We start from the raw sequence: 144179 nt of genomic DNA, 5'->3' as shown, positions 1-144179 counted from the left end.
CGGTTTGACTGCTCTTCGTCCGATTATAAATCAGTTTGACTGCTCTTCGTCCGATTATAAATCAGTTTGACTGCTGTTCGTCCGCTTATAAAACAGTTTGACTGCTCTTCGTCCTCTTATAAAACAGTTTGACTGCTCTTCATCCTTTTATAAAGCAGTTTGACTGCTCTTCATCCTCTTATAAATCAGTTTGACTGCTCTTCATCCGATTGTAATTCAGTTTGACTGCTCTTCGTCCTCTTATAATACAGTTTGACTGCTCTTCATCCTTTTATAAAGCAGTTAGACTGCTTTTCATTCTCTTATAAAACAGTTTGACTGCTCTTCATCCTCTTGTAAAAAAGGTTGACTGCTCTTCATCCTCTTGTAAACCAGTCTGAATGCTCTACATCCTCGTGTAAAACAGTTTGACTGCGCTTCATCCTCCTATAGAAGAGTTTGACTGCTCTTCGTCCGATCATTGACTGCTCTTCGTCCGATTATATATCAGTTTGACTGCTCTTCAGCCTTTTATAAAGCAGTTTGACTGCTCTTCATCCTCTTATAAATCAGTTTGACTGCTCTTCGTCCTCTTATAAAACAGTTGGACTGCTCTTCATCGTTTTATAAGGCAGTTTGACTGCTCTTCATCCTCCTATAAAGCAGTTTGACTGCTCCTCATCCTCCTATAAACCAGTTTGACTGCGCTTCATCCTCCTATAGAACAGTTTGACTGCTCTTCGTCGGATTATAAATCAGTTTGACTGCTCTTCATCCTCTTATAAAATAGTTTGACTGCTCTTCATCCTCCTATAAACCAGTTTGACTGCGCTTCATCCTCGTATAGAACAGTTTGACTGCTCTTCATCCTTTTATAAAGCGGTTTGACTGCTCTTCATCCTCTTGTAAAACAGGTTGACTGCTCATCAACCTCTTGTAAAACAGTCTGACTGCTCTACATCCTCGTATAAAACAGTTTGACTGGTCTTCATCCTTTTATAAAGCAGTTTGACTGCTCTTCATCCTCTTATAAATCAATTTGACTGCTCTTCATCCTCTTATAAAACCGTTTGACTGCTCTTCGTCCGATTACAAATCAGTTTGACTGCTCTTCGTCCGATTATAAATCAGTTTGACTGCTGTTCGTCCGCTTATAAAACAGTTTGACTGCTCTTCGTCCTCTTATTAAACAGTTTGACTACTCTTCATCCTTTTATAAAGCAGTTTGACTGCTCTTCATCCTCTTATAAATCAGTTTGACTGCTCTTCACCCTCTTATAAAACCGTTTGACTGCTCTTCGTCCTCTTATAAAACAGTTTGACTGCTCTTCATCCTTTTATAAAGCAGTTTGACTGCTCTTCATCCTCTTATAAATCAGTTTGACTGTTCTTCATCCGATTGTAATTCAGTTTGACTGCTCTTCGTCCTCCTATAGAAGAGTTTGACTGCTCTTCGTCCGATCATTGACTGCTCTTCGTCCGATTATATATCAGTTTGACTGCTCTTCAGCCTTTTATAAAGCAGTTTGACTGCTCTTCATCCTCTTATAAATCAGTTTGACTGCTCTTCATCCTCTTATAAATCAGTTTGACTGCTCTTCAACCTCTTATAAAACAGTTGGACTGCTCTTCATCGTTTTATAAGGCAGTTTGACTGCTCTTCATCCTCCTATAAAGCAGTTTGACTGCTCTTCGACCTCCTATAAACCAGTTTGACTGCGCTTCATCCTCCTATAGAACAGTTTGACTGCTCTTCGTCGGATTATAAATCAGTTTGACTGCTCGCATTCCTCTTATAAAATAGTTTGATTGCTCTTCATCCTCCTATAAACCAGTTTGACTGCGCTTCATCCTCGTATAGAACAGTTTGACTGCTCTTCATCCTTTTATAAAGCAGTTTGACTGCTCTTCATCCTCTTATAAATCAATTTGACTGCTCTTCATCCTCTTATAAAACCGTTTGACTGCTCTTCGTCCGATTATAAATCAGTTTGACTGCTCTTCGTCCGATTATAAATCAGTTTGACTGCTCTTCGTCCTCTTATAAAACAGTTTGACTGCTCTTCATCCTTTTCTAAAGCAGTTTGACTGCTCTTCATCCTCTTATAAATCTGTTTGACTGCTCTTCATCCGATTATAAATAATTTTGACTGCTCTTCGTCCTTTTATAAAACAGTAGACTGCTCTTCATCCTTTTATAAAGCGGTTTGACTGCTCTTCATCCTCTTATAAAACAGTTTGACTGCTCTTCATCCTCTTTTAAAACAGGTTGACTGCTCTTCGTCCGATTATAAATCAGTTTGACTGCTCTTCATCCTCTTATAAATCAGTTTGACTGCTCTTCGTCCGCTTATAAAACAGTTTGACTGCTCTTCATTCTCTTGTAAAACAGTCTGACTGCTCTACATCTCGTATAAAACAGTTTGACTGCTCTTCATCCTTTTATAAAGCAGTTTGACTGCTCTTCATCCTCTTATAAATCAATTTGACTGCTCTTCATCCTCTTATAAAATAGTTTGAGTGCTCTTCATCCTCCTATAAACCAGTTTGACTGCGCTTCATCCTCGTATAGAACAGTTTGACTGCTCTTCATCCTTTTATAAAGCGGTTTGACTGCTCTTCATCCTCTTGTAAAACAGGTTGACTGCTCTTCAACCTCTTGTAAAACAGTCTGACTGCTCTACATCCTCGTATAAAACAGTTTGACTGGTCTTCATCCTTTTATAAAGCAGTTTGACTGCTCTTCATCCTCTTATAAATCAATTTGACTGCTCTTCATCCTCTTATAAAACCGTTTGACTGCTCTTCGTCCGATTACAAATCAGTTTGACTGCTCTTCGTCCGATTATAAATCAGTTTGACTGCTGTTCGTCCGCTTATAAAACAGTTTGACTGCTCTTCGTCCTCTTATTAAACAGTTTGACTACTCTTCATCCTTTTATAAAGCAGTTTGACTGCTCTTCATCCTCTTATAAATCAGTTTGACTGCTCTTCACCCTCTTATAAAACCGTTTGACTGCTCTTCGTCCTCTTATAAAACAGTTTGACTGCTCTTCATCCTTTTATAAAGCAGTTTGACTGCTCTTCATCCTCTTATAAATCAGTTTGACTGCTCTTCATCCGATTGTAATTCAGTTTGACTGCTCTTCGTCCTCCTATAGAAGAGTTTGACTGCTCTTCGTCCGATCATTGACTGCTCTTCGTCCTTTATTAAACAGTTTGACTACTCTTCATCCTTTTATAAAGCAGTTTGACTGCTCTTCATCCTCTTATAAATCAGTTTGACTGCTCTTCATCCGATTATAATTCAGTTTGACTGCTCTTCGTCCTCCTATATAACAGTTTGACTGCTCTTCGTCCGATTATTGACTGCTGTTCATCCGATTATAAATCAGTTTGACTGCTCTTCATCCTTTTATAAAGCAGTTTGACTGCTCTTCATCCTCTTTTAAATCAGTTTGACTGCTCTTCATCCTCTTATAAATCAGTTTGACTGCTCTTCGTCCTCTTAAAAAACAGTTTGACTGCTCTTCATCGTTTTATAAAGCAGTTTGACTGCTCTTCATCTTCTTATAAAGCAGTTTGACTGCTCTTCATCCTCATATAAACCAGTTTGACTGCGCTTCATCCTCCTATAGAACAGTTTGACTGCTCTTCATCCTCTTATAAAGCAGTTTGACTGCTCTTCATCCTCTTATAAATCAGTTTGACTGCTCTTCGTCCGATTATAAATCAGTTTGACTGCGGTTCATCCGCTTATAAAACAGTTTGACTGCTCTTCATCCTCTTATAAATCAGTTTGACTGCTCTTCATCCTCTTATAAATCAGTTTGACTGCTCTTCGTCCTCTTATAAAACAGTTTGACTGCTCTTCATCCTTTTATAAAGCAGTTTGACTGCTCTTCATCCTCTTATAAATCAATTTGACTGCTCTTCATCCTCTTATAAAACCGTTTGACTGCTCTTCGTCCTATTATAAATCAGTTTGACTGCTCTTCGTCCGATTATAAATCAGTTTGACTGCTCTTCATCCTCTTATAAATCAATTTGACTGCTCTTCATCCTCTTAAAAAAACCGTTTGACTGCTCTTCATCCTCTTATAAATCAATTTGACTGCTCTTCATCCTATCATAAAACCGTTTGACTGCTCTTCGTCCGATTATAAATCAGTTTGACTGCTCTTCGTCCGATTATAAATCAGTTTGACTGCTGTTCGTCCGCTTAATAAACAGTTTGACTGCTCTTCATCCTTTTATAAAGCAGTTTGACTGCTCTTCATCCTCTTATAAATCAGTTTGACTGCTCTTCATCCGATTATAATTCAGTTTGACTGCTCTTCGACCTCCTATATAACAGTTTGACTGCTCTTCGTCCGATTATTGACTGCTGTTCATCCGATTATAAATCAGTTTGACTGCTCTTCGTCCGCTTATAAAACAGTTTGACTGCTCTTCATTCTCTTGTAAAACAGTCTGACTGCTCTACATCTCGTATAAAACAGTTTGACTGCTCTTCATCCTTTTATAAAGCAGTTTGACTGCTCTTCATCCTTTTATAAAATAGTTTGACTGCTCTTCATTCTCTTATAAATCAATTTGACTGCTCTTCATCCTCTTATAAAACCGTTTGACTGCTCTTCGTCCGATTATAAATCAGTTTGACTGCTCTTTGTCCGATTATAAATCAGTTTGACTGCTGTTCATACGCTTATAAAACAGTTTGACTGCTCTTCATCCTTTTATAAAGCAGTTTGACTGCTCTTCATCCTCCTATAAATCAGTTTGACTGCTCTTCATCCTCTTATAAATCAGTTTGACTGCTCTTCATCCTCTTATAAATCAGTTTGACTGCTCTTCGTCCGCTTATAAAACAGTTTGACTGCTCTTCATCCTCTTATAAAACAGTTTGACTGCTCTTCATCCTCTTGTAAAACAGGTTGACTGCTCTTCATCCTTTTATAAAGCAGTTTGACTGCTCTTCATTCTCTTATAAATCAATTTGACTGCTCTTCATCCTCTTATAAAACCGTTTGACTGCTCTTCGTCCGATTATAAATCAGTTTGACTGCTCTTCATCCTTTTATAAAGCATTTTGACTGCTCTTCATCCTCCTATAAAGCAGTTTGACTGCTCTTCATCCTCCTATAAACCAGTTTGACTGCGCTTCATCCTCCTATAGAACAGTTTGACTGCTCTTCGTCCGATTATAAATCAGTTTGACTGCTCTTCATCCTCTTATAAAACAGTTTGACTGCTCTTCATCCTCCTATAAACCAGTTTGACTGCGCTTCATCCTCGTATAGAACAGTTTGACTGCTCTTCGTCCGATTATAAATCAGTTTGACTGCTCTTCGTCCTCTTATAAAACAGTTTGACTGCTCTTCATACTTTTCTAAAGCAGTTTGACTGCTCTTCATCCTCTTATAAATCTGTTTGACTGCTCTTCATCCGATTATAAATAATTTTGACTGCTCTTCGTCCTCTTATAAAACAGTAGACTGCTCTTCATCCTTTTATAAAGCGGTTTGACTGCTCTTCATCCTCTTATAAAACAGTTTGACTGCTCTTCATCCTCTTGTAAAACAGGTTGACTGCTCTTCGTCCGATTATAAATCAGTTTGACTGCTCTTCATCCTCTTATAAATCAGTTTGACTGCTCTTCGTCCGCTTATAAAACAGTTTGACTGCTCTTCATTCTCTTGTAAAACAGTTTGACTGATCTACATCTCGTATAAAACAGTTTGACTGCTCTTCATCCTTTTATAAAGCAGTTTGACTGCTCTTCATCCTCTTTTAAATCAATTTGACTGCTCTTCATCCTCTTATAAAACCGTTTGACTGCTCTTCGTCCGATTATAAATCAGTTTGACTGCTCTTCGTCCGATTATAAATCAGTTTGACTGCTGTTCGTCCGCTTATAAAACAGTTTGACTGCTCTTCATCCTCCTATAAATCAGTTTGACTGCTCTTCATCCTCTTATAAATCAGTTTGACTGCTCTTCATCCTCTTATAAATCAGTTTGACTGCTCTTCGTCCGCTTATAAAACAGTTTGACTGCTCTTCATCCTCTTATAAAACAGTTTGACTGCTCTTCATCCTCTTGTAAAACAGGTTGACTGCTCTTCATCCTTTTATAAAGCAGTTTGACTGCTCTTCATTCTCTTATAAATCAATTTGACTGCTCTTCATCCTCTTATAAAACCGTTTGACTGCTCTTCGTCCGATTATAAATCAGTTTGACTGCTCTTCATCCTTTTATAAAGCATTTTGACTGCTCTTCATCCTCTTGTAAAACAGGTTGACTGCTCTTCAACCTCTTGTAAAACAGTCTGACTGCTCTATATCCTCGTATAAAACAGTTTGACTGGTCTTCATCCTTTTATAAAGCAGTTTGACTGCTCTTCATCCTCTTATAAATCAATTTGACTGCTCTTCATCCTCTTATAAAACCGTTTGACTGCTCTTCGTCCGATTACAAATCAGTTTGACTGCTCTTCGTCCGATTATAAATCAGTTTGACTGCTGTTCGTCCGCTTATAAAACAGTTTGACTGCTCTTCGTCTTTTATTAAACAGTTTGACTACTCTTCATCCTTTTATAAAGCAGTTTTACTGCTCTTCATCCTCTTATAAATCAGTTTGACTGCTCTTCATCCGATTATAATTCAGTTTGACTGCTCTTCGTCCTCCTATATAACAGTTTGACTGCTCTTCGTCCGATTATTGACTGCTGTTCATCCGATTATAAATCAGTTTGACTGCTCTTCATCCTTTTATAAAGCAGTTTGACTGCTCTTCATCCTCTTTTAAATCAGTTTGACTGCTCTTCATCCTCTTATAAATCAGTTTGACTGCTCTTCGTCCTCTTATAAAACAGTTTGACTGCTCTTCATCGTTTTATAAAGCAGTTTGACTGCTCTTCATCTTCTTATAAAGCAGTTTGACTGCTCTTCATCCTCATATAAACCAGTTTGACTGCGCTTCATCCTCCTATAGAACAGTTTGACTGCTGTTCGTCCTCTTATAAAGCAGTTTGACTGCTCTTCATCCTCTTATAAATCAGTTTGACTGCTCTTCGTCCGATTATAAATCAGTTTGACTGCGGTTCATCCGCTTATAAAACAGTTTGACTGCTCTTCATCCTCTTATAAATCAGTTTGACTGCTCTTCATCCTCTTATAAATCAGTTTGACTGCTCTTCGTCCTCTTATAAAACAGTTTGACTGCTCTTCATCCTTTTATAAAGCAGTTTGACTGCTCTTCATCCTCTTATAAATCAATTTGACTGCTCTTCATCCTCTTATAAAACCGTTTGACTGCTCTTCGTCCTATTATAAATCAGTTTGACTGCTCTTCGTCCGATTATAAATCAGTTTGACTGCTCTTCATTTTCTTATAAATCAATTTGACTGCTCTTCATCCTCTTAAAAAAACCGTTTGACTGCTCTTCATCCTCTTATAAATCAATTTGACTGCTCTTCATCCTATCATAAAACCGTTTGACTGCTCTTCGTCCGATTATAAATCAGTTTGACTGCTCTTCGTCCGATTATAAATCAGTTTGACTGCTGTTCGTCCGCTTAATAAACAGTTTGACTGCTCTTCATCCTTTTATAAAGCAGTTTGACTGCTCTTCATCCTCTTATAAATCAGTTTGACTGCTCTTCATCCGATTATAATTCAGTTTGACTGCTCTTCGACCTCCTATATAACAGTTTGACTGCTCTTCGTCCGATTATTGACTGCTGTTCATCCGATTATAAATCAGTTTGACTGCTCTTCATCCTTTTATAAAACAGTTTGACTGCTCTTCATCCTCTTATAAATCAATTTGACTGCTCTTCATCCTCTTATAAAACCGTTTGACTGCTCTTCGTCCTATTATAAATCAGTTTGACTGCTCTTCGTCCGATTATAAATCAGTTGGACTGCTCTTCATCCTCTTATAAATCAATTTGACTGCTCTTCATCCTCTTATAAAACCGTTTGACTGCTCTTCGTCATATTATAAATCAGTTTGACTGCTCTTCGTCCGATTATAAATCAGTTTGACTGCTCTTCATCCTCTTATAAATCAATTTGACTGCTCTTCATCCTCTTAAAAAAACCGTTTGACTGCTCTTCATCCTCTTATAAATCAATTTGACTGCTCTTCATCCTATCATAAAACCGTTTGACTGCTCTTCGTCCGATTATAAATCAGTTTGACTGCTCTTCGTCCGATTATAAATCAGTTTGACTGCTGTTCGTCCGCTTAATAAACAGTTTGACTGCTCTTCATCCTTTTATAAAGCAGTTTGACTGCTCTTCATCCTCTTATAAATCAGTTTGACTGCTCTTCATCCGATTATAATTCAGTTTGACTGCTCTTCGACCTCCTATATAACAGTTTGACTGCTCTTCGTCCGATTATTGACTGCTGTTCATCCGATTATAAATCAGTTTGACTGCTCTTCGTCCGCTTATAAAACAGTTTGACTGCTCTTCATTCTCTTGTAAAACAGTCTGACTGCTCTACATCTCGTATAAAACAGTTTGACTGCTCTTCATCCTTTTATAAAGCAGTTTGACTGCCCTTCATCCTTTTATAAAATAGTTTGACTGCTCTTCATTCTCTTATAAATCAATTTGACTGCTCTTCATCCTCTTATAAAACCGTTTGACTGCTCTTCGTCGGATTATAAATCAGTTTGACTGCTCTTTGTCCGATTATAAATCAGTTTGACTGCTCTTCATACGCTTATAAAACAGTTTGACTGCTCTTCATCCTTTTATAAAGCAGTTTGACTGCTCTTCATCCTCCTATAAATCAGTTTGACTGCTCTTCATCCTCTTATAAATCAGTTTGACTGCTCTTCATCCTCTTATAAATCAGTTTGACTGCTCTTCGTCCGCTTATAAAACAGTTTGACTGCTCTTCATCCTTTTATAAAGCAGTTTGACTGCTCTTCATTCTCTTATAAATCAATTTGACTGCTCTTCATCCTCTTATAAAACCGTTTGACTGCTCTTCGTCCGATTATAAATCAGTTTGACTGCTCTTCATCCTTTTATAAAGCATTTTGACTGCTCTTCATCCTCCTATAAAGCAGTTTGACTGCTCTTCATCCTCCTATAAACCAGTTTGACTGCGCTTCATCCTCCTATAGAACAGTTTGACTGCTCTTCGTCCGATTATAAATCAGTTTGACTGCTCTTCATCCTCTTATAAAACAGTTTGACTGCTCTTCATCCTCCTATAAACCAGTTTGACTGCGCTTCATCCTCATATAGAACAGTTTGACTGCTCTTCGTCCGATTATAAATCAGTTTGACTGCTCTTCGTCCTCTTATAAAACAGTTTGACTGCTCTTCATACTTTTCTAAAGCAGTTTGACTGCTCTTCATCCTCTTATAAATCTGTTTGACTGCTCTTCATCCGATTATAAATAATTTTGACTGCTCTTCGTCCTCTTATAAAACAGTAGACTGCTCTTCATCCTTTTATAAAGCGGTTTGACTGCTCTTCATCCTCTTATAAAACAGTTTGACTGCTCTTCATCCTCTTGTAAAACAGGTTGACTGCTCTTCGTCCGATTATAAATCAGTTTGACTGCTCTTCATCCTCTTATAAATCAGGTTGACTGCTCTTCGTCCGCTTATAAAACAGTTTGACTGCTCTTCATTCTCTTGTAAAACAGTTTGACTGATCTACATCTCGTATAAAACAGTTTGACTGCTCTTCATCCTTTTATAAAGCAGTTTGACTGCTCTTCATCCTCTTTTAAATCAATTTGACTGCTCTTCATCCTCTTATAAAACCGTTTGACTGCTCTTCGTCCGATTATAAATCAGTTTGACTGCTCTTCGTCCGATTATAAATCAGTTTGACTGCTGTTCGTCCGCTTATAAAACAGTTTGACTGCTCTTCATCCTCCTATAAATCAGTTTGACTGCTCTTCATCCTCTTATAAATCAGTTTGACTGCTCTTCATCCTCTTATAAAACAGTTTGACTGCTCTTCGTCCGCTTATAAAACAGTTTGACTGCTCTTCATCCTCTTATAAAACAGTTTGACTGCTCTTCATCCTCTTGTAAAACAGGTTGACTGCTCTTCATCCTTTTATAAAGCAGTTTGACTGCTCTTCATTCTCTTATAAATCAATTTGACTGCTCTTCATCCTCTTATAAAACCGTTTGACTGCTCTTCGTCCGATTATAAATCAGTTTGACTGCTCTTCATCCTTTTATAAAGCATTTTGACTGCTCTTCATCCTCTTGTAAAACAGGTTGACTGCTCTTCAACCTCTTGTAAAACAGTCTGACTGCTCTACATCCTCGTATAAAACAGTTTGACTGGTCTTCATCCTTTTATAAAGCAGTTTGACTGCTCTTCATCCTCTTATAAATCAATTTGACTGCTCTTCATCCTCTTATAAAACCGTTTGACTGCTCTTCGTCCGATTACAAATCAGTTTGACTGCTCTTCGTCCGATTATAAATCAGTTTGACTGCTGTTCGTCCGCTTATAAAACAGTTTGACTGCTCTTCGTCTTTTATTAAACAGTTTGACTACTCTTCATCCTTTTATAAAGCAGTTTGACTGCTCTTCATCCTCTTATAAATCAGTTTGACTGCTCTTCATCCGATTATAATTCAGTTTGACTGCTCTTCGTCCTACTATATAACAGTTTGACTGCTCTTCGTCCGATTATTGACTGCTGTTCATCCGATTATAAATCAGTTTGACTGCTCTTCATCCTTTTATAAAGCAGTTTGACTGCTCTTCATCCTCTTTTAAATCAGTTTGACTGCTCTTCATCCTCTTATAAATCAGTTTGACTGCTCTTCGTCCTCTTATAAAACAGTTTGACTGCTCTTCATCGTTTTATAAAGCAGTTTGACTGCTCTTCATCTTCTTATAAAGCAGTTTGACTGCTCTTCATCCTCATATAAACCAGTTTGACTGCGCTTCATCCTCCTATAGAACAGTTTGACTGCTCTTCATCCTCTTATAAAGCAGTTTGACTGCTCTTCATCCTCTTATAAATCAGTTTGACTGCTCTTCGTCCGATTATAAATCAGTTTGACTGCGGTTCATCCGCTTATAAAACAGTTTGACTGCTCTTCATCCTCTTATAAATCAGTTTGACTGCTCTTCATCCTCTTATAAATCAGTTTGACTGCTCTTCGTCCTCTTATAAAACAGTTTGACTGCTCTTCATCCTTTTATAAAGCAGTTTGACTGCTCTTCATCCTCTTATAAATCAATTTGACTGCTCTTCATCCTCTTATAAAACCGTTTGACTGCTCTTCGTCCTATTATAAATCAGTTTGACTGCTCTTCGTCCGATTATAAATCAGTTTGACTGCTCTTCATTTTCTTATAAATCAATTTGACTGCTCTTCATCCTCTTAAAAAAACCGTTTGACTGCTCTTCATCCTCTTATAAATCAATTTGACTGCTCTTCATCCTATCATAAAACCGATTGACTGCTCTTCGTCCGATTATAAATCAGTTTGACTGCTCTTCGTCCGATTATAAATCAGTTTGACTGCTGTTCGTCCGCTTAATAAACAGTTTGACTGCTCTTCATCCTTTTATGAAGCAGTTTGACTGCTCTTCATCCTCTTATAAATCAGTTTGACTGCTCTTCATCCGATTATAATTCAGTTTGACTGCTCTTCGACCTCCTATATAACAGTTTGACTGCTCTTCGTCCGATTATTGACTGCTGTTCATCCGATTATAAATCAGTTTGACTGCTCTTCGTCCTCTTATAAAACAGTTTGACTGCTCTTCATCCTTTTATAAAGCAGTTTGACTGCTCTTCATCCTCTTATAAATCTGTTTGACTGCTCTTCATCCGATTATAAATCATTTTGACTGCTCTTCGTCCTCTTATAAAACTGTTTGACTGCTCTTCGTCCGCTTATAAAACAGTTTGACTGCTCTTCATCCTTTTATAAAGCAGTTTGACTGCTCTTCATCCTCTTATAAATCAGTTTGACTGCTCTTCATCCTCTTATAAAACAGTTTGATTGCTCTTCAACCTCTTGTAAAACATGTTGACTGCTATTCATCCTCTTGTAAACCAGTCTGACTGCTCTATACCCTCGTGTAAAACAGTTTGACTGCGCTTCATCCTCCTTTATAACAGTTTGACTGCTCTTCGTCCGATTATTGACTGCTCTTCATCCGATTATAAATCAGTTTGACTGCTCTTCATCCTTTTGTAAAGCAGTTTGACTGCTCTTCATCCTCCTATAAAGCAGTTTGACTGCTCTTCATCCTCCTATAAACCAGTTTGACTGCGCTTCATCGTCCTATAGAACAGTTTGACTGCTCCTCGTCCTATTATAAATCAGTTTGACTGCTCTTCATCCTCTTATAAAGCAGGTTGACTGCTCTTCATCCACCTATAAACCACTTTGACTGCGCTTCATCCTCCTATAGAACAGTTTGACTGCTCTTCGTCGGATTATAAATCAGTTTGACTGCTCTTCATCCTCTTATAAAGCAGTTTGACTGCTCTTCATCCTCTTATAAATCAGTTTGACTGCTCTTCATCCGATTATAAATCATTTTGACTGCTCTTCGTCCTCTTATAAAACAGTTTGACTGCTCTTCATCCTTTTATAAAGCGGTTTCACTGCTCTTCATCCTCTGATAAAACAGTTTGACTGCTCTTCATCCTCTTGTAAAACAGGTTGACTGCTCTTCATCCTCTTTTAAAACAATCTGACTGCTCTACATCCTCGTATAAAACAGTTTGACTGCTCTTCATCCTTTTATAAAGCGGTTTGACTGCTCTTCATCCTCTTATAAATCAATTTGACTGCTCCTCATTGTCTTATAAAACCTTTTGACTGCTCTTCGTCCGATTATAAAACAGTTTGACTGCTCTTCGTCAGATTATAAATCAGTTTGACTGCTCTTCATCCTCTTGTAAAACAGGTTGACTGCTCTTCATCCTTTTATAAAGCAGTTTGACTGCTCTTCATTCTCTTATAAATCAATTTGACTGCTCTTCATCCTCTTATAAAACCGTTTGACTGCTCTTCGTCCGATTATAAATCAGTTTGACTGCTCTTCGTCCGATTATAAATCAGTTTGACTGCTCTTCATACGCTTATAAAACAGTTTGACTGCTCTTCATCCTTTTATAAAGCAGTTTGACTGCTCCTCATCCTCTTATAAAACCGTTTGACTGCTCTTCGTCCGATTATAAATCAGTTTGACTGCTCTTCGTCCGATTATAAATCAGTTTGACTGCTCTTCGTCCTCTTATAAAACAGTTTGACTGCTCTTCATCCTTTTCTAAAGCAGTTTGACTGCTCTTCATCCTCTTATAAATCTGTTTGACTGCTCTTCATCCGATTATAAATAATTTTGACTGCTCTTCGTCCTTTTATAAAACAGTAGACTGCTCTTCATCCTTTTATAAAGCGGTTTGACTGCTCTTCATCCTCTTAGAAAACAGTTTGACTGCTCTTCATCCTCTTGTAAAACAGGTTGACTGCTCTTCGTCCTCTTATAAATCAATTTGACTGCTCTTCATCCTCTTATAAATCAGTTTGACTGCTCTTCGTCCGCTTATAAAACAGTTTGACTGCTCTTCATTCTCTTGTAAAACAGTCTGACTGCTCTACATCTCGTAAAAAACAGTTTGACTGCTCTTCATCCTTTTATAAAGCAGTTTGACTGCTCTTCATCCTCTTATAAATCAATTTGACTGCTCTTCATCCTCTTATAAAACCGTTTGACTGCTCTTCGTCTGATTATAAGTCAGTTCGCTGCTCTTCGTCCGATTATAAATCAGTTTGACTGATGTTCGTCCGCTTATAAAACAGTTTGACTGCTCTTCGTCCTCTTATAAAAACGTTTGACTGCTCTTTATCCTTTTATAAAGCAGTTTGACTGCTCTTCATCCTCTTAAAAATCAGTTTGACTGCTCTTCATCCGATTGTAATTCAGTTGTACTGCTCTTCGTCCTCTTATAATACAGTTTGACTGCTCTTCATCCTTTTATAAAGCAGTTAGACTGCTCTTCATTCTCTTATAAAACAGTTTGACTGCTCTTCATCCTCCTATAGAACAGTTTGACTGCTCTTCGTCGGATTATAAATCAGTTTGACTGCTCTTCATCCTCTTATAAAATAGTTTGACTGCTCTTCATCCTCCTATAAACCAGTTTGACTGCGCTTCATCCTCGTATAGAACAGTTTGACTGCTCTTCATCCTCTTATAAATCAGTTTGACTGCTCTTCATCCGATTGTAATTCAGTTTGACTGCTCTTCGTCCTCTTATAATACAGTTTGACTGCTCTTCATCCTTTTATAAAGCAGTTAGACTGCTCTTCATTCTCTTATAAAACAGTTTGACTGCTCTTCATCCTCTTGTAAAAAAGGTTGACTGCTCTTCATCCTCTTGTAAACCAGTCTGAATAATCTACATCCTCGTGTAAAACAGTTTGACTGCGCTTCATCCTCCTATAGAAGAGTTTGACTGCTCTTCGTCCGATCATTGACTGCTCTTCGTCCGATTATATATCAGTTTGACTGCTCTTCAGCCTTTTATAAAGCAGTTTGACTGCTCTTCATCCTCTTATAAATCAGTTTGACTGCTCTTCGTCCTCTTATAAAACAGTTGGACTGCTCTTCATCGTTTTATAAGGCAGTTTGACTGCTCTTCATCCTCCTATAAAGCAGTTTGACTGCTCCTCATCCTCCTATAAACCAGTTTGACTGCGCTTCATCCTCCTATAGAACAGTTTGACTGCTCTTCGTCGGATTATAAATCAGTTTGACTGCTCTTCATCCTCTTATAAAATAGTTTGACTGCTCTTCATCCTCCTATAAACCAGTTTGACTGCTCTACATCCTCGTATAAAACAGTTTGACTGGTCTTCATCCTTTTATAAAGCAGTTTGACTGCTCTTCATCCTCTTATAAATCAATTTGACTGCTCTTCATCCTCTTATAAAACCGTTTGACTGCTCTTCGTCCGATTACAAATCAGTTTGACTGCTCTTCGTCCGATTATAAATCAGTTTGACTGCTGTTCGTCCGCTTATAAAACAGTTTGACTGCTCTTCGTCCTCTTATTAAACAGTTTGACTACTCTTCATCCTTTTATAAAGCAGTTTGACTGCTCTTCATCCTCTTATAAATCAGTTTGACTGCTCTTCACCCTCTTATAAAACCGTTTGACTGCTCTTCGTCCTCTTATAAAACAGTTTGACTGCTCTTCATCCTTTTATAAAGCAGTTTGACTGCTCTTCATCCTCTTATAAATCAGTTTGACTGCTCTTCATCCGATTGTAATTCAGTTTGACTGCTCTTCGTCCTCCTATAGAAGAGTTTGACTGCTCTTCGTCCGATCATTGACTGCTCTTCGTCCGATTATATATCAGTTTGACTGCTCTTCAGCCTTTTATAAAGCAGTTTGACTGCTCTTCATCCTCTTATAAATCAGTTTGACTGCTCTTCATCCTCTTATAAATCAGTTTGACTGCTCTTCAACCTCTTATAAAACAGTTGGACTGCTCTTCATCGTTTTATAAGGCAGTTTGACTGCTCTTCATCCTCCTATAAAGCAGTTTGACTGCTCTTCGACCTCCTATAAACCAGTTTGACTGCGCTTCATCCTCCTATAGAACAGTTTGACTGCTCTTCGTCGGATTATAAATCAGTTTGACTGCTCTTCATCCTCTTATAAAATAGTTTGATTGCTCTTCATCCTCCTATAAACCAGTTTGACTGCGCTTCATCCTCGTATAGAACAGTTTGACTGCTCTTCATCCTTTTATAAAGCAGTTTGACTGCTCTTCATCCTCTTATAAATCAATTTGACTGCTCTTCATCCTCTTATAAAACCGTTTGACTGCTCTTCGTCCGATTATAAATCAGTTTGACTGCTCTTCGTCCGATTATAAATCAGTTTGACTGCTTTTCGTCCTCTTATAAAACAGTTTGACTGCTCTTCATCCTTTTCTAAAGCAGTTTGACTGCTCTTCATCCTCTTATAAATCTGTTTGACTGCTCTTCATCCGATTATAAATAATTTTGACTGCTCTTCGTCCTTTTATAAAACAGTAGACTGCTCTTCATCCTTTTATAAAGCGGTTTGACTGCTCTTCATCCTCTTATAAAACAGTTTGACTGCTCTTCATCCTCTTGTAAAACAGGTTGACTGCTCTTCGTCCGATTATAAATCAGTTTGACTGCTCTTCATCCTCTTATAAATCAGTTTGACTGCTCTTCGTCCGCTTATAAAACAGTTTGACTGCTCTTCATTCTCTTGTAAAACAGTCTGACTGCTCTACATCTCGTATAAAACAGTTTGACTGCTCTTCATCCTTTTATAAAGCAGTTTGACTGCTCTTCATCCTCTTATAAATCAATTTGACTGCTCTTCATCCTCCTATAGAACAGTTTGACTGCTCTTCGTCGGATTATAAATCAGTTTGACTGCTCTTCATCCTCTTATAAAGCAGTTTGACTGCTCTTCATCCTCTTATAAATCAGTTTGACTGCTCTTCATCCGATTATAAATCATTTTGACTGCTCTTCGTCCTCTTATAAAACAGTTTGACTGCTCTTCATCCTTTTATAAAGCGGTTTCACTGCTCTTCATCCTCTGATAAAACAGTTTGACTGCTCTTCATCCTCTTGTAAAACAGGTTGACTGCTCTTCATCCTCTTTTAAAACAATCTGACTGCTCTACATCCTCGTATAAAACAGTTTGACTGCTCTTCATCCTTTTATAAAGCGGTTTGACTGCTCTTCATCCTCTTATAAATCAATTTGACTGCTCTTCATTGTCTTATAAAACCTTTTGACTGCTCTTCGTCCGATTATAAAACAGTTTGACTGCTCTTCGTCCGATTATAAATCAGTTTGACTGCTCTTCATCCTCTTGTAAAACAGGTTGACTGCTCTTCATCATTTTATAAAGCAGTTTGACTGCTCTTCATTCTCTTATAAATCAATTTGACTGCTCTTCATCCTCTTATAAAACCGTTTGACTGCTCTTCGTCCGATTATAAATCAGTTTGACTGCTCTTCGTCCGATTATAAATCAGTTTGACTGCTCTTCATACGCTTATAAAACAGTTTGACTGCTCTTCATCCTTTTATAAAGCAGTTTGACTGCTCCTCATCCTCTTATAAAACCGTTTGACTGCTCTTCGTCCGATTATAAATCAGTTTGACTGCTCTTCGTCCGATTATAAATCAGTTTGACTGCTCTTCGTCCTCTTATAAAACAGTTTGACTGCTCTTCATCCTTTTCTAAAGCAGTTTGACTGCTCTTCATCCTCTTATAAATCTGTTTGACTGCTCTTCATCCGATTATAAATAATTTTGACTGCTCTTCGTCCTTTTATAAAACAGTAGACTGCTCTTCATCCTTTTATAAAGCGGTTTGACTGCTCTTCATCCTCTTAGAAAACAGTTTGACTGCTCTTCATCCTCTTGTAAAACAGGTTGACTGCTCTTCGTCCTCTTATAAATCAATTTGACTGCTCTTCATCCTCTTATAAATCAGTTTGACTGCTCTTCGTCCGCTTATAAAACAGTTTGACTGCTCTTCATTCTCTTGTAAAACAGTCTGACTGCTCTACATCTCGTAAAAAACAGTTTGACTGCTCTTCATCCTTTTATAAAGCAGTTTGACTGCTCTTCATCCTCTTATAAATCAATTTGACTGCTCTTCATCCTCTTATAAAACCGTTTGACTGCTCTTCGTCTGATTATAAATCAGTTTGACTGCTCTTCGTCCGATTATAAATCAGTTTGACTGCTGTTCGTCCGCTTATAAAACAGTTTGACTGCTCTTCGTCCTCTTATAAAAACGTTTGACTGCTCTTTATCCTTTTATAAAGCAGTTTGACTGCTCTTCATCCTCTTAAAAATCAGTTTGACTGCTCTTCATCCGATTGTAATTCAGTTTGACTGCTCTTCGTCCTCTTATAATACAGTTTGACTGCTCTTCATCCTTTTATAAAGCAGTTAGACTGCTCTTCATTCTCTTATAAAACAGTTTGACTGCTCTTCATCCTCCTATAGAACAGTTTGACTGCTCTTCGTCGGATTATAAATCAGTTTGACTGCTCTTCATCCTCTTATAAAATAGTTTGACTGCTCTTCATCCTCCTATAAACCAGTTTGACTGCGCTTCATCCTCGTATAGAACAGTTTGACTGCTCTTCATCCTCTTATAAATCAGTTTGACTGCTCTTCATCCGATTGTAATTCAGTTTGACTGCTCTTCGTCCTCTTATAATACAGTTTGACTGCTCTTCATCCTTTTATAAAGCAGTTAGACTGCTCTTCATTCTCTTATAAAACAGTTTGACTGCTCTTCATCCTCTTGTAAAAAAGGTTGACTGCTCTACATCCTCGTGTAAAACAGTTTGACTGCGCTTCATCCTCCTATAGAAGAGTTTGACTGCTCTTCGTCCGATCATTGACTGCTCTTCGTCCGATTATATATCAGTTTGACTGCTCTTCAGCCTTTTATAAAGCAGTTTGACTGCTCTTCATCCTCTTATAAATCAGTTTGACTGCTCTTCGTCCTCTTATAAAACAGTTGGACTGCTCTTCATCGTTTTATAAGGCAGTTTGACTGCTCTTCATCCTCCTATAAAGCAGTTTGACTGCTCCTCATCCTCCTATAAACCAGTTTGACTGCGCTTCATCCTCCTATAGAACAGTTTGACTGCTCTTCGTCGGATTATAAATCAGTTTGACTGCTCTTCATCCTCTTATAAAATAATTTGACTGCTCTTCATCCTCCTATAAACCAGTTTGACTGCGCTTCATCCTCGTATAGAACAGTTTGACTGCTCTTCATCCTTTTATAAAGCGGTTTGACTGCTCTTCATCCTCTTGTAAAACAGGTTGACTGCTCATCAACCTCTTGTAAAACAGTCTGACTGCTCTACATCCTCGTATAAAACAGTTTGACTGGTCTTCATCCTTTTATAAAGCAGTTTGACTGCTCTTCATCCTCTTATAAATCAATTTGACTGCTCTTCATCCTCTTATAAAACCGTTTGACTGCTCTTCGTCCGATTACAAATCAGTTTGACTGCTCTTCGTCCGATTATAAATCAGTTTGACTGCTGTTCGTCCGCTTATAAAACAGTTTGACTGCTCTTCGTCCTCTTATTAAACAGTTTGACTACTCTTCATCCTTTTATAAAGCAGTTTGACTGCTCTTCATCCTCTTATAAATCAGTTTGACTGCTCTTCACCCTCTTATAAAACCGTTTGACTGCTCTTCGTCCTCTTATAAAACAGTTTGACTGCTCTTCATCCTTTTATAAAGCAGTTTGACTGCTCTTCATCCTCTTATAAATCAGTTTGACTGCTCTTCATCCGATTGTAATTCAGTTTGACTGCTCTTCGTCCTCCTATAGAAGAGTTTGACTGCTCTTCGTCCGATCATTGACTGCTCTTCGTCCGATTATATATCAGTTTGACTGCTCTTCAGCCTTTTATAAAGCAGTTTGACTGCTCTTCATCCTCTTATAAATCAGTTTGACTGCTCTTCATCCTCTTATAAATCAGTTTGACTGCTCTTCAACCTCTTATAAAACAGTTGGACTGCTCTTCATCGTTTTATAAGGCAGTTTGACTGCTCTTCATCCTCCTATAAAGCAGTTTGACTGCTCTTCGACCTCCTATAAACCAGTTTGACTGCGCTTCATCCTCCTATAGAACAGTTTGACTGCTCTTCGTCGGATTATAAATCAGTTTGACTGCTCTTCATCCTCTTATAAAATAGTTTGATTGCTCTTCATCCTCCTATAAACCAGTTTGACTGCGCTTCATCCTCGTATAGAACAGTTTGACTGCTCTTCATCCTTTTATAAAGCAGTTTGACTGCTCTTCATCCTCTTATAAATCAATTTGACTGCTCTTCATCCTCTTATAAAACCGTTTGACTGCTCTTCGTCCGATTATAAATCAGTTTGACTGCTCTTCGTCCGATTATAAATCAGTTTGACTGCTCTTCGTCCTCTTATAAAACAGTTTGACTGCTCTTCATCCTTTTCTAAAGCAGTTTGACTGCTCTTCATCCTCTTATAAATCTGTTTGACTGCTCTTCATCCGATTATAAATAATTTTGACTGCTCTTCGTCCTTTTATAAAACAGTAGACTGCTCTTCATCCTTTTATAAAGCGGTTTGACTGCTCTTCATCCTCTTATAAAACAGTTTGACTGCTCTTCATCCTCTTGTAAAACAGGTTGACTGCTCTTCGTCCGATTATAAATCAGTTTGACTGCTCTTCATCCTCTTATAAATCAGTTTGACTGCTCTTCGTCCGCTTATAAAACAGTTTGACTGCTCTTCATTCTCTTGTAAAACAGTCTGACTGCTCTACATCTCGTATAAAACAGTTTGACTGCTCTTCATCCTTTTATAAAGCAGTTTGACTGCTCTTCATCCTCTTATAAATCAATTTGACTGCTCTTCATCCTCTTATAAAATAGTTTGAGTGCTCTTCATCCTCCTATAAACCAGTTTGACTGCGCTTCATCCTCGTATAGAACAGTTTGACTGCTCTTCATCCTTTTATAAAGCGGTTTGACTGCTCTTCATCCTCTTGTAAAACAGGTTGACTGCTCTTCAACCTCTTGTAAAACAGTCTGACTGCTCTACATCCTCGTATAAAACAGTTTGACTGGTCTTCATCCTTTTATAAAGCAGTTTGACTGCTCTTCATCCTCTTATAAATCAATTTGACTGCTCTTCATCCTCTTATAAAACCGTTTGACTGCTCTTCGTCCGATTACAAATCAGTTTGACTGCTCTTCGTCCGATTATAAATCAGTTTGACTGCTGTTCGTCCGCTTATAAAACAGTTTGACTGCTCTTCGTCCTCTTATTAAACAGTTTGACTACTCTTCATCCTTTTATAATGCAGTTTGACTGCTCTTCATCCTCTTATAAATCAGTTTGACTGCTCTTCACCCTCTTATAAAACCGTTTGACTGCTCTTCGTCCTCTTATAAAACAGTTTGACTGCTCTTCATCCTTTTATAAAGCAGTTTGACTGCTCTTCATCCTCTTATAAATCAGTTTGACTGCTCTTCATCCGATTGTAATTCAGTTTGACTGCTCTTCGTCCTCCTATAGAAGAGTTTGACTGCTCTTCGTCCGATCATTGACTGCTCTTCGTCCGATTATATATCAGTTTGACTGCTCTTCAGCCTTTTATAAAGCAGTTTGACTGCTCTTCATCCTCTGATAAATCAGTTTGACTGCTCTTCATCCTCTTATAAATCAGTTTGACTGCTCTTCAACCTCTTATAAAACAGTTGGACTGCTCTTCATCGTTTTATAAGGCAGTTTGACTGCTCTTCATCCTCCTATAAAGCAGTTTGACTGCTCTTCGACCTCCTATAAACCAGTTTGACTGCGCTTCATCCTCCTATAGAACAGTTTGACTGCTCTTCGTCGGATTATAAATCAGTTTGACTGCTCTTCATCCTCTTATAAAATAGTTTGACTGCTCTTCATCCTCCTATAAACCAGTTTGACTGCGCTTCATCCTCGTATAGAACAGTTTGACTGCTCTTCATCCTTTTATAAAGCAGTTTGACTGCTCTTCATCCTCTTATAAATCAATTTGACTGCTCTTCATCCTCTTATAAAACCGTTTGACTGCTCTTCGTCCGATTATAAATCAGTTTGACTGCTCTTCGTCCGATTATAAATCAGTTTGACTGCTCTTCGTCCTCTTATAAAACCGTTTGACTGCTCTTCGTCCGATTATAAATCAGTTTGACTGCTCTTCGTCCGATTATAAATCAGTTTGACTGCTCTTCGTCCTCTTATAAAACAGTTTGACTGCTCTTCATCCTTTTCTAAAGCAGTTTGACTGCTCTTCATCCTCTTATAAATCAGTTTGACTGCTCTTCATCCTTTTATAATGCATTTTGACTGCTCTTCATCCTCCTATAAAGCAGTTTGACTGCTCTTCATCCTCCTATAAACCAGTTTGACTGCGCTTCATCCTCCTATAGAACAGTTTGACTGCTCTTCGTCCGATTATAAATCAGTTTGACTGCTCTTCATCCTCTTATAAAACAGTTTGACTGCTCTTCATCCTCCTATAAACCAGTTTGACTGCGCTTCATCCTCGTATAGAACAGTTTGACTGCTCTTCGTCCGATTATAAATCAGTTTGACTGCTCTTCGTCCTCTTATAAAACAGTTTGACTGCTCTTCATACTTTTCTAAAGCAGTTTGACTGCTCTTCATCCTCTTATAAATCTGTTTGACTGCTCTTCATCCGATTATAAATAATTTTGACTGCTCTTCGTCCTCTTATAAAACAGTAGACTGCTCTTCATCCTTTTATAAAGCGGTTTGACTGCTCTTCATCCTCTTATAAAACAGTTTGACTGCTCTTCATCCTCTTGTAAAACAGGTTGACTGCTCTTCGTCCGATTATAAATCAGTTTGACTGCTCTTCATCCTCTTATAAATCAGTTTGACTGCTCTTCATCCTTTTATAAAGCAGTTTGACTGCTCTTCATCCTCTTATAAATCAATTTGACTGCTCTTCATCCTCTTATAAAATAGTTTGAGTGCTCTTCATCCTCCTATAAACCAGTTTGACTGCGCTTCATCCTCGTATAGAACAGTTTGACTGCTCTTCATCCTTTTATAAAGCAGTTTGACTGCTCTTCATCCTCTTGTAAAACAGGTTGACTGCTCTTCAACCTCTTGTAAAACAGTCTGACTGCTCTACATCCTCGTATAAAACAGTTTGACTGGTCTTCATCCTTTTATAAAGCAGTTTGACTGCTCTTCATCCTCTTATAAATCAATTTGACTGCTCTTCATCCTCTTATAAAACCGTTTGACTGCTCTTCGTCCGATTACAAATCAGTTTGACTGCTCTTCGTCCGATTATAAATCAGTTTGACTGCTGTTCGTCCGCTTATAAAACAGTTTGACTGCTCTTCGTCCTCTTATTAAACAGTTTGACTACTCTTCATCCTTTTATAAAGCAGTTTGACTGCTCTTCATCCTCTTATAAATCAGTTTGACTGCTCTTCACCCTCTTATAAAACCGTTTGACTGCTCTTCGTCCTCTTATAAAACAGTTTGACTGCTCTTCATCCTTTTATAAAGCAGTTTGACTGCTCTTCATCCTCTTATAAATCAGTTTGACTGCTCTTCATCCGATTGTAATTCAGTTTGACTGCTCTTCGTCCTCCTATAGAAGAGTTTGACTGCTCTTCGTCCGATCATTGACTGCTCTTCGTCCGATTATATATCAGTTTGACTGCTCTTCAGCCTTTTATAAAGCAGTTTGACTGCTCTTCATCCTCTGATAAATCAGTTTGACTGCTCTTCATCCTCTTATAAATCAGTTTGACTGCTCTTCAACCTCTTATAAAACAGTTGGACTGCTCTTCATCGTTTTATAAGGCAGTTTGACTGCTCTTCATCCTCCTATAAAGCAGTTTGACTGCTCTTCGACCTCCTATAAACCAGTTTGACTGCGCTTCATCCTCCTATAGAACAGTTTGACTGCTCTTCGTCGGATTATAAATCAGTTTGACTGCTCTTCATCCTCTTATAAAATAGTTTGACTGCTCTTCATCCTCCTATAAACCAGTTTGACTGCGCTTCATCCTCGTATAGAACAGTTTGACTGCTCTTCATCCTTTTATAAAGCAGTTTGACTGCTCTTCATCCTCTTATAAATCAATTTGACTGCTCTTCATCCTCTTATAAAACCGTTTGACTGCTCTTCGTCCGATTATAAATCAGTTTGACTGCTCTTCGTCCGATTATAAATCAGTTTGACTGCTCTTCGTCCTCTTATAAAACCGTTTGACTGCTCTTCGTCCGATTATAAATCAGTTTGACTGCTCTTCGTCCGATTATAAATCAGTTTGACTGCTCTTCGTCCTCTTATAAAACAGTTTGACTGCTCTTCATCCTTTTCTAAAGCAGTTTGACTGCTCTTCATCCTCTTATAAATCAGTTTGACTGCTCTTCATCCTTTTATAAAGCATTTTGACTGCTCTTCATCCTCCTATAAAGCAGTTTGACTGCTCTTCATCCTCCTATAAACCAGTTTGACTGCGCTTCATCCTCCTATAGAACAGTTTGACTGCTCTTCGTCCGATTATAAATCAGTTTGACTGCTCTTCATCCTCTTATAAAACAGTTTGACTGCTCTTCATCCTCCTATAAACCAGTTTGACTGCGCTTCATCCTCGTATAGAACAGTTTGACTGCTCTTCGTCCGATTATAAATCAGTTTGACTGCTCTTCGTCCTCTTATAAAACAGTTTGACTGCTCTTCATACTTTTCTAAAGCAGTTTGACTGCTCTTCATCCTCTTATAAATCTGTTTGACTGCTCTTCATCCGATTATAAATAATTTTGACTGCTCTTCGTCCTCTTATAAAACAGTAGACTGCTCTTCATCCTTTTATAAAGCGGTTTGACTGCTCTTCATCCTCTTATAAAACAGTTTGACTGCTCTTCATCCTCTTGTAAAACAGGTTGACTGCTCTTCGTCCGATTATAAATCAGTTTGACTGCTCTTCATCCTCTTATAAATCAGTTTGACTGCTCTTCGTCCGCTTATAAAACAGTTTGACTGCTCTTCATTCTCTTGTAAAACAGTTTGACTGATCTACATCTCGTATAAAACAGTTTGACTGCTCTTCATCCTTTTATAAAGCAGTTTGACTGCTCTTCATCCTCTTTTAAATCAATTTGACTGCTCTTCATCCTCTTATAAAACCGTTTGACTGCTCTTCGTCCGATTATAAATCAGTTTGACTGCTCTTCGTCCGATTATAAATCAGTTTGACTGCTGTTCGTCCGCTTATAAAACAGTTTGACTGCTCTTCATCCTCCTATAAATCAGTTTGACTGCTCTTCATCCTCTTATAAATCAGTTTGACTGCTCTTCATCCTCTTATAAAACAGTTTGACTGCTCTTCGTCCGCTTATAAAACAGTTTGACTGCTCTTCATCCTCTTATAAAACAGTTTGACTGCTCTTCATCCTCTTGTAAAACAGGTTGACTGCTCTTCATCCTTTTATAAAGCAGTTTGACTGCTCTTCATTCTCTTATAAATCAATTTGACTGCTCTTCATCCTCTTATAAAACCGTTTGACTGCTCTTCGTCCGATTATAAATCAGTTTGACTGCTCTTCATCCTTTTATAAAGCATTTTGACTGCTCTTCATCCTCTTGTAAAACAGGTTGACTGCTCTTCAACCTCTTGTAAAACAGTCTGACTGCTCTACATCCTCGTATAAAACAGTTTGACTGGTCTTCATCCTTTTATAAAGCAGTTTGACTGCTCTTCATCCTCTTATAAATCAATTTGACTGCTCTTCATCCTCTTATAAAACCGTTTGACTGCTCTTCGTCCGATTACAAATCAGTTTGACTGCTCTTCGTCCGATTATAAATCAGTTTGACTGCTGTTCGTCCGCTTATAAAACAGTTTGACTGCTCTTCGTCTTTTATTAAACAGTTTGACTACTCTTCATCCTTTTATAAAGCAGTTTGACTGCTCTCCATCCTCTTATAAATCAGTTTGACTGCTCTTCATCCGATTATAATTCAGTTTGACTGCTCTTCGTCCTCCTATATAACAGTTTGACTGCTCTTCGTCCGATTATTGACTGCTGTTCATCCGATTATAAATCAGTTTGACTGCTCTTCATCCTTTTATAAAGCAGTTTGACTGCTCTTCATCCTCTTTTAAATCAGTTTGACTGCTCTTCATCCTCTTATAAATCAGTTTGACTGCTCTTCGTCCTCTTATAAAACAGTTTGACTGCTCTTCATCGTTTTATAAAGCAGTTTGACTGCTCTTCATCTTCTTATAAAGCAGTTTGACTGCTCTTCATCCTCATATAAACCAGTTTGACTGCGCTTCATCCTCCTATAGAACAGTTTGACTGCTCTTCATCCTCTTATAAAACAGTTTGACTGCTCTTCATCCTCCTATAAACCAGTTTGACTGCGCTTCATCCTCGTATAGAACAGTTTGACTGCTCTTCATCCTTTTATAAAGCAGTTTGACTGCTCTTCATCCTCTTATAAATCAATTTGACTGCTCTTCATCCTCTTATAAAACCGTTTGACTGCTCTTCGTCCGATTATAAATCAGTTTGACTGCTCTTCGTCCGATTATAAATCAGTTTGACTGCTCTTCGTCCTCTTATAAAACCGTTTGACTGCTCTTCGTCCGATTATAAATCAGTTTGACTGCTCTTCGTCCGATTATAAATCAGTTTGACTGCTCTTCGTCCTCTTATAAAACAGTTTGACTGCTCTTCATCCTTTTCTAAAGCAGTTTGACTGCTCTTCATCCTCTTATAAATCAGTTTGACTGCTCTTCATCCTTTTATAAAGCATTTTGACTGCTCTTCATCCTCCTATAAAGCAGTTTGACTGCTCTTCATCCTCCTATAAACCAGTTTGACTGCGCTTCATCCTCCTATAGAACAGTTTGACTGCTCTTCGTCCGATTATAAATCAGTTTGACTGCTCTTCATCCTCTTATAAAACAGTTTGACTGCTCTTCATCCTCCTATAAACCAGTTTGACTGCGCTTCATCCTCGTATAGAACAGTTTGACTGCTCTTCGTCCGATTATAAATCAGTTTGACTGCTCTTCGTCCTCTTATAAAACAGTTTGACTGCTCTTCATACTTTTCTAAAGCAGTTTGACTGCTCTTCATCCTCTTATAAATCTGTTTGACTGCTCTTCATCCGATTATAAATAATTTTGACTGCTCTTCGTCCTCTTATAAAACAGTAGACTGCTCTTCATCCTTTTATAAAGCGGTTTGACTGCTCTTCATCCTCTTATAAAACAGTTTGACTGCTCTTCATCCTCTTGTAAAACAGGTTGACTGCTCTTCGTCCGATTATAAATCAGTTTGACTGCTCTTCATCCTCTTATAAATCAGTTTGACTGCTCTTCGTCCGCTTATAAAACAGTTTGACTGCTCTTCATTCTCTTGTAAAACAGTTTGACTGATCTACATCTCGTATAAAACAGTTTGACTGCTCTTCATCCTTTTATAAAGCAGTTTGACTGCTCTTCATCCTCTTTTAAATCAATTTGACTGCTCTTCATCCTCTTATAAAACCGTTTGACTGCTCTTCGTCCGATTATAAATCAGTTTGACTGCTCTTCGTCCGATTATAAATCAGTTTGACTGCTGTTCGTCCGCTTATAAAACAGTTTGACTGCTCTTCATCCTCCTATAAATCAGTTTGACTGCTCTTCATCCTCTTATAAATCAGTTTGACTGCTCTTCATCCTCTTATAAAACAGTTTGACTGCTCTTCGTCCGCTTATAAAACAGTTTGACTGCTCTTCATCCTCTTATAAAACAGTTTGACTGCTCTTCATCCTCTTGTAAAACAGGTTGACTGCTCTTCATCCTTTTATAAAGCAGTTTGACTGCTCTTCATTCTCTTATAAATCAATTTGACTGCTCTTCATCCTCTTATAAAACCGTTTGACTGCTCTTCGTCCGATTATAAATCAGTTTGACTGCTCTTCATCCTTTTATAAAGCATTTTGACTGCTCTTCATCCTCTTGTAAAACAGGTTGACTGCTCTTCAACCTCTTGTAAAACAGTCTGACTGCTCTACATCCTCGTATAAAACAGTTTGACTGGTCTTCATCCTTTTATAAAGCAGTTTGACTGCTCTTCATCCTCTTATAAATCAATTTGACTGCTCTTCATCCTCTTATAAAACCGTTTGACTGCTCTTCGTCCGATTACAAATCAGTTTGACTGCTCTTCGTCCGATTATAAATCAGTTTGACTGCTGTTCGTCCGCTTATAAAACAGTTTGACTGCTCTTCGTCTTTTATTAAACAGTTTGACTACTCTTCATCCTTTTATAAAGCAGTTTGACTGCTCTTCATCCTCTTATAAATCAGTTTGACTGCTCTTCATCCGATTATAATTCAGTTTGACTGCTCTTCGTCCTCCTATATAACAGTTTGACTGCTCTTCGTCCGATTATTGACTGCTGTTCATCCGATTATAAATCAGTTTGACTGCTCTTCATCCTTTTATAAAGCAGTTTGACTGCTCTTCATCCTCTTTTAAATCAGTTTGACTGCTCTTCATCCTCTTATAAATCAGTTTGACTGCTCTTCGTCCTCTTATAAAACAGTTTGACTGCTCTTCATCGTTTTATAAAGCAGTTTGACTGCTCTTCATCTTCTTATAAAGCAGTTTGACTGCTCTTCATCCTCATATAAACCAGTTTGACTGCGCTTCATCCTCCTATAGAACAGTTTGACTGCTCTTCATCCTCTTATAAAGCAGTTTGACTGCTCTTCATCCTCTTATAAATCAGTTTGACTGCTCTTCGTCCGATTATAAATCAGTTTGACTGCGGTTCATCCGCTTATAAAACAGTTTGACTGCTCTTCATCCTCTTATAAATCAGTTTGACTGCTCTTCATCCTCTTATAAATCAGTTTGACTGCTCTTCGTCCTCTTATAAAACAGTTTGACTGCTCTTCATCCTTTTATAAAGCAGTTTGACTGCTCTTCATCCTCTTATAAATCAATTTGACTGCTCTTCATCCTCTTATAAAACCGTTTGACTGCTCTTCGTCCTATTATAAATCAGTTTGACTGCTCTTCGTCCGATTATAAATCAGTTTGACTGCTCTTCATTTTCTTATAAATCAATTTGACTGCTCTTCATCCTCTTAAAAAAACCGTTTGACTGCTCTTCATCCTCTTATAAATCAATTTGACTGCTCTTCATCCTATCATAAAACCGTTTGACTGCTCTTCGTCCGATTATAAATCAGTTTGACTGCTCTTCGTCCGATTATAAATCAGTTTGACTGCTGTTCGTCCGCTTAATAAACAGTTTGACTGCTCTTCATCCTTTTATGAAGCAGTTTGACTGCTCTTCATCCTCTTATAAATCAGTTTGACTGCTCTTCATCCGATTATAATTCAGTTTGACTGCTCTTCGACCTCCTATATAACAGTTTGACTGCTCTTCGTCCGATTATTGACTGCTGTTCATCCGATTATAAATCAGTTTGACTGCTCTTCGTCCTCTTATAAAACAGTTTGACTGCTCTTCATCCTTTTATAAAGCAGTTTGACTGCTCTTCATCCTCTTATAAATCTGTTTGACTGCTCTTCATCCGATTATAAATCATTTTGACTGCTCTTCGTCCTCTTATAAAACTGTTTGACTGCTCTTCGTCCGCTTATAAAACAGTTTGACTGCTCTTCATCCTTTTATAAAGCAGTTTGACTGCTCTTCATCCTCTTATAAATCAGTTTGACTGCTCTTCATCCTCTTATAAAACAGTTTGACTGCTCTTCAACCTCTTGTAAAACAGGTTGACTGCTATTCATCCTCTTGTAAACCAGACTGACTGCTCTATACCCTCGTGTAAAACAGTTTGACTGCGCTTCATCCTCCTTTATAACAGTTTGACTGCTCTTCGTCCGATTATTGACTGCTCTTCATCCGATTATAAATCAGTTTGACTGCTCTTCATCCTTTTGTAAAGCAGTTTGACTGCTCTTCATCCTCCTATAAAGCAGTTTGACTGCTCTTCATCCTCCTATAAACCAGTTTGACTGCGCTTCATCGTCCTATAGAACAGTTTGACTGCTCTTCGTCCTATTATAAATCAGTTTGACTGCTCTTCATCCTCTTATAAAGCAGGTTGACTGCTCTTCATCCACCTATAAACCACTTTGACTGCGCTTCATCCTCCTATAGAACAGTTTGACTGCTCTTCGTCGGATTATAAATCAGTTTGACTGCTCTTCATCCTCTTATAAAGCAGTTTGACTGCTCTTCATCCTCTTATAAATCAGTTTGACTGCTCTTCATCCGATTATAAATCATTTTGACTGCTCTTCGTCCTCTTATAAAACAGTTTGACTGCTCTTCATCCTTTTATAAAGCGGTTTCACTGCTCTTCATCCTCTGATAAAACAGTTTGACTGCTCTTCATCCTCTTGTAAAACAGGTTGACTGCTCTTCATCCTCTTTTAAAACAATCTGACTGCTCTACATCCTCGTATAAAACAGTTTGACTGCTCTTCATCCTTTTATAAAGCGGTTTGACTGCTCTTCATCCTCTTATAAATCAATTTGACTGCTCTTCATTGTCTTATAAAACCTTTTGACTGCTCTTCGTCCGATTATAAAACAGTTTGACTGCTCTTCGTCAGATTATAAATCAGTTTGACTGCTCTTCATCCTCTTGTAAAACAGGTTGACTGCTCTTCATCCTTTTATAAAGCAGTTTGACTGCTCTTCATTCTCTTATAAATCAATTTGACTGCTCTTCATCCTCTTATAAAACCGTTTGACTGCTCTTCGTCCGATTATAAATCAGTTTGACTGCTCTTCATCCGATTATAAATCAGTTTGACTGCTCTTCATACGCTTATAAAACAGTTTGACTGCTCTTCATCCTTTTATAAAGCAGTTTGACTGCTCCTCATCCTCTTATAAAACCGTTTGACTGCTCTTCGTCCGATTATAAATCAGTTTGACTGCTCTTCGTCCGATTATAAATCAGTTTGACTGCTCTTCGTCCTCTTATAAAACAGTTTGACTGCTCTTCATCCTTTTCTAAAGCAGTTTGACTGCTCTTCATCCTCTTATAAATCTGTTTGACTGCTCTTCATCCGATTATAAATAATTTTGACTGCTCTTCGTCCTTTTATAAAACAGTAGACTGCTCTTCATCCTTTTATAAAGCGGTTTGACTGCTCTTCATCCTCTTAGAAAACAGTTTGACTGCTCTTCATCCTCTTGTAAAACAGGTTGACTGCTCTTCGTCCTCTTATAAATCAATTTGACTGCTCTTCATCCTCTTATAAATCAGTTTGACTGCTCTTCGTCCGCTTATAAAACAGTTTGACTGCTCTTCATTCTCTTGTAAAACAGTCTGACTGCTCTACATCTCGTAAAAAACAGTTTGACTGCTCTTCATCCTTTTATAAAGCAGTTTGACTGCTCTTCATCCTCTTATAAATCAATTTGACTGCTCTTCATCCTCTTATAAAACCGTTTGACTGCTCTTCGTCTGATTATAAGTCAGTTTGACTGCTCTTCGTCCGATTATAAATCAGTTTGACTGCTGTTCGTCCGCTTATAAAACAGTTTGACTGCTCTTCGTCCTCTTATAAAAACGTTTGACTGCTCTTTATCCTTTTATAAAGCAGTTTGACTGCTCTTCATCCTCTTAAAAATCAGTTTGACTGCTCTTCATCCGATTGTAATTCAGTTTGACTGCTCTTCGTCCTCTTATAATACAGTTTGACTGCTCTTCATCCTTTTATAAAGCAGTTAGACTGCTCTTCATTCTCTTATAAAACAGTTTGACTGCTCTTCATCCTCCTATAGAACAGTTTGACTGCTCTTCGTCGGATTATAAATCAGTTTGACTGCTCTTCATCCTCTTATAAAATAGTTTGACTGCTCTTCATCCTCCTATAAACCAGTTTGACTGCGCTTCATCCTCGTATAGAACAGTTTGACTGCTCTTCATCCTCTTATAAATCAGTTTGACTGCTCTTCATCCGATTGTAATTCAGTTTGACTGCTCTTCGTCCTCTTATAATACAGTTTGACTGCTCTTCATCCTTTTATAAAGCAGTTAGACTGCTCTTCATTCTCTTATAAAACAGTTTGACTGCTCTTCATCCTCTTGTAAAAAAGGTTGACTGCTCTTCATCCTCTTGTAAACCAGTCTGAATGCTCTACATCCTCGTGTAAAACAGTTTGACTGCGCTTCATCCTCCTATAGAAGAGTTTGACTGCTCTTCGTCCGATCATTGACTGCTCTTCGTCCGATTATATATCAGTTTGACTGCTCTTCAGCCTTTTATAAAGCAGTTTGACTGCTCTTCATCCTCTTATAAATCAGTTTGACTGCTCTTCGTCCTCTTATAAAACAGTTGGACTGCTCTTCATCGTTTTATAAGGCAGTTTGACTGCTCTTCATCCTCCTATAAAGCAGTTTGACTGCTCCTCATCCTCCTATAAACCAGTTTGACTGCGCTTCATCCTCCTATAGAACAGTTTGACTGCTCTTCGTCGGATTATAAATCAGTTTGACTGCTCTTCATCCTCTTATAAAATAGTTTGACTGCTCTTCATCCTCCTATAAACCAGTTTGACTGCTCTACATCCTCGTATAAAACAGTTTGACTGGTCTTCATCCTTTTATAAAGCAGTTTGACTGCTCTTCATCCTCTTATAAATCAATTTGACTGCTCTTCATCCTCTTATAAAACCGTTTGACTGCTCTTCGTCCGATTACAAATCAGTTTGACTGCTCTTCGTCCGATTATAAATCAGTTTGACTGCTGTTCGTCCGCTTATAAAACAGTTTGACTGCTCTTCGTCCTCTTATTAAACAGTTTGACTACTCTTCATCCTTTTATAAAGCAGTTTGACTGCTCTTCATCCTCTTATAAATCAGTTTGACTGCTCTTCACCCTCTTATAAAACCGTTTGACTGCTCTTCGTCCTCTTATAAAACAGTTTGACTGCTCTTCATCCTTTTATAAAGCAGTTTGACTGCTCTTCATCCTCTTATAAATCAGTTTGACTGCTCTTCATCCGATTGTAATTCAGTTTGACTGCTCTTCGTCCTCCTATAGAAGAGTTTGACTGCTCTTCGTCCGATCATTGACTGCTCTTCGTCCGATTATATATCAGTTTGACTGCTCTTCAGCCTTTTATAAAGCAGTTTGACTGCTCTTCATCCTCTTATAAATCAGTTTGACTGCTCTTCATCCTCTTATAAATCAGTTTGACTGCTCTTCAACCTCTTATAAAACAGTTGGACTGCTCTTCATCGTTTTATAAGGCAGTTTGACTGCTCTTCAACCTCTTATAAAACAGTTGGACTGCTCTTCATCCTTTTATAAAGCATTTTGACTGCTCTTCATCCTCCTATAAAGCAGTTTGACTGCTCTTCATCCTCCTATAAACCAGTTTGACTGCGCTTCATCCTCCTATAGAACAGTTTGACTGCTCTTCGTCCGATTATAAATCAGTTTGACTGCTCTTCATCCTCTTATAAAACAGTTTGACTGCTCTTCATCCTCCTATAAATCAATTTGACTGCTCTTCATCCTCTTATAAAACCGTTTGACTGCTCTTCGTCCGATTATAAATCAGTTTGACTGCTCTTCGTCCGATTATAAATCAGTTTGACTGCTCTTCGTCCTCTTATAAAACCGTTTGACTGCTCTTCGTCCGATTATAAATCAGTTTGACTGCTCTTCGTCCGATTATAAATCAGTTTGACTGCTCTTCGTCCTCTTATAAAACAGTTTGACTGCTCTTCATCCTTTTCTAAAGCAGTTTGACTGCTCTTCATCCTCTTATAAATCAGTTTGACTGCTCTTCATCCTTTTATAAAGCATTTTGACTGCTCTTCATCCTCCTATAAAGCAGTTTGACTGCTCTTCATCCTCCTATAAACCAGTTTGACTGCGCTTCATCCTCCTATAGAACAGTTTGACTGCTCTTCGTCCGATTATAAATCAGTTTGACTGCTCTTCATCCTCTTATAAAACAGTTTGACTGCTCTTCATCCTCCTATAAACCAGTTTGACTGCGCTTCATCCTCGTATAGAACAGTTTGACTGCTCTTCGTCCGATTATAAATCAGTTTGACTGCTCTTCGTCCTCTTATAAAACAGTTTGACTGCTCTTCATACTTTTCTAAAGCAGTTTGACTGCTCTTCATCCTCTTATAAATCTGTTTGACTGCTCTTCATCCGATTATAAATAATTTTGACTGCTCTTCGTCCTCTTATAAAACAGTAGACTGCTCTTCATCCTTTTATAAAGCGGTTTGACTGCTCTTCATCCTCTTATAAAACAGTTTGACTGCTCTTCATCCTCTTGTAAAACAGGTTGACTGCTCTTCGTCCGATTATAAATCAGTTTGACTGCTCTTCATCCTCTTATAAATCAGTTTGACTGCTCTTCGTCCGCTTATAAAACAGTTTGACTGCTCTTCATTCTCTTGTAAAACAGTTTGACTGATCTACATCTCGTATAAAACAGTTTGACTGCTCTTCATCCTTTTATAAAGCAGTTTGACTGCTCTTCATCCTCTTTTAAATCAATTTGACTGCTCTTCATCCTCTTATAAAACCGTTTGACTGCTCTTCGTCCGATTATAAATCAGTTTGACTGCTCTTCGTCCGATTATAAATCAGTTTGACTGCTGTTCGTCCGCTTATAAAACAGTTTGACTGCTCTTCATCCTCCTATAAATCAGTTTGACTGCTCTTCATCCTCTTATAAATCAGTTTGACTGCTCTTCATCCTCTTATAAAACAGTTTGACTGCTCTTCGTCCGCTTATAAAACAGTTTGACTGCTCTTCATCCTCTTATAAAACAGTTTGACTGCTCTTCATCCTCTTGTAAAACAGGTTGACTGCTCTTCATCCTTTTATAAAGCAGTTTGACTGCTCTTCATTCTCTTATAAATCAATTTGACTGCTCTTCATCCTCTTATAAAACCGTTTGACTGCTCTTCGTCCGATTATAAATCAGTTTGACTGCTCTTCATCCTTTTATAAAGCATTTTGACTGCTCTTCATCCTCTTGTAAAACAGGTTGACTGCTCTTCAACCTCTTGTAAAACAGTCTGACTGCTCTACATCCTCGTATAAAACAGTTTGACTGGTCTTCATCCTTTTATAAAGCAGTTTGACTGCTCTTCATCCTCTTATAAATCAATTTGACTGCTCTTCATCCTCTTATAAAACCGTTTGACTGCTCTTCGTCCGATTACAAATCAGTTTGACTGCTCTTCGTCCGATTATAAATCAGTTTGACTGCTGTTCGTCCGCTTATAAAACAGTTTGACTGCTCTTCGTCTTTTATTAAACAGTTTGACTACTCTTCATCCTTTTATAAAGCAGTTTGACTGCTCTTCATCCTCTTATAAATCAGTTTGACTGCTCTTCATCCGATTATAATTCAGTTTGACTGCTCTTCGTCCTCCTATATAACAGTTTGACTGCTCTTCGTCCGATTATTGACTGCTGTTCATCCGATTATAAATCAGTTTGACTGCTCTTCATCCTTTTATAAAGCAGTTTGACTGCTCTTCATCCTCTTTTAAATCAGTTTGACTGCTCTTCATCCTCTTATAAATCAGTTTGACTGCTCTTCGTCCTCTTATAAAACAGTTTGACTGCTCTTCATCGTTTTATAAAGCAGTTTGACTGCTCTTCATCTTCTTATAAAGCAGTTTGACTGCTCTTCATCCTCATATAAACCAGTTTGACTGCGCTTCATCCTCCTATAGAACAGTTTGACTGCTCTTCATCCTCTTATAAAGCAGTTTGACTGCTCTTCATCCTCTTATAAATCAGTTTGACTGCTCTTCGTCCGATTATAAATCAGTTTGACTGCGGTTCATCCGCTTATAAAACAGTTTGACTGCTCTTCATCCTCTTATAAATCAGTTTGACTGCTCTTCATCCTCTTATAAATCAGTTTGACTGCTCTTCGTCCTCTTATAAAACAGTTTGACTGCTCTTCATCCTTTTATAAAGCAGTTTGACTGCTCTTCATCCTCTTATAAATCAATTTGACTGCTCTTCATCCTCTTATAAAACCGTTTGACTGCTCTTCGTCCTATTATAAATCAGTTTGACTGCTCTTCGTCCGATTATAAATCAGTTTGACTGCTCTTCATTTTCTTATAAATCAATTTGACTGCTCTTCATCCTCTTAAAAAAACCGTTTGACTGCTCTTCATCCTCTTATAAATCAATTTGACTGCTCTTCATCCTATCATAAAACCGTTTGACTGCTCTTCGTCCGATTATAAATCAGTTTGACTGCTCTTCGTCCGATTATAAATCAGTTTGACTGCTGTTCGTCCGCTTAATAAACAGTTTGACTGCTCTTCATCCTTTTATGAAGCAGTTTGACTGCTCTTCATCCTCTTATAAATCAGTTTGACTGCTCTTCATCCGATTATAATTCAGTTTGACTGCTCTTCGACCTCCTATATAACAGTTTGACTGCTCTTCGTCCGATTATTGACTGCTGTTCATCCGATTATAAATCAGTTTGACTGCTCTTCGTCCTCTTATAAAACAGTTTGACTGCTCTTCATCCTTTTATAAAGCAGTTTGACTGCTCTTCATCCTCTTATAAATCTGTTTGACTGCTCTTCATCCGATTATAAATCATTTTGACTGCTCTTCGTCCTCTTATAAAACTGTTTGACTGCTCTTCGTCCGCTTATAAAACAGTTTGACTGCTCTTCATCCTTTTATAAAGCAGTTTGACTGCTCTTCATCCTCTTATAAATCAGTTTGACTGCTCTTCATCCTCTTATAAAACAGTTTGACTGCTCTTCAACCTCTTGTAAAACAGGTTGACTGCTATTCATCCTCTTGTAAACCAGACTGACTGCTCTATACCCTCGTGTAAAACAGTTTGACTGCGCTTCATCCTCCTTTATAACAGTTTGACTGCTCTTCGTCCGATTATTGACTGCTCTTCATCCGATTATAAATCAGTTTGACTGCTCTTCATCCTTTTGTAAAGCAGTTTGACTGCTCTTCATCCTCCTATAAAGCAGTTTGACTGCTCTTCATCCTCCTATAAACCAGTTTGACTGCGCTTCATCGTCCTATAGAACAGTTTGACTGCTCTTCGTCCTATTATAAATCAGTTTGACTGCTCTTCATCCTCTTATAAAGCAGGTTGACTGCTCTTCATCCACCTATAAACCACTTTGACTGCGCTTCATCCTCCTATAGAACAGTTTGACTGCTCTTCGTCGGATTATAAATCAGTTTGACTGCTCTTCATCCTCTTATAAAGCAGTTTGACTGCTCTTCATCCTCTTATAAATCAGTTTGACTGCTCTTCATCCGATTATAAATCATTTTGACTGCTCTTCGTCCTCTTATAAAACAGTTTGACTGCTCTTCATCCTTTTATAAAGCGGTTTCACTGCTCTTCATCCTCTGATAAAACAGTTTGACTGCTCTTCATCCTCTTGTAAAAAAGGTTGACTGCTCTTCATCCTCTTTTAAAACAATCTGACTGCTCTACATCCTCGTATAAAACAGTTTGACTGCTCTTCATCCTTTTATAAAGCGGTTTGACTGCTCTTCATCCTCTTATAAATCAATTTGACTGCTCTTCATTGTCTTATAAAACCTTTTGACTGCTCTTCGTCCGATTATAAAACAGTTTGACTGCTCTTCGTCAGATTATAAATCAGTTTGACTGCACTTCATCCTCTTGTAAAACAGGTTGACTGCTCTTCATCCTTTTATAAAGCAGTTTGACTGCTCTTCATTCTCTTATAAATCAATTTGACTGCTCTTCATCCTCTTATAAAACCGTTTGACTGCTCTTCGTCCGATTATAAATCAGTTTGACTGCTCTTCATCCGATTATAAATCAGTTTGACTGCTCTTCATACGCTTATAAAACAGTTTGACTGCTCTTCATCCTTTTATAAAGCAGTTTGACTGCTCCTCATCCTCTTATAAAACCGTTTGACTGCTCTTCGTCCGATTATAAATCAGTTTGACTGCTCTTCGTCCGATTATAAATCAGTTTGACTGCTCTTCGTCCTCTTATAAAACAGTTTGACTGCTCTTCATCCTTTTCTAAAGCAGTTTGACTGCTCTTCATCCTCTTATAAATCTGTTTGACTGCTCTTCATCCGATTATAAATAATTTTGACTGCTCTTCGTCCTTTTATAAAACAGTAGACTGCTCTTCATCCTTTTATAAAGCGGTTTGACTGCTCTTCATCCTCTTAGAAAACAGTTTGACTGCTCTTCATCCTCTTGTAAAACAGGTTGACTGCTCTTCGTCCTCTTATAAATCAATTTGACTGCTCTTCATCCTCTTATAAATCAGTTTGACTGCTCTTCGTCCGCTTATAAAACAGTTTGACTGCTCTTCATTCTCTTGTAAAACAGTCTGACTGCTCTACATCTCGTAAAAAACAGTTTGACTGCTCTTCATCCTTTTATAAAGCAGTTTGACTGCTCTTCATCCTCTTATAAATCAATTTGACTGCTCTTCATCCTCTTATAAAACCGTTTGACTGCTCTTCGTCTGATTATAAGTCAGTTTGACTGCTCTTCGTCCGATTATAAATCAGTTTGACTGCTGTTCGTCCGCTTATAAAACAGTTTGACTGCTCTTCGTCCTCTTATAAAAACGTTTGACTGCTCTTTATCCTTTTATAAAGCAGTTTGACTGCTCTTCATCCTCTTAAAAATCAGTTTGACTGCTCTTCATCCGATTGTAATTCAGTTTGACTGCTCTTCGTCCTCTTATAATACAGTTTGACTGCTCTTCATCCTTTTATAAAGCAGTTAGACTGCTCTTCATTCTCTTATAAAACAGTTTGACTGCTCTTCATCCTCCTATAGAACAGTTTGACTGCTCTTCGTCGGATTATAAATCAGTTTGACTGCTCTTCATCCTCTTATAAAATAGTTTGACTGCTCTTCATCCTCCTATAAACCAGTTTGACTGCGCTTCATCCTCGTATAGAACAGTTTGACTGCTCTTCATCCTCTTATAAATCAGTTTGACTGCTCTTCATCCGATTGTAATTCAGTTTGACTGCTCTTCGTCCTCTTATAATACAGTTTGACTGCTCTTCATCCTTTTATAAAGCAGTTAGACTGCTCTTCATTCTCTTATAAAACAGTTTGACTGCTCTTCATCCTCTTGTAAAAAAGGTTGACTGCTCTTCATCCTCTTGTAAACCAGTCTGAATGCTCTACATCCTCGTGTAAAACAGTTTGACTGCGCTTCATCCTCCTATAGAAGAGTTTGACTGCTCTTCGTCCGATCATTGACTGCTCTTCGTCCGATTATATATCAGTTTGACTGCTCTTCAGCCTTTTATAAAGCAGTTTGACTGCTCTTCATCCTCTTATAAATCAGTTTGACTGCTCTTCGTCCTCTTATAAAACAGTTGGACTGCTCTTCATCGTTTTATAAGGCAGTTTGACTGCTCTTCATCCTCCTATAAAGCAGTTTGACTGCTCCTCATCCTCCTATAAACCAGTTTGACTGCGCTTCATCCTCCTATAGAACAGTTTGACTGCTCTTCGTCGGATTATAAATCAGTTTGACTGCTCTTCATCCTCTTATAAAATAGTTTGACTGCTCTTCATCCTCCTATAAACCAGTTTGACTGCTCTACATCCTCGTATAAAACAGTTTGACTGGTCTTCATCCTTTTATAAAGCAGTTTGACTGCTCTTCATCCTCTTATAAATCAATTTGACTGCTCTTCATCCTCTTATAAAACCGTTTGACTGCTCTTCGTCCGATTACAAATCAGTTTGACTGCTCTTCGTCCGATTATAAATCAGTTTGACTGCTGTTCGTCCGCTTATAAAACAGTTTGACTGCTCTTCGTCCTCTTATTAAACAGTTTGACTACTCTTCATCCTTTTATAAAGCAGTTTGACTGCTCTTCATCCTCTTATAAATCAGTTTGACTGCTCTTCACCCTCTTATAAAACCGTTTGACTGCTCTTCGTCCTCTTATAAAACAGTTTGACTGCTCTTCATCCTTTTATAAAGCAGTTTGACTGCTCTTCATCCTCTTATAAATCAGTTTGACTGCTCTTCATCCGATTGTAATTCAGTTTGACTGCTCTTCGTCCTCCTATAGAAGAGTTTGACTGCTCTTCGTCCGATCATTGACTGCTCTTCGTCCGATTATATATCAGTTTGACTGCTCTTCAGCCTTTTATAAAGCAGTTTGACTGCTCTTCATCCTCTTATAAATCAGTTTGACTGCTCTTCATCCTCTTATAAATCAGTTTGACTGCTCTTCAACCTCTTATAAAACAGTTGGACTGCTCTTCATCGTTTTATAAGGCAGTTTGACTGCTCTTCAACCTCTTATAAAACAGTTGGACTGCTCTTCATCCTTTTATAAAGCATTTTGACTGCTCTTCATCCTCCTATAAAGCAGTTTGACTGCTCTTCATCCTCCTATAAACCAGTTTGACTGCGCTTCATCCTCCTATAGAACAGTTTGACTGCTCTTCGTCCGATTATAAATCAGTTTGACTGCTCTTCATCCTCTTATAAAACAGTTTGACTGCTCTTCATCCTCCTATAAACCAGTTTGACTGCGCTTCATCCTCGTATAGAACAGTTTGACTGCTCTTCGTCCGATTATAAATCAGTTTGACTGCTCTTCGTCCTCTTATAAAACAGTTTGACTGCTCTTCATACTTTTCTAAAGCAGTTTGACTGCTCTTCATCCTCTTATAAATCTGTTTGACTGCTCTTCATCCGATTATAAATAATTTTGACTGCTCTTCGTCCTCTTATAAAACAGTAGACTGCTCTTCATCCTTTTATAAAGCGGTTTGACTGCTCTTCATCCTCTTATAAAACAGTTTGACTGCTCTTCATCCTCTTGTAAAACAGGTTGACTGCTCTTCGTCCGATTATAAATCAGTTTGACTGCTCTTCATCCTCTTATAAATCAGTTTGACTGCTCTTCGTCCGCTTATAAAACAGTTTGACTGCTCTTCATTCTCTTGTAAAACAGTTTGACTGATCTACATCTCGTATAAAACAGTTTGACTGCTCTTCATCCTTTTATAAAGCAGTTTGACTGCTCTTCATCCTCTTTTAAATCAATTTGACTGCTCTTCATCCTCTTATAAAACCGTTTGACTGCTCTTCGTCCGATTATAAATCAGTTTGACTGCTCTTCGTCCGATTATAAATCAGTTTGACTGCTGTTCGTCCGCTTATAAAACAGTTTGACTGCTCTTCATCCTCCTATAAATCAGTTTGACTGCTCTTCATCCTCTTATAAATCAGTTTGACTGCTCTTCATCCTCTTATAAAACAGTTTGACTGCTCTTCGTCCGCTTATAAAACAGTTTGACTGCTCTTCATCCTCTTATAAAACAGTTTGACTGCTCTTCATCCTCTTGTAAAACAGGTTGACTGCTCTTCATCCTTTTATAAAGCAGTTTGACTGCTCTTCATTCTCTTATAAATCAATTTGACTGCTCTTCATCCTCTTATAAAACCGTTTGACTGCTCTTCGTCCGATTATAAATCAGTTTGACTGCTCTTCATCCTTTTATAAAGCATTTTGACTGCTCTTCATCCTCTTGTAAAACAGGTTGACTGCTCTTCAACCTCTTGTAAAACAGTCTGACTGCTCTACATCCTCGTATAAAACAGTTTGACTGGTCTTCATCCTTTTATAAAGCAGTTTGACTGCTCTTCATCCTCTTATAAATCAATTTGACTGCTCTTCATCCTCTTATAAAACCGTTTGACTGCTCTTCGTCCGATTACAAATCAGTTTGACTGCTCTTCGTCCGATTATAAATCAGTTTGACTGCTGTTCGTCCGCTTATAAAACAGTTTGACTGCTCTTCGTCTTTTATTAAACAGTTTGACTACTCTTCATCCTTTTATAAAGCAGTTTGACTGCTCTTCATCCTCTTATAAATCAGTTTGACTGCTCTTCATCCGATTATAATTCAGTTTGACTGCTCTTCGTCCTCCTATATAACAGTTTGACTGCTCTTCGTCCGATTATTGACTGCTGTTCATCCGATTATAAATCAGTTTGACTGCTCTTCATCCTTTTATAAAGCAGTTTGACTGCTCTTCATCCTCTTTTAAATCAGTTTGACAGCTCTTCATCCTCTTATAAATCAGTTTGACTGCTCTTCGTCCTCTTATAAAACAGTTTGACTGCTCTTCATCGTTTTATAAAGCAGTTTGACTGCTCTTCATCTTCTTATAAAGCAGTTTGACTGCTCTTCATCCTCATATAAACCAGTTTGACTGCGCTTCATCCTCCTATAGAACAGTTTGACTGCTCTTCATCCTCTTATAAAGCAGTTTGACTGCTCTTCATCCTCTTATAAATCAGTTTGACTGCTCTTCGTCCGATTATAAATCAGTTTGACTGCGGTTCATCCGCTTATAAAACAGTTTGACTGCTCTTCATCCTCTTATAAATCAGTTTGACTGCTCTTCATCCTCTTATAAATCAGTTTGACTGCTCTTCGTCCTCTTATAAAACAGTTTGACTGCTCTTCATCCTTTTATAAAGCAGTTTGACTGCTCTTCATCCTCTTATAAATCAATTTGACTGCTCTTCATCCTCTTATAAAACCGTTTGACTGCTCTTCGTCCTATTATAAATCAGTTTGACTGCTCTTCGTCCGATTATAAATCAGTTTGACTGCTCTTCATTTTCTTATAAATCAATTTGACTGCTCTTCATCCTCTTAAAAAAACCGTTTGACTGCTCTTCATCCTCTTATAAATCAATTTGACTGCTCTTCATCCTATCATAAAACCGTTTGACTGCTCTTCGTCCGATTATAAATCAGTTTGACTGCTCTTCGTCCGATTATAAATCAGTTTGACTGCTGTTCGTCCGCTTAATAAACAGTTTGACTGCTCTTCATCCTTTTATGAAGCAGTTTGACTGCTCTTCATCCTCTTATAAATCAGTTTGACTGCTCTTCATCCGATTATAATTCAGTTTGACTGCTCTTCGACCTCCTATATAACAGTTTGACTGCTCTTCGTCCGATTATTGACTGCTGTTCATCCGATTATAAATCAGTTTGACTGCTCTTCGTCCTCTTATAAAACAGTTTGACTGCTCTTCATCCTTTTATAAAGCAGTTTGACTGCTCTTCATCCTCTTATAAATCTGTTTGACTGCTCTTCATCCGATTATAAATCATTTTGACTGCTCTTCGTCCTCTTATAAAACTGTTTGACTGCTCTTCGTCCGCTTATAAAACAGTTTGACTGCTCTTCATCCTTTTATAAAGCAGTTTGACTGCTCTTCATCCTCTTATAAATCAGTTTGACTGCTCTTCATCCTCTTATAAAACAGTTTGACTGCTCTTCAACCTCTTGTAAAACAGGTTGACTGCTATTCATCCTCTTGTAAACCAGTCTGACTGCTCTATACCCTCGTGTAAAACAGTTTGACTGCGCTTCATCCTCCTTTATAACAGTTTGACTGCTCTTCGTCCGATTATTGACTGCTCTTCATCCGATTATAAATCAGTTTGACTGCTCTTCATCCTTTTGTAAAGCAGTTTGACTGCTCTTCATCCTCCTATAAAGCAGTTTGACTGCTCTTCATCCTCCTATAAACCAGTTTGACTGCGCTTCATCGTCCTATAGAACAGTTTGACTGCTCTTCGTCCTATTATAAATCAGTTTGACTGCTCTTCATCCTCTTATAAAGCAGGTTGACTGCTCTTCATCCACCTATAAACCACTTTGACTGCGCTTCATCCTCCTATAGAACAGTTTGACTGCTCTTCGTCGGATTATAAATCAGTTTGACTGCTCTTCATCCTCTTATAAAGCAGTTTGACTGCTCTTCATCCTCTTATAAATCAGTTTGACTGCTCTTCATCCGATTATAAATCATTTTGACTGCTCTTCGTCCTCTTATAAAACAGTTTGACTGCTCTTCATCCTTTTATAAAGCGGTTTCACTGCTCTTCATCCTCTGATAAAACAGTTTGACTGCTCTTCATCCTCTTGTAAAACAGGTTGACTGCTCTTCATCCTCTTTTAAAACAATCTGACTGCTCTACATCCTCGTATAAAACAGTTTGACTGCTCTTCATCCTTTTATAAAGCGGTTTGACTGCTCTTCATCCTCTTATAAATCAATTTGACTGCTCTTCATTGTCTTATAAAACCTTTTGACTGCTCTTCGTCCGATTATAAAACAGTTTGACTGCTCTTCGTCAGATTATAAATCAGTTTGACTGCTCTTCATCCTCTTGTAAAACAGGTTGACTGCTCTTCATCCTTTTATAAAGCAGTTTGACTGCTCTTCATTCTCTTATAAATCAATTTGACTGCTCTTCATCCTCTTATAAAACCGTTTGACTGCTCTTCGTCCGATTATAAATCAGTTTGACTGCTCTTCATCCGATTATAAATCAGTTTGACTGCTCTTCATACGCTTATAAAACAGTTTGACTGCTCTTCATCCTTTTATAAAGCAGTTTGACTGCTCCTCATCCTCTTATAAAACCGTTTGACTGCTCTTCGTCCGATTATAAATCAGTTTGACTGCTCTTCGTCCGATTATAAATCAGTTTGACTGCTCTTCGTCCTCTTATAAAACAGTTTGACTGCTCTTCATCCTTTTCTAAAGCAGTTTGACTGCTCTTCATCCTCTTATAAATCTGTTTGACTGCTCTTCATCCGATTATAAATAATTTTGACTGCTCTTCGTCCTTTTATAAAACAGTAGACTGCTCTTCATCCTTTTATAAAGCGGTTTGACTGCTCTTCATCCTCTTAGAAAACAGTTTGACTGCTCTTCATCCTCTTGTAAAACAGGTTGACTGCTCTTCGTCCTCTTATAAATCAATTTGACTGCTCTTCATCCTCTTATAAATCAGTTTGACTGCTCTTCGTCCGCTTATAAAACAGTTTGACTGCTCTTCATTCTCTTGTAAAACAGTCTGACTGCTCTACATCTCGTAAAAAACAGTTTGACTGCTCTTCATCCTTTTATAAAGCAGTTTGACTGCTCTTCATCCTCTTATAAATCAATTTGACTGCTCTTCATCCTCTTATAAAACCGTTTGACTGCTCTTCGTCTGATTATAAGTCAGTTTGACTGCTCTTCGTCCGATTATAAATCAGTTTGACTGCTGTTCGTCCGCTTATAAAACAGTTTGACTGCTCTTCGTCCTCTTATAAAAACGTTTGACTGCTCTTTATCCTTTTATAAAGCAGTTTGACTGCTCTTCATCCTCTTAAAAATCAGTTTGACTGCTCTTCATCCGATTGTAATTCAGTTTGACTGCTCTTCGTCCTCTTATAATACAGTTTGACTGCTCTTCATCCTTTTATAAAGCAGTTAGACTGCTCTTCATTCTCTTATAAAACAGTTTGACTGCTCTTCATCCTCCTATAGAACAGTTTGACTGCTCTTCGTCGGATTATAAATCAGTTTGACTGCTCTTCATCCTCTTATAAAATAGTTTGACTGCTCTTCATCCTCCTATAAACCAGTTTGACTGCGCTTCATCCTCGTATAGAACAGTTTGACTGCTCTTCATCCTCTTATAAATCAGTTTGACTGCTCTTCATCCGATTGTAATTCAGTTTGACTGCTCTTCATTCTCTTATAAAACAGTTTGACTGCTCTTCATCCTCTTGTAAAAAAGGTTGACTGCTCTTCATCCTCTTGTAAACCAGTCTGAATGCTCTACATCCTCGTGTAAAACAGTTTGACTGCGCTTCATCCTCCTATAGAAGAGTTTGACTGCTCTTCGTCCGATCATTGACTGCTCTTCGTCCGATTATATATCAGTTTGACTGCTCTTCAGCCTTTTATAAAGCAGTTTGACTGCTCTTCATCCTCTTATAAATCAGTTTGACTGCTCTTCGTCCTCTTATAAAACAGTTGGACTGCTCTTCATCGTTTTATAAGGCAGTTTGACTGCTCTTCATCCTCCTATAAAGCAGTTTGACTGCTCCTCATCCTCCTATAAACCAGTTTGACTGCGCTTCATCCTCCTATAGAACAGTTTGACTGCTCTTCGTCGGATTATAAATCAGTTTGACTGCTCTTCATCCTCTTATAAAATAGTTTGACTGCTCTTCATCCTCCTATAAACCAGTTTGACTGCTCTACATCCTCGTATAAAACAGTTTGACTGGTCTTCATCCTTTTATAAAGCAGTTTGACTGCTCTTCATCCTCTTATAAATCAATTTGACTGCTCTTCATCCTCTTATAAAACCGTTTGACTGCTCTTCGTCCGATTACAAATCAGTTTGACTGCTCTTCGTCCGATTATAAATCAGTTTGACTGCTGTTCGTCCGCTTATAAAACAGTTTGACTGCTCTTCGTCCTCTTATTAAACAGTTTGACTACTCTTCATCCTTTTATAAAGCAGTTTGACTGCTCTTCATCCTCTTATAAATCAGTTTGACTGCTCTTCACCCTCTTATAAAACCGTTTGACTGCTCTTCGTCCTCTTATAAAACAGTTTGACTGCTCTTCATCCTTTTATAAAGCAGTTTGACTGCTCTTCATCCTCTTATAAATCAGTTTGACTGCTCTTCATCCGATTGTAATTCAGTTTGACTGCTCTTCGTCCTCCTATAGAAGAGTTTGACTGCTCTTCGTCCGATCATTGACTGCTCTTCGTCCGATTATATATCAGTTTGACTGCTCTTCAGCCTTTTATAAAGCAGTTTGACTGCTCTTCATCCTCTTATAAATCAGTTTGACTGCTCTTCATCCTCTTATAAATCAGTTTGACTGCTCTTCAACCTCTTATAAAACAGTTGGACTGCTCTTCATCGTTTTATAAGGCAGTTTGACTGCTCTTCATCCTCCTATAAAGCAGTTTGACTGCTCTTCGACCTCCTATAAACCAGTTTGACTGCGCTTCATCCTCCTATAGAACAGTTTGACTGCTCTTCGTCGGATTATAAATCAGTTTGACTGCTCTTCATCCTCTTATAAAATAGTTTGATTGCTCTTCATCCTCCTATAAACCAGTTTGACTGCGCTTCATCCTCGTATAGAACAGTTTGACTGCTCTTCATCCTTTTATAAAGCAGTTTGACTGCTCTTCATCCTCTTATAAATCAATTTGACTGCTCTTCATCCTCTTATAAAACCGTTTGACTGCTCTTCGTCCGATTATAAATCAGTTTGACTGCTCTTCGTCCGATTATAAATCAGTTTGACTGCTCTTCGTCCTCTTATAAAACAGTTTGACTGCTCTTCATCCTTTTCTAAAGCAGTTTGACTGCTCTTCATCCTCTTATAAATCTGTTTGACTGCTCTTCATCCGATTATAAATAATTTTGACTGCTCTTCGTCCTTTTATAAAACAGTAGACTGCTCTTCATCCTTTTATAAAGCGGTTTGACTGCTCTTCATCCTCTTATAAAACAGTTTGTCTGCTCTTCATCCTCTTGTAAAACAGGTTGACTGCTCTTCGTCCGATTATAAATCAGTTTGACTGCTCTTCATCCTCTTATAAATCAGTTTGACTGCTCTTCGTCCGCTTATAAAACAGTTTGACTGCTCTTCATTCTCTTGTAAAACAGTCTGACTGCTCTACATCTCGTATAAAACAGTTTGACTGCTCTTCATCCTTTTATAAAGCAGTTTGACTGCTCTTCATCCTCTTATAAATCAATTTGACTGCTCTTCATCCTCCTATAGAACAGTTTGACTGCTCTTCGTCGGATTATAAATCAGTTTGACTGCTCTTCATCCTCTTATAAAGCAGTTTGACTGCTCTTCATCCTCTTATAAATCAGTTTGACTGCTCTTCATCCGATTATAAATCCTTTTGACTGCTCTTCGTCCTCTTATAAAACAGTTTGACTGCTCTTCATCCTTTTATAAAGCGGTTTCACTGCTCTTCATCCTCTGATAAAACAGTTTGACTGCTCTTCATCCTCTTGTAAAACAGGTTGACTGCTCTTCATCCTCTTTTAAAACAATCTGACTGCTCTACATCCTCGTATAAAACAGTTTGACTGCTCTTCATCCTTTTATAAAGCGGTTTGACTGCTCTTCATCCTCTTATAAATCAATTTGACTGCTCTTCATTGTCTTATAAAACCTTTTGACTGCTCTTCGTCCGATTATAAAACAGTTTGACTGCTCTTCGTCCGATTATAAATCAGTTTGACTGCTCTTCATCCTCTTGTAAAACAGGTTGACTGCTCTTCATCCTTTTATAAAGCAGTTTGACTGCTCTTCATTCTCTTATAAATCAATTTGACTGCTCTTCATCCTCTTATAAAACCGTTTGACTGCTCTTCGTCCGATTATAAATCAGTTTGACTGCTCTTCGTCCGATTATAAATCAGTTTGACTGCTCTTCATACGCTTATAAAACAGTTTGACTGCTCTTCATCCTTTTATAAAGCAGTTTGACTGCTCCTCATCCTCTTATAAAACCGTTTGACTGCTCTTCGTCCGATTATAAATCAGTTTGACTGCTCTTCGTCCGATTATAAATCAGTTTGACTGCTCTTCGTCCTCTTATAAAACAGTTTGACTGCTCTTCATCCTTTTCTAAAGCAGTTTGACTGCTCTTCATCCTCTTATAAATCTGTTTGACTGCTCTTCATCCGATTATAAATAATTTTGACTGCTCTTCGTCCTTTTATAAAACAGTAGACTGCTCTTCATCCTTTTATAAAGCGGTTTGACTGCTCTTCATCCTCTTAGAAAACAGTTTGACTGCTCTTCATCCTCTTGTAAAACAGGTTGACTGCTCTTCGTCCTCTTATAAATCAATTTGACTGCTCTTCATCCTCTTATAAATCAGTTTGACTGCTCTTCGTCCGCTTATAAAACAGTTTGACTGCTCTTCATTCTCTTGTAAAACAGTCTGACTGCTCTACATCTCGTAAAAAACAGTTTGACTGCTCTTCATCCTTTTATAAAGCAGTTTGACTGCTCTTCATCCTCTTATAAATCAATTTGACTGCTCTTCATCCTCTTATAAAACCGTTTGACTGCTCTTCGTCTGATTATAAATCAGTTTGACTGCTCTTCGTCCGATTATAAATCAGTTTGACTGCTGTTCGTCCGCTTATAAAACAGTTTGACTGCTCTTCGTCCTCTTATAAAAACGTTTGACTGCTCTTTATCCTTTTATAAAGCAGTTTGACTGCTCTTCATCCTCTTAAAAATCAGTTTGACTGCTCTTCATCCGATTGTAATTCAGTTTGACTGCTCTTCGTCCTCTTATAATACAGTTTGACTGCTCTTCATCCTTTTATAAAGCAGTTAGACTGCTCTTCATTCTCTTATAAAACAGTTTGACTGCTCTTCATCCTCCTATAGAACAGTTTGACTGCTCTTCGTCGGATTATAAATCAGTTTGACTGCTCTTCATCCTCTTATAAAATAGTTTGACTGCTCTTCATCCTCCTATAAACCAGTTTGACTGCGCTTCATCCTCGTATAGAACAGTTTGACTGCTCTTCATCCTCTTATAAATCAGTTTGACTGCTCTTCATCCGATTGTAATTCAGTTTGACTGCTCTTCGTCCTCTTATAATACAGTTTGACTGCTCTTCATCCTTTTATAAAGCAGTTAGACTGCTCTTCATTCTCTTATAAAACAGTTTGACTGCTCTTCATCCTCTTGTAAAAAAGGTTGACTGCTCTTCATCCTCTTGTAAACCAGTCTAAATGCTCTACATCCTCGTGTAAAACAGTTTGACTGCGCTTCATCCTCCTATAGAAGAGTTTGACTGCTCTTCGTCCGATCATTGACTGCTCTTCGTCCGATTATATATCAGTTTGACTGCTCTTCAGCCTTTTATAAAGCAGTTTGACTGCTCTTCATCCTCTTATAAATCAGTTTGACTGCTCTTCGTCCTCTTATAAAACAGTTGGACTGCTCTTCATCGTTTTATAAGGCAGTTTGACTGCTCTTCATCCTCCTATAAAGCAGTTTGACTGCTCCTCATCCTCCTATAAACCAGTTTGACTGCGCTTCATCCTCCTATAGAACAGTTTGACTGCTCTTCGTCGGATTATAAATCAGTTTGACTGCTCTTCATCCTCTTATAAAATAATTTGACTGCTCTTCATCCTCCTATAAACCAGTTTGACTGCGCTTCATCCTCGTATAGAACAGTTTGACTGCTCTTCATCCTTTTATAAAGCGGTTTGACTGCTCTTCATCCTCTTGTAAAACAGGTTGACTGCTCATCAACCTCTTGTAAAACAGTCTGACTGCTCTACATCCTCGTATAAAACAGTTTGACTGGTCTTCATCCTTTTATAAAGCAGTTTGACTGCTCTTCATCCTCTTATAAATCAGTTTGACTGCTCTTCATCCTCTTATAAAACCGTTTGACTGCTCTTCGTCCGATTACAAATCAGTTTGACTGCTCTTCGTCCGATTATAAATCAGTTTGACTGCTGTTCGTCCGCTTATAAAACAGTTTGACTGCTCTTCGTCCTCTTATTAAACAGTTTGACTACTCTTCATCCTTTTATAAAGCAGTTTGACTGCTCTTCATCCTCTTATAAATCAGTTTGACTGCTCTTCACCCTCTTATAAAAACGTTTGACTGCTCTTCGTCCTCTTATAAAACAGTTTGACTGCTCTTCATCCTTTTATAAAGCAGTTTGACTGCTCTTCATCCTCTTATAAATCAGTTTGACTGCTCTTCATCCGATTGTAATTCAGTTTGACTGCTCTTCGTCCTCCTATAGAAGAGTTTGACTGCTCTTCGTCCGATCATTGACTGCTCTTCGTCCGATTATATATCAGTTTGACTGCTCTTCAGCCTTTTATAAAGCAGTTTGACTGCTCTTCATCCTCTTATAAATCAGTTTGACTGCTCTTCATCCTCTTATAAATCAGTTTGGCTGCTCTTCAACCTCTTATAAAACAGTTGGACTGCTCTTCATCGTTTTATAAGGCAGTTTGACTGCTCTTCATCCTCCTATAAAGCAGTTTGACTGCTCTTCGACCTCCTATAAACCAGTTTGACTGCGCTTCATCCTCCTATAGAACAGTTTGACTGCTCTTCGTCGGATTATAAATCAGTTTGACTGCTCTTCATCCTCTTATAAAATAGTTTGATTGCTCTTCATCCTCCTATAAACCAGTTTGACTGCGCTTCATCCTCGTATAGAACAGTTTGACTGCTCTTCATCCTTTTATAAAGCAGTTTGACTGCTCTTCATCCTCTTATAAATCAATTTGACTGCTCTTCATCCTCTTATAAAACCGTTTGACTGCTCTTCGTCCGATTATAAATCAGTTTGACTGCTCTTCGTCCGATTATAAATCAGTTTGACTGCTCTTCGTCCTCTTATAAAACAGTTTGACTGCTCTTCATCCTTTTCTAAAGCAGTTTGACTGCTCTTCATCCTCTTATAAATCTGTTTGACTGCTCTTCATCCGATTATAAATAATTTTGACTGCTCTTCGTCCTTTTATAAAACAGTAGACTGCTCTTCATCCTTTTATAAAGCGGTTTGACTGCTCTTCATCCTCTTATAAAACAGTTTGACTGCTCTTCATCCTCTTGTAAAACAGGTTGACTGCTCTTCGTCCGATTATAAATCAGTTTGACCGCTCTTCATCCTCTTATAAATCAGTTTGACTGCTCTTCGTCCGCTTATAAAACAGTTTGACTGCTCTTCATTCTCTTGTAAAACAGTCTGACTGCTCTACATCTCGTATAAAACAGTTTGACTGCTCTTCATCCTTTTATAAAGCAGTTTGACTGCTCTTCATCCTCTTATAAATCAATTTGACTGCTCTTCATCCTCTTATAAAATAGTTTGAGTGCTCTTCATCCTCCTATAAACCAGTTTGACTGCGCTTCATCCTCGTATAGAACAGTTTGACTGCTCTTCATCCTTTTATAAAGCGGTTTGACTGCTCTTCATCCTCTTGTAAAACAGGTTGACTGCTCTTCAACCTCTTGTAAAACAGTCTGACTGCTCTACATCCTCGTATAAAACAGTTTGACTGGTCTTCATCCTTTTATAAAGCAGTTTGACTGCTCTTCATCCTCTTATAAATCAATTTGACTGCTCTTCATCCTCTTATAAAACCGTTTGACTGCTCTTCGTCCGATTACAAATCAGTTTGACTACTCTTCGTCCGATTATAAATCAGTTTGACTGCTGTTCGTCCGCTTATAAAACAGTTTGACTGCTCTTCGTCCTCTTATTAAACAGTTTGACTACTCTTCATCCTTTTATAAAGCAGTTTGACTGCTCTTCATCCTCTTATAAATCAGTTTGACTGCTCTTCACCCTCTTATAAAACCGTTTGACTGCTCTTCGTCCGCTTATAAAACAGTTTGACTGCTCTTCATCCTTTTATAAAGCAGTTTGACTGCTCTTCATCCTCTTATAAATCAGTTTGACTGCTCTTCATCCGATTGTAATTCAGTTTGACTGCTCTTCGTCCTCCTATAGAAGAGTTTGACTGCTCTTCGTCCGATCATTGACTGCTCTTCGTCCGATTATATATCAGTTTGACTGCTCTTCAGCCTTTTATAAAGCAGTTTGACTGCTCTTCATCCTCTGATAAATCAGTTTGACTGCTCTTCATCCTCTTATAAATCAGTTTGACTGCTCTTCAACCTCTTATAAAACAGTTGGACTGCTCTTCATCGTTTTATAAGGCAGTTTGACTGCTCTTCATCCTCCTATAAAGCAGTTTGACTGCTCTTCGACCTCCTATAAACCAGTTTGACTGCGCTTCATCCTCCTATAGAACAGTTTGACTGCTCTTCGTCGGATTATAAATCAGTTTGACTGCTCTTCATCCTCTTATAAAATAGTTTGACTGCTCTTCATCCTCCTATAAACCAGTTTGACTGCGCTTCATCCTCGTATAGAACAGTTTGACTGCTCTTCATCCTTTTATAAAGCAGTTTGACTGCTCTTCATCCTCTTATAAATCAATTTGACTGCTCTTCATCCTCTTATAAAACCGTTTGACTGCTCTTCGTCCGATTATAAATCAGTTTGACTGCTCTTCGTCCGATTATAAATCAGTTTGACTGCTCTTCGTCCTCTTATAAAACAGTTTGACTGCTCTTCATCCTTTTCTAAAGCAGTTTGACTGCTCTTCATCCTCTTATAAATCTGTTTGACTGCTCTTCATCCGATTATAAATAATTTTGACTGCTCTTCGTCCTTTTATAAAACAGTAGACTGCTCTTCATCCTCTTATAAATCAGTTTGACTGCTCTTCGTCCGCTTATAAAACAGTTTGACTGCTCTTCATTCTCTTGTAAAACAGTCTGACTGCTCTACATCTCGTATAAAACAGTTTGACTGCTCTTCATCCTTTTATAAAGCAGTTTGACTGCTCTTCATCCTCTTATAAATCAATTTGACTGCTCTTCATCCTCTTATAAAACCGTTTGACTGCTCTTCGTCTGATTATAAATCAGTTTGACTGCTCTTCGTCCGATTATAAATCAGTTTGACTGCTGTTCGTCCGCTTATAAAACAGTTTGACTGCTCTTCGTCCTCTTATAAAAACGTTTGACTGCTCTTTAACCTTTTATAAAGCAGTTTGACTGCTCTTCATCCTCTTAAAAATCAGTTTGACTGCTCTTCATCCGATTGTAATTCAGTTTGACTGCTCTTCGTCCTCTTATAATACAGTTTGACTGCTCTTCATCCTTTTATAAAGCAGTTAGACTGCTCTTCATTCTCTTATAAAACAGTTTGACTGCTCTTCATCCTCCTATAGAACAGTTTGACTGCTCTTCGTCGGATTATAAATCAGTTTGACTGCTCTTCATCCTCTTATAAAATAGTTTGACTGCTCTTCATCCTCCTGTAAACCAGTTTGACTGCGCTTCATCCTCGTATAGAACAGTTTGACTGCTCTTCATCCTTTTATAAAGCGGTTTGACTGCTCTTCATCCTCTTTTAAATCAGTTTGACTGCTCTTCGTCCGATTATAAATCAGTTTGACTGCGGTTCATCCGCTTATAAAACAGTTTGACTGCTCTTCATCCTTTTATAAATCAGTTTGACTGCTCTTCGTCCGATTATAAATCAGTTTGACTGCTCTTCGTCCGATTATAAATCAGTTTGACTGCTGTTCGTCCGCTTATAAAACAGTTTGACTGCTCTTCGTCCTCTTATAAAACAGTTTGACTGCTCTTCATCCTTTTATAAAGCAGTTTGACTGCTCTTCATCCTCTTATAAATCAGTTTGACTGCTCTTCATCCGATTGTAATTCAGTTTGACTGCTCTTCGTCCTCTTATAATACAGTTTGACTGCTCTTCATCCTTTTATAAAGCAGTTAGACTGCTCTTCATTCTCTTATAAAACAGTTTGACTGCTCTTCATCCTTTTATAAAGCAGTTTGACTGCTCTTCATCCTCTTATAAATCAGTTTGACTGCTCTTCATCCGATTGTAATTCAGTTTGACTGCTCTTCGTCCTCCTATAGAAGAGTTTGACTGCTCTTCGTCCGATCATTGACTGCTCTTCGTCCGATTATATATCAGTTTGACTGCTCTTCAGCCTTTTATAAAGCAGTTTGACTGCTCTTCATCCTCTTATAAATCAGTTTGACTGCTCTTCATCCTCTTATAAATCAGTTTGACTGCTCTTCAACCTCTTATAAAACAGTTGGACTGCTCTTCATCGTTTTATAAGGCAGTTTGACTGCTCTTCATCCTCCTATAAAGCAGTTTGACTGCTCTTCGACCTCCTATAAACCAGTTTGACTGCGCTTCATCCTCCTATAGAACAGTTTGACTGCTCTTCGTCGGATTATAAATCAGTTTGACTGCTCTTCATCCTCTTATAAAATAGTTTGATTGCTCTTCATCCTCCTATAAACCAGTTTGACTGCGCTTCATCCTCGTATAGAACAGTTTGACTGCTCTTCATCCTTTTATAAAGCAGTTTGACTGCTCTTCATCCTCTTATAAATCAATTTGACTGCTCTTCATCCTTTTATAAAGCGGTTTGACTGCTCTTCATCCTCTTGTAAAACAGGTTGACTGCTCTTCAACCTCTTGTAAAACAGTCTGACTGATCTACATCCTCGTATAAAACAGTTTGACTGGTCTTCATCCTTTTATAAAGCAGTTTGACTGCTCTTCATCCTCTTATAAATCAATTTGACTGCTCTTCATCCTCTTATAAAACCGTTTGACTGATCTTCGTCCGATTATAAATCAGTTTGACTGCTCTTCGTCCGATTATAAATCAGTTTGACTGCTCTTGGTCCTCTTATAAAACAGTTTGACTGCTCTTCATCCTTTTCTAAAGCAGTTTGACTGCTCTTCATCCTCTTATAAATCTGTTTGACTGCTCTTCATCCGATTATAAATAATTTTGACTGCTCTTCGTCCTTTTATAAAACAGTAGACTGCTCTTCATCCTTTTATAAAGCGGTTTGACTGCTCTTCATCCTCTTATAAAACAGTTTGACTGCTCTTCATCCTCTTGTAAAACAGGTTGACTGCTCTTCGTCCGATTATAAATCAGTTTGACTGCTCTTCATCCTCTTATAAATCAGTTTGACTGCTCTTCATCCTCTTGTAAAACAGGTTGACTGCTCTTCAACCTCTTGTAAAACAGTCTGACTGCTCTACATCCTCGTATAAAACAGTTTGACTGCTCTTCATCCTTTTATAAAGCAGTTTGACTGCTCTTCATCCTCTTATAAATCAATTTGACTGCTCTTCATGCTCTTATAAAACCGTTTGACTGCTCTTCGTCCGATTACAAATCAGTTTGACTGCTCTTCGTCCGATTATAAATCAGTTTGACTGCTGTTCGTCCGCTTATAAAACAGTTTGACTGCTCTTCGTCTTTTATTAAACAGTTTGACTACTCTTCATCCTTTTATAAAGCAGTTTGACTGCTCTTCATCCTCTTATAAATCAGTTTGACTGCTCTTCATCCGATTATAATTCAGTTTGACTGCTCTTCGTCCTCCTATATAACAGTTTGACTGCTCTTCGTCCGATTATTGACTGCTGTTCATCCGATTATAAATCAGTTTGACTGCTCTTCATCCTTTTATAAAGCAGTTTGACTGCTCTTCATCCTCTTTTAAATCAGTTTGACTGCTCTTCATCCTCTTATAAATCAGTTTGACTGCTCTTCACCCTCTTATAAAACCGTTTGACTGCTCTTCGTCCTCTTATAAAACAGTTTGACTGCTCTTCATCCTTTTATAAAGCAGTTTGACTGCTCTTCATCCTCTTATAAATCAGTTTGACTGCTCTTCATCCGATTGTAATTCAGTTTGACTGCTCTTCGTCCTCCTATAGAAGAGTTTGACTGCTCTTCGTCCGATCATTGACTGCTCTTCGTCCGATTATATATCAGTTTGACTGCTCTTCAGCCTTTTATAAAGCAGTTTGACTGCTCTTCATCCTCTGATAAATCAGTTTGACTGCTCTTCATCCTCTTATAAATCAGTTTGACTGCTCTTCAACCTCTTATAAAACAGTTGGACTGCTCTTCATCGTTTTATAAGGCAGTTTGACTGCTCTTCATCCTCCTATAAAGCAGTTTGACTGCTCTTCGACCTCCTATAAACCAGTTTGACTGCGCTTCATCCTCCTATAGAACAGTTTGACTGCTCTTCGTCGGATTATAAATCAGTTTGACTGCTCTTCATCCTCTTATAAAATAGTTTGACTGCTCTTCATCCTCCTATAAACCAGTTTGACTGCGCTTCATCCTCGTATAGAACAGTTTGACTGCTCTTCATCCTTTTATAAAGCAGTTTGACTGCTCTTCATCCTCTTATAAATCAATTTGACTGCTCTTCATCCTCTTATAAAACCGTTTGACTGCTCTTCGTCCGATTATAAATCAGTTTGACTGCTCTTCGTCCGATTATAAATCAGTTTGACTGCTCTTCGTCCTCTTATAAAACAGTTTGACTGCTCTTCATCCTTTTCTAAAGCAGTTTGACTGCTCTTCATCCTCTTATAAATCTGTTTGACTGCTCTTCATCCGATTATAAATAATTTTGACTGCTCTTCGTCCTTTTATAAAACAGTAGACTGCTCTTCATCCTTTTATAAAGCGGTTTGACTGCTCTTCATCCTCTTAGAAAACAGTTTGACTGCTCTTCATCCTCTTGTAAAACAGGTTGACTGCTCTTCGTCCTCTTATAAATCAATTTGACTGCTCTTCATCCTCTTATAAATCAGTTTGACTGCTCTTCGTCCGCTTATAAAACAGTTTGACTGCTCTTCATTCTCTTGTAAAACAGTCTGACTGCTCTACATCTCGTATAAAACAGTTTGACTGCTCTACATCCTTTTATAAAGCAGTTTGACTGCTCTTCATCCTCTTATAAATCAATTTGACTGCTCTTCATCCTCTTATAAAACCGTTTGACTGCTCTTCGTCTGATTATAAATCAGTTTGACTGCTCTTCGTCCGATTATAAATCAGTTTGACTGCTGTTCGTCCGCTTATAAAACAGTTTGACTGCTCTTCGTCCTCTTATAAAAACGTTTGACTGCTCTTTAACCTTTTATAAAGCAGTTTGACTGCTCTTCATCCTCTTAAAAATCAGTTTGACTGCTCTTCATCCGATTGTAATTCAGTTTGACTGCTCTTCGTCCTCTTATAATACAGTTTGACTGCTCTTCATCCTTTTATAAAGCAGTTAGACTGCTCTTCATTCTCTTATAAAACAGTTTGACTGCTCTTCATCCTCCTATAGAACAGTTTGACTGCTCTTCGTCGGATTATAAATCAGTTTGACTGCTCTTCATCCTCTTATAAAATAGTTTGACTGCTCTTCATCCTCCTATAAACCAGTTTGACTGCGCTTCATCCTCGTATAGAACAGTTTGACTGCTCTTCATCCTTTTATAAAGCGGTTTGACTGCTCTTCATCCTCTTTTAAATCAGTTTGACTGCTCTTCGTCCGATTATAAATCAGTTTGACTGCGGTTCATCCGCTTATAAAACAGTTTGACTGCTCTTCATCCTTTTATAAATCAGTTTGACTGCTCTTCGTCCGATTATAAATCAGTTTGACTGCTCTTCGTCCGATTATAAATCAGTTTGACTGCTCTTCACCCTCTTATAAAACCGTTTGACTGCTCTTCGTCCTCTTATAAAACAGTTTGACTGCTCTTCATCCTTTTATAAAGCAGTTTGACTGCTCTTCATCCTCTTATAAATCAGTTTGACTGCTCTTCATCCGATTGTAATTCAGTTTGACTGCTCTTCGTCCTCCTATAGAAGAGTTTGACTGCTCTTCGTCCGATCATTGACTGCTCTTCGTCCGATTATATATCAGTTTGACTGCTCTTCAGCCTTTTATAAAGCAGTTTGACTGCTCTTCATCCTCTGATAAATCAGTTTGACTGCTCTTCATCCTCTTATAAATCAGTTTGACTGCTCTTCAACCTCTTATAAAACAGTTGGACTGCTCTTCATCGTTTTATAAGGCAGTTTGACTGCTCTTCATCCTCCTATAAAGCAGTTTGACTGCTCTTCGACCTCCTATAAACCAGTTTGACTGCGCTTCATCCTCCTATAGAACAGTTTGACTGCTCTTCGTCGGATTATAAATCAGTTTGACTGCTCTTCATCCTCTTATAAAATAGTTTGACTGCTCTTCATCCTCCTATAAACCAGTTTGACTGCGCTTCATCCTCGTATAGAACAGTTTGACTGCTCTTCATCCTTTTATAAAGCAGTTTGACTGCTCTTCATCCTCTTATAAATCAATTTGACTGCTCTTCATCCTCTTATAAAACCGTTTGACTGCTCTTCGTCCGATTATAAATCAGTTTGACTGCTCTTCGTCCGATTATAAATCAGTTTGACTGCTCTTCGTCCTCTTATAAAACAGTTTGACTGCTCTTCATCCTTTTCTAAAGCAGTTTGACTGCTCTTCATCCTCTTATAAATCTGTTTGACTGCTCTTCATCCGATTATAAATAATTTTGACTGCTCTTCGTCCTTTTATAAAACAGTAGACTGCTCTTCATCCTTTTATAAAGCGGTTTGACTGCTCTTCATCCTCTTAGAAAACAGTTTGACTGCTCTTCATCCTCTTGTAAAACAGGTTGACTGCTCTTCGTCCTCTTATAAATCAATTTGACTGCTCTTCATCCTCTTATAAATCAGTTTGACTGCTCTTCGTCCGCTTATAAAACAGTTTGACTGCTCTTCATTCTCTTGTAAAACAGTCTGACTGCTCTACATCTCGTATAAAACAGTTTGACTGCTCTACATCCTTTTATAAAGCAGTTTGACTGCTCTTCATCCTCTTATAAATCAATTTGACTGCTCTTCATCCTCTTATAAAACCGTTTGACTGCTCTTCGTCTGATTATAAATCAGTTTGACTGCTCTTCGTCCGATTATAAATCAGTTTGACTGCGGTTCATCCGCTTATAAAACAGTTTGACTGCTCTTCATCCTTTTATAAATCAGTTTGACTGCTCTTCGTCCGATTATAAATCAGTTTGACTGCTCTTCGTCCGATTATAAATCAGTTTGACTGCTGTTCGTCCGCTTATAAAACAGTTTGACTGCTCTTCGTCCTCTTATAAAACAATTTGACTGCTCTTCATCCTTTTATAAAGCAGTTTGACTGCTCTTCATCCTCTTATAAATCAGTTTGACTGCTCTTCATCCGATTGTAATTCAGTTTGACTGCTCTTCGTCCTCTTATAATACAGTTTGACTGCTCTTCATCCTTTTATAAAGCAGTTAGACTGCTCTTCATTCTCTTATAAAACAGTTTGACTGCTCTTCATCCTCTTGTAAAAAAGGTTGACTGCTCTTCATCCTCTTGTAAACCAGTCTGACTGCTCTACATCCTCGTGTAAAACAGTTTGACTGCGCTTCATCCTCCTATAGAAGAGTTTGACTGCTCTTCGTCCGATCATTGACTGCTCTTCGTCCGATTATATATCAGTTTGACTGCTCTTCAGCCTTTTATAAAGCAGTTTGACTGCTCTTCATCCTCTTATAAATCAGTTTGACTGCTCTTCATCCTCTTATAAATCAGTTTGACTGCTCTTCGTCCTCTTATAAAACAGTTGGACTGCTCTTCATCGTTTTATAAGGCAGTTTGACTGCTCTTCATCCTCCTATAAAGCAGTTTGACTGCTCCTCATCCTCCTATAAACCAGTTTGACTGCGCTTCATCCTCCTATAGAACTGTTTGACTGCTCTTCGTCGGATTATAAATCAGTTTGACTGCTCTTCATCCTCTTATAAAATAGTTTGACTGCTCTTCATCCTCCTATAAACCAGTTTGACTGCGCTTCATCCTCGTATAGAACAGTTTGACTGCTCTTCATCCTTTTATAAAGCGGTTTGACTGCTCTTCATCCTCTTGTAAAACAGGTTGACTGCTCTTCAACCTCTTGTAAAACAGTCTGACTGATCTACATCCTCGTATAAAACAGTTTGACTGGTCTTCATCCTTTTATAAAGCAGTTTGACTGCTCTTCATCCTCTTATAAATCAATTTGACTGCTCTTCATCCTCTTATAAAACCGTTTGACTGCTCTTCGTCCGATTACAAATCAGTTTGACTGCTCTTCGTCCGATTATAAATCAGTTTGACTGCTGTTCGTCCGCTTATAAAACAGTTTGACTGCTCTTCGTCCTCTTATTAAACAGTTTGACTACTCTTCATCCTTTTATAAAGCAGTTTGACTGCTCTTCATCCTCTTATAAATCAGTTTGACTGCTCTTCACCCTCTTATAAAACCGTTTGACTGCTCTTCGTCCTCTTATAAAAAAGTTTGACTGCTCTTCATCCTTTTATAAATCAGTTTGACTGCTCTTCATCCTCTTATAAATCAGTTTGACTGCTCTTCATCCGATTGTAATTCAGTTTGACTGCTCTTCGTCCTCCTATAGAAGAGTTTGACTGCTCTTCGTCCGATCATTGACTGCTCTTCGTCCGATTATATATCAGTTTGACTGCTCTTCAGCCTTTTATAAAGCAGTTTGACTGCTCTTCATCCTCTTATAAATCAGTTTGACTGCTCTTCATCCTCTTATAAATCAGTTTGACTGCTCTTCAACCTCTTATAAAACAGTTGGACTGCTCTTCATCGTTTTATAAGGCAGTTTGACTGCTCTTCATCCTCCTATAAAGCAGTTTGACTGCTCTTCGACCTCCTATAAACCAGTTTGACTGCGCTTCATCCTCCTATAGAACAGTTTGACTGCTCTTCGTCGGATTATAAATCAGTTTGACTGCTCTTCATCCTCTTATAAAATAGTTTGACTGCTCTTCATCCTCCTATAAACCAGTTTGACTGCGCTTCATCCTCGTATAGAACAGTTTGACTGCTCTTCATCCTTTTATAAAGCGGTTTGACTGCTCTTCATCCTCTTGTAAAACAGGTTGACTGCTCTTCAACCTCTTGTAAAACAGTCTGACTGATCTACATCCTCGTATAAAACAGTTTGACTGGTCTTCATCCTTTTATAAAGCAGTTTGACTGCTCTTCATCCTCTTATAAATCAATTTGACTGCTCTTCATCCTCTTATAAAACCGTTTGACTGCTCTTCGTCCGATTATAAATCAGTTTGACTGCTCTTCGTCCGATTATAAATCAGTTTGACTGCTCTTGGTCCTCTTATAAAACAGTTTGACTGCTCTTCATCCTTTTCTAAAGCAGTTTGACTGCTCTTCATCCTCTTATAAATCTGTTTGACTGCTCTTCATCCGATTATAAATAATTTTGACTGCTCTTCGTCCTTTTATAAAACAGTAGACTGCTCTTCATCCTTTTATAAAGCGGTTTGACTGCTCTTCATCCTCTTATAAAACAGTTTGACTGCTCTTCATCCTCTTGTAAAACAGGTTGACTGCTCTTCGTCCGATTATAAATCAGTTTGACTGCTCTTCATCCTCTTATAAATCAGTTTGACTGCTCTTCATCCTCTTGTAAAACAGGTTGACTGCTCTTCAACCTCTTGTAAAACAGTCTGACTGCTCTACATCCTCGTATAAAACAGTTTGACTGCTCTTCATCCTTTTATAAAGCAGTTTGACTGCTCTTCATCCTCTTATAAATCAATTTGACTGCTCTTCATGCTCTTATAAAACCGTTTGACTGCTCTTCGTCCGATTACAAATCAGTTTGACTGCTCTTCGTCCGATTATAAATCAGTTTGACTGCTGTTCGTCCGCTTATAAAACAGTTTGACTGCTCTTCGTCTTTTATTAAACAGTTTGACTACTCTTCATCCTTTTATAAAGCAGTTTGACTGCTCTTCATCCTCTTATAAATCAGTTTGACTGCTCTTCATCCGATTATAATTCAGTTTGACTGCTCTTCGTCCTCCTATATAACAGTTTGACTGCTCTTCGTCCGATTATTGACTGCTGTTCATCCGATTATAAATCAGTTTGACTGCTCTTCATCCTTTTATAAAGCAGTTTGACTGCTCTTCATCCTCTTTTAAATCAGTTTGACTGCTCTTCATCCTCTTATAAATCAGTTTGACTGCTCTTCGTCCTCTTATAAAACAGTTTGACTGCTCTTCATCGTTTTATAAAGCAGTTTGACTGCTCTTCATCCTCTTATAAAGCAGTTTGACTGCTCTTCATCCTCATATAAACCAGTTTGACTGCGCTTCATCCTCCTATAGAACAGTTTCACTGCTCTTCATCCTCTTATAAAGCAGTTTGACTGCTCTTCATCCTCTTATAAATCAGTTTGACTGCTCTTCGTCCGATTATAAATCAGTTTGACTGCGGTTCATCCGCTTATAAAACAGTTTGACTGCTCTTCATCCTCTTATAAATCAGTTTGACTGCTCTTCATCCTCTTATAAATCAGTTTGACTGCTCTTCGTCCTCTTATAAAACAGTTTGACTGCTCTTCATCCTTTTATAAAGCAGTTTGACTGCTCTTCATCCTCTTATAAATCAATTTGACTGCTCTTCATCCTCTTATAAAACCGTTTGACTGCTCTTCGTCCTATTATAAATCAGTTTGACTGCTCTTCGTCCGATTATAAATCAGTTTGACTGCTCTTCATCCTCTTATAAATCAATTTGACTGCTCTTCATCCTCTTAAAAAAACCGTTTGACTGCTCTTCATCCTCTTATAAATCAATTTGACTGCTCTTCATCCTATCATAAAACCGTTTGACTGCTCTTCGTCCGATCATAAATCAGTTTGACTGCTCTTCGTCCGATTATAAATCAGTTTGACTGCTGTTCGTCCGCTTATAAAACAGTTTGACTGCTCTTCGTCCTCTTAATAAACAGTTTGACTGCTCTTCATCCTTTTATAAAGCAGTTTGACTGCTCTTCATCCTCTTATAAATCAGTTTGACTGCTCTTCATCCGATTATAATTCAGTTTGACTGCTCTTCGACCTCCTATATAACAGTTTGACTGCTCTTCGTCCGATTATTGACTGCTGTTCATCCGATTATAAATCAGTTTGACTGCTCTTCGTCCTCTTATAAAACAGTTTGACTGCTCTTCATCCTTTTATAAAGCAGTTTGACTGCTCTTCATCCTCTTATAAATCTGTTTGACTGCTCTTCATCCGATTATAAATCAGTTTGACTGCTCTTCATCCTTTTGTAAAGCAGTTTGACTGCTCTTCATCCTCCTATAAAGCAGTTTGACTGCTCTTCATCCTCCTATAAACCAGTTTGACTGCGCTTCATCGTCCTATAGAACAGTTTGACTGCTCTTCGTCCTATTATAAATCAGTTTGACTGCTCTTCACCCTCTTATAAAGCAGGTTGACTGCTCTTCATCCACCTATAAACCACTTTGACTGCGCTTCATCCTCCTATAGAACAGTTTGACTGCTCTTCGTCGGATTATAAATCAGTTTGACTGCTCTTCATCCTCCTATAGAACAGTTTGACTGCTCTTCATCCTCTTATAAAGCAGTTTGACTGCTCTTCATCCTCTTATAAAGCAGTTTGACTGCTCTTCATCCTCCTATAGAACAGTTTCACTGCTCTTCATCCTCTTATAAAGCAGTTTGACTGCTCTTCATCCTCTTATAAATCAGTTTGACTGCTCTTCGTCCGATTATAAATCAGTTTGACTGCGGTTCATCCGCTTATAAAACAGTTTGACTGCTCTTCATCCTCTTATAAATCAGTTTGACTGCTCTTCATCCTCTTATAAATCAGTTTGACTGCTCTTCGTCCTCTTATAAAACAGTTTGACTGCTCTTCATCCTTTTATAAAGCAGTTTGACTGCTCTTCATCCTCTTATAAATCAATTTGACTGCTCTTCATCCTCTTATAAAACCGTTTGACTGCTCTTCGTCCTATTATAAATCAGTTTGACTGCTCTTCGTCCGATTATAAATCAGTTTGACTGCTCTTCATCCTCTTATAAATCAATTTGACTGCTCTTCATCCTCTTAAAAAAACCGTTTGACTGCTCTTCATCCTCTTATAAATCAATTTGACTGCTCTTCATCCTATCATAAAACCGTTTGACTGCTCTTCGTCCGATCATAAATCAGTTTGACTGCTCTTCGTCCGATTATAAATCAGTTTGACTGCTGTTCGTCCGCTTATAAAACAGTTTGACTGCTCTTCGTCCTCTTAATAAACAGTTTGACTGCTCTTCATCCTTTTATAAAGCAGTTTGACTGCTCTTCATCCTCTTATAAATCAGTTTGACTGCTCTTCATCCGATTATAATTCAGTTTGACTGCTCTTCGACCTCCTATATAACAGTTTGACTGCTCTTCGTCCGATTATTGACTGCTGTTCATCCGATTATAAATCAGTTTGACTGCTCTTCGTCCTCTTATAAAACAGTTTGACTGCTCTTCATCCTTTTATAAAGCAGTTTGACTGCTCTTCATCCTCTTATAAATCTGTTTGACTGCTCTTCATCCGATTATAAATCAGTTTGACTGCTCTTCATCCTTTTGTAAAGCAGTTTGACTGCTCTTCATCCTCCTATAAAGCAGTTTGACTGCTCTTCATCCTCCTATAAACCAGTTTGACTGCGCTTCATCGTCCTATAGAACAGTTTGACTGCTCTTCGTCCTATTATAAATCAGTTTGACTGCTCTTCACCCTCTTATAAAGCAGGTTGACTGCTCTTCATCCACCTATAAACCACTTTGACTGCGCTTCATCCTCCTATAGAACAGTTTGACTGCTCTTCGTCGGATTATAAATCAGTTTGACTGCTCTTCATCCTTTTATAAAGCAGTTTGACTGCTCTTCATCCTTTTATAAAGCAGTTTGACTGCTCTTCATCCTCTTATAAATCAGTTTGACTGCTCTTCATCCGATTATAAATCATTTTGACTGCTCTTCGTCCTCTTATAAAACAGTTTGACTGCTCTTCATCCTTTTATAAAGCGGTTTGACTGCTCTTCATCCTCTGATAAAACAGTTTGACTGCTCTTCATCCTCTTATAAATCAATTTGACTGCTCTTCATCCTATCATAAAACCGTTTGACTGCTCTTCGTCCGATTATAAATCAGTTTGACTGCTCTTCGTCCGATTATAAATCAGTTTGACTGCTGTTCGTCCGCTTATAAAACAGTTTGACTGCTCTTCGTCCTCTTAATAAACAGTTTGACTGCTCTTCATCCTTTTATAAAGCAGTTTGACTGCTCTTCATCCTCTTATAAATCAGTTTGACTGCTCTTCATCCGATTATAATTCAGTTTGACTGCTCTTCGACCTCCTATATAACAGTTTGACTGCTCTTCGTCCGATTATTGACTGCTGTTCATCCGATTATAAATCAGTTTGACTGCTCTTCGTCCTCTTATAAAACAGTTTGACTGCTCTTCATCCTTTTATAAAGCAGTTTGACTGCTCTTCATCCTCTTATAAATCTGTTTGACTGCTCTTCATCCGATTATAAATCAGTTTGACTGCTCTTCATCCTTTGTAAAGCAGTTTGACTGCTCTTCATCCTCCTATAAAGCAGTTTGACTGCTCTTCATCCTCCTATAAACCATTTTGACTGCGCTTCATCGTCCTATAAAGCAGTTTGACTGCTCTTCATCCTCCTATAAACCAGTTTGACTGCGCTTCATCGTCCTATAGAACAGTTTGACTGCTCTTTGTCCTATTATAAATCAGTTTGACTGCTCTTCACCCTCTTATAAAGCAGGTTGACTGCTCTTCATCCACCTATAAACCACTTTGACTGCGCTTCATCCTCCTATAGAACAGTTTGACTGCTCTTCGTCGGATTATAAATCAGTTTGACTGCTCTTCATCCTTTTATAAAGCAGTTTGACTGCTCTTCATCCTTTTATAAAGCAGTTTGACTGCTCTTCATCCTCTTATAAATCAGTTTGACTGCTCTTCATCCGATTATAAATCATTTTGACTGCTCTTCGTCCTCTTATAAAACAGTTTGACTGCTCTTCATCCTTTTATAAAGCGGTTTGACTGCTCTTCATCCTCTGATAAAACAGTTTGACTGCTCTTCATCCTCTTGTAAAACAGGTTGACTGCTCTTCATCCTCTTTTAAAACAATCTGACTGCTCTACATCCTCGTATAAAACAGTTTGACTGCTCTTCATCCTTTTATAAAGCAATTTGACTGCTCTTCATTGTCTTATAAAACCTTTTGACTGCTCTTCGTCCGATTATAAAACAGTTTGACTGCTCTTCGTCCGATTATAAATCAGTTTGACTGCTCTTCATCCTCTTGTAAAACAGGTTGACTGCTCTTCATCCTTTTATAAAGCAGTTTGACTGCTCTTCATTCTCTTATAAATCAATTTGACTGCTCTTCATCCTCTTATAAAACCGTTTGACTGCTCTTCGTCCGATTATAAATCAGTTTGACTGCTCTTCGTCCGATTATAAATCAGTTTGACTGCTCTTCATACGCTTATAAAACAGTTTGACTGCTCTTCATCCTTTTATAAAGCAGTTTGACTGCTCCTCATCCTCTTATAAAGCAGTTTGACTGCTCTTCATCCTCCTATAAATCAGTTTGACTGCTCTTCATCCTCTTATAAATCAGTTTGACTGCTCTTCATCCTCTTATAAATCAGTTTGACTGCTCTTCGTCCGCTTATAAAAGAGTTTGACTGCTCTTCATCCTCTTATAAAACAGTTTGACTGCTCTTCATCCTCTTGTAAAACAGGTTGACTGCTCTTCATCCTTTTATAAAGCAGTTTGACTGTTCTTCATTCCCTTATAAATCAATTTGACTGCTCTTCATCCTCTTATAATACAGTTTGACTGCTCTTCGTCCGATTATAAGTCAGTTTGACTGCTCTTCATCCTTTTATAAAGCATTTTGACTGCTCTTCATCCTCCTATAAAGCAGTTTGACTGCTCTTCATCCTCCTATAAACCAGTTTGACTGCGCTTCATCCTCCTATAGAACAGTTTGACTGCTCTTCGTCCGATTATAAATCAGTTTGACTGCTCTTCATCCTCTTATAAAACAGTTTGACTGCTCTTCATCCTCCTATAAACCAGTTTGACTGCGCTTCATCCTCGTATAGAACAGTTTGACTGCTCTTCGTCCGATTATAAATCAGTTTGACTGCTCTTCGTCCTCTTATAAAACAGTTTGACTGCTCTTCATCTTTTTCTAAAGCAGTTTGACTGCTCTTCATCCTCTTATAAATCTGTTTGACTGCTCTTCATCCGATTATAAATAATTTTGACTGCTCTTCGTCCTCTTATAAAACAGTAGACTGCTCTTCATCCTTTTATAAAGCGGTTTGACTGCTCTTCATCCTCTTATAAAACAGTTTGACTGCTCTTCATCCTCTTGTAAAACAGGTTGACTGCTCTTCGTCCGATTATAAATCAGTTTGACTGCTCTTCATCCTCTTATAAATCAGTTTGACTGCTCTTCGTCCGCTTATAAAACAGTTTGACTGCTCTTCATTCTCTTGTAAAACAGTCTGGCTGCTCTACATCTCGTATAAAACAGTTTGACTGCTCTTCATCCTTTTATAAAGCAGTTTGACTGCTCTTCATCCTTTTATAAAATAGTTTGACTGCTCTTCATTCTCTTATAAATCAATTTGACTGCTCTTCATCCTCTTATAAAACCGTTTGACTGCTCTTCGTCCGATTATAAATCAGTTTGACTGCTCTTTGTCCTATTATAAATCAGTTTGACTGCTCTTCATACGCTTATAAAACAGTTTGACTGCTCTTCATCCTTTTATAAAGCAGTTTGACTGCTCTTCATCCTCCTATAAATCAGTTTGACTGCTCTTCATCCTCTTATAAATCAGTTTGACTGCTCTTCATCCTCTTATAAATCAGTTTGACTGCTCTTCGTCCTTTTATAAAATAGTTTGACTGCTCTTCATTCTCTTATAAATCAATTTGACTGCTCTTCATCCTCTTATAAAACCGTTTGACTGCTCTTCGTCCGATTATAAATCAGTTTGACTGCTCTTCATCCTTTTATAAAGCATTTTGACTGCTCTTCATCCTCCTATAAAGCAGTTTGACTGCTCTTCATCTTCCTATAAACCAGTTTGACTGCGCTTCATCCTCCTATAGAACAGTTTGACTGCTCTTCGTCCGATTATAAATCAGTTTGACTGCTCTTCATCCTCTTATAAAACAGTTTGACTGCTCTTCATCCTCCTATAAACCAGTTTGACTGCGCTTCATCCTCGTATAGAACAGTTTGACTGCTCTTCGTCCGATTATAAATCAGTTTGACTGCTCTTCGTCCTCTTATAAAACAGTTTGACTGCTCTTCATACTTTTCTAAAGCAGTTTGACTGCTCTTCATCCTCTTATAAATCTGTTTGACTGCTCTTCATCCGATTATAAATAATTTTGACTGCTCTTCGTCCTCTTATAAAACAGTAGACTGCTCTTCATCCTTTTATAAAGCGGTTTGACTGCTCTTCATCCCCTTATAAAACAGTTTGACTGCTCTTCATCCTCTTGTAAAACAGGTTGACTGCTCTTCGTCCGATTATAAATCAGTTTGACTGCTCTTCATCCTCTTATAAATCAGTTTGACTGCTCTTCGTCCGCTTATAAAACAGTTTGACTGCTCTTCATTCTCTTGTAAAACAGTTTGACTGATCTACATCTCGTATAAAACAGTTTGACTGCTCTTCATCCTTTTATAAAGCAGTTTGACTGCTCTTCGTCCTCTTTTAAATCAATTTGACTGCTCTTCATCCTCTTATAAAACCGTTTTACTGCTCTTCGTCCGATTATAAATCAGTTTGACTGCTCTTCGTCCGATTATAAATCAGTTTGACTGCTGTTCGTCCGCTTATAAAACAGTTTGACTGCTCTTCATCCTCCTATAAATCAGTTTGACTGCTCTTCATCCTCTTATAAATCAGTTTGACTGCTCTTCATCCTCTTATAAAACAGTTTGACTGCTCTTCGTCCGCTTATAAAACAGTTTGACTGCTCTTCATCCTCTTATAAAACAGTTTGACTGCTCTTCATCCTCTTGTAAAACAGGTTGACTGCTCTTCATCCTTTTATAAAGCAGTTTGACTGCTCTTCATTATCTTATAAATCAATTTGACTGCTCTTCATCCTCTTATAAAACCGTTTGACTGCTCTTCGTCCGATTATAAATCAGTTTGACTGCTCTTCATCCTTTTATAAAGCATTTTGACTGCTCTTCATCCTCTTGTAAAACAGGTTGACTGCTCTTCAACCTCTTGTAAAACAGTCTGACTGCTCTACATCCTCGTATAAAACAGTTTGACTGGTCTTCATCCTTTTATAAAGCAGTTTGACTGCTCTTCATCTTCTTATAAATCAATTTGACTGCTCTTCATCCTCTTATAAAACCGTTTGACTGCTCTTCGTCCGATTACAAATCAGTTTGACTGCTCTTCGTCCGATTATAAATCAGTTTGACTGCTGTTCGTCCGCTTATAAAACAGTTTGACTGCTCTTCGTCTTTTATTAAACAGTTTGACTACTCTTCATCCTTTTATAAAGCAGTTTGACTGCTCTTCATCCTCTTATAAATCAGTTTGACTGCTCTTCATCCGATTATAATTCAGTTTGACTGCTCTTCGTCCTCCTATATAACAGTTTGACTGCTCTTCGTCCGATTATTGACTGCTGTTCATCCGATTATAAATCAGTTTGACTGCTCTTCATCCTTTTATAAAGCAGTTTGACTGCTCTTCATCCTCTTTTAAATCAGTTTGACTGCTCTTCATCCTCTTATAAATCAGTTTGACTGCTCTTCGTCCTCTTAAAAAACAGTTTGACTGCTCTTCATCGTTTTATAAAGCAGTTTGACTGCTCTTCATCTTCTTATAAAGCAGTTTGACTGCTCTTCATCCTCATATAAACCAGTTTGACTGCGCTTCATCCTCCTATAGAACAGTTTGACTGCTCTTCATCCTCTTATAAAGCAGTTTGACTGCTCTTCATCCTCTTATAAATCAGTTTGACTGCTCTTCGTCCGATTATAAATCAGTTTGACTGCGGTTCATCCGCTTATAAAACAGTTTGACTGCTCTTCATCCTCTTATAAATCAGTTTGACTGCTCTTCATCCTCTTATAAATCAGTTTGACTGCTCTTCGTCCTCTTATAAAACAGTTTGACTGCTCTTCATCCTTTTATAAAGCAGTTTGACTGCTCTTCATCGTCTTATAAATCAATTTGACTGCTCTTCATCCTCTTATAAAACCGTTTGACTGCTCTTCGTCCTATTATAAATCAGTTTGACTGCTCTTCGTCCGATTATAAATCAGTTTGACTGCTCTTCATCCTCTTATAAATCAATTTGACTGCTCTTCATCCTCTTAAAAAAACCGTTTGACTGCTCTTCATCCTCTTATAAATCAATTTGACTGCTCTTCATCCTATCATAAAACCGTTTGACTGCTCTTCGTCCGATTATAAATCAGTTTGACTGCTCTTCGTCCGATTATAAATCAGTTTGACTGCTGTTCGTCCGCTTAATAAACAGTTTGACTGCTCTTCATCCTTTTATAAAGCAGTTTGACTGCTCTTCATCCTCTTATAAATCAGTTTGACTGCTCTTCATCCGATTATAATTCAGTTTGACTGCTCTTCGACCTCCTATATAACAGTTTGACTGCTCTTCGTCCGATTATTGACTGCTGTTCATCCGATTATAAATCAGTTTGACTGCTCTTCGTCCGCTTATAAAACAGTTTGACTGCTCTTCATTCTCTTGTAAAACAGTCTGACTGCTCTACATCTCGTATAAAACAGTTTGACTGCTCTTCATCCTTTTATAAAGCAGTTTGACTGCTCTTCATCCTTTTATAAAATAGTTTGACTGCTCTTCATTCTCTTATAAATCAATTTGACTGCTCTTCATCCTCTTATAAAACCGTTTGACTGCTCTTCGTCCGATTATAAATCAGTTTGACTGCTCTTTGTCCGATTATAAATCAGTTTGACTGCTCTTCATACGCTTATAAAACAGTTTGACTGCTCTTCATCCTTTTATAAAGCAGTTTGACTGCTCTTCATCCTCCTATAAATCAGTTTGACTGCTCTACCTCTTATAAATCAGTTTGACTGCTCTTCATCCTCTTATAAATCAGTTTGACTGCTCTTCGTCCGCTTATAAAACAGTTTGACTGCTCTTCATCCTCTTATAAAACAGTTTGACTGCTCTTCATCCTCTTGTAAAACAGGTTGACTGCTCTTCATCCTTTTATAAAGCAGTTTGACTGCTCTTCATTCTCTTATAAATCAATTTGACTGCTCTTCATCCTCTTATAAAACCGTTTGACTGCTCTTCGTCCGATTATAAATCAGTTTGACTGCTCTTCATCCTTTTATAAAGCATTTTGACTGCTCTTCATCCTCCTATAAAGCAGTTTGACTGTTCTTCATCCTCCTATAAACCAGTTTGACTGCGCTTCATCCTCCTATAGAACAGTTTGACTGCTCTTCGTCCGATTATAAATCAGTTTGACTGCTCTTCATCCTCTTATAAAACAGTTTGACTGCTCTTCATCCTCCTATAAACCAGTTTGACTGCGCTTCATCCTCGTATAGAACAGTTTGACTGCTCTTCGTCCGATTATAAATCAGTTTGACTGCTCTTCGTCCTCTTATAAAACAGTTTGACTGCTCTTCATACTTTTCTAAAGCAGTTTGACTGCTCTTCATCCTCTTATAAATCTGTTTGACTGCTCTTCATCCGATTATAAATAATTTTGACTGCTCTTCGTCCTCTTATAAAACAGTAGACTGCTCTTCATCCTTTTATAAAGCGGTTTGACTGCTCTTCATCCTCTTATAAAACAGTTTGACTGCTCTTCATCCTCTTGTAAAACAGGTTGACTGCTCTTCGTCCGATTATAAATCAGTTTGACTGCTCTTCATCCTCTTATAAATCAGTTTGACTGCTCTTCGTCCGCTTATAAAACAGTTTGACTGCTCTTCATTCTCTTGTAAAACAGTTTGACTGATCTACATCTCGTATAAAACAGTTTGACTGCTCTTCATCCTTTTATAAAGCAGTTTGACTGCTCTTCATCCTCTTTTAAATCAATTTGACTGCTCTTCATCCTCTTATAAAACCGTTTGACTGCTCTTCGTCCGATTATAAATCAGTTTGACTGCTCTTCGTCCGATTATAAATCAGTTTGACTGCTGTTCGTCCGCTTATAAAACAGTTTGACTGCTCTTCATCCTCCTATAAATCAGTTTGACTGCTCTTCATCCTCTTATAAATCAGTTTGACTGCTCTTCATCCTCTTATAAATCAGTTTGACTGCTCTTCGTCCTCTGATAAAACAGTTTGACTGCTCTTCATCCTCTTATAAAACAGTTTGACTGCTCTTCATCCTCTTGTAAAACAGGTTGACTGCTCTTCATCCTTTTATAAAGCAGTTTGACTGCTCTTCATTCTCTTATAAATCAATTTGACTGCTCTTCATCCTCTTATAAAACCGTTTGACTGCTCTTCGTCCGATTATAAATCAGTTTGACTGCTCTTCATCCTTTTATAAAGCATTTTGACTGCTCTTCATCCTCTTGTAAAACAGGTATACTGCTCTTCAACCTCTTGTAAAACAGTCTGACTGCTCTACATCCTCGTATAAAACAGTTTGACTGGTCTTCATCCTTTTATAAAGCAGTTTGACTGCTCTTCATCCTCTCATAAATCAATTTGACTGCTCTTCATCCTCTTATAAAACCGTTTGACTGCTCTTCGTCCGATTACAAATCAGTTTGACTGCTCTTCGTCCGATTATAAATCAGTTTGACTGCTGTTCGTCCGCTTATAAAACAGTTTGACTGCTCTTCGTCTTTTATTAAACAGTTTGACTACTCTTCATCCTTTTATAAAGCAGTTTGACTGCTCTTCATCCTCTTATAAATCAGTTTGACTGCTCTTCATCCGATTATAATTCAGTTTGACTGCTCTTCGTCCTCCTATATAACAGTTTGACTGCTCTTCGTCCGATTATTGACTGCTGTTCATCCGATTATAAATCAGTTTGACTGCTCTTCATCCTTTTATAAAGCAGTTTGACTGCTCTTCATCCTCTTTTAAATCAGTTTGACTGCTCTTCATCCTCTTATAAATCAGTTTGACTGCTCTTCGTCCTCTTATAAAACAGTTTGACTGCTCTTCATCCTCATATAAACCAGTTTGACTGCGCTTCATCCTCCTATAGAACAGTTTGACTGCTCTTCATCCTCTTATAAAGCAGTTTGACTGCTCTTCATCCTCTTATAAATCAGTTTGACTGCTCTTCGTCCGATTATAAATCAGTTTGACTGCGGTTCATCCGCTTATAAAACAGTTTGACTGCTCTTCATCCTCTTATAAATCAGTTTGACTGCTCTTCATCCTCTTATAAATCAGTTTGACTGCTCTTCGTCCTCTTATAAAACAGTTTGACTGCTCTTCATCCTTTTATAAAGCAGTTTGACTGCTCTTCATCCTCTTATAAATCAATTTGACTGCTCTTCATCCTCTTATAAAACCGTTTGACTGCTCTTCGTCCTATTATAAATCAGTTTGACTGCTCTTCGTCCGATTATAAATCAGTTTGACTGCTCTTCATCCTCTTTTAAATCAATTTGACTGCTCTTCATCCTCTTATAAAACCGTTTGACTGCTCTTCGTCCGATTATAAATCAGTTTGACTGCTCTTCGTCCGATTATAAATCAGTTTGACTGCTGTTCGTCCGCTTATAAAACAGTTTGACTGCTCTTCATCCTCTTATAAATCAGTTTGACTGCTCTTCGTCCGCTTATAAAACAGTTTGACTGCTCTTCATCCTCTTATAAAACAGTTTGACTGCTCTTCATCCTCTTGTAAAACAGGTTGACTGCTCTTCATCCTTTTATAAAGCAGTTTGACTGCTCTTCATTCTCTTATAAATCAATTTGACTGCTCTTCATCCTCTTATAAAACCGTTTGACTGCTCTTCGTCCGATTATAAATCAGTTTGACTGCTCTTCATCCTTTTATAAAGCATTTTGACTGCTCTTCATCCTCTTGTAAAACAGGTTGACTGCTCTTCAACCTCTTGTAAAACAGTCTGACTGCTCTACATCCTCGTATAAAACAGTTTGACTGGTCTTCATCCTTTTATAAAGCAGTTTGACTGCTCTTCATCCTCTTAAAAATCAATTTGACTGCTCTTCATCCTCTTATAAAACCGTTTGACTGCTCTTCGTCCGATTACAAATCAGTTTGACTGCTCTTCGTCCGATTATAAATCAGTTTGACTGCTGTTCGTCCGCTTATAAAACAGTTTGACTGCTCTTCGTCTTTTATTAAACAGTTTGACTACTCTTCATCCTTTTATAAAGCAGTTTGACTGCTCTTCATCCTCTTATAAATCAGTTTGACTGCTCTTCATCCGATTATAATTCAGTTTGACTGCTCTTCGTCCTCCTATATAACAGTTTGACTGCTCTTCGTCCGATTATTGACTGCTGTTCATCCGATTATAAATCAGTTTGACTGCTCTTCATCCTTTTATAAAGCAGTTTGACTGCTCTTCATCCTCTTTTAAATCAGTTTGACTGCTCTTCATCCTCTTATAAATCAGTTTGACTGCTCTTCGTCCTCTTATAAAACAGTTTGACTGCTCTTCATCGTTTTATAAAGCAGTTTGACTGCTCTTCATCTTCTTATAAAGCAGTTTGACTGCTCTTCATCCTCATATAAACCAGTTTGACTGCGCTTCATCCTCCTATAGAACAGTTTGACTGCTCTTCATCCTCTTATAAAGCAGTTTGACTGCTCTTCATCCTCTTATAAATCAGTTTGACTGCTCTTCGTCCGATTATAAATCAGTTTGACTGCGGTTCATCCGCTTATAAAACAGTTTGACTGCTCTTCATCCTCTTATAAATCAGTTTGACTGCTCTTCATCCTCTTATAAATCAGTTTGACTGCTCTTCGTCCTCTTATAAAACAGTTTGACTGCTCTTCATCCTTTTATAAAGCAGTTTGACTGCTCTTCATCCTCTTATAAATCAATTTGACTGCTCTTCATCCTCTTATAAAACCGTTTGACTGCTCTTCGTCCTATTATAAATCAGTTTGACTGCTCTTCGTCCGATTATAAATCAGTTTGACTGCTCTTCATCCTCTTATAAATCAATTTGACTGCTCTTCATCCTCTTAAAAAAACCGTTTGACTGCTCTTCATCCTCTTATAAATCAATTTGACTGCTCTTCATCCTATCATAAAACCGTTTGACTGCTCTTCGTCCGATTATAAATCAGTTTGACTGCTCTTCGTCCGATTATAAATCAGTGTGACTGCTGTTCGTCCGCTTAATAAACAGTTTGACTGCTCTTCATCCTTTTATAAAGCAGTTTGACTGCTCTTCATCCTCTTATAAATCAGTTTGACTGCTCTTCATCCGATTATAATTCAGTTTGACTGCTCTTCGACCTCCTATATAACAGTTTGACTGCTCTTCGTCCGATTATTGACTGCTGTTCATCCGATTATAAATCAGTTTGACTGCTCTTCGTCCTATTATAAATCAGTTTGACTGCTCTTCATCCTTTTATAAAGCAGTTTGACTGCTCTTCATCCTCTTATAAATCTGTTTGACTGCTCTTCATCCGATTATAAATCATTTTGACTGCTCTTCGTCCTCTTATAAAACTGTTTGACTGCTCTTCGTCCGCTTATAAAACAGTTTGACTGCTCTTCATCCTTTTATAAAGCAGTTTGACTGCTCTTCATCCTCTTATAAATCAGTTTGACTGCTCTTCATCCTCTTATAAAACAGTTTGACTGCTCTTCAACCTCTTGTAAAACAGGTTGACTGCTATTCATCCTCTTGTAAACCAGTCTGACTGCTCTATACCCTCGTGTAAAACAGTTTGACTGCGCTTCATCCTCCTTTATAACAGTTTGACTGCTCTTCGTCCGATTATTGACTGCTCTTCATCCGATTATAAATCAGTTTGACTGCTCTTCATCCTTTTGTAAAGCAGTTTGACTGCTCTTCATCCTCCTATAAAGCAGTTTGACTGCTCTTCATCCTCCTATAAACCAGTTTGACTGCGCTTCATCGTCCTATAGAACAGTTTGACTGCTCTTCGTCCTATTATAAATCAGTTTGACTGCTCTTCATCCTCTTATAAAGCAGGTTGACTGCTCTTCATCCACCTATAAACCACTTGGACTGCGCTTCATCCTCCTATAGAACAGTTTGACTGCTCTTCGTCGGATTATAAATCAGTTTGACTGCTCTTCATCCTTTTATAAAGCAGTTTGACTGCTCTTCATCCTCTTATAAATCAGTTTGACTGCTCTTCATCCGATTATAAATCATTTTGACTGCTCTTCGTCCTCTTATAAAACAGTTTGACTGCTCTTCATCCTTTTATAAAGCGGTTTCACTGCTCTTCATCCTCTGATAAAACAGTTTGACTGCTCTTCATCCTCTTGTAAAACAGGTTGACTGCTCTTCATCCTCTTTTAAAACAATCTGACTGCTCTACATCCTCGTATAAAACAGTTTGACTGCTCTTCATCCTTTTATAAAGCGGTTTGACTGCTCTTCATCCTCTTATAAATCAATTTGACTGCTCTTCATTGTCTTATAAAACCTTTTGACTGCTCTTCGTCCGATTATAAAACAGTTTGACTGCTCTTCGTCCGATTATAAATCAGTTTGACTGCTCTTCATCCTCTTGTAAAACAGGTTGACTGCTCTTCATCCTTTTATAAAGCAGTTTGACTGCTCTTCATTCTCTTATAAATCAATTTGACTGCTCTTCATCCTCTTATAAAACCGTTTGACTGCTCTTCGTCCGATTATAAATCAGTTTGACTGCTCTTCGTCCGATTATAAATCAGTTTGACTGCTCTTCATACGGTTATAAAACAGTTTGACTGCTCTTCATCCTTTTATAAAGCAGTTTGACTGCTCCTCATCCTCTTATAAAACCGTTTGACTGCTCTTCGTCCGATTATAAATCAGTTTGACTGCTCTTCGTCCGATTATAAATCAGTTTGATTGCACTTCGTCCTCTTATAAAACAGTTTGACTGCTCTTCATCCTTTTCTAAAGCAGTTTGACTGCTCTTCATCCTCTTATAAATCTGTTTGACTGCTCTTCATCCGATTATAAATAATTTTGACTGCTCTTCGTCCTTTTATAAAACAGTAGACTGCTCTTCATCCTTTTATAAAGCGGTTTGACTGCTCTTCATCCTCTTAGAAAACAGTTTGACTGCTCTTCGTCTGATTATAAATCAGTTTGACTGCTCTTCGTCCGATTATAAATCAGTTTGACTGCTGTTCGTCCGCTTATAAAACAGTTTGACTGCTCTTCGTCCTCTTATAAAAACGTTTGACTGCTCTTTATCCTTTTATAAAGCAGTTTGACTGCTCTTCATCCTCTTAAAAATCAGTTTGACTGCTCTTCATCCGATTGTAATTCAGTTTGACTGCTCTTCGTCCTCTTATAATACAGTTTGACTGCTCTTCATCCTTTTATAAAGCAGTTAGACTGCTCTTCATTCTCTTATAAAACAGTTTGACTGCTCTTCATCCTCCTATAGAACAGTTTGACTGCTCTTCGTCGGATTATAAATCAGTTTGACTGCTCTTCATCCTCTTATAAAATAGTTTGACTGCTCTTCATCCTCCTATAAACCAGTTTGACTGCGCTTCATCCTCGTATAGAACAGTTTGACTGCTCTTCATCCTTTTATAAAGCGGTTTGACTGCTCTTCATCCTCTTATAAATCAGTTTGACTGCTCTTCGTCCGATTATAAATCAGTTTGACTGCGGTTCATCCGCTTATAAAACAGTTTGACTGCTCTTCATCCTTTTATAAATCAGTTTGACTGCTCTTCGTCCGATTATAAATCAGTTTGACTGCTCTTCGTCCGATTATAAATCAGTTTGACTGCTGTTCGTCCGCTTATAAAACAGTTTGACTGCTCTTCGTCCTCTTATAAAACAGTTTGACTGCTCTTCATCCTTTTATAAAGCAGTTTGACTGCTCTTCATCCTTTTATAAAATAGTTTGACTGCTCTTCATTCTCTTATAAATCAATTTGACTGCTCTTCATCCTCTTATAAAACCGTTTGACTGCTCTTCGTCCGATTATAAATCAGTTTCACTGCTCTTTGTCCGATTATAAATCAGTTTGACTGCTCTTCATACGCTTATAAAACAGTTTGACTGCTCTTCATCCTTTTATAAAGCAGTTTGACTGCTCTTCATCCTCCTATAAATCAGTTTGACTGCTCTTCATCCTCTTATAAATCAGTTTGACTGCTCTTCATCCTCTTATAAATCAGTTTGACTGCTCTTCGTCCTTTTATAAAATAGTTTGACTGCTCTTCATTCTCTTATAAATCAATTTGACTGCTCTTCATCCTCTTATAAAACCGTTTGACTGCTCTTCGTCCGATTATAAATCAGTTTGACTGCTCTTCATCCTTTTATAAAGCATTTTGACTGCTCTTCATCCTCCTATAAAGCAGTTTGACTGCTCTTCATCTTCCTATAAACCAGTTTGACTGCGCTTCATCCTCCTATAGAACAGTTTGACTGCTCTTCGTCCGATTATAAATCAGTTTGACTGCTCTTCATCCTCTTATAAAACAGTTTGACTGCTCTTCATCCTCCTATAAACCAGTTTGACTGCGCTTCATCCTCGTATAGAACAGTTTGACTGCTCTTCGTCCGATTATAAATCAGTTTGACTGCTCTTCGTCCTCTTATAAAACAGTTTGACTGCTCTTCATACTTTTCTAAAGCAGTTTGACTGCTCTTCATCCTCTTATAAATCTGTTTGACTGCTCTTCATCCTCTTGTAAAACAGGTTGACTGCTCTTCGTCCGATTATAAATCAGTTTGACTGCTCTTCATCCTCTTATAAATCAGTTTGACTGCTCTTCGTCCGCTTATAAAACAGTTTGACTGCTCTTCATTCTCTTGTAAAACAGTTTGACTGATCTACATCTCGTATAAAACAGTTTGACTGCTCTTCATCCTTTTATAAAGCAGTTTGACTGCTCTTCATCCTCTTTTAAATCAATTTGACTGCTCTTCATCCTCTTATAAAACCGTTTTACTGCTCTTCGTCCGATTATAAATCAGTTTGACTGCTCTTCGTCCGATTATAAATCAGTTTGACTGCTCTTCATCCTCCTATAAATCAGTTTGACTGCTCTTCATCCTCTTATAAATCAGTTTGACTGCTCTTCATCCTCTTATAAAACAGTTTGACTGCTCTTCGTCCGCTTATAAAACAGTTTGACTGCTCTTCATCCTCTTATAAAACAGTTTGACTGCTCTTCATCCTCTTGTAAAACAGGTTGACTGCTCTTCATCCTTTTATAAAGCAGTTTGACTGCTCTTCATTCTCTTATAAATCAATTTGACTGCTCTTCATCCTCTTATAAAACCGTTTGACTGCTCTTCGTCCGATTATAAATCAGTTTGACTGCTCTTCATCCTTTTATAAAGCATTTTGACTGCTCTTCATCCTCTTGTAAAACAGGTTGACTGCTCTTCAACCTCTTGTAAAACAGTCTGACTGCTCTACATCCTCGTATAAAACAGTTTGACTGGTCTTCATCCTTTTATAAAGCAGTTTGACTGCTCTTCATCCTCTTATAAATCAATTTGACTGCTCTTCATCCTCTTATAAAACCGTTTGACTGCTCTTCGTCCGATTACAAATCAGTTTGACTGCTCTTCGTCCGATTATAAATCAGTTTGACTGCTGTTCGTCCGCTTATAAAACAGTTTGACTGCTCTTCGTCTTTTATTAAACAGTTTGACTACTCTTCATCCTTTTATAAAGCAGTTTGACTGCTCTTCATCCTCTTATAAATCAGTTTGACTGCTCTTCATCCGATTATAATTCAGTTTGACTGCTCTTCGTCCTCCTATATAACAGTTTGACTGCTCTTCGTCCGATTATTGACTGCTGTTCATCCGATTATAAATCAGTTTGACTGCTCTTCATCCTTTTATAAAGCAGTTTGACTGCTCTTCATCCTCTTTTAAATCAGTTTACCTGCTCTTCATCCTCTTATAAATCAGTTTGACTGCTCTTCGTCCTCTTAAAAAACAGTTTGACTGCTCTTCATCGTTTTATAAAGCAGTTTGACTGCTCTTCATCTTCTTATAAAGCAGTTTGACTGCTCTTCATCCTCATATAAACCAGTTTGACTGCGCTTCATCCTCCTATAGAACAGTTTGACTGCTCTTCATCCTCTTATAAAGCAGTTTGACTGCTCTTCATCCTCTTATAAATCAGTTTGACTGCTCTTCGTCCGATTATAAATCAGTTTGACTGCGGTTCATCCGCTTATAAAACAGTTTGACTGCTCTTCATCCTCTTATAAATCAGTTTGACTGCTCTTCATCCTCTTATAAATCAGTTTGACTGCTCTTCGTCCTCTTATAAAACAGTTTGACTGCTCTTCATCCTTTTATAAAGCAGTTTGACTGCTCTTCATCCTCTTATAAATCAATTTGACTGCTCTTCATCCTCTTATAAAACCGTTTGACTGCTTTTCGTCTTATTATAAATCAGTTTGACTGCTCTTCGTCCGATTATAAATCAGTTTGACTGCTCTTCATCCTCTTATAAATCAATTTGACTGCTCTTCATCCTCTTAAAAAAACCGTTTGACTGCTCTTCATCCTCTTATAAATGAATTTGACTGCTCTTCATCCTATCATAAAACCGTTTGACTGCTCTTCGTCCGATTATAAATCAGTTTGACTGCTCTTCGTCCGATTATAAATCAGTTTGACTGCTGTTCGTCCGCTTAATAAACAGTTTGACTGCTCTTCATCCTTTTATAAAGCAGTTTGACTGCTCTTCATCCTCTTATATATCAGTTTGACTGCTCTTCATCCGATTATAATTCAGTTTGACTGCTCTTCGACCTCCTATATAACAGTTTGACTGCTCTTCGTCCGATTATTGACTGCTGTTCATCCGATTATAAATCAGTTTGACTGTTCTTCGTCCGCTTATAAAACAGTTTGACTGCTCTTCATTCTCTTGTAAAACAGTCTGACTGCTCTACATCTCGTATAAAACAGTTTGACTGCTCTTCATCCTTTTATAAAGCAGTTTGGCTGCTCTTCATCCTTTTATAAAATAGTTTGACTGCTCTTCATTCTCTTATAAATCAATTTGACTGCTCTTCATCCTCTTATAAAACCGTTTGACTGCTCTTCGTCCGATTATAAATCAGTTTGACAGCTCTTTGTCCGATTATAAATCAGTTTGACTGCTCTTCATACGCTTATAAAACAGTTTGACTGCTCTTCATCCTTTTATAAAGCAGTTTGACTGCTCTTCATCCTCCTATAAATCAGTTTGACTGCTCTTCATCCTTTTATAAAGCAGTTTGACTGCTCTTCATTCTCTTATAAATCAATTTGACTGCTCTTCATCCTCTTATAAAACCGTTTGACTGCTCTTCGTCCGATTATAAATCAGTTTGACTGCTCTTCATCCTTTTATAAAGCATTTTGACTGCTCTTCATCCTCCTATAAAGCAGTTTGACTGCTCTTCATCCTCCTATAAACCAGTTTGACTGCGCTTCATCCTCCTATAGAACAGTTTGACTGCTCTTCGTCCGATTATAAATCAGTTTGACTGCTCTTCATCCTCTTATAAAACAGTTTGACTGCTCTTCATCCTCCTATAAACCAGTTTGACTGCGCTTCATCCTCGTATAGAACAGTTTGACTGCTCTTCGTCCGATTATAAATCAGTTTGACTGCTCTTCGTCCTCTTATAAAACAGTTTGACTGCTCTTCATACTTTTCTAAAGCAGTTTGACTGCTCTTCATCCTCTTATAAATCTGTTTGACTGCTCTTCATCCGATTATAAATAATTTTGACTGCTCTTCGTCCTCTTATAAAACAGTAGACTGCTCTTCATCCTTTTATAAAGCGGTTTGACTGCTCTTCATCCTCTTATAAAACAGTTTGACTGCTCTTCATCCTCTTGTAAAACAGGTTGACTGCTCTTCGTCCGATTATAAATCAGTTTGACTGCTCTTCATCCTCTTATAAATCAGTTTGACTGCTCTTCGTCCGCTTATAAAACAGTTTGACTGCTCTTCATTCTCTTGTAAAACAGTTTGACTGATCTACATCTCGTATAAATCAGTTTGACTGCTCTTCGTCCGATTATAAATCAGTTTGACTGCTCTTCGTCCGATTATAAATCAGTTTGACTGCTGTTCGTCCGCTTATAAAACAGTTTGACTGCTCTTCGTCCTCTTATAAAACAGTTTGACTGCTCTTCATCCTTTTTTAAAGCAGTTTGACTGCTCTTCATCCTTTTATAAAATAGTTTGACTGCTCTTCATTCTCTTATAAATCAATTTGACTGCTCTTCATCCTCTTATAAAACCGTTTGACTGCTCTTCGTCCGATTATAAATCAGTTTCACTGCTCTTTGTCCGATTATAAATCAGTTTGACTGCTCTTCATACGCTTATAAAACAGTTTGACTGCTCTTCATCCTTTTATAAAGCAGTTTGACTGCTCTTCATCCTCCTATAAATCAGTTTGACTGCTCTTCATCCTCTTATAAATCAGTTTGACTGCTCTTCATCCTCTTATAAATCAGTTTGACTGCTCTTCGTCCTTTTATAAAATAGTTTGACTGCTCTTCATTCTCTTATAAATCAATTTGACTGCTCTTCATCCTCTTATAAAACCGTTTGACTGCTCTTCGTCCGATTATAAATCAGTTTGACTGCTCTTCATCCTTTTATAAAGCATTTTGACTGCTCTTCATCCTCCTATAAAGCAGTTTGACTGCTCTTCATCTTCCTATAAACCAGTTTGACTGCGCTTCATCCTCCTATAGAACAGTTTGACTGCTCTTCGTCCGATTATAAATCAGTTTGACTGCTCTTCATCCTCTTATAAAACAGTTTGACTGCTCTTCATCCTCCTATAAACCAGTTTGACTGCGCTTCATCCTCGTATAGAACAGTTTGACTGCTCTTCGTCCGATTATAAATCAGTTTGACTGCTCTTCGTCCTCTTATAAAACAGTTTGACTGCTCTTCATACTTTTCTAAAGCAGTTTGACTGCTCTTCATCCTCTTATAAATCTGTTTGACTGCTCTTCATCCTCTTGTAAAACAGGTTGACTGCTCTTCGTCCGATTATAAATCAGTTTGACTGCTCTTCATCCTCTTATAAATCAGTTTGACTGCTCTTCGTCCGCTTATAAAACAGTTTGACTGCTCTTCATTCTCTTGTAAAACAGTTTGACTGATCTACATCTCGTATAAAACAGTTTGACTGCTCTTCATCCTTTTATAAAGCAGTTTGACTGCTCTTCATCCTCTTTTAAATCAATTTGACTGCTCTTCATCCTCTTATAAAACCGTTTTACTGCTCTTCGTCCGATTATAAATCAGTTTGACTGCTCTTCGTCCGATTATAAATCAGTTTGACTGCTCTTCATCCTCCTATAAATCAGTTTGACTGCTCTTCATCCTCTTATAAATCAGTTTGACTGCTCTTCATCCTCTTATAAAACAGTTTGACTGCTCTTCGTCCGCTTATAAAACAGTTTGACTGCTCTTCATCCTCTTATAAAACAGTTTGACTGCTCTTCATCCTCTTGTAAAACAGGTTGACTGCTCTTCATCCTTTTATAAAGCAGTTTGACTGCTCTTCATTCTCTTATAAATCAATTTGACTGCTCTTCATCCTCTTATAAAACCGTTTGACTGCTCTTCGTCCGATTATAAATCAGTTTGACTGCTCTTCATCCTTTTATAAAGCATTTTGACTGCTCTTCATCCTCTTGTAAAACAGGTTGACTGCTCTTCAACCTCTTGTAAAACAGTCTGACTGCTCTACATCCTCGTATAAAACAGTTTGACTGGTCTTCATCCTTTTATAAAGCAGTTTGACTGCTCTTCATCCTCTTATAAATCAATTTGACTGCTCTTCATCCTCTTATAAAACCGTTTGACTGCTCTTCGTCCGATTACAAATCAGTTTGACTGCTCTTCGTCCGATTATAAATCAGTTTGACTGCTGTTCGTCCGCTTATAAAACAGTTTGACTGCTCTTCGTCTTTTATTAAACAGTTTGACTACTCTTCATCCTTTTATAAAGCAGTTTGACTGCTCTTCATCCTCTTATAAATCAGTTTGACTGCTCTTCATCCGATTATAATTCAGTTTGACTGCTCTTCGTCCTCCTATATAACAGTTTGACTGCTCTTCGTCCGATTATTGACTGCTGTTCATCCGATTATAAATCAGTTTGACTGCTCTTCATCCTTTTATAAAGCAGTTTGACTGCTCTTCATCCTCTTTTAAATCAGTTTACCTGCTCTTCATCCTCTTATAAATCAGTTTGACTGCTCTTCGTCCTCTTAAAAAACAGTTTGACTGCTCTTCATCGTTTTATAAAGCAGTTTGACTGCTCTTCATCTTCTTATAAAGCAGTTTGACTGCTCTTCATCCTCATATAAACCAGTTTGACTGCGCTTCATCCTCCTATAGAACAGTTTGACTGCTCTTCATCCTCTTATAAAGCAGTTTGACTGCTCTTCATCCTCTTATAAATCAGTTTGACTGCTCTTCGTCCGATTATAAATCAGTTTGACTGCGGTTCATCCGCTTATAAAACAGTTTGACTGCTCTTCATCCTCTTATAAATCAGTTTGACTGCTCTTCATCCTCTTATAAATCAGTTTGACTGCTCTTCGTCCTCTTATAAAACAGTTTGACTGCTCTTCATCCTTTTATAAAGCAGTTTGACTGCTCTTCATCCTCTTATAAATCAATTTGACTGCTCTTCATCCTCTTATAAAACCGTTTGACTGCTCTTCGTCTTATTATAAATCAGTTTGACTGCTCTTCGTCCGATTATAAATCAGTTTGACTGCTCTTCATCCTCTTATAAATCAATTTGACTGCTCTTCATCCTCTTAAAAAAACCGTTTGACTGCTCTTCATCCTCTTATAAATGAATTTGACTGCTCTTCATCCTATCATAAAACCGTTTGACTGCTCTTCGTCCGATTATAAATCAGTTTGACTGCTCTTCGTCCGATTATAAATCAGTTTGACTGCTGTTCGTCCGCTTAATAAACAGTTTGACTGCTCTTCATCCTTTTATAAAGCAGTTTGACTGCTCTTCATCCTCTTATAAATCAGTTTGACTGCTCTTCATCCGATTATAATTCAGTTTGACTGCTCTTCGACCTCCTATATAACAGTTTGACTGCTCTTCGTCCGATTATTGACTGCTGTTCATCCGATTATAAATCAGTTTGACTGTTCTTCGTCCGCTTATAAAACAGTTTGACTGCTCTTCATTCTCTTGTAAAACAGTCTGACTGCTCTACATCTCGTATAAAACAGTTTGACTGCTCTTCATCCTTTTATAAAGCAGTTTGGCTGCTCTTCATCCTTTTATAAAATAGTTTGACTGCTCTTCATTCTCTTATAAATCAATTTGACTGCTCTTCATCCTCTTATAAAACCGTTTGACTGCTCTTCGTCCGATTATAAATCAGTTTGACAGCTCTTTGTCCGATTATAAATCAGTTTGACTGCTCTTCATACGCTTATAAAACAGTTTGACTGCTCTTCATCCTTTTATAAAGCAGTTTGACTGCTCTTCATCCTCCTATAAATCAGTTTGACTGCTCTTCATCCTTTTATAAAGCAGTTTGACTGCTCTTCATTCTCTTATAAATCAATTTGACTGCTCTTCATCCTCTTATAAAACCGTTTGACTGCTCTTCGTCCGATTATAAATCAGTTTGACTGCTCTTCATCCTTTTATAAAGCATTTTGACTGCTCTTCATCCTCCTATAAAGCAGTTTGACTGCTCTTCATCCTCCTATAAACCAGTTTGACTGCGCTTCATCCTCCTATAGAACAGTTTGACTGCTCTTCGTCCGATTATAAATCAGTTTGACTGCTCTTCATCCTCTTATAAAACAGTTTGACTGCTCTTCATCCTCCTATAAACCAGTTTGACTGCGCTTCATCCTCGTATAGAACAGTTTGACTGCTCTTCGTCCGATTATAAATCAGTTTGACTGCTCTTCGTCCTCTTATAAAACAGTTTGACTGCTCTTCATACTTTTCTAAAGCAGTTTGACTGCTCTTCATCCTCTTATAAATCTGTTTGACTGCTCTTCATCCGATTATAAATAATTTTGACTGCTCTTCGTCCTCTTATAAAACAGTAGACTGCTCTTCATCCTTTTATAAAGCGGTTTGACTGCTCTTCATCCTCTTATAAAACAGTTTGACTGCTCTTCATCCTCTTGTAAAACAGGTTGACTGCTCTTCGTCCGATTATAAATCAGTTTGACTGCTCTTCATCCTCTTATAAATCAGTTTGACTGCTCTTCGTCCGCTTATAAAACAGTTTGACTGCTCTTCATTCTCTTGTAAAACAGTTTGACTGATCTACATCTCGTATAAAACAGTTTGACTGCTCTTCATCCTTTTATAAAGCAGTTTGACTGCTCTTCATCCTCTTTTAAATCAATTTGACTGCTCTTCATCCTCTTATAAAACCGTTTGACTGCTCTTCGTCCGATTATAAATCAGTTTGACTGCTCTTCGTCCGATTATAAATCAGTTTGACTGCTGTTCGTCCGCTTATAAAACAGTTTGACTGCTCTTCATCCTCCTATAAATCAGTTTGACTGCTCTTCATCCTCTTATAAATCAGTTTGACTGCTCTTCATCCTCTTATAAATCAGTTTGACTGCTCTTCGTCCGCTTATAAAACAGTTTGACTGCTCTTCATCCTCTTATAAAACAGTTTGACTGCTCTTCATCCTCTTGTAAAACAGGTTGACTGCTCTTCATCCTTTTATAAAGCAGTTTGACTGCTCTTCATTCTCTTATAAATCAATTTGACTGCTCTTCATCCTCTTATAAAACCGTTTGACTGCTCTTCGTCCGATTATAAATCAGTTTGACTGCTCTTCATCATTTTATAAAGCATTTTGACTGCTCTTCATCCTCTTGTAAAACAGGTTGACTGCTCTTCAACCTCTTGAAAAACAGTCTGACTGCTCTACATCCTCGTATAAAACAGTTTGACTGGTCTTCATCCTTTTATAAAGCAGTTTGACTGCTCTTCATCCTCTTATAAATCAATTTGACTGCTCTTCATCCTCTTATAAAACCGTTTGACTGCTCTTCGTCCGATTACAAATCAGTTTGACTGCTCTTCGTCCGATTATAAATCAGTTTGACTGCTGTTCGTCCGCTTATAAAACAGTTTGACTGCTCTTCGTCTTTTATTAAACCGTTTGACTACTCTTCATCCTTTTATAAAGCAGTTTGACTGCTCTTCATCCTCTTATAAATCAGTTTGACTGCTCTTCATCCGATTATAATTCAGTTTGACTGCTCTTCGTCCTCCTATATAACAGTTTGACTGCTCTTCGTCCGATTATTGACTGCTGTTCATCCGATTATAAATCAGTTTGACTGCTCTTCATCCTTTTATAAAGCAGTTTGACTGCTCTTCATCCTCTTTTAAATCAGTTTGACTGCTCTTCATCCTCTTATAAATCAGTTTGACTGCTCTTCGTCCTCTTATAAAACAGTTTGACTGCTCTTCATCGTTTTATAAAGCAGTTTGACTGCTCTTCATCTTCTTATAAAGCAGTTTGACTGCTCTTCATCCTCATATAAACCAGTTTGACTGCGCTTCATCCTCCTATAGAACAGTTTGACTGCTCTTCATCCTCTTATAAAGCAGTTTGACTGCTCATCATCCTCTTATAAATCAGTTTGACTGCTCTTCGTCCGATTATAAATCAGTTTGACTGCGGTTCATCCGCTTATAAAACAGTTTGACTGCTCTTCATCCTCTTATAAATCAGTTTGACTGCTCTTCATCCTCTTATAAATCAGTTTGACTGCTCTTCGTCCTCTTATAAAACAGTTTGACTGCTCTTCATCCTTTTATAAAGCAGTTTGACTGCTCTTCATCCTCTTATAAATCAATTTGACTGCTCTTCGTCCGATTATAAATCAGTTTGACTGCTCTTCATCCTCTTATAAATCAATTTGACTGCTCTTCATCCTCTTAAAAAAACCGTTTGACTGCTCTTCATCCTCTTATAAATCAATTTGACTGCTCTTCATCCTATCATAAAACCGTTTGACTGCTCTTCGTCCGATTATAAATCAGTTTGACTGCTCTTCGTCCGATTATAAATCAGTTTGACTGCTGTTCGTCCGCTTAATAAACAGTTTGACTGCTCTTCATCCTTTTATAAAGCAGTTTGACTGCTCTTCATCCTCTTATAAATCAGTTTGACAGCTCTTCATCCGATTATAATTCAGTTTGACTGCTCTTCGACCTCCTACATAACAGTTTGACTGCTCTTCGTCCGATTATTGACTGCTGTTCATCCGATTATAAATCAGTTTGACTGCTCTTCGTCCTCTTATAAAACAGTTTGACTGCTCTTCATCCTTTTATAAAGCAGTTTGACTGCTCTTCATCCTCTTATAAATCTGTTTGACTGCTCTTCATCCGATTATAAATCATTTTGACTGCTCTTCGTCCTCTTATAAAACTGTTTGACTGCTCTTCGTCCGCTTATAAAACAGTTTGACTGCTCTTCATCCTTTTATAAAGCAGTTTGACTGCTCTTCATCCTCTTATAAATCAGTTTGACTGCTCTTCATCCTCTTATAAAACAGTTTGACTGCTCTTCAACCTCTTGTAAAACAGGTTGACTGCTATTCATCCTCTTGTAAACCAGTCTGACTGCTCTATACCCTCGTGTAAAACAGTTTGACTGCGCTTCATCCTCCTTTATAACAGTTTGACTGCTCTTCGTCCGATTATTGACTGCTCTTCATCCGATTATAAATCAGTTTGACTGCTCTTCATCCTTTTGTAAAGCAGTTTGACTGCTCTTCATCCTCCTATAAAGCAGTTTGACTGCTCTTCATCCTCCTATAAACCAGTTTGACTGCGCTTCATCGTCCTATAGAACAGTTTGACTGCTCTTCGTCCTATTATAAATCAGTTTGACTGCTCTTCATCCTCTTATAAAGCAGGTTGACTGCTCTTCATCCACCTATAAACCACTTTGACTGCGCTTCATCCTCCTATAGAACAGTTTGACTGCTCTTCGTCGGATTATAAATCAGTTTGACTGCTCTTCATCCTTTTATAAAGCAGTTTGACTGCTCTTCATCCTCTTATAAATCAGTTTGACTGCTCTTCATCCGATTATAAATCATTTTGACTGCTCTTCGTCCTCTTATAAAACAGTTTGACTGCTCTTCATCCTTTTATAAAGCGGTTTCACTGCTCTTCATCCTCTGATAAAACAGTTTGACTGCTCTTCATCCTCTTGTAAAACAGGTTGACTGCTCGTCATCCTCTTTTAAAACAATCTGACTGCTCTACATCCTCGTATAAAACAGTTTGACTGCTCTTCATCCTTTTATAAAGCGGTTTGACTGCTCTTCATCCTCTTATAAATCAATTTGACTGCTCTTCATTGTCTTATAAAACCTTTTGACTGCTCTTCGTCCGATTATAAAACAGTTTGACTGCTCTTCGTCCGATTATAAATCAGTTTGACTGCTCTTCATCCTCTTGTAAAACAGGTTGACTGCTCTTCATCCTTTTATAAAGCAGTTTGACTGCTCTTCATTCTCTTATAAATCAATTTGACTGCTCTTCATCCTCTTATAAAACCGTTTGACTGCTCTTCGTCCGATTATAAATCAGTTTGACTGCTCTTCGTCCGATTATAAATCAGTTTGACTGCTCTTCATACGCTTATAAAACAGTTTGACTGCTCTTCATCCTTTTATAAAGCAGTTTGACTGCTCCTCATCCTCTTATAAAACCGTTTGACTGCTCTTCGTCCGATTATAAATCAGTTTGACTGCTCTTCGTCCGATTATAAATCAGTTTGACTGCTCTTCGTCCTCTTATAAAACAGTTTGACTGCTCTTCATCCTTTTCTAAAGCAGTTTGACTGCTCTTCATCCTCTTATAAATCTGTTTGACTGCTCTTCATCCGATTATAAATAATTTTGACTGCTCTTCGTCCTTTTATAAAACAGTAGACTGCTCTTCATCCTTTTATAAAGCGGTTTGACTGCTCTTCATCGTCTTAGAAAACAGTTTGACTGCTCTTCATCCTCTTGTAAAAAAGGTTGACTGCTCTTCGTCCTCTTATAAATCAATTTGACTGCTCTTCATCCTCTTATAAATCAGTTTGACTGCTCTTCGTCCGCTTATAAAACAGTTTGACTGCTCTTCATTCTCTTGTAAAACAGTCTGACTGCTCTACATCTCGTATAAAACAGTTTGACTGCTCTTCATCCTTTTATAAAGCAGTTTGACTGCTCTTCATCCTCTTATAAATCAATTTGACTGCTCTTCATCCTCTTATAAAACCGTTTGACTGCTCTTCGTCTGATTATAAATCAGTTTGACTGCTCTTCGTCCGATTATAAATCAGTTTGACTGCTGTTCGTCCGCTTATAAAACAGTTTGACTGCTCTTCGTCCTCTTATAAAAACGTTTGACTGCTCTTTATCCTTTTATAAAGCAGTTTGACTGCTCTTCATCCTCTTAAAAATCAGTTTGACTGCTCTTCATCCGATTGTAATTCAGTTTGACTGCTCTTCGTCCTCTTATAATACAGTTTGACTGCTCTTCATCCTTTTATAAAGCAGTTAGACTGCTCTTCATTCTCTTATAAAACAGTTTGACTGCTCTTCATCCTCCTATAGAACAGTTTGACTGCTCTTCGTCGGATTATAAATCAGTTTGACTGCTCTTCATCCTCTTATAAAATAGTTTGACTGCTCTTCATCCTCCTATAAACCAGTTTGACTGCGCTTCATCCTCGTATAGAACAGTTTGACTGCTCTTCATCCTTTTATAAAGCGGTTTGACTGCTCTTCATCCTCTTATAAACCAGTTTGACTGCTCTTCGTCCGATTATAAATCAGTTTGACTGCGGTTCATCCGCTTATAAAACAGTTTGACTGCTCTTCATCCTTTTATAAATCAGTTTGACTGCTCTTCGTCCGATTATAAATCAGTTTGACTGCTCTTCGTCCGATTATAAATCAGTTTGACTGCTGTTCGTCCGCTTATAAAACAGTTTGACTGCTCTTCGTCCTCTTATAAAACAGTTTGACTGCTCTTCATCCTTTTATAAAGCAGTTTGACTGCTCTTCATCCTCTTATAAATCAGTTTGACTGCTCTTCATCCGATTGTAATTCAGTTTGACTGCTCTTCGTCCTCTTATAATACAGTTTGACTGCTCTTCATCCTTTTATAAAGCAGTTAGACTGCTCTTCATTCTCTTATAAAACAGTTTGACTGCTCTTCATCCTCTTGTAAAAAAGGTTGACTGCTCTTCATCCTCTTGTAAACCAGTCTGACTGCTCTACATCCTCGTGTAAAACAGTTTGACTGCGCTTCATCCTCCTATAGAAGAGTTTGACTGCTCTTCGTCCGATCATTGACTGCTCTTCGTCCGATTATATATCAGTTTGACTGCTCTTCAGCCTTTTATAAAGCAGTTTGACTGCTCTTCATCCTCTTATAAATCAGTTTGACTGCTCTTCATCCTCTTATAAATCAGTTTGACTGCTCTTCGTCCTCTTATAAAACAGTTGGACTGCTCTTCATCGTTTTATAAGGCAGTTTGACTGCTCTTCATCCTCCTATAAAGCAGTTTGACTGCTCCTCATCCTCCTATAAACCAGTTTGACTGCGCTTCATCCTCCTATAGAACAGTTTGACTGCTCTTCGTCGGATTATAAATCAGTTTGACTGCTCTTCATCCTCTTATAAAATAGTTTGACTGCTCTTCATCCTCCTATAAACCAGTTTGACTGCGCTTCATCCTCGTATAGAACAGTTTGACTGCTCTTCATCCTTTTATAAAGCGGTTTGACTGCTCTTCATCCTCTTGTAAAACAGGTTGACTGCTCTTCAACCTCTTGTAAAACAGTCTGACTGCTCTTCGTCCGATTACAAATCAGTTTGACTGCTCTTCGTCCGATTATAAATCAGTTTGACTGCTGTTCGTCCGCTTATAAAACAGTTTGACTGCTCTTCGTCCTCTTATTAAACAGTTTGACTACTCTTCATCCTTTTATAAAGCAGTTTGACTGCTCTTCATCCTCTTATAAATCAGTTTGACTGCTCTTCACCCTCTTATAAAACCGTTTGACTGCTCTTCGTCCTCTTATAAAAAAGTTTGACTGCTCTTCATCCTTTTATAAAGCAGTTTGACTGCTCTTCATCCTCTTATAAATCAGTTTGACTGCTCTTCATCCGATTGTAATTCAGTTTGACTGCTCTTCGTCCTCCTATAGAAGAGTTTGACTGCTCTTCGTCCGATCATTGACTGCTCTTCGTCCGATTATATATCAGTTTGACTGCTCTTCAGCCTTTTATAAAGCAGTTTGACTGCTCTTCATCCTCTTATAAATCAGTTTGACTGCTCTTCATCCTCTTATAAATCAGTTTGACTGCTCTTCAACCTCTTATAAAACAGTTGGACTGCTCTTCATCGTTTTATAAGGCACTTTGACTTCTCTTCATCCTCCTATAAAGCAGTTTGACTGCTCTTCGACCTCCTATAAACCAGTTTGACTGCGCTTCATCCTCCTATAGAACAGTTTGACTGCTCTTCGTCGGATTATAAATCAGTTTGACTGCTCTTCATCCTCTTATAAAATAGTTTGACTGCTCTTCATCCTCCTATAAACCAGTTTGACTGCGCTTCTTCTTCGTATAGAACAGTTTGACTGCTCTTCATCCTTTTATAAAGCAGTTTGACTGCTCTTCATCCTCTTATAAATCAATTTGACTGCTCTTCATCCTCTTATAAAACCGTTTGACTGCTCTTCGTCCGATTATAAATCAGTTTGACTGCTCTTCGTCCGATTATAAATCAGTTTGACTGCTCTTCGTCCTCTTATAAAACAGTTTGACTGCTCTTCATCCTTTTCTAAAGCAGTTTGACTGCTCTTCATCCTCTTATAAATCTGTTTGACTGCTCTTCATCCGATTATAAATAATTTTGACTGCTCTTCGTCCTTTTATAAAACAGTAGACTGTTCTTCATCCTTTTATAAAGCGGTTTGACTGCTCTTCATCCTCTTATAAAACAGTTTGACTGCTCTTCATCCTCTTGTAAAACAGGTTGACTGCTCTTCGTCCGATTATAAATCAGTTTGACTGCTCTTCATCCTCTTATAAATCAGTTTGACTGCTCTTCGTCCGCTTATAAAACAGTTTGACTGCTCTTCATTCTCTTGTAAAACAGTCTGACTGCTCTACATCTCGTATAAAACAGTTTGACTGCTCTTCATCCTCCTATAAAGCAGTTTGACTGCTCCTCATCCTCCTATAAACCAGTTTGACTGCGCTTCATCCTCCTATAGAACAGTTTGACTGCTCTTCGTCGGATTATAAATCAGTTTGACTGCTCTTCATCCTCTTATAAAATAGTTTGACTGCTCTTCATCCTCCTATAAACCAGTTTGACTGCGCTTCATCCTCGTATAGAACAGTTTGACTGCTCTTCATCCTCTTGTAAAACAGGTTGACTGCTCTTCAACCTCTTGTAAAACAGTCTGACTGATCTACATCCTCGTATAAAACAGTTTGACTGGTCTTCATCCTTTTATAAAGCAGTTTGACTGCTCTTCATCCTGTTATAAATCAATTTGACTGCTCTTCATCCTCTTATAAAACCGGTTGACTGCTCTTCGTCCGATTACAAATCAGTTTGACTGCTCTTCGTCCGATTATAAATCAGTTTGACTGCTGTTCGTCCGCTTATAAAACAGTTTGACTGCTCTTCGTCCTCTTATTAAACAGTTTGACTACTCTTCATCCTTTTATAAAGCAGTTTGACTGCTCTTCATCCTCTTATAAATTAGTTTGACTGCTCTTCACCCTCTTATAAAACCGTTTGACTGCTCTTCGTCCTCTTATAAAAAAGTTTGACTGCTCTTCATCCTTTTATAAAGCAGTTTGACTGCTCTTCATCCTCTTATAAATCAGTTTGACTGCTCTTCATCCGATTGTAATTCAGTTTGACTGCTCTTCGTCCTCCTATAGAAGAGTTTGACTGCTCTTCGTCAGATCATTGACTGCTCTTCGTCCGATTATATATCAGTTTGACTGCTCTTCAGCCTTTTATAAAGCAGTTTGACTGCTCTTCATCCTCTTATAAATCAGTTTGACTGCTCTTCATCCTCTTATAAATCAGTTTGACTGCTCTTCAACCTCTTATAAAACAGTTGGACTGCTCTTCATCGTTTTATAAGGCACTTTGACTTCTCTTCATCCTCCTATAAAGCAGTTTGACTGCTCTTCGACCTCCTATAAACCAGTTTGACTGCGCTTCATCCTCCTATAGAACAGTTTGACTGCTCTTCGTCGGATTATAAATCAGTTTGACTGCTCTTCATCCTCTTATAAAATAGTTTGACTGCTCTTCATCCTCCTATAAACCAGTTTGACTGCGCTTCTTCTTCGTATAGAACAGTTTGACTGCTCTTCATCCTTTTATAAAGCAGTTTGACTGCTCTTCATCCTCTTATAAATCAATTTGACTGCTCTTCATCCTCTTATAAAACCGTTTGACTGCTCTTCGTCCGATTATAAATCAGTTTGACTGCTCTTCGTCCGATTATAAATCAGTTTGACTGCTCTTCGTCCTCTTATAAAACAGTTTGACTGCTCTTCATCCTTTTCTAAAGCAGTTTGACTGCTCTTCATCCTCTTATAAATCTGTTTGACTGCTCTTCATCCGATTATACATAATTTTGACTGCTCTTCGTCCTTTTATAAAACAGTAGACTGCTCTTCATCCTTTTATAAAGCGGTTTGACTGCTCTTCATCCTCTTATAAAACAGTTTGACTGCTCTTCATCCTCTTGTAAAACAGGTTGACTGCTCTTCGTCCGATTATAAATCAGTTTGACTGCTCTTCATCCTCTTATAAATCAGTTTGACTGCTCTTCGTCCGCTTATAAAACAGTTTGACTGCTCTTCATTCTCTTGTAAAACAGTCTGACTGCTCTACATCTCGTATAAAACAGTTTGACTGCTCTTCATCCTCCTATAAAGCAGTTTGACTGCTCCTCATCCTCCTATAAACCAGTTTGACTGCGCTTCATCCTCCTATAGAACAGTTTGACTGCTCTTCGTCGGATTATAAATCAGTTTGACTGCTCTTCATCCTCTTATAAAATAGTTTGACTGCTCTTCATCCTCCTATAAACCAGTTTGACTGCGCTTCATCCTCGTATAGAACAGTTTGACTGCTCTTCATCCTTTTATAAAGCGGTTTGACTGCTCTTCATCCTCTTGTAAAACAGGTTGACTGCTCTTCAACCTCTTGTAAAACAGTTTGACTGATCTACATCCTCGTATAAAACAGTTTGACTGGTCTTCATCCTTTTATAAAGCAGTTTGACTGCTCTTCATCCTGTTATAAATCAATTTGACTGCTCTTCATCCTCTTATAAAACCGTTTGACTGCTCTTCGTCCGATTACAAATCAGTTTGACTGCTCTTCGTCCGATTATAAATCAGTTTGACTGCTGTTCGTCCGCTTATAAAACAGTTTGACTGCTCTTCGTCCTCTTATTAAACAGTTTGACTACTCTTCATCCTTTTATAAAGCAGTTTGACTGCTCTTCATCCTCTTATAAATTAGTTTGACTGCTCTTCACCCTCTTATAAAACCGTTTGACTGCTCTTCGTCCTCTTATAAAAAAGTTTGACTGCTCTTCATCCTTTTATAAAGCAGTTTGACTGCTCTTCATCCTCTTATAAATCAGTTTGACTGCTCTTCATCCGATTGTAATTCAGTTTGACTGCTCTTCGTCCTCCTATAGAAGAGTTTGACTGCTCTTCGTCCGATCATTGACTGCTCTTCGTCCGATTATATATCAGTTTGACTGCTCTTCAGCCTTTTATAAAGCAGTTTGACTGCTCTTCATCCTCTTATAAATCAGTTTGACTGCTCTTCATCCTCTTATAAATCAGTTTGACTGCTCTTCAACCTCTTATAAAACAGTTGGACTGCTCTTCATCGTTTTATAAGGCAGTTTGACTGCTCTTCATCCTCCTATAAAGCAGTTTGACTGCTCTTCGACCTCCTATAAACCAGTTTGACTGCGCTTCATCCTCCTATAGAACAGTTTGACTGCTCTTCGTCGGATTATAAATCAGTTTGACTGCTCTTCATCCTCTTATAAAATAGTTTGACTGCTCTTCATCCTCCTATAAACCAGTTTGACTGCGCTTCTTCTTCGTATAGAACAGTTTGACTGCTCTTCATCCTTTTATAAAGCAGTTTGACTGCTCTTCATCCTCTTATAAATCAATTTGACTGCTCTTCATCCTCTTATAAAACCGTTTGACTGCTCTTCATCCGATTATAAATCAGTTTGACTGCTCTTCGTCCGATTATAAATCAGTTTGACTGCTCTTCGTCCTCTTATAAAACAGTTTGACTGCTCTTCATCCTTTTCTAAAGCAGTTTGACTGCTCTTCATCCTCTTATAAATCTGTTTGACTGCTCTTCATCCGATTATAAATAATTTTGACTGCTCTTCGTCCTTTTATAAAACAGTAGACTGCTCTTCATCCTTTTATAAAGCGGTTTGACTGATCTTCATCCTCTTATAAAACAGTTTGACTGCTCTTCATCCTCTTGTAAAACAGGTTGACTGCTCTTCGTCCGATTATAAATCAGTTTGACTGCTCTTCATCCTCTTATAAATCAGTTTGACTGCTCTTCGTCCGCTTATAAAACAGTTTGACTGCTCTTCATTCTCTTGTAAAACAGTGTGACTGCTCTACATCTCGTATAAAACAGTTTGACTGCTCTTCATCCTTTTATAAAGCAGTTTGACTGCTCTTCATCCTCTTATAAATCAATTTGACTGCTCTTCATGCTCTTATAAAACCGTTTGACTGCTCTTCGTCCGATTATAAATCAGTTTGACTGCTCTTCGTCCGATTATAAATCAGTTTGACTGCTGTTCGTCCGCTTATAAAACAGTTTGACTGCTCTTCGTCCTCTTATAAAACAGTTTGACTGCTCTTCATCCTTTTATAAAGCAGTTTGACTGCTCTTCATCCTCTTATAAATCAGTTTGACTGCTCTTCATCCGATTGTAATTCAGTTTGACTGTTCTTCGTCCTTTTATAATACAGTTTGACTGCTCTTCATCCTTTTATAAAGCAGTTAGACTGCTCTTCATTCTCTTATAAAACAGTTTGACTGCTCTTCATCCTCCTATAGAACAGTTTGACTGCTCTTCGTCGGATTATAAATCAGTTTGACTGCTCTTCATCCTCTTATAAAATAGTTTGACTGCTCTTCATCCTCCTATAAACCAGTTTGACTGCGCTTCATCCTCGTATAGAACAGTTTGACTGCTCTTCATCCTTTTATAAAGCGGTTTGACTGCTCTTCATCCTCTTGTAAAACAGGTTGACTGCTCTTCAACCTCTTGTAAAACAGTCTGACTGCTCTACATCCTCGTATAAAACAGTTTGACTGGTCTTCATCCTTTTATAAATCAATTTGACTGCTCTTCATCCTCTTATAAAACCGTTTGACTGCTCTTCGTCCGATTACAAATCAGTTTGACTGCTCTTCGTCCGATTATAAATCAGTTTGACTGCTGTTCGTCCGCTTATAAAACAGTTTGACTGCTCTTCATCCTTTTATAAAGCAGTTTGACTGCTCTTCATCCTCTTATAAATCAGTTTGACTGCTCTTCATCCGATTATAATTCAGTTTGACTGCTCTTCGTCCTCCTATATAACAGTTTGACTGCTCTTCGTCCGATTATTGACTGCTGTTCATCCGATTATAAATCAGTTTGACTGCTCTTCATCCTTTTATAAAGCAGTTTGACTGCTCTTCATCCTCTTTTAAATCAGTTTGACTGCTCTTCATCCTCTTATAAATCAGTTTGACTGCTCTTCGTCCTCTTATAAAACAGTTTGACTGCTCTTCATCGTTTTATAAAGCAGTTTGACTGCTCTTCATCCTCTTATAAAGCAGTTTGACTGCTCTTCATCCTCCTATAAACCAGTTTGACTGTGCTTCATCGTCCTATAGAACAGTTTGACTGCTCTTCGTCCTATTATAAATCAGTTTGACTGCTCTTCATCCTCTTATAAAGCAGGTTGACTGCTCTTCATCCACCTATAAACCACTTTGACTGCGCTTCATCCTCCTATAGAACAGTTTGACTGCTCTTCGTCGGATTATAAATCAGTTTGACTGCTCTTCATCCTTTTATAAAGCAGTTTGACTGCTCTTCATCCTTTTATAAAGCAGTTTGACTGCTCTTCATCCTCTTATAAATCAGTTTGACTGCTCTTCATCCGATTATAAATCATTTTGACTGCTCTTCGTCCTCTTATAAAACAGTTTGACTGCTCTTCATCCTTTTATAAAGCGGTTTGACTGCTCTTCATCCTCTGATAAAACAGTTTGACTGCTCTTCATCCTCTTGTAAAACAGGTTGACTGCTCTTCATCCTCTTTTAAAACAATCTGACTGCTCTACATCCTCGTATAAAACAGTTTGACTGCTCTTCATCCTTTTATAAAGCAATTTGACTGCTCTTCATTGTCTTATAAAACCTTTTGACTGCTCTTCGTCCGATTATAAAACAGTTTGACTGCTCTTCGTCCGATTATAAATCAGTTTGACTGCTCTTCATCCTCTTGTAAAACAGGTTGACTGCTCTTCATCCTTTTATAAATCAGTTTGACTGCTCTTCATTCTCTTATGAATCAATTTGACTGCTCTTCATCCTCTTATAAAACCGTTTGACTGCTCTTCGTCCGATTATAAATCAGTTTGACTGCTCTTCGTCCGATTATAAATCAGTTTGACTGCTCTTCATACGCTTATAAAACAGTTTGACTGCTCTTCATCCTTTTATAAAGCAGTTTGACTGCTCTTCATCCTCTTATAAAGCAGTTTGACTGCTCTTCATCCTCCTATAAATCAGTTTGACTGCTCTTCATCCTCTTATAAATCAGTTTGACTGCTCTTCATCCTCTTATAAATCAGTTTGACTGCTCTTCGTCCGCTTATAAAAGAGTTTGACTGCTCTTCATCCTCTTATAAAACAGTTTGACTGCTCTTCATCCTCTTGTAAAACAGGTTGACTGCTCTTCATCCTTTTATAAAGCAGTTTGACTGCTCTTCATTCTCTTATAAATCAATTTGACTGCTCTTCATCCTCTTATAATACAGTTTGACTGCTCTTCGTCCGATTATAAGTCAGTTTGACTGCTCTTCATCCTTTTATAAAGCATTTTGACTACTCTTCATCCTCCTATAAAGCAGTTTGACTGCTCTTCATCCTCCTATAAACCAGTTTGACTGCGCTTCATCCTCCTATAGAACAGTTTGACTGCTCTTCGTCCGATTATAAATCAGTTTGACTGCTCTTCATCCTCTTATAAAACAGTTTGACTGCTCTTCATCCTCCTATAAACCAGTTTGACTGCGCTTCATCCTCGTATAGACCAGTTTGACTGCTCTTCGTCCGATTATAAATCAGTTTGACTGCCCTTCGTCCTCTTATAAAACAGTTTGACTGCTCTTCATCTTTTTCTAAAGCAGTTTGACTGCTCTTCATCCTCTTATAAATCTGTTTGACTGCTCTTCATCCGATTATAAATAATTTTGACTGCTCTTCGTCCTCTTATAAAACAGTAGACTGCTCTTCATCCTTTTATAAAGCGGTTTGACTGCTCTTCATCCTCTTATAAAAGTTTGACTGCTCTTCATCCTCTTGTAAAACAGGTTGACTGCTCTTCGTCCGATTATAAATCAGTTTGACTGCTCTTCATCCTCTTATAAATCAGTTTGACTGCTCTTCGTCCGCTTATAAAACAGTTTGACTGCTCTTCATTCTCTTGTAAAACAGTCTGACTGCTCTACATCTCGTATAAAACAGTTTGACTGCTCTTCATCCTTTTATAAAGCAGTTTGACTGCTCTTCATCCTTTTATAAAATAGTTTGACTGCTCTTCATTCTCTTATAAATCAATTTGACTGCTCTTCATCCTCTTATAAAACCGTTTGACTGCTCTTCGTCCGATTATAAATCAGTTTGACTGCTCTTTGTCCGATTATAAATCAGTTTGACTGCTCTTCATACGCTTATAAAACAGTTTGACTGCTCTTCATCCTTTTATAAAGCAGTTTGACTGCTCTTCATCCTCCTATAAATCAGTTTGACTGCTCTTCATCCTCTTATAAATCAGTTTGACTGCTCTTCATCCTCTTATAAATCAGTTTGACTGCTCTTCGTCCGCTTATAAAACAGTTTGACTGCTCTTCATCCTCTTATAAAACAGTTTGACTGCTCTTCATCGTCTTGTAAAACAGGTTGACTGCTCTTCATCCTTTTATAAAGCAGTTTGACTGCTCTTCATCCTCTTATAAATTAGTTTGACTGCTCTTCATCCTCTTATAAATCAGTTTGACTGCTCTTCGTCCGCTTATAAAAGAGTTTGACTGCTCTTCATCCTCTTATAAAACAGTTTGACTGCTCTTCATCCTCTTGTAAAACAGGTTGACTGCTCTTCATCCTTTTATAAAGCAGTTTGACTGCTCTTCATTCTCTTATAAATCAATTTGACTGCTCTTCATCCTCTTATAATACAGTTTGACTGCTCTTCGTCCGATTATAAGTCAGTTTGACTGCTCTTCATCCTTTTATAAAGCATTTTGACTGCTCTTCATCCTCCTATAAAGCAGTTTGACTGCTCTTCATCCTCCTATAAACCAGTTTGACTGCGCTTCATCCTCCTATAGAACAGTTTGACTGCTCTTCGTCCGATTATAAATCAGTTTGACTGCTCTTCATCCTCTTATAAAACAGTTTGACTGCTCTTCATCCTCCTATAAACCAGTTTGACTGCGCTTCATCCTCGTATAGACCAGTTTGACTGCTCTTCGTCCGATTATAAATCAGTTTGACTGCCCTTCGTCCTCTTATAAAACAGTTTGACTGCTCTTCATCTTTTTCTAAAGCAGTTTGACTGCTCTTCATCCTCTTATAAATCTGTTTGACTGCTCTTCATCCGATTATAAATAATTTTGACTGCTCTTCGTCCTCTTATAAAACAGTAGACTGCTCTTCATCCTTTTATAAAGCGGTTTGACTGCTCTTCATCCTCTTATAAAACAGTTTGACTGCTCTTCATCCTCTTGTAAAACAGGTTGACTGCTCTTCGTCCGATTATAAATCAGTTTGACTGCTCTTCATCCTCTTATAAATCAGTTTGACTGCTCTTCGTCCGCTTATAAAACAGTTTGACTGCTCTTCATTCTCTTGTAAAACAGTCTGACTGCTCTACATCTCGTATAAAACAGTTTGACTGCTCTTCATCCTTTTATAAAGCAGTTTGACTGCTCTTCATCCTTTTATAAAATAGTTTGACTGCTCTTCATTCTCTTATAAATCAATTTGACTGCTCTTCATCCTCTTATAAAACCGTTTGACTGCTCTTCGTCCGATTATAAATCAGTTTGACTGCTCTTTGTCCGATTATAAATCAGTTTGACTGCTCTTCATACGCTTATAAAACAGTTTGACTGCTCTTCATCCTTTTATAAAGCAGTTTGACTGCTCTTCATCCTCCTATAAATCAGTTTGACTGCTCTTCATCCTCTTATAAATCAGTTTGACTGCTCTTCATCCTCTTATAAATCAGTTTGACTGCTCTTCGTCCGCTTATAAAACAGTTTGACTGCTCTTCATCCTCTTATAAAACAGTTTGACTGCTCTTCATCGTCTTGTAAAACAGGTTGACTGCTCTTCATCCTTTTATAAAGCAGTTTGACTGCTCTTCATTCTCTTATAAATCAATTTGACTGCTCTTCATCCTCTTATAAAACCGTTTGACTGCTCTTCGTCCGATTATAAATTAGTTTGACTGCTCTTCATCCTTTTATAAAGCATTTTGACTGCTCTTCATCCTCCTATAAAGCAGTTTGACTGCTCTTCATCTTCCTATAAACCAGTTTGACTGCGCTTCATCCTCCTATAGAACAGTTTGACTGCTCTTCGTCCGATTATAAATCAGTTTGACTGCTCTTCATCCTCTTATAAAACAGTTTGACTGCTCTTCATCCTCCTATAAACCAGTTTGACTGCGCTTCATCCTCGTATAGAACAGTTTGACTGCTCTTCGTCCGATTATAAATCAGTTTGACTGCTCTTCGTCCTCTTATAAAACAGTTTGACTGCTCTTCATACTTTTCTAAAGCAGTTTGACTGCTCTTCATCCTCTTATAAATCTGTTTGACTGCTCTTCATCCGATTATAAATAATTTTGACTGCTCTTCGTCCTCTTATAAAACAGTAGACTGCTCTTCATCCTTTTATAAAGCGGTTTGACTGCTCTTCATCCTCTTATAAAACAGTTTGACTGCTCTTCATCCTCTTGTAAAACAGGTTGACTGCTCTTCGTCCGATTATAAATCAGTTTGACTGCTCTTCATCCTCTTATAAATCAGTTTGACTGCTCTTCGTCCGCTTATAAAACAGTTTGACTGCTCTTCATTCTCTTGTAAAACAGTTTGACTGATCTACATCTCGTATAAAACAGTTTGACCGCTCTTCATCCTTTTATAAAGCAGTTTGACTGCTCTTCATCCTCTTTTAAATCAATTTGACTGCTCTTCATCCTCTTATAAAACCGTTTGACTGCTCTTCGTCCGATTATAAATCAGTTTGACTGCTCTTCGTCCGATTATAAATCAGTTTGACTGCTGTTCGTCCGCTTATAAAACAGTTTGACTGCTCTTCATCCTCCTATAAATCAGTTTGACTGCTCTTCATCCTCTTATAAATCAGTTTGACTGCTCTTCATCCTCTTATAAATCAGTTTGACTGCTCTTCGTCCGCTTATAAAACAGTTTGACTGCTCTTCATCCTCTTATAAAACAGTTTGACTGCTCTTCATCCTCTTGTAAAACAGGTTGACTGCTCTTCATCCTTTTATAAAGCAGTTTGACTGCTCTTCATTCTCTTATAAATCAATTTGACTGCTCTTCATCCTCTTATAAAACCGTTTGACTGCTCTTCGTCCGATTATAAATCAGTTTGACTGCTCTTCATCCTTTTATAAAGCATTTTGACTGCTCTTCATCCTCTTGTAAAACAGGTTGACTGCTCTTCAACCTCTTGTAAAACAGTCTGACTGCTCTACATCCTCGTATAAAACAGTTTGACTGGTCTTCATCCTTTTATAAAGCAGTTTGACTGCTCTTCATCCTCTTATAAATCAATTTGACTGCTCTTCATCCTCTTATAAAACCGTTTGACTGCTCTTCGTCCGATTACAAATCAGTTTGACTGCTCTTCGTCCGATTATAAATCAGTTTGACTGCTGTTCGTCCGCTTATAAAACAGTTTGACTGCTCTTCGTCTTTTATTAAACAGTTTGACTACTCTTCATCCTTTTATAAAGCAGTTTGACTGCTCTTCATCCTCTTATAAATCAGTTTGACTGCTCTTCATCCGATTATAATTCAGTTTGACTGCTCTTCGTCCTCCTATATAACAGTTTGACTGCTCTTCGTCCGATTATTTACTGCTGTTCATCCGATTATAAATCAGTTTGACTGCTCTTCATCCTTTTATAAAGCAGTTTGACTGCTCTTCATCCTCTTTTAAATCAGTTTGACTGCTCTTCATCCTCTTTTAAATCAGTTTGACTGCTCTTCATCCTCTTAAAAAACAGTTTGACTGCTCTTCATCGTTTTATAAAGCAGTTTGACTGCTCTTCATCTTCTTATAAAGAAGTTTGACTGCTCTTCATCCTCATATAAACCAGTTTGACTGCGCTTCATCCTCCTATAGAACAGTTTGACTGCTCTTCATCCTCTTACAAAGCAGTTTGACTGCTCTTCATCCTCTTATAAATCAGTTTGACTGCTCTTCGTCCGATTATAAATCAGTTTGACTGCGGTTCATCCGCTTATAAAACAGTTTGACTGCTCTTCATCCTCTTATAAATCAGTTTGACTGCTCTTCATCCTCTTATAAATCAGTTTGACTGCTCTTCGTCCTCTTATAAAACAGTTTGACTGCTCTTCATCCTTTTATAAAGCAGTTTGACTGCTCTTCATCCTCTTATAAATCAATTTGACTGCTCTTCATCCTCTTATAAAACCGTTTGACTGCTCTTCGTCCTATTATAAATCAGTTTGACTGCTCTTCGTCCGATTATAAATCAGTTTGACTGCTCTTCATCCTCTTATAAATCAATTTGACTGCTCTTCATCCTCTTAAAAAACCGTTTGACTGCTCTTCATCCTCTTATAAATCAATTTGACTGCTCTTCATCCTATCATAAAACCGTTTGACTGCTCTTCGTCCGATTATAAATCAGTTTGACTGCTCTTCGTCCGATTATAAATCAGTTTGACTGCTGTTCGTCCGCTTAATAAACAGTTTGACTGCTCTTCATCCTTTTATAAAGCAGTTTGACTGCTCTTCATCCTCTTATAAATCAGTTTGACTGCTCTTCATCCGATTATAATTCAGTTTGACTGCTCTTCGACCTCCTATATAACAGTTTGACTGCTCTTCGTCCGATTATTGACTGCTGTTCATCCGATTATAAATCAGTTTGACTGCTCTTCGTCCTCTTATAAAACAGTTTGACTGCTCTTCATCCTTTTATAAAGCAGTTTGACTGCTCTTCATCCTCTTATAAATCTGTTTGACTGCTCTTCATCCGATTATAAATCATTTTGACTGCTCTTCGTCCTCTTATAAAACTGTTTGACTGCTCTTCGTCCGCTTATAAAACAGTTTGACTGCTCTTCATCCTTTTATAAAGCAGTTTGACTGCTCTTCATCCTCTTATAAATCAGTTTGACTGCTCTTCATCCTCTTATAAAACAGTTTGACTGCTCTTCAACCTCTTGTAAAACAGGTTGACTGCTATTCATCCTCTTGTAAACCAGTCTGACTGCTCTATACCCTCGTGTAAAACAGTTTGACTGCGCTTCATCCTCCTTTATAACAGTTTGACTGCTCTTCGTCCGATTATTGACTGCTCTTCATCCGATTATAAATCAGTTTGACTGCTCTTCATCCTTTTGTAAAGCAGTTTGACTGCTCTTCATCCTCCTATAAAGCAGTTTGACTGCTCTTCATCCTCCTATAAACCAGTTTGACTGCGCTTCATCGTCCTATAGAACAGTTTGACTGCTCTTCGTCCTATTATAAATCAGTTTGACTGCTCTTCATCCTCTTATAAAGCAGGTTGACTGCTCTTCATCCACCTATAAACCACTTTGACTGCGCTTCATCCTCCTATTGAACAGTTTGACTGCTCTTCGTCGGATTATAAATCAGTTTGACTGCTCTTCATCCTTTTATAAAGCAGTTTGACTGCTCTTCATCCTCTTATAAATCAGTTTGACTGCTCTTCATCCGATTATAAATCATTTTGACTGCTCTTCGTCCTCTTATAAAACAGTTTGACTGCTCTTCATCCTTTTATAAAGCGGTTTCACTGCTCTTCATCCTCTGATAAAACAGTTTGACTGCTCTTCATCCTCTTGTAAAACAGGTTGACTGCTCTTCATCCTCTTTTAAAACAATCTGACTGCTCTACATCCTCGTATAAAACAGTTTGACTGCTCTTCATCCTTTTATAAAGCGGTTTGACTGCTCTTCATTGTCTTATAAAACCTTTTGACTGCTCTTCGTCCGATTATAAAACAGTTTGACTGCTCTTCGTCCGATTATAAATCAGTTTGACTGCTCTTCATCCTCTTGTAAAACAGGTTGACTGCTCTTCATCCTTTTATAAAGCAGTTTGACTGCTCTTCATTCTCTTATAAATCAATTTGACTGCTCTTCATCCTCTTATAAAACCGTTTGACTGCTCTTCGTCCGATTATAAATCAGTTTGACTGCTCTTCGTCCGATTATAAATCAGTTTGACTGCTCTTCATACGCTTATAAAACAGTTTGACTGCTCTTCATCCTTTTATAAAGCAGTTTGACTGCTCCTCATCCTCTTATAAAGCAGTTTGACTGCTCTTCATCCTCCTATAAATCAGTTTGACTGCTCTTCATCCTCTTATAAATCATTTTGACTGCTCTTAATCCTCTTATAAATCATTTTGACTGCTCTTCGTCCGCTTATAAAAGAGTTTGACTGCTCTTCATCCTCTTATAAAACAGTTTGACTGCTCTTCATCCTCTTGTAAAACAGGTTGACTGCTCTTCATCCTTTTATAAAGCAGTTTGACTGCTCTTCATTCTCTTATAAATCAATTTGACTGCTCTTCATCCTCTTATAATACAGTTTGACTGCTCTTCGTCCGATTATAAGTCAGTTTGACTGCTCTTCATCCTTTTATAAAGCATATTGACTGCTCTTCATCCTCCTATAAACCAGTTTGACTGCGCTTCATCCTCCTATAGAACAGTTTGACTGCTCTTCGTCCGATTATAAATCAGTTTGACTGCTCTTCATCCTCTTATAAAACAATTTGACTGCTCTTCATCCTCCTATAAACCAGTTTGACTGCGCTTCATCCTCGTATAGAACAGTTTGACTGCTCTTCGTCCGATTATAAATCAGTTTGACTGCTCTTCGTCTTCTTATAAAACAGTTTGACTGCTCTTCATCTTTTTCTAAAGCAGTTTGACTGCTCTTCATCCTCTTATAAATCTGTTTGACTGCTCTTCATCCGATTATAAATAATTTTGACTGCTCTTCGTCCTCTTATAAAACAGTAGACTGCTCTTCATCCTTTTATAAAGCGGTTTGACTGCTCTTCATCCTCTTATAAAACAGTTTGACTGCTCTTCATCCTCTTGTAAAACAGGTTGACTGCTCTTCGTCCGATTATAAATCAGTTTGACTGCTCTTCATCCTCTTATAAACCAGTTTGACTGCTCTTCGTCCGCTTATAAAACAGTTTGACTGCTCTTCATTCTCTTGTAAAACAGTCTGACTGCTCTACATCTCGTATAAAACAGTTTGACTGCTCTTCATCCTTTTATAAAGCAGTTTGACTGCTCTTCATCCTTTTATAAAATAGTTTGACTGCTCTTCATTCTCTTATAAATCAATTTGACTGCTCTTCATCCTCTTATAAAACCGTTTGACTGCTCTTCGTCCGATTATAAATCAGTTTGACTGCTCTTCATCCTTTTATAAAGCAGTTTGACTGCTCTTCATCCTCCTAAAAATCAGTTTGACTGCTCTTCATCCTCTTATAAATCAGTTTGACTGCTCTTCATCCTCTTATAAATCAGTTTGACTGCTCTTCGTCCGCTTATAAAACAGTTTGACTGCTCTTCATCCTCTTATAAAACATTTTGACTGCTCTTCATCCTCTTGTAAAACAGGTTGACTGCTCTTCATCCTTTTATAAAGCAGTTTGACTGCTCTTCATTCTCTTATAAATCAATTTGACTGCTCTTCATCCTCTTATAAAACCGTTTGACTGCTCTTCGTCCGATTATAAATCAGTTTGACTGCTCTTCATCCTTTTATAAAGCATTTTGACTGCTCTTCATCCTCCTATAAAGCAGTTTGACTGCTCTTCATCCTCCTATAAACCAGTTTGACTGCGCTTCATCCTCCTATAGAACAGTTTGACTGCTCTTCGTCCGATTATAAATCAGTTTGACTGCTCTTCATCCTCTTATAAAACAGTTTGACTGCTCTTCATCCTCCTATAAACCAGTTTGACTGCGCTTCATCCTCGTATAGAACAGTTTGACTGCTCTTCGTCCGATTATAAATCAGTTTGACTGCTCTTCGTCCTCTTATAAAACAGTTTGACTGCTCTTCATCCTTTTCTAAAGCAGTTTGACTGCTCTTCATCCTCTTATAAATCTGTTTGACTGCTCTTCATCCTATTATAAATAATTTTGACTGCTCTTCGTCCTCTTATAAAACAGTAGACTGCTATTCACCTTTTATAAAGCGGTTTGACTGCTCTTCATCCTCTTATAAAACAGTTTGACTGCTCTTCATCCTCTTGTAAAACAGGTTGACTGCTCTTCGTCCGATTATAAATCAGTTTGACTGCTCTTCATCCTCTTATAAATCAGTTTGACTGCTCTTCGTCCGCTTATAAAACAGTTTGACTGCTCTTCATTCTCTTGTAAAACAGTTTGACTGATCTACATCTCGTATAAAACAGTTTGACTGCTCTTCATCCTTTTATAAAGCAGTTTGACTGCTCTTCATCCTTTTATAAAGCGGTTTGACTGCTCTTCATCCTCTTATAAAACAGTTTGACTGCTCTTCATCCTCTTGTAAAACAGGTTGACTGCTCTTCGTCCGATTATAAATCAGTTTGACTGCTCTTCATCCTCTTATAAATCAGTTTGACTGCTCTTCGTCCGCTTATAAAACAGTTTGACTGCTCTTCATTCTCTTGTAAAACAGTTTGACTGATCTACATCTCGTATAAAACAGTTTGACCGCTCTTCATCCTTTTATAAAGCAGTTTGACTGCTCTTCATCCTCTTTTAAATCAATTTGACTGCTCTTCATCCTCTTATAAAACCGTTTGACTGCTCTTCGTCCGATTATAAATCAGTTTGACTGCTCTTCGTCCGATTATAAATCAGTTTGACTGCTGTTCGTCCGCTTATAAAACAGTTTGACTGCTCTTCATCCTCCTATAAATCAGTTTGACTGCTCTTCATCCTCTTATAAATCAGTTTGACTGCTCTTCATCCTCTTATAAATCAGTTTGACTGCTCTTCGTCCGCTTATAAAACAGTTTGACTGCTCTTCATCCTCTTATAAAACAGTTTGACTGCTCTTCATCCTCTTGTAAAACAGGTTGACTGCTCTTCATCCTTTTATAAAGCAGTTTGACTGCTCTTCATTCTCTTATAAATCAATTTGACTGCTCTTCATCCTCTTATAAAACCGTTTGACTGCTCTTCGTCCGATTATAAATCAGTTTGACTGCTCTTCATCCTTTTATAAAGCATTTTGACTGCTCTTCATCCTCTTGTAAAACAGGTTGACTGCTCTTCAACCTCTTGTAAAACAGTCTGACTGCTCTACATCCTCGTATAAAACAGTTTGACTGGTCTTCATCCTTTTATAAAGCAGTTTGACTGCTCTTCATCCTCTTATAAATCAATTTGACTGCTCTTCATCCTCTTATAAAACCGTTTGACTGCTCTTCGTCCGATTACAAATCAGTTTGACTGCTCTTCGTCCGATTATAAATCAGTTTGACTGCTGTTCGTCCGCTTATAAAACAGTTTGACTGCTCTTCGTCTTTTATTAAACAGTTTGACTACTCTTCATCCTTTTATAAAGCAGTTTGACTGCTCTTCATCCTCTTATAAATCAGTTTGACTGCTCTTCATCCGATTATAATTCAGTTTGACTGCTCTTCGTCCTCCTATATAACAGTTTGACTGCTCTTCGTCCGATTATTTACTGCTGTTCATCCGATTATAAATCAGTTTGACTGCTCTTCATCCTTTTATAAAGCAGTTTGACTGCTCTTCATCCTCTTTTAAATCAGTTTGACTGCTCTTCATCCTCTTATAAATCAGTTTGACTGCTCTTCGTCCTCTTAAAAAACAGTTTGACTGCTCTTCATCGTTTTATAAAGCAGTTTGACTGCTCTTCATCTTCTTATAAAGCAGTTTGACTGCTCTTCATCCTCATATAAACCAGTTTGACTGCGCTTCATCCTCCTATAGAACAGTTTGACTGCTCTTCATCCTCTTACAAAGCAGTTTGACTGCTCTTCATCCTCTTATAAATCAGTTTGACTGCTCTTCGTCCGATTATAAATCAGTTTGACTGCGGTTCATCCGCTTATAAAACAGTTTGACTGCTCTTCATCCTCTTATAAATCAGTTTGACTGCTCTTCATCCTCTTATAAATCAGTTTGACTGCTCTTCGTCCTCTTATAAAACAGTTTGACTGCTCTTCATCCTTTTATAAAGCAGTTTGACTGCTCTTCATCCTCTTATAAATCAATTTGACTGCTCTTCATCCTCTTATAAAACCGTTTGACTGCTCTTCGTCCTATTATAAATCAGTTTGACTGCTCTTCGTCCGATTATAAATCAGTTTGACTGCTCTTCATCCTCTTATAAATCAATTTGACTGCTCTTCATCCTCTTAAAAAACCGTTTGACTGCTCTTCATCCTCTTATAAATCAATTTGACTGCTCTTCATCCTATCATAAAACCGTTTGACTGCTCTTCGTCCGATTATAAATCAGTTTGACTGCTCTTCGTCCGATTATAAATCAGTTTGACTGCTGTTCGTCCGCTTAATAAACAGTTTGACTGCTCTTCATCCTTTTATAAAGCAGTTTGACTGCTCTTCATCCTCTTATAAATCAGTTTGACTGCTCTTCATCCGATTATAATTCAGTTTGACTGCTCTTCGACCTCCTATATAACAGTTTGACTGCTCTTCGTCCGATTATTGACTGCTGTTCATCCGATTATAAATCAGTTTGACTGCTCTTCGTCCTCTTATAAAACAGTTTGACTGCTCTTCATCCTTTTATAAAGCAGTTTGACTGCTCTTCATCCTCTTATAAATCTGTTTGACTGCTCTTCATCCGATTATAAATCATTTTGACTGCTCTTCGTCCTCTTATAAAACTGTTTGACTGCTCTTCGTCCGCTTATAAAACAGTTTGACTGCTCTTCATCCTTTTATAAAGCAGTTTGACTGCTCTTCATCCTCTTATAAATCAGTTTGACTGCTCTTCATCCTCTTATAAAACAGTTTGACTGCTCTTCAACCTCTTGTAAAACAGGTTGACTGCTATTCATCCTCTTGTAAACCAGTCTGACTGCTCTATACCCTCGTGTAAAACAGTTTGACTGCGCTTCATCCTCCTTTATAACAGTTTGACTGCTCTTCGTCCGATTATTGACTGCTCTTCATCCGATTATAAATCAGTTTGACTGCTCTTCATCCTTTTGTAAAGCAGTTTGACTGCTCTTCATCCTCCTATAAAGCAGTTTGACTGCTCTTCATCCTCCTATAAACCAGTTTGACTGCGCTTCATCGTCCTATAGAACAGTTTGACTGCTCTTCGTCCTATTATAAATCAGTTTGACTGCTCTTCATCCTCTTATAAAGCAGGTTGACTGCTCTTCATCCACCTATAAACCACTTTGACTGCGCTTCATCCTCCTATTGAACAGTTTGACTGCTCTTCGTCGGATTATAAATCAGTTTGACTGCTCTTCATCCTTTTATAAAGCAGTTTGACTGCTCTTCATCCTCTTATAAATCAGTTTGACTGCTCTTCATCCGATTATAAATCATTTTGACTGCTCTTCATCCTTTTATAAAGCGGTTTCACTGCTCTTCATCCTCTGATAAAACAGTTTGACTGCTCTTCATCCTCTTGTAAAACAGGTTGACTGCTCTTCATCCTCTTTTAAAACAATCTGACTGCTCTACATCCTCGTATAAAACAGTTTGACTGCTCTTCATCCTTTTATAAAGCGGTTTGACTGCTCTTCATTGTCTTATAAAACCTTTTGACTGCTCTTCGTCCGATTATAAAACAGTTTGACTGCTCTTCGTCCGATTATAAATCAGTTTGACTGCTCTTCATCCTCTTGTAAAACAGGTTGACTGCTCTTCATCCTTTTATAAAGCAGTTTGACTGCTCTTCATTCTCTTATAAATCAATTTGACTGCTCTTCATCCTCTTATAAAACCGTTTGACTGCTCTTCGTCCGATTATAAATCAGTTTGACTGCTCTTCGTCCGATTATAAATCAGTTTGACTGCTCTTCATCCTCTTATAAATCAGTTTGACTGCTCTTCGTCCTCTTATAAAACAGTTTGACTGCTCTTCATCCTTTTATAAAGCAGTTTGACTGCTCTTCATCCTCTTATAAATCAATTTGACTGCTCTTCATCCTCTTATAAAACCGTTTGACTGCTCTTCGTCCTATTATAAATCAGTTTGACTGCTCTTCGTCCGATTATAAATCAGTTTGACTGCTCTTCATCCTCTTATAAATCAATTTGACTGCTCTTCATCCTCTTAAAAAAACCGTTTGACTGCTCTTCATCCTCTTATAAATCAATTTGACTGCTCTTCATCCTATCATAAAACCGTTTGACTGCTCTTCGTCCGATTATAAATCAGTTTGACTGCTCTTCGTCCGATTATAAATCAGTTTGACTGCTGTTCGTCCGCTTAATAAACAGTTTGACTGCTCTTCATCCTTTTATAAAGCAGTTTGACTGCTCTTCATCCTCTTATAAATCAGTTTGACTGCTCTTCATCCGATTATAATTCAGTTTGACTGCTCTTCGACCTCCTATATAACAGTTTGACTGCTCTTCGTCCGATTATTGACTGCTGTTCATCCGATTATAAATCAGTTTGACTGCTCTTCGTCCTCTTATAAAACAGTTTGACTGCTCTTCATCCTTTTATAAAGCAGTTTGACTGCTCTTCATCCTCTTATAAATCTGTTTGACTGCTCTTCATCCGATTATAAATCATTTTGACTGCTCTTCGTCCTCTTATAAAACTGTTTGACTGCTCTTCGTCCGCTTATAAAACAGTTTGACTGCTCTTCATCCTTTTATAAAGCAGTTTGACTGCTCTTCATCCTCTTATAAATCAGTTTGACTGCTCTTCATCCTCTTATAAAACAGTTTGACTGCTCTTCAACCTCTTGTAAAACAGGTTGACTGCTATTCATCCTCTTGTAAACCAGTCTGACTGCTCTATACCCTCGTGTAAAACAGTTTGACTGCGCTTCATCCTCCTTTATAACAGTTTGACTGCTCTTCGTCCGATTATTGACTGCTCTTCATCCGATTATAAATCAGTTTGACTGCTCTTCATCCTTTTGTAAAGCAGTTTGACTGCTCTTCATCCTCCTATAAAGCAGTTTGACTGCTCTTCATCCTCCTATAAACCAGTTTGACTGCGCTTCATCGTCCTATAGAACAGTTTGACTGCTCTTCGTCCTATTATAAATCAGTTTGACTGCTCTTCATCCTCTTATAAAGCAGGTTGACTGCTCTTCATCCACCTATAAACCACTTTGACTGCGCTTCATCCTCCTATTGAACAGTTTGACTGCTCTTCGTCGGATTATAAATCAGTTTGACTGCTCTTCATCCTTTTATAAAGCAGTTTGACTGCTCTTCATCCTCTTATAAATCAGTTTGACTGCTCTTCATCCGATTATAAATCATTTTGACTGCTCTTCATCCTTTTATAAAGCGGTTTCACTGCTCTTCATCCTCTGATAAAACAGTTTGACTGCTCTTCATCCTCTTGTAAAACAGGTTGACTGCTCTTCATCCTCTTTTAAAACAATCTGACTGCTCTACATCCTCGTATAAAACAGTTTGACTGCTCTTCATCCTTTTATAAAGCGGTTTGACTGCTCTTCATTGTCTTATAAAACCTTTTGACTGCTCTTCGTCCGATTATAAAACAGTTTGACTGCTCTTCGTCCGATTATAAATCAGTTTGACTGCTCTTCATCCTCTTGTAAAACAGGTTGACTGCTCTTCATCCTTTTATAAAGCAGTTTGACTGCTCTTCATTCTCTTATAAATCAATTTGACTGCTCTTCATCCTCTTATAAAACCGTTTGACTGCTCTTCGTCCGATTATAAATCAGTTTGACTGCTCTTCGTCCGATTATAAATCAGTTTGACTGCTCTTCATACGCTTATAAAACAGTTTGACTGCTCTTCATCCTTTTATAAAGCAGTTTGACTGCTCCTCATCCTCTTATAAAGCAGTTTGACTGCTCTTCATCCTCCTATAAATCAGTTTGACTGCTCTTCATCCTCTTATAAATCATTTTGACTGCTCTTAATCCTCTTATAAATCATTTTGACTGCTCTTCGTCCGCTTATAAAATAGTTTTACTGCTCTTCATCCTCTTATAAAACAGTTTGACTGCTCTTCATCCTCTTGTAAAACAGGTTGACTGCTCTTCATCCTTTTATAAAGCAGTTTGACTGCTCTTCATTCTCTTATAAATCAATTTGACTGCTCTTCATCCTCTTATAATACAGTTTGACTGCTCTTCGTCCGATTATAAGTCAGTTTGACTGCTCTTCATCCTTTTATAAAGCATATTGACTGCTCTTCATCCTCCTATAAACCAGTTTGACTGCGCTTCATCCTCCTATAGAACAGTTTGACTGCTCTTCGTCCGATTATAAATCAGTTTGACTGCTCTTCATCCTCTTATAAAACAATTTGACTGCTCTTCATCCTCCTATAAACCAGTTTGACTGCGCTTCATCCTCGTATAGAACAGTTTGACTGCTCTTCGTCCGATTATAAATCAGTTTGACTGCTCTTCGTCTTCTTATAAAACAGTTTGACTGCTCTTCATCTTTTTCTAAAGCAGTTTGACTGCTCTTCATCCTCTTATAAATCTGTTTGACTGCTCTTCATCCGATTATAAATAATTTTGACTGCTCTTCGTCCTCTTATAAAACAGTAGACTGCTCTTCATCCTTTTATAAAGCGGTTTGACTGCTCTTCATCCTCTTATAAAACAGTTTGACTGCTCTTCATCCTCTTGTAAAACAGGTTGACTGCTCTTCGTCCGATTATAAATCAGTTTGACTGCTCTTCATCCTCTTATAAACCAGTTTGACTGCTCTTCGTCCGCTTATAAAACAGTTTGACTGCTCTTCATTCTCTTGTAAAACAGTCTGACTGCTCTACATCTCGTATAAAACAGTTTGACTGCTCTTCATCCTTTTATAAAGCAGTTTGACTGCTCTTCATCCTTTTATAAAATAGTTTGACTGCTCTTCATTCTCTTATAAATCAATTTGACTGCTCTTCATCCTCTTATAAAACCGTTTGACTGCTCTTCGTCCGATTATAAATCAGTTTGACTGCTCTTCATCCTTTTATAAAGCAGTTTGACTGCTCTTCATCCTCCTATAAATCAGTTTGACTGCTCTTCATCCTCTTATAAATCAGTTTGACTGCTCTTCATCCTCTTATAAATCAGTTTGACTGCTCTTCGTCCGCTTATAAAACAGTTTGACTGCTCTTCATCCTCTTATAAAACAGTTTGACTGCTCTTCATCCTCTTGTAAAACAGGTTGACTGCTCTTCATCCTTTTATAAAGCAGTTTGACTGCTCTTCATTCTCTTATAAATCAATTTGACTGCTCTTCGTCCTCTTATAAAACCGTTTGACTGCTCTTCGTCCGATTATAAATCAGTTTGACTGCTCTTCATCCTTTTATAAAGCATTTTGACTGCTCTTCATCCTCCTATAAAGCAGTTTGACTGCTCTTCATCCTCCTATAAACCAGTTTGACTGCGCTTCATCCTCCTATAGAACAGTTTGACTGCTCTTCGTCCGATTATAAATCAGTTTGACTGCTCTTCATCCTCTTATAAAACAGTTTGACTGCTCTTCATCCTCCTATAAACCAGTTTGACTGCGCTTCATCCTCGTATAGAACAGTTTGACTGCTCTTCGTCCGATTATAAATCAGTTTGACTGCTCTTCGTCCTCTTATAAAACAGTTTGACTGCTCTTCATCCTTTTCTAAAGCAGTTTGACTGCTCTTCATCCTCTTATAAATCTGTTTGACTGCTCTTCATCCTATTATAAATAATTTTGACTGCTCTTCGTCCTCTTATAAAACAGTAGACTGCTATTCATCCTTTTATAAAGCGGTTTGACTGCTCTTCATCCTCTTATAAAACAGTTTGACTGCTCTTCATCCTCTTGTAAAACAGGTTGACTGCTCTTCGTCCGATTATAAATCAGTTTGACTGCTCTTCATCCTCTTATAAATCAGTTTGACTGCTCTTCGTCCGCTTATAAAACAGTTTGACTGCTCTTCATTCTCTTGTAAAACAGTTTGACTGATCTACATCTCGTATAAAACAGTTTGACTGCTCTTCATCCTTTTATAAAGCAGTTTGACTGCTCTTCGTCCGATTATAAATCAGTTTGACTGCTCTTCGTCCGATTATAAATCAGTTTGATTGCTGTTCGTCCGCTTATAAAACAGTTTGACTGCTCTTCATCCTCTTATAAAACCGTTTGACTGCTCTTCGTCCGATTATAAATCTGTTTGACTGCTCTTCGTCCGATTATAAATCAGTTTGACTGCTGTTCGTCCGCTTATAAAACAGTTTGACTGCTCTTCATCCTCCTATAAATCAGTTTGACTGCTCTTCATCCTCTTATAAATCAGTTTGACTGCTCTTCATCCTCTTATAAATCAGTTTGACTGCTCTTCGTCCGCTTATAAAACAGTTTGACTGCTCTTCATCCTCTTATAAAACAGTTTGACTGCTCTTCATCCTCTTGTAAAACAGGTTGACTGCTCTTCATCCTTTTATAAAGCAGTTTGACTGCTCTTCATCCTCCTATAAACCAGTTTGACTGCGCTTCATCCTCTTGTAAAACAGGTTGACTGCTCTTCGTCCGATTATAAATCAGTTTGACTGCTCTTCGTCCTCTTATAAAACAGTTTGACTGCTCTTCATCCTTTTCTAAAGCAGTTTGACTGCTCTTCATCCTCTTATAAATCTGTTTGACTGCTCTTCATCCGATTATAAATAATTTTGACTGCTCTTCGTCCTCTTATAAAACAGTAGACTGCTCTTCATCCTTTTATAAAGCGGTTTGACTGCTCTTCATCCTCTTGTAAAACAGTTTGACTGCTCTTCATCCTCTTGTAAAACAGGTTGACTGCTCTTCGTCCGCTTATAAAACAGTTTGACTGCTCTTCATTCTCTTGTAAAACAGTTTGACTGATCTACATCTCGTATAAAACAGTTTGACTGCTCTTCATCCTTTTATAAAGCAGTTTGACTGCTCTTCGTCCGATTATAAATCAGTTTGACTGCTCTTCGTCCGATTATAAATCAGTTTGACTGCTGTTCGTCCGCTTATAAAACAGTTTGACTGCTCTTCATCCTCTTATAAAACCGTTTGACTGCTCTTCGTCCGATTATAAATCAGTTTGACTGCTCTTCGTCCGATTATAAATCAGTTTGACTGCTGTTCGTCCGCTTATAAAACAGTTTGACTGCTCTTCATCCTCCTATAAATCAGTTTGACTGCTCTTCATCCTCTTATAAATCAGTTTGACTGCTCTTCATCCTCTTATAAATCAGTTTGACTGCTCTTCGTCCGCTTATAAAACAGTTTGACTGCTCTTCATCCTCTTATAAAACAGTTTGACTGCTCTTCATCCTCTTGTAAAACAGGTTGACTGCTCTTCATCCTTTTATAAAGCAGTTTGACTGCTCTTCATCCTCCTATAAACCAGTTTGACTGCGCTTCATCCTCTTGTAAAACAGGTTGACTGCTCTTCGTCCGATTATAAATCAGTTTGACTGCTCTTCGTCCTCTTATAAAACAGTTTGACTGCTCTTCATCATTTTCTAAAGCAGTTTGACTGCTCTTCATCCTCTTATAAATCTGTTTGACTGCTCTTCATCCGATTATAAATAATTTTGACTGCTCTTCGTCCTCTTATAAAACAGTAGACTGCTCTTCATCCTTTTATAAAGCGGTTTGACTGCTCTTCATCCTCTTGTAAAACAGTTTGACTGCTCTTCATCCTCTTGTAAAACAGGTTGACTGCTCTTCGTCCGCTTATAAAACAGTTTGACTGCTCTTCATTCTCTTGTAAAACTGTCTGACTGATCTACATCTCGTATAAAACAGTTTGACTGCTCTTCTTCCTTTTATAAAGCAGTTTGACTGCTCTTCATCCTCTTATAAAACCGTTTGACTGCTCTTCATCCTCTTATAAAACCGTTTGACTGCTCTTCGTCCGATTATAAATCAGTTTGACTGCTGTTCGTCCGATTATAAATCAGTTTGACTGCTGTTCGTCCGCTTATAAAACAGTTTGACTGCTCTTCGTCCTCTTATAAAACAGTTTGACTGCTCTTCATCCTTTTATAAAGCAGTTTGACTGCTCTTCATCCTCTTATAAATCAGTTTGACTGCTCTTCATCCGATTATAATTAAGTTTGACTGCTCTTCGTCCTCTTATAATACAGTTTGACTGCTCTTCATCCTCCTATAAAGCAGTTTGACTGCTCTTCATCCTCCTATAAACCAGTTTGACTGCGCTTCATCCTCCTATAAAACAGTTTGACTGCTCTTCGTCCGATTATAAATCAGTTTGACTGCTCTTCATCCTCTTATAAAACAATTTGACTGCTCTTCATCCTCCTATAAACCAGTTTGACTGCGCTTCATCCTCGTATAGAACAGTTTGACTGCTCTTCGTCCGATTATAAATCAGTTTGACTGCTCTTCGTCTTCTTATAAAACAGTTTGACTGCTCTTCATCTTTTTCTAAAGCAGTTTGACTGCTCTTCATCCTCTTATAAATCTGTTTGACTGCTCTTCATCCGATTATAAATAATTTTGACTGCTCTTCGTCCTCTTATAAAACAGTAGACTGCTCTTCATCCTTTTATAAAGCGGTTTGACTGCTCTTCATCCTCTTATAAAACAGTTTGACTGCTCTTCATCCTCTTGTAAAACAGGTTGACTGCTCTTCGTCCGATTATAAATCAGTTTGACTGCTCTTCATCCTCTTATAAATCAGTTTGACTGCTCTTCGTCCGCTTATAAAACAGTTTGACTGCTCTTCATTCTCTTGTAAAACAGTCTGACTGCTCTACATCTCGTATAAAACAGTTTGACTGCTCTTCATCCTTTTATAAAGCAGTTTGACTGCTCTTCATCCTTTTATAAAATAGATTGACTGCTCTTCATTCTCTTATAAATCAATTTGACTGCTCCTCATCCTCTTATAAAACCGTTTGACTGCTCTTCGTCCGATTATAAATCAGTTTGACTGCTCTTTGTCCGATTATAAATCAGTTTGACTGCTCTTCATACGCTTATAAAACAGTTTGACTGCTCTTCATCCTTTTATAAAGCAGTTTGACTGCTCTTCATCCTCCTATAAATCAGTTTGACTGCTCTTCATCCTCTTATAAATCAGTTTGACTGCTCTTCATCCTCTTATAAATCAGTTTGACTGCTCTTCGTCCGCTTATAAAACAGTTTGACTGCTCTTCATCCTCTTATAAAACAGTTTGACTGCTCTTCATCCTTTTCTAAAGCAGTTTGACTGCTCTTCATCCTCTTATAAATCTGTTTGACTGCTCTTCATCCGATTATAAATAATTTTGACTGCTCTTCGTCCTCTTATAAAACAGTAGACTGCTCTTCATCCTTTTATAAAGCGGTTTGACTGCTCTTCATCCTCTTATAAAACAGTTTGACTGCTCTTCATCCTCTTGTAAAACAGGTTGACTGCTCTTCGTCCGATTATAAATCAGTTTGACTGCTCTTCATCCTCTTATAAATCAGTTTGACTGCTCTTCGTCCGCTTATAAAACAGTTTGACTGCTCTTCATTCTCTTGTAAAACAGTTTGACTGATCTACATCTCGTATAAAACAGTTTGACTGCTCTTCATCCTTTTATAAAGCAGTTTGACTGCTCTTCATCCTCTTTTAAATCAATTTGACTGCTCTTCATCCTCTTATAAAACCGTTTGACTGCTCTTCGTCCGATTATAAATCAGTTTGACTGCTCTTCGTCCGATTATAAATCAGTTTGACTGCTGTTCGTCCGCTTATAAAACAGTTTGACTGCTCTTCATCCTCCTATAAATCAGTTTGACTGCTCTTCATCCTCTTATAAATCAGTTTGACTGCTCTTCATCCTCTTATAAAACAGTTTGACTGCTCTTCGTCCGCTTATAAAACAGTTTGACTGCTCTTCATCCTCTTATAAAACAGTTTGACTGCTCTTCATCCTCTTGTAAAACAGGTTGACTGCTCTTCATCCTTTTATAAAGCAGTTTGACTGCTCTTCATTCTCTTATAAATCAATTTGACTGCTCTTCATCCTCTTATAAAACCGTTTGACTGCTCTTCGTCCGATTATAAATCAGTTTGACTGCTCTTCATCCTTTTATAAAGCATTTTGACTGCTCTTCATCCTCTTGTAAAACAGGTTGACTGCTCTTCAACCTCTTGTAAAACAGTCTGACTGCTCTACATCCTCGTATAAAACAGTTTGACTGGTCTTCATCCTTTTATAAAGCAGTTTGACTGCTCTTCATCCTCTTGTAAATCAATTTGACTGCTCTTCATCCTCTTATAAAACCGTTTGAATGCTCTTCGTCCGATTACAAATCAGTTTGACTGCTCTTCGTCCGATTATAAATCAGTTTGACTGCTGTTCGTCCGCTTATAAAACAGTTTGACTGCTCTTCGTCTTTTATTAAACAGTTTGACTACTCTTCATCCTTTTATAAAGCAGTTTGACTGCTCTTCATCCTCTTATAAATCAGTTTGACTGCTCTTCATCCGATTATAATTCAGTTTGACTGCTCTTCGTCCTCCTATATAACAGTTTGACTGCTCTTCGTCCGATTATTGACTGCTGTTCATCCGATTATAAATCAGTTTGACTGCTCTTCATCCTTTTATAAAGCAGTTTGACTGCTCTTCATCCTCTTTTAAATCAGTTTGACTGCTCTTCATCCTCTTATAAATCAGTTTGACTGCTCTTCGTCCTCTTATAAAACAGTTTGACTGCTCTTCATCGTTTTATAAAGCAGTTTGACTGCTCTTCATCTTCTTATAAAGCAGTTTGACTGCTCTTCATCCTCATATAAACCAGTTTGACTGCGCTTCATCCTCCTATAGAACAGTTTGACTGCTCTTCATCCTCTTATAAAGCAGTTTGACTGCTCTTCATCCTCTTATAAATCAGTTTGACTGCTCTTCGTCCGATTATAAATCAGTTTGACTGCGGTTCATCCGCTTATAAAACAGTTTGACTGCTCTTCATCCTCTTATAAATCAGTTTGACTGCTCTTCATCCTCTTATAAATCAGTTTGACTGCTCTTCGTCCTCTTATAAAACAGTTTGACTGCTCTTCATCCTTTTATAAAGCAGTTTGACTGCTCTTCATCCTCTTATAAATCAATTTGACTGCTCTTCATCCTCTTATAAAACCGTTTGACTGCTCTTCGTCCTATTATAAATCAGTTTGACTGCTCTTCGTCCGATTATAAATCAGTTTGACTGCTCTTCATCCTCTTATAAATCAATTTGACTGCTCTTCATCCTCTTAAAAAAACCGTTTGACTGCTCTTCATCCTCTTATAAATCAATTTGACTGCTCTTCATCCTATCATAAAACCGTTTGACTGCTCTTCGTCCGATTATAAATCAGTTTGACTGCTCTTCGTCCGATTATAAATCAGTTTGACTGCTGTTCGTCCGCTTAATAAACAGTTTGACTGCTCTTCATCCTTTTATAAAGCAGTTTGACTGCTCTTCATCCTCTTATAAATCAGTTTGACTGCTCTTCATCCGATTATAATTCAGTTTGACTGCTCTTCGACCTCCTATATAACAGTTTGACTGCTCTTCGTCCGATTATTGACTGCTGTTCATCCGATTATAAATCAGTTTGACTGCTCTTCGTCCGCTTATAAAACAGTTTGACTGCTCTTCATTCTCTTGTAAAACAGTCTGACTGCTCTACATCTCGTATAAAACAGTTTGACTGCTCTTCATCCTTTTATAAAGCAGTTTGACTGCTCTTCATCCTTTTATAAAATAGTTTGACTGCTCTTCATTCTCTTATAAATCAATTTGACTGCTCTTCATCCTCTTATAAAACCGTTTGACTGCTCTTCGTCCGATTATAAATCAGTTTGACTGCTCTTTGTCCGATTATAAATCAGTTTGACTGCTCTTCATACGCTTATAAAACAGTTTGACTGCTCTTCATCCTTTTATAAAGCAGTTTGACTGCTCTTCATCCTCCTATAAATCAGTTTGACTGCTCTTCATCCTCTTATAAATCAGTTTGACTGCTCTTCATCCTCTTATAAATCAGTTTGACTGCTCTTCGTCCGCTTATAAAACAGTTTGACTGCTCTTCATCCTCCTATAAAGCAGTTTGACTGCTCTTCATTCTCTTATAAATCAATTTGACTGCTCTTCATCCTCTTATAAAACCGTTTGACTGCTCTTCGTCCGATTATAAATCAGTTTGACTGCTCTTCATCCTTTTATAAAGCATTTTGACTGCTCTTCATCCTCCTATAAAGCAGTTTGACTGCTCTTCATCCTCCTATAAACCAGTTTGACTGCGCTTCATCCTCCTATAGAACAGTTTGACTGCTCTTCGTCCGATTATAAATCAGTTTGACTGCTCTTCATCCTCTTATAAAACAGTTTGACTGCTCTTCATCCTCCTATAAACCAGTTTGACTGCGCTTCATCCTCGTATAGAACAGTTTGACTGCTCTTCGTCCGATTATAAATCAGTTTGACTGCTCTTCGTCCTCTTATAAAACAGTTTGACTGCTCTTCATACTTTTCTAAAGCAGTTTGACTGCTCTTCATCCTCTTATAAATCTGTTTGACTGCTCTTCATCCGATTATAAATAATTTTGACTGCTCTTCGTCCTCTTATAAAACAGTAGACTGCTCTTCATCCTTTTATAAAGCGGTTTGACTGCTCTTCATCCTCTTATAAAACAGTTTGACTGCTCTTCATCCTCTTGTAAAACAGGTTGACTGCTCTTCGTCCGATTATAAATCAGTTTGACTGCTCTTCATCCTCTTATAAATCAGTTTGACTGCTCTTCGTCCGCTTATAAAACAGTTTGACTGCTCTTCATTCTCTTGTAAAACAGTTTGACTGATCTACATCTCGTATAAAACAGTTTGACTGCTCTTCATCCTTTTATAAAGCAGTTTGACTGCTCTTCATCCTCTTTTAAATCAATTTGACTGCTCTTCATCCTCTTATAAAACCGTTTGACTGCTCTTCGTACGATTATAAATCAGTTTGACTGCTCTTCGTCGGATTATAAATCAGTTTGACTGCTGTTCGTCCGCTTATAAAACAGTTTGACTGCTCTTCATCCTCCTATAAATCAGTTTGACTGCTCTTCATCCTCTTATAAATCAGTTTGACTGCTCTTCATCCTCTTATAAATCAGTTTGACTGCTCTTCGTCCGCTTATAAAACAGTTTGACTGCTCTTCATCCTCTTATAAAACAGTTTGACTGCTCTTCATCCTCTTGTAAAACAGGTTGACTGCTCTTCATCCTTTTATAAAGCAGTTTGACTGCTCTTCATTCTCTTATAAATCAATTTGACTGCTCTTCATCCTCTTATAAAACCGTTTGACTGCTCTTCGTCCGATTATAAATCAGTTTGACTGCTCTTCATCCTTTTATAAAGCATTTTGACTGCTCTTCATCCTCTTGTAAAACAGGTTGACTGCTCTTCAACCTCTTGTAAAACAGTCTGACTGCTCTACATCCTCGTATAAAACAGTTTGACTGGTCTTCATCCTTTTATAAAGCAGTTTGACTGCTCTTCATCCTCTTATAAATCAATTTGACTGCTCCTCATCCACTTATAAAACCGTTTGACTGCTCTTCGTCCGATTACAAATCAGTTTGACTGCTCTTCGTCCGATTATAAATCAGTTTGACTGCTGTTCGTCCGCTTATAAAACAGTTTGACTGCTCTTCGTCTTTTATTAAACAGTTTGACTACTCTTCATCCTTTTATAAAGCAGTTTGACTGCTCTTCATCCTCTTATAAATCAGTTTGACTGCTCTTCATCCGATTATAATTCAGTTTGACTGCTCTTCGTCCTCCTATATAACAGTTTGACTGCTCTTCGTCCGATTATTGACTGCTGTTCATCCGATTATAAATCAGTTTGACTGCTCTTCATCCTTTTATAAAGCAGTTTGACTGCTCTTCATCCTCTTTTAAATCAGTTTGACTGCTCTTCATCCTCTTATAAATCAGTTTGACTGCTCTTCGTCCTCTTATAAAACAGTTTGACTGCTCTTCATCGTTTTATAAAGCAGTTTGACTGCTCTTCATCTTCTTATAAAGCAGTTTGACTGCTCTTCATCCTCATATAAACCAGTTTGACTGCGCTTCATCCTTCTATAGAACAGTTTGACTGCTCTTCATCCTCTTATAAAGCAGTTTGACTGCTCTTCATCCTCTTATAAATCAGTTTGACTGCTCTTCGTCCGATTATAAATCAGTTTGACTGCGGTTCATCCGCTTATAAAACAGTTTGACTGCTCTTCATCCTCTTATAAATCAGTTTGACTGCTCTTCATCCTCTTATAAATCAGTTTGACTGCTCTTCGTCCTCTTATAAAACAGTTTGACTGCTCTTCATCCTTTTATAAAGCAGTTTGACTGCTCTTCATCCTCTTATAAATCAATTTGACTGCTCTTCATCCTCTTATAAAACCGTTTGACTGCTCTTCGTCCTATTATAAATCAGTTTGACTGCTCTTCGTCCGATTATAAATCAGTTTGACTGCTCTTCATCCTCTTATAAATCAATTTGACTGCTCTTCATCCTCTTAAAAAAACCGTTTGACTGCTCTTCATCCTCTTATAAATCAATTTGACTGCTCTTCATCCTATCATAAAACCGTTTGACTGCTCTTCGTCCGATTATAAATCAGTTTGACTGCTCTTCGTCCGATTATAAATCAGTTTGACTGCTGTTCGTCCGCTTAATAAACAGTTTGACTGCTCTTCATCCTTTTATAAAGCAGTTTGACTGCTATTCATCCTCTTATAAATCAGTTTGACTGCTCTTCATCCGATTATAATTCAGTTTGACTGCTCTTCGACCTCCTATATAACAGTTTGACTGCTCTTCGTCCGATTATTGACTGCTGTTCATCCGATTATAAATCAGTTTGACTGCTCTTCGTCCTCTTATAAAACAGTTTGACTGCTCTTCATCCTTTTATAAAGCAGTTTGACTGCTCTTCATCCTCTTATAAATCTGTTTGACTGCTCTTCATCCGATTATAAATCATTTTGACTGCTCTTCGTCCTCTTATAAAACTGTTTGACTGCTCTTCGTCCGCTTATAAAACAGTTTGACTGCTCTTCATCCTTTTATAAAGCAGTTTGACTGCTCTTCATCCTCTTATAAATCAGTTTGACTGCTCTTCATCCTCTTATAAAACAGTTTGACTGCTCTTCAACCTCTTGTAAAACAGGTTGACTGCTATTCATCCTCTTGTAAACCAGTCTGACTGCTCTATATCCTCGTGTAAAACAGTTTGACTGCGCTTCATCCTCCTTTATAACAGTTTGACTGCTCTTCGTCCGATTATTGACTGCTCTTCATCCGATTATAAATCAGTTTGACTGCTCTTCATCCTTTTGTAAAGCAGTTTGACTGCTCTTCATCCTCCTATAAAGCAGTTTGACTGCTCTTCATCCTCCTATAAACCAGTTTGACTGCGCTTCATCGTCCTATAGAACAGTTTGACTTCTCTTCGTCCTATTATAAATCAGTTTGACTGCTCTTCATCCTCTTATAAAGCAGGTTGACTGCTCTTCATCCACCTATAAACCACTTTGACTGCGCTTCATCCTCCTATAGAACAGTTTGACTGCTCTTCGTCGGATTATAAATCAGTTTGACTGCTCTTCATCCTTTTATAAAGCAGTTTGACTGCTCTTCATCCTCTTATAAATCAGTTTGACTGCTCTTCATCCGATTATAAATCATTTTGACTGCTCTTCGTCCTCTTATAAAACAGTTTGACTGCTCTTCATCCTTTTATAAAGCGGTTTCACTGCTCTTCATCCTCTTATAAAACAGTTTGACTGCTCTTCATCCTCTTGTAAAACAGGTTGACTGCTCTTCATCCTCTTTTAAAACAATCTGACTGCTCTACATCCTCGTATAAAACAGTTTGACTGCTCTTCATCCTTTTATAAAGCGGTTTGACTGCTCTTCATCCTCTTATAAATCAATTTGACTGCTCTTCATTGTCTTATAAAACCTTTTGACTGCTCTTCGTCCGATTATAAAACAGTTTGACTGCTCTTCGTCCGATTATAAATCAGTTTGACTGCTCTTCATCCTCTTGTAAAACAGGTTGACTGCTCTTCATCCTTTTATAAAGCAGTTTGACTGCTCTTCATTCTCTTATAAATCAATTTGACTGCTCTTCATCCTCTTATAAAACCGTTTGACTGCTCTTCGTCCGATTATAAATCAGTTTGACTGCTCTTCATCCGATTATAAATCAGTTTGACTGCTCTTCATACGCTTATAAAACAGTTTGACTGCTCTTCATCCTTTTATAAAGCAGTTTGACTGCTCCTCATCCTCTTATAAAGCAGTTTGACTGCTCTTCATCCTCCTATAAATCAGTTTGACTGCTCTTCATCCTCTTATAAATCAGTTTGACTGCTCTTAATCCTCTTATAAATCATTTTGACTGCTCTTCGTCCGCTTATAAAAGAGTTTGACCGCTCTTCATCCTCTTATAAAACAGTTTGACTGCTCTTCATCCTCTTGTAAAACAGGTTGACTGCTCTTCATCCTTTTATAAAGCAGTTTGACTGCTCTTCATTCTCTTATAAATCAATTTGACTGCTCTTCATCCTCTTATAATACAGTTTGACTGCTCTTCGTCCGATTATAAGTCAGTTTGACTGCTCTTCATCCTTTTATAAAGCATTTTGACTGCTCTTCATCCTCCTATAAAGCAGTTTGACTGCTCTTCATCCTCCTATAAACCAGTTTGACTGCGCTTCATCCTCCTATAGAACAGTTTGACTGCTCTTCATCCTCTTATAAATCTGTTTGACTGCTCTTCATCCGATTATAAATCATTTTGACTGCTCTTCGTCCTCTTATAAAACTGTTTGACTGCTCTTCGTCCGCTTATAAAACAGTTTGACTGCTCTTCATCCTTTTATAAAGCAGTTTGACTGCTCTTCATCCTCTTATAAATCAGTTTGACTGCTCTTCATCCTCTTATAAAACAGTTTGACTGCTCTTCAACCTCTTGTAAAACAGGTTGACTGCTATTCATCCTCTTGTAAACCAGTCTGACTGCTCTATATCCTCGTGTAAAACAGTTTGACTGCGCTTCATCCTCCTTTATAACAGTTTGACTGCTCTTCGTCCGATTATTGACTGCTCTTCATCCGATTATAATCAGTTTGACTGCTCTTCATCCTTTTGTAAAGCAGTTTGACTGCTCTTCATCCTCCTATAAAGCAGTTTGACTGCTCTTCATCCTCCTATAAACCAGTTTGACTGCGCTTCATCGTCCTATAGAACAGTTTGACTGCTCTTCGTCTTATTATAAATCAGTTTGACTGCTCTTCATCCTCTTATAAAGCAGGTTGACTGCTCTTCATCCACCTATAAACCACTTTGACTGCGCTTCATCCTCCTATAGAACAGTTTGACTGCTCTTCGTCGGATTATAAATCAGTTTGACTGCTCTTCATCCTTTTATAAAGCAGTTTGACTGCTCTTCATCCTCTTATAAATCAGTTTGACTGCTCTTCATCCGATTATAAATCATTTTGACTGCTCTTCGTCCTCTTATAAAACAGTTTGACTGCTCTTCATCCTTTTATAAAGCGGTTTCACTGCTCTTCATCCTCTGATAAAACAGTTTGACTGCTCTTCATCCTCTTGTAAAACAGGTTGACTGCTCTTCATCCTCTTTTAAAACAATCTGACTGCTCTACATCCTCGTATAAAACAGTTTGACTGCTCTTCATCCTTTTATAAAGCGGTTTGACTGCTCTTCATCCTCTTATAAATCAATTTGACTGCTCTTCATTGTCTTATAAAACCTTTTGACTGCTCTTCGTCCGATTATAAAACAGTTTGACTGCTCTTCGTCCGATTATAAATCAGTTTGACTGCTCTTCATCCTCTTGTAAAACAGGTTGACTGCTCTTCATCCTTTTATAAAGCAGTTTGACTGCTCTTCATTCTCTTATAAATCAATTTGACTGCTCTTCATCCTCTTATAAAACCGTTTGACTGCTCTTCGTCCGATTATAAATCAGTTTGACTGCTCTTCGTCCGATTATAAATCAGTTTGACTGCTCTTCATACGCTTATAAAACAGTTTGACTGCTCTTCATCCTTTTATAAAGCAGTTTGACTGCTCCTCATCCTCTTATAAAGCAGTTTGACTGCTCTTCATCCTCCTATAAATCAGTTTGACTGCTCTTCATCCTCTTATAAATCAGTTTGACTGCTCTTAATCCTCTTATAAATCATTTTGACTGCTCTTCGTCCGCTTATAAAAGAGTTTGACCGCTCTTCATCCTCTTATAAAACAGTTTGACTGCTCTTCATCCTCTTGTAAAACAGGTTGACTGCTCTTCATCCTTTTATAAAGCAGTTTGACTGCTCTTCATTCTCTTATAAATCAATTTGACTGCTCTTCATCCTCTTATAATACAGTTTGACTGCTCTTCGTCCGATTATAAGTCAGTTTGACTGCTCTTCATCCTTTTATAAAGCATTTTGTCTGCTCTTCATCCTCCTATAAAGCAGTTTGACGGCTCTTCATCCTCCTATAAACCAGTTTGACTGCGCTTCATCCTCCTATAGAACAGTTTGACTGCTCTTCGTCCGATTATAAAAAAGTTTGACTGCTCTTCATCCTCTTATTAAACAATTTGACTGCTCTTCATCCTCCTATAAACCAGTTTGACTGCGCTTCATCCTCGTATAGAACAGTTTGACTGCTCTTCGTCCGATTATAAATCAGTTTGACTGCTCTTCGTCTTCTTATAAAACAGTTTGACTGCTCTTCATCTTTTTCTAAAGCAGTTTGACTGCTCTTCATCCTCTTATAAATCTGTTTGACTGCTCTTCATCCGATTATAAATAATTTTGACTGCTCTTCGTCCTCTTATAAAACAGTAGACTGCTCTTCATCCTTTTATAAAGCGGTTTGACTGCTCTTCGTCCGATTATAAATCAGTTTGACTGCTCTTCATCCTCTTATAAACCAGTTTGACTGCTCTTCGTCCGCTTATAAAACAGTTTGACTGCTCTTCATTCTCTTGTAAAACAGTCTGACTGCTCTACATCTCGTATAAAACAGTTTGACTGCTCTTCATCCTTTTATAAAGCAGTTTGACTGCTCTTCATCCTTTTATAAAATAGTTTGACTGCTCTTCATTCTCTTATAAATCAATTTGACTGCTCTTCATCCTCTTATAAAACCGTTTGACTGCTCTTCGTCCGATTATAAATCAGTTTGACTGCTCTTCATCCTTTTATAAAGCAGTTTGACTGCTCTTCATCCTCCTATAAATCAGTTTGACTGCTCTTCATCCTCTTATAAATCAGTTTGACTGCTCTTCATCCTCTTATAAATCAGTTTGACTGCTCTTCGTCCGCTTATAAAACAGTTTGACTGCTCTTCATCCTCTTATAAAACAGTTTGACTGCTCTTCATCCTCTTGTAAAACAGGTTGACTGCTCTTCATCCTTTTATAAAGCAGTTTGACTGCTCTTCATTCTCTTATAAATCAATTTGACTGCTCTTCATCCTCTTATAAAACCGTTTGACTGCTCTTCGTCCGATTATAAATCAGTTTGACTGCTCTTCATCCTTTTATAAAGCATTTTGACTGCTCTTCATCCTCCTATAAAGCAGTTTGACTGCTCTTCATCCTCCTATAAACCAGTTTGACTGCGCTTCATCCTCCTATAGAACAGTTTGACTGCTCTTCATCCTCCTATAAAGCAGTTTGACTGCTCTTCACCCTCTTAATAATCAGTTTGACTGCTCTTCATCCTCTTATAAAACAGTTTGACTGCTCTTCATCCTCTTGTAAAACAGGTTGACTGCTCTTCATCCTTTTATAAAGCAGTTTGACTGCTCTTCATCCTCCTATAAACCAGTTTGACTGCGCTTCATCCTCTTGTAAAACAGGTTGACTGCTCTTCGTCCGATTATAAATCAGTTTGACTGCTCTTCGTCCTCTTATAAAACAGTTTGACTGCTCTTCATCCTTTTCTAAAGCAGTTGACTGCTCTTCATCCTCTTATAAATCTGTTTGACTGCTCTTCATCCGATTATAAATAATTTTGACTGCTCTTCATCCTCTTATAAAACAGTAGACTGCTCTTCATCCTTTTATAAAGCGGTTTGACTGCTCTTCATCCTCTTATAAAACAGTTTGACTGCTCTTCATCCTCTTGTAAAACAGGTTGACTGCTCTTCGTCCGCTTATAAAACAGTTTGACTGCTCTTCATTCTCTTGTAAAACAGTCTGACTGATCTACATCTCGTATAAAACAGTTTGACTGCTCTTCATCCTTTTATAAAGCAGTTTGACTGCTCTTCATCCTCTTATAAAACCGTTTGACTGCTCTTCGTCCTCTTATAAAACCGTTTGACTGCTCTTCGTCCGATTATAAATCAGTTTGACTGCTCTTCGTCCGATTATAAATCAGTTTGACTGCTGTTCGTCCGCTTATAAAACAGTTTGACTGCTCTTCGTCCTCTTATAAAACAGTTTGACTGCTCTTCATCCTTTTATAAAGCAGTTTGACTGCTCTTCATCCTCTTATAAATCAGTTTGACTGCTCTTCATCCGATTATAATTCAGTTTGACTGCTCTTCGTCCTCTTATAATACAGTTTGACTGCTCTTCATCCTCCTATAAAGCAGTTTGACTGCTCTTCATCCTCCTATAAACCAGTTTGACTGCGCTTCATCCTCCTATAGAACAGTTTGACTGCTCTTCGTCCGATTATAAATAATTTTGACTGCTCTTCGTCCTCTTATAAAACAGTAGACTGCTCTTCATCCTTTTATAAAGCGGTTTGACTGCTCTTCATCCTCTTATAAAACAGTTTGACTGCTCTTCATCCTCTTGTAAAACAGGTTGACTGCTCTTCGTCCGATTATAAATCAGTTTGACTGCTCTTCATCCTCTTATAAATCAGTTTGACTGCTCTTCGTCCGCTTATAAAACAGTTTGACTGCTCTTCATTCTCTTGTAAAACAGTCTGACTGCTCTACATCTCGTATAAAACAGTTTGACTGCTCTTCATCCTTTTATAAAACCGTTTGACTGCTCTTCATCCTTTTATAAAATAGTTTGACTGCTCTTCATTCTCTTATAAATCAATTTGACTGCTCTTCATCCTCTTATAAAACCGTTTGACTGCTCTTCGTCCGATTATAAATCAGTTTGACTGCTCTTTGTCCGATTATAAATCAGTTTGACTGCTCTTCATACGCTTATAAAACAGTTTGACTGCTCTTCATCCTTTTATAAAGCAGTTTGACTGCTCTTCATCCTCCTATAAATCAGTTTGACTGCTCTTCATCCTCTTATAAATCAGTTTGACTGCTCTTCATCCTCTTATAAATCAGTTTGACTGCTCTTCGTCCGCTTATAAAACAGTTTGACTGCTCTTCATCCTCTTATAAAACAGTTTGACTGCTCTTCATCCTCCTGTAAAACAGGTTGACTGCTCTTCATCCTTTTATAAAGCAGTTTGACTGCTCTTCATTCTCTTATAAATCAATTTGACTGCTCTTCATCCTCTTATAAAACCGTTTGACTGCTCTTCGTCCGATTATAAATCAGTTTGACTGCTCTTCATCCTTTTATAAAGCATTTTGACTGCTCTTCATCCTCCTATAAAGCAGTTTGACTGCTCTTCATCCTCCTATAAACCAGTTTGACTGCGCTTCATCCTCCTATAGAACAGTTTGACTGCTCTTCGTCCGATTATAAATCAGTTTGACTGCTCTTCATCCTCTTATAAAACAGTTTGACTGCTCTTCATCCTCCTATAAACCAGTTTGACTGCGCTTCATCCTCGTATAGAACAGTTTGACTGCTCTTCGTCCGATTATAAATCAGTTTGACTGCTCTTCGTCCTCTTATAAAACAGTTTGACTGCTCTTCACCCTTTTCTAAAGCAGTTTGACTGCTCTTCATCCTCTTATAAATCTGTTTGACTGCTCTTCATCCGATTATAAATAATTTTGACTGCTCTTCGTCCTCTTATAAAACAGTAGACTGCTCTTCATCCTTTTATAAAGCGGTTTGACTGCTCTTCATCCTCTTATAAAACAGTTTGACTGCTCTTCGTCCGATTATAAATCAGTTTGACTGCTCTTCGTCCGATTATAAATCAGTTTGACTGCTGTTCGTCCGCTTATAAAACTGTTTGACTGCTCTTCATCCTCCTATAAATCAGTTTGACTGCTCTTCATCCTCTTATAAATCAGTTTGACTGCTCTTCATCCTCTTATAAATCAGTTTGACTGCTCTTCGTCCGCTTATAAAACAGTTTGACTGCTCTTCATCCTCTTATAAAACAGTTTGACTGCTCTTCATCCTCTTGTAAAACAGGTTGACTGCTCTTCATCCTTTTATAAAGCAGTTTGACTGCTCTTCATTCTCTTATAAATCAATTTGACTGCTCTTCATCCTCTTATAAAACCGTTTGACTGCTCTTCGTCCGATTATAAATCAGTTTGACTGCTCTTCATCCTTTTATAAAGCATTTTGACTGCTCTTCATCCTCCTATAAAGCAGTTTGACTGCTCTTCATCCTCCTATAAAGCAGTTTGACTGCGCTTCATCCTCCTATAGAACAGTTTGACTGCTCTTCGTCCGATTATAAATCAGTTTGACTGCTCTTCATCCTCTTATAAAACAGTTTGACTGCTCTTCATCCTCCTATAAACCAGTTTGACTGCGCTTCATCCTCGTATAGAACAGTTTGACTGCTCTTCGTCCGATTATAAATCAGTTTGACTGCTCTTCGTCCTCTTATAAAACAGTTTGACTGCTCTTCACCCTTTTCTAAAGCAGTTTGACTGCTCTTCATCCTCTTATAAATCTGTTTGACTGCTCTTCATCCGATTATAAATAATTTTGACTGCTCTTCGTCCTCTTATAAAACAGTAGACTGCTCTTCATCCTTTTATAAAGCGGTTTGACTGCTCTTCATCCTCTTATAAAACAGTTTGACTGCTCTTCGTCCGATTATAAATCAGTTTGACTGCTCTTCGTCCGATTATAAATCAGTTTGACTGCTGTTCGTCCGCTTATAAAACAGTTTGACTGCTCTTCATCCTCCTATAAATCAGTTTGACTGCTCTTCATCCTCTTATAAATCAGTTTGACTGCTCTTCATCCTCTTATAAATCAGTTTGACTGCTCTTCGTCCGCTTATAAAACAGTTTGACTGCTCTTCATCCTCTTATAAAACAGTTTGACTGCTCTTCATCCTCTTGTAAAACAGGTTGACTGCTCTTCATCCTTTTATAAAGCAGTTTGACTGCTCTTCATTCTCTTATAAATCAATTTGACTGCTCTTCATCCTCTTATAAAACCGTTTGACTGCTCTTCGTCCGATTATAAATCAGTTTGACTGCTCTTCATCCTTTTATAAAGCATTTTGACTGCTCTTCATCCTCCTATAAAGCAGTTTGACTGCTCTTCATCCTCCTATAAAGCAGTTTGACTGCGCTTCATCCTCCTATAGAACAGTTTGACTGCTCTTCGTCCGATTATAAATCAGTTTGACTGCTCTTCATCCTCTTATAAAACAGTTTGACTGCTCTTCATCCTCCTATAAACCAGTTTGACTGCGCTTCATCCTCTTGTAAAACAGGTTCACTGCTCTTCGTCCGATTATAAATCAGTTTGACTGCTCTTCGTCCTCTTATAATACAGTTTGACTGCTCTTCATCCTTTTCTAAAGCAGTTTGACTGCTCTTCATCCTCTTATAAATCTGTTTGACTGCTCTTCATCCGATTATAAATAATTTTGACTGCTCTTCGTCCTCTTATAAAACAGTAGACTGCTCTTCATCCTTTTATAAAGCGGTTTGACTGCTCTTCATCCTCTTATAAAACAGTTTGACTGCTCTTCATCCTCTTGTAAAACAGGTTGACTGCTCTTCGTCCGATTATAAATCAGTTTGACTGCTCTTCATCCTTTTATAAAGCATTTTGACTGCTCTTCATCCTCCTATAAAGCAGTTTGACTGCTCTTCATCCTCCTATAAAGCAGTTTGACTGCGCTTCATCCTCCTATAGAACAGTTTGACTGCTCTTCGTCCGATTATAAATCAGTTTGACTGCTCTTCATCCTCTTATAAATCAGTTTGACTGCTCTTCGTCCGCTTATAAAACAGTTTGACTGCTCTTCATTCTCTTATAAATCAATTTGACTGCTCTTCATCCTCTTATAAAACAGTTTGACTGCTCTTCATCCTCTTGTAAAACAGGTTGACTGCTCTTCGTCCGATTATAAATCAGTTTGACTGCTCTTCATCCTTTTATAAAGCATTTTGACTGCTCTTCATCCTCCTATAAAGCAGTTTGACTGCTCTTCATCCTCCTATAAAGCAGTTTGACTGCGCTTCATCCTCCTATAGAACAGTTTGACTGCTCTTCGTCCGATTATAAATCAGTTTGACTGCTCTTCATCCTCTTATAAATCAGTTTGACTGCTCTTCGTCCGCTTATAAAACAGTTTGACTGCTCTTCATTCTCTTATAAATCAATTTGACTGCTCTTCATCCTCTTATAAAACCGTTTGACTGCTCTTCGTCCGATTATAAATCAGTTTGACTGCTCTTCGTCCTCTTATAAATCAGTTTGAATGCTGTTCGTCCGCTTATAAAACAGTTTGACTGCTCTTCGTCCTCTTATAAAACAGTTTGACTGCTCTTCATCCTCTTATAGAACAGTTTGACTGCTCTTCATCCGATTATAATTCAGTTTGACTGCTCTTCGTCCTCTTATAATACAGTTTGACTGCTCTTCATCCTCTTGTAAAACAGGTTGACTGCTCTTCATCCTCTTGTAAACCAGTCTGACTGCTCTACATCCTCGTGTAAAACAGTTTGACTGCGCTTCATCCTCCTATAGAAGAGTTTGACTGCTCTTCGTCCGATCATTGACTGCTCTTCGTCCGATTATAAATCAGATTGACTGCTCTTCAGCCTTTTATAAAGCAGTTTGACTGCTCTTCATCCTCTTATAAATCAGTTTGACTGCTCTTCATCCTCTTATAAATCAGTTTGACTGCTCTTCGTCCTCTTATAAAACAGTTGGACTGCTCTTCATCGTTTTATAAAGCAGTTTGACTGCTTTTCATCCTCCTATAAAGCAGTTTGACTGCTCTTCATCCTCCTATAAACCAGTTTGACTGCGCTTCATCCTCCTATAGAACAGTTTGACTGCTCTTCGTCAGATTATAAATCAGTTTGACTGCTCTTCATCCTCTTATAAAATAGTTTGACTGCTCTTCATCCTCCTATAAACCAGTTTGACTGCGCTTCATCCTCGTATAGAACAGTTTGACTGCTCTTCATCCTTTTATAAAGCGGTTTGACTGCTCTTCATCCTCTTGTAAAACAGGTTGACTGCTCTTCAACCTCTTGTAAAACAGTCTGACTGCTCTACATCCTCGTATAAAACAGTTTGACTGGTCTTCATCCTTGTATAAAGCAGTTTGACTGCTCTTCATCCTCTTATAAATCAATTTGACTGCTCTTCATCCTCTTATAAAACCGTTTGACTGCTCTTCGTCCGATTACAAATCAGTTTGACTGCTCTTCGTCCGATTATAAATCAGTTTGACTGCTGTTCGTCCGCTTATAAAACAGTTTGACTGCGCTTCATCCTCTTGTAAAACAGGTTCACTGCTCTTCGTCCGATTATAAATCAGTTTGACTGCTCTTCGTCCTCTTATAATACAGTTTGACTGCTCTTCATCCTTTTCTAAAGCAGTTTGACTGCTCTTCATCCTCTTATAAATCTGTTTGACTGCTCTTCATCCGATTATAAATAATTTTGACTGCTCTTCGTCCTCTTATAAAACAGTAGACTGCTCTTCATCCTTTTATAAAGCGGTTTGACTGCTCTTCATCCTCTTATAAAACAGTTTGACTGCTCTTCATCCTCTTGTAAAACATGTTGACTGCTCTTCGTCCGATTATAAATCAGTTTGACTGCTCTTCATCCTCTTATAAATCAGTTTGACTGCTCTTCGTCCGCTTATAAAACAGTTTGACTGCTCTTCATTCTCTTATAAATCAATTTGACTGCTCTTCATCCTCTTATAAAACCGTTTGACTGCTCTTCGTCCGATTATAAATCAGTTTGACTGCTCTTCGTCCTCTTATAAATCAGTTTGAATGCTGTTCGTCCGCTTATAAAACAGTTTGACTGCTCTTCGTCCTCTTATAAAACAGTTTGACTGCTCTTCATCCTCTTATAGAACAGTTTGACTGCTCTTCATCCGATTATAATTCAGTTTGACTGCTCTTCGTCCTCTTATAATACAGTTTGACTGCTCTTCATCCTCTTGTAAAACAGGTTGACTGCTCTTCATCCTCTTGTAAACCAGTCTGACTGCTCTACATCCTCGTGTAAAACAGTTTGACTGCGCTTCATCCTCCTATAGAAGAGTTTGACTGCTCTTCGTCCGATCATTGACTGCTCTTCGTCCGATTATAAATCAGATTGACTGCTCTTCAGCCTTTTATAAAGCAGTTTGACTGCTCTTCATCCTCTTATAAATCAGTTTGACTGCTCTTCATCCTCTTATAAATCAGTTTGACTGCTCTTCGTCCTCTTATAAAACAGTTGGACTGCTCTTCATCGTTTTATAAAGCAGTTTGACTGCTCTTCATCCTCCTATAAAGCAGTTTGACTGCTCTTCATCCTCCTATAAACCAGTTTGACTGCGCTTCATCCTCCTATAGAACAGTTTGACTGCTCTTCGTCAGATTATAAATCAGTTTGACTGCTCTTCATCCTCTTATAAAATAGTTTGACTGCTCTTCATCCTCCTATAAACCAGTTTGACTGCGCTTCATCCTCGTATAGAACAGTTTGACTGCTCTTCATCCTTTTATAAAGCGGTTTGACTGCTCTTCATCCTCTTGTAAAACAGGTTGACTGCTCTTCAACCTCTTGTAAAACAGTCTGACTGCTCTACATCCTCGTATAAAACAGTTTGACTGGTCTTCATCCTTGTATAAAGCAGTTTGACTGCTCTTCATCCTCTTATAAATCAATTTGACTGCTCTTCATCCTCTTATAAAACCGTTTGACTGCTCTTCGTCCGATTACAAATCAGTTTGACTGCTCTTCGTCCGATTATAAATCAGTTTGACTGCTGTTCGTCCGCTTATAAAACAGTTTGACTGCTCTTCGTCCTCTTATTAAACAGTTTGACTACTCTTCATCCTTTTATAAAGCAGTTTGACTGCTCTTCATCCTCTTATAAATCAGTTTGACTGCTCTTCATCCGATTATAATTCAGTTTGACTGCTCTTCGTCCTCCTATATAACAGTTTGACTGCTCTTCGTCCGATTATTGACTGCTGTTCATCCGATTATAAATCAGTTTGACTGCTCTTCATCCTTTTATAAAGCAGTTTGACTGCTCTTCATCCTCTTTTAAATCAGTTTGACTGCTCTTCATCCTCTTATAAATCAGTTTGACTGCTCTTCGTCCTCTTATAAAACAGTTTGACTGCTCTTCATCGTTTTATAAAGCAGTTTGACTGCTCTTCATCCTCTTATAAAGCAGTTTGACTGCTCTTCATCCTCATATAAACCAGTTTGACTGCGCTTCATCCTCCTATAGAACAGTTTGACTGCTCTTCATCCTCTTATAAAGCAGTTTGACTGCTCTTCATCCTCTTATAAATCATTTTGACTGCTCTTCGTCCGATTATAAATCAGTTTGACTGCGGTTCATCCGCTTATAAAACAGTTTGACTGCTCTTCATCCTTTTATAAATCAGTTTGACTGCTCTTCGTCCGATTATAAATCAGTTTGACTGCTCTTCGTCTGCTTATAAAACAGTTTGACTGCTCTTCATCCTTTTATAAAGCAGTTTGACTGCTCTTCATCCTCTTATAAATCAGTTTGACTGCTCTTCATCCTCTTATAAAACAGTTTGACTGCTCTTCAACCTCTTGTAAAACAGGTTGACTAGTCTTCATACTCTTGTAAACCAGTCTGACTGCTCTACATCCTCGTGTAAAACAGTTTGACTGCGCTTCATCCTCCTATAGAACCGTTTGACTGCTCTTCGTCCAATTATAAATCAGTTTGACTGCTCTTCATCCTTTTATAAAGCATTTTGACTGCTCTTCATCCTCCTATAAAGTAGTTTGACTGCTCTCCATCCTCCTATAAACCAGTTTGACTGCGCTTCATCCTCCTATAGAACAGTTTGACTGCTCTTCGTCCGATTATAAATCAGTTTGACTGCTCTTCATCCTCTTATAAAACAGTTTGCCTGCTCTTCATCCTCCTATAAACCAGTTTGACTGCGCTTCATCCTCGTATAGAACAGTTTGACTGCTCTTCGTCGGATTATAAATCAGTTTGACTGCTCTTCGTCCTCTTATAAAACAGTTTGACTGCTCTTCATCCTTTTCTATAGCAGTTTGACTGCTCTTCATCCTTTTATAAAGCGGTTTGACTGCTCTTCATCCTCTTATAAAGCAGTTTGACTGCTCTTCATCCTCTTATAAAGCAGTTTGACTGCTCTTCATCCTTTTATAAAGCGGTTTGACTGCTCTTCATCCTCTTATAAATCAGTTTGACTGCTCTTCATCCTCTTACAAATCAGTTTGACTGCACTTTGTCCTCTTATAAAAGAGTTTGACTGCTCTTCATCGTTTTATAAAGCAGCTTCACTGCTCTTCATCCTCTTATAAATCAGTTTGACTGCTCTTCATCCTCTTATAAATCAGTTTGACTGCTCTTCGTCCTCTTATAAAACAGTTTGACTGCTCTTCATCCTTTTATAAAGCAGTTTGACTGCTCTTCATCCTCTTATAAATCAATTTGACTGCTCTTCATCCTCTTATAAAACCGTTTGACTGCTCTTCGTCCGATTATAAATCAGTTTGACTGCTCTTCGTCCGATTATAAATCAGTTTGACTGCTCTTCATCCTCTTATAAATCAATTTGACTGCTCTTCATCCTCTTATAAAACCGTTTGACTGCTCTTCATCCTCTTATAAATCAATTTGACTGCTCCTCATCCTCTTATAAAACCGTTTGACTGCTCTTCGTCCGATTATAAATCAGTTTGACTGCTCTTCGTCCGATTATAAATCAGTTTGACTGCTGTTCGTCCGCATATAAAACAGTTTGACTGCTCTTCGTCCTCTTATTAAACAGTTTGACTGCTCTTCATCCTTTTATAAAGTAGTTTGACTGCTCTTCATCCTCTTATAAATCAGTTTGACTGCTCTTCATCCGATTATAATTCAGTTTGACTGCTCTTCGTCCTCCTATATAACAGTTTGACTGCTCTTCGTCGGATTATTGACTGCTGTTCATCCGATTATAAATCAGTTTGACTGCTCTTCGTCCTCTTATAAAACAGTTTGACTGCTCTTCATCCTTTTCTATAGCAGTTTGACTGCTCTTCATCCTTTTATAAAGCGGTTTGACTGCTCTTCATCCTCTTATAAAGCAGTTTGACTGCTCTTCATCCTCTTATAAAGCAGTTTGACTGCTCTTCATCCTTTTATAAAGCGGTTTGACTGCTCTTCATCCTCTTATAAATCAGTTTGACTGCTCTTCATCCTCTTACAAATCAGTTTGACTGCACTTTGTCCTCTTATAAAACAGTTTGACTGCTCTTCATCGTTTTATAAAGCAGCTTCACTGCTCTTCATCCTCTTATAAATCAGTTTGACTGCTCTTCATCCTCTTATAAATCAGTTTGACTGCTCTTCGTCCTCTTATAAAACAGTTTGACTGCTCTTCATCCTTTTATAAAGCAGTTTGACTGCTCTTCATCCTCTTATAAATCAATTTGACTGCTCTTCATCCTCTTATAAAACCGTTTGACTGCTCTTCGTCCGATTATAAATCAGTTTGACTGCTCTTCGTCCGATTATAAATCAGTTTGACTGCTCTTCATCCTCTTATAAATCAATTTGACTGCTCTTCATCCTCTTATAAAACCGTTTGACTGCTCTTCATCCTCTTATAAATCAATTTGACTGCTCCTCATCCTCTTATAAAACCGTTTGACTGCTCTTCGTCCGATTATAAATCAGTTTGACTGCTCTTCGTCCGATTATAAATCAGTTTGACTGCTGTTCGTCCGCATATAAAACAGTTTGACTGCTCTTCGTCCTCTTATTAAACAGTTTGACTGCTCTTCATCCTTTTATAAAGTAGTTTGACTGCTCTTCATCCTCTTATAAATCAGTTTGACTGCTCTTCATCCGATTATAATTCAGTTTGACTGCTCTTCGTCCTCCTATATAACAGTTTGACTGCTCTTCGTCGGATTATTGACTGCTGTTCATCCGATTATAAATCAGTTTGACTGCTCTTCGTCCTCTTATAAAACAGTTTGACTGCTCTTCATCCTTTTATAAAGCAGTTTGACTGCTCTTCATCCTCTTATAAATCTGTTTGACTGCTCTTCATCCGATTATAAATCATTTTGACTGCTCTTCGTCCTCTTATAAAACAGTAGACTGCTCTTCATCCTTTTATAAAGCGGTTTGACTGCTCTTCATCCTCTTATAAAGCAGTTTGACTGCTCTTCATCCTCTTATAAAGCAGTTTGACTGCTCTTCATCCTTTTATAAAGCGGTTTGACTGCTCTTCATCCTCTTGTAAATCAGTTTGACTGCTCTTCATCCTTTTATAAAGCAGTTTGACTGCTCTTCATCCTCTTATAAATCAGTTTGACTGCTCTTCATCCTCTTATAAAACAGTAGACTGCTCTTCATCCTTTTATAAAGCGGTTTGACTGCTCTACATCCTCGTATAAAACCGTTTGACTGCTCTTCATCCTTTTATAAAGCAGTTTGACTGCTCTTCATCCTCTTATAAATAAATTTGACTGCTCTTCATCCTCTTATAAAACCGTTTGACTGCTCTTCGTCCGATTATAAATCATTTTGACTGCTCTTCGTCCTCTTATAAAACAGTAGACTGCTCTTCATCCTTTTATAAAGCGGTTTGACTGCTCTTCATCCTTTTATAAAGCAGTTTGAATGCTCTTCATCCTCTTTTAAATCAGTTTGACTGCTCTTCATCCTCTTATAAATCAGTTTGACTGCTCTTCGTCCTCTTATAAAACAGTTTGACTGCTCTTCATCGTTTTATAAAGCAGTTTGACTGCTCTTCATCCTCTTATAAAGCAGTTTGACTGCTCTTCATCCTCATATAAACCAGTTTGACTGCGCTTCATCCTCCTATATAACAGTTTGACTTCTCTTCATCCTCTTATAAAGCAGTTTGACTGCTCTTCATCCTCTTATAAATCAGTTTGACTGCTCTTCGTCCGATTATAAATCAGTTTGACTGCTCTTCATCCTCTTATAAATCAATTTGACTGCTCTTCATCCTCTTATAAAACCGTTTGACTGCTCTTCATCCTCTTATAAATCAATTTGACTGCTCCTCATCCTCTTATAAAACCGTTTGACTGCTCTTCGTCCGATTATAAATCAGTTTGACTGCTCTTCGTCCGATTATAAATCAGTTTGACTGCTGTTCGTCCGCATATAAAACAGTTGACTGCTCTTCGTCCTCTTATTAAACAGTTTGACTGCTCTTCATCCTTTTATAAAGTAGTTTGACTGCTCTTCATCCTCTTATAAATCAGTTTGACTGCTCTTCATCCGATTATAATTCAGTTTGACTGCTCTTCGTCCTCCTATATAACAGTTTGACTGCTCTTCGTCGGATTATTGACTGCTGTTCATCCGATTATAAATCAGTTTGACTGCTCTTCGTCCTCTTATAAAACAGTTTGACTGCTCTTCATCCTTTTATAAAGCAGTTTGACTGCTCTTCATCCTCTTATAAATCTGTTTGACTGCTCTTCATCCGATTATAAATCATTTTGACTGCTCTTCGTCCTCTTATAAAACAGTAGACTGCTCTTCATCCTTTTATAAAGCGGTTTGACTGCTCTTCATCCTCTTATAAAGCAGTTTGACTGCTCTTCGTCCTCTTATAAAGCAGTTTGACTGCTCTTCATCCTTTTATAAAGCGGTTTGACTGCTCTTCATCCTCTTGTAAATCAGTTTGACTGCTCTTCATCCTTTTATAAAGCAGTTTGACTGCTCTTCATCCTCTTATAAATCAGTTTGACTGCTCTTCATCCTCTTATAAAACAGTAGACTGCTCTTCATCCTTTTATAAAGCGGTTTGACTGCTCTACATCCTCGTATAAAACCGTTTGACTGCTCTTCATCCTTTTATAAAGCAGTTTGACTGCTCTTCATCCTCTTATAAATCAATTTGACTGCTCTTCATCCTCTTATAAAACCGTTTGACTGCTCTTCGTCCGATTATAAATCATTTTGACTGCTCTTCGTCCTCTTATAAAACAGTAGACTGCTCTTCATCCTTTTATAAAGCGGTTTGACTGCTCTTCATCCTTTTATAAAGCAGTTTGAATGCTCTTCATCCTCTTTTAAATCAGTTTGACTGCTCTTCATCCTCTTATAAATCAGTTTGACTGCTCTTCGTCCTCTTATAAAACAGTTTGACTGCTCTTCATCGTTTTATAAAGCAGTTTGATTGCTCTTCATCCTCTTATAAAGCAGTTTGACTGCTCTTCATCCTCATATAAACCAGTTTGACTGCGCTTCATCCTCCTATATAACAGTTTGACTGCTCTTCATCCTCTTATAAAGCAGTTTGACTGCTCTTCATCCTCTTATAAATCAGTTTGACTGCTCTTCGTCCGATTATAAATCAGTTTGACTGCGGTTCATCCGCTTATAAAACAGTTTGACTGCTCTTCATCCTTTTATAAATCAGTTTGACTGCTCTTCGTCCGATTATAAATCAGTTTGACTGCTCTTCGTCTGCTTATAAAACAGTTTGACTGCTCTTCATCCTTTTATAAAGCAGTTTGACTGCTCTTCATCCTCTTATAAATCAGTTTGACTGCTCTTCATCCTCTTATAAAGCAGTTTGACTGCTCTTCATCCTCTTATAAAGCAGTTTGACTGCTCTTCATCCTTTTATAAAGCGGTTTGACTGCTCTTCATCCTCTTGTAAATCAGTTTGACTGCTCTTCATCCTTTTATAAAGCAGTTTGACTGCTCTTCATCCTCTTATAAATCAGTTTGACTGCTCTTCATCCTCTTATAAAACAGTAGACTGCTCTTCATCCTTTTATAAAGCGGTTTGACTGCTCTACATCCTCGTATAAAACCGTTTGACTGCTCTTCATCCTTTTATAAAGCAGTTTGACTGCTCTTCATCCTCTTATAAATCAATTTGACTGCTCTTCATCCTCTTATAAAACCGTTTGACTGCTCTTCGTCCGATTATAAATCATTTTGACTGCTCTTCGTCCTCTTATAAAACAGTAGACTGCTCTTCATCCTTTTATAAAGCGGTTTGACTGCTCTTCATCCTTTTATAAAGCAGTTTGAATGCTCTTCATCCTCTTTTAAATCAGTTTGACTGCTCTTCATCCTCTTTTAAATCAGTTTGACTGCTCTTCATCCTCTTATAAATCAGTTTGACTGCTCTTCGTCCTCTTATAAAACAGTTTGACTGCTCTTCATCGTTTTATAAAGCAGTTTGACTGCTCTTCATCCTCTTATAAAGCAGTTTGACTGCTCTTCATCCTCATATAAACCAGTTTGACTGCGCTTCATCCTCCTATATAACAGTTTGACTGCTCTTCATCCTCTTATAAAGCAGTTTGACTGCTCTTCATCCTCTTATAAATCAGTTTGACTGCTCTTCGTCCGATTATAAATCAGTTTGACTGCGGTTCATCCGCTTATAAAACAGTTTGACTGCTCTTCATCCTTTTATAAATCAGTTTGACTGCTCTTCGTCCGATTATAAATCAGTTTGACTGCTCTTCGTCTGCTTATAAAACAGTTTGACTGCTCTTCATCCTTTTATAAAGCAGTTTGACTGCTCTTCATCCTCTTATAAATCAGTTTGACTGCTCTTCATCCTCTTATAAAACAGTTTGACTGCTCTTCAACCTCTTGTAAAACAGGTTGACTAGTCTTCATACTCTTGTAAATCAGTCTGACTGCTCTACATCCTCGTGTAAAACAGTTTGACTGTGCTTCATCCTCCTAGAGAACCGTTTGACTGCTCTTCGTCCGATTATACATCAGTTTGACTGCTCTTCATCCTTTTATAAAGCATTTTGACTGC

Source organism: Lampris incognitus, chromosome 12 (assembly GCF_029633865.1).
Source record: "Lampris incognitus isolate fLamInc1 chromosome 12, fLamInc1.hap2, whole genome shotgun sequence".
In the NCBI taxonomy this organism is placed as follows: Eukaryota; Metazoa; Chordata; class Actinopteri; order Lampriformes; family Lampridae; genus Lampris; species Lampris incognitus.
Note: the sequence above shows the minus strand (reverse complement) of the source record.